Source organism: Myotis myotis, unplaced genomic scaffold, assembly GCF_014108235.1.
Source record: "Myotis myotis isolate mMyoMyo1 unplaced genomic scaffold, mMyoMyo1.p scaffold_m19_p_6, whole genome shotgun sequence".
NCBI classification, from domain to species: Eukaryota; Metazoa; Chordata; class Mammalia; order Chiroptera; family Vespertilionidae; genus Myotis; species Myotis myotis.
Window position 1 is genome coordinate 25,717,607 of NW_023416368.1, and position 144,179 is coordinate 25,861,785.

The following is a 144,179-nucleotide window of genomic DNA, read 5'->3' on the forward strand; positions in this document are numbered from 1 at the left end:
GTTCACACCGGAGTTTGCTGCCCTGAACAACTACTTCAAAAGTGAAACTAAAAAACGGAAGGGACATCACCCAGAACCACTGGAACGCTGGCTGAGTGGAAGTCCTACAACTAGGAGGAAAGAGAAACGCATACGGACACTCAGAGGAGGCGCAGTGCTGAAGTCAAATTCTGAGGTGCGGAGCAGGCTGGCGGCGGAGGGCGCGGTTGGCGTTTTCAATCGGGAGGGAGTCGCAGACTCTGAGCTCCAGATACAGGCGAGTCTTTAGGGACCCAGACTCAAACGGGAGAAGCGGGACTGTCTGGCTTCGGTCAGAGCGAGTGCAACTTTCTCTCCGAGCTTTGCAGCGGGTGCTGGGACTCAGAGAGGCAGAGCCCCTGGGGACAGGACTGAGAGCCGCCATAACTGCTCTCTCCGGCCCACCCTGTTGATCCTGTGCGACCCGCCCCGCCCAAGCCCTGCACACAGGCATTTGCCGGATAGCCTCAGGCAAAGGCTAGATTAGCACCTCCCTAGAGGACAGAAGTTCTCTCACTGCAGATACAGCTGATTCTCATAGCCACTTGGCCTGGAGGTCAAACCCTCCCTGGTATTAGCTACAACAATCAAGGTTTAACTATAAGACTGCGCACAAAGACCGCTAGGGGGTGCACCAAGGAAGCATAACAAAATGCGGAGACAAAGAAACAGGACAAAATTGTCAATGGAAGATATAGAGTTCAGAACCACACTTTTAAGGTCTCTCAAGAACTGTTTAGAAGCCGCCGATAAACTTAATGAGATCTACAAGAAAACTAATGAGACCCTCGATGTTATATTGGGGAACCAACTAGAAATTAAGCACACACGGACTGAAATAACGAATATTATACAGACTCCCGACAGCAGACCAGAGGAGCGCAAGAATCAAGTCAATGATTTGAAATGCGAGGAAGCAAAAAACACCCAACCGGAAAAGCAAAATGAAAAAAGAATCCAAAAATGCGAGGATAGTGTAAGGAGCCTCTGGGACAGCTTCAAGCGTACCAACATCAGAATTATAGGGGTGCCAGAAGATGAGAGAGAGCGAGATATTGAAAACCTATTTGAAGAAATAATGACAGAAAACTTCCCCCACCTGGTGAAAGAAATGGACTTACAGGTCCAAGAAGCACGGAGAACCCCAAACAAAAGGAATCCAAAGAGGACCACACCAAGACACATCATCATTAAAATGCCAAGAGCAAAAGATAAAGAGAGAATCTTAAAAACAGCAAGAGAAAGAAACTCAGTTACCTACAAGGGAATACCCATACGACTGTCAGCTGATTTCTCAACAGAAACTTTGCAGGCCAGAAGGGAGTGGCAAGAAATATTCAAAGTGATGAATACCAAGAACCTACAACCAAGATTACTTTATCCAGCAAAGCTATCATTCAGAATTGAAGGTCAGATAAAGAGCTTCACAGATAAGAAAAAGCTAAAGGAGCTCATCACCACCAAACCAGGATTATATGAAATGCTGAAAGGTACCCTTTAAGAAGAGGAAGAGGAAGAAAAAGGTAAAGATACAAATTATGAACAACAAATATGCATCTATCAACAAGTGAATCTAAGAATCAAGTGAATAAATAACCTGATGAACAGAATGAACTGGTGATTATAATAGAATCAGGGACATAGAAAGGGAATGGACTGATTATTCTTTGGGGGGTAGAGGTGTGGGAGATGCGGGAGGAGACTGGACAAAGATCGTGCACCTATGGATGAAGACAGTGGGTGGGGAGTGAGGGCGGAGGGTGGGGTGGGAACTGGGAGGAGGGGAGTTGTGGGGGGGAAAGAAGAGGAGCAAATGTAATAATCTGAACAATAAAGATTTAATTAAAAAAAAAATAAAAAAAAAATAAATTTGAATTTACAAATCAATTTCTGACAGTACCATCTAGCAATGGTAATATACTGCCTATGTCTGTAACAAACATAAATAGGTACACATACACAGATAGCACAATACAAAACCCAAAAGAAAAATTATGGATCCAAATGTGCTTTCTAGCAGCTGGACTAGGCTGAGGTTTTGCTCAGATGGTCAAAGAATTTGCATGCTGTCAGAATTCCCATAAAGCTGCATTTTTTGTTTTTTAAATACAAGAATGCATTACATTATCTCTTAGAGGTTTGAGATTCTCTTTTTTAAAAGTTTTGCTTTAAGGTGAGCTTATTAACAAACAAAGAAATAGAAAGCAAATGTTCACAATGAAATTGGAAGCTCCAAAAGTAAAAAGAATTGGCACCAAAGGCCTGGGTTTAAAGAGGAGCAGATTTTCCTGGGGGAAGATTGAAAAATGGCTCCAAAGGTGCAGCCTGAGCATCGGGTGGCTGCTGCCCATCTGGAGATGAAGATGGGAGAAAGGAAAATAGGTACAGAGGGTAGGCAGGGCAGTAGGCAAGCAGGGAGGCTAGAAGGTTTTATTTAGTAAACCTGGTTTTTGAGTAGCAGGCACAAGGGTCAGAAGGATAGTTTTCCAACTATCTCCCTTATGTTCCAGTTTCGTGAGTGCTAGTTTCCTTCTTAATTTTCCAAGACATTTAGCCAGTTTACTTTTTCCTAAGGGAGGCGACAGTAGTGTCTTGATTTATTGAGAGATGTCAAGCTACCAGTTTAAAAAAAAAAAAAAAGAAGCTTCCCGTGGTTTCTGGGAGGCACAGCATTTCTCTGTTCTAACTGAGCACACACATAAACAAGCTGTGGGGTTGCAAAGGAACCCCATCTTGACCAACAAAGCTTGGGAACATCTTGTGTGACCTTTGCCAGAGGCCTTGCCATTGCAATTCTCTGGACCATCATTTCCGTACATGTAATCAGCCCGAGTCCCAAGCGGTGGCTGATTACATGTAAAAATTTAGAGTACAGGTTAGTCATGTTGTACTCTTCTTCATGGGTGGGGTCCCCAAGGGCCACTAGTGTGTGCGTCCTCACAGACCTTATGGACAAAGGCCTAGTCCTAATCTGTAGGATACCCTCCCTGGTGCCAAATGAGACTGAGAGATACCCTTCCTAGGCACCAAGCCCGAATTACATGGAGGGGCCCTTCTGAGTCCAAGTGTGTGAACTAAGGTCAACAGATGAGGGTCCCCTGCCTGAATGAATAAAGTCTCCGAGACCTCAACCACAAGCATGGGAGATCCTGGATCTGAGAGGACTTACCTGAGATCCTCTGGCACCTCTGGGAAGATAACTTGAACATAGGAGTTGGGCAGGTGCCAGATGTGTTGGATTGCTTCAGAGTCCCATCCTCATAACCATGGAATGTCAACAGAAGGTCACTGAAGTCAATTCAACACCAACAGGAATCCCCAATTTTGGGTGCAGTAAGGAAGGAAACTATTCTGTGCAAGCAGCTCAATTGTGACATTGCATAGCTGTAAAAACAGCACAGCTGTGGAGAAGCTTAACTGTGACATACATGGCTATGAAACAGCTCAATTGTGACATTGCATGGCTGTACAAACAGCATAGCTGTACAGCACCTTAATTGTGACATAGCACAGCAGTAAAAAAGCTCAGTTGTGACTGCATGGTTGTGAAAACAGCATGGCTGTTAGGCAGCCCTAGGGGCAGGAGCCCCTGGGATGAGGTGCCCTAGGGTAGTGGTCGGCAAACTGCAGCTCACGAGCCACATGCGGCTCTTTGGCCCCTTGAGTGTGGCTCTTCCACAAAATACCACGTGCGGGCGCACGTACAGTGCGATTGAAACTTCGTGGCCCATGTACAGAAGTCAGTATTAAAATGTCACATGCGGGCGCGCATGTACAGTGCAATTGAAACTTCGTGGCCCATGCGTAGAAGTCGGTATTTTGTGGAAGAGCCACACTCAAGGGGCCAAAGAGCCGCATGTGGCTCGCGAGCCGCAGTTTGCTGACCACTGCCCTAGGGCCAGGCCACTTCTTTGGCTAGGCAGCTCTGCTCCGTAGCTGTCTAGTCCGATATGCTCTGCCCATGTGTTGGTCTGCTCCACTCTGCTCTGGTGAGACATCAGTGTTTCAGCTCCAGCCAGGAAATGAAATCTTTAGCCTTAGATTGAAAGAGAACGTGCATTCCCAAAGCCAGAGGAGAGCTGACAGAAGTCCCTACCCTGGTCCCTGATGCAAATGATGACCCCAAATCCTTGGTTTGATTGGTCCAAGAGGCACTGTCCTGATGGGTCAAAATGGAGCTGCTCTGATTGATCAGTGAAGAAGCTGATGAGGAAATAGCTGTGTGGCCCTCAATGGATGGGAAAAGCCTCTATCCCAGGGGTCCTCAAACTACGGCCTTCGGGCCACATGCAAATACAAATATTGTTTTTGTTCCCATTTTGTTTTTTTACTTCAAAATAAGATATGTGCAGTGTGCATAGGAATTTGTTCGTAGTTGTTTTTTTTTAACTATAGTCCGGCCCTCCAACGGTCTGAGGGACAGTGAACTGGCCCCCTGTTTAAAAGGTTTGAGGACCCCTGCAGGCTATCCTATTGGTTGAAATAGGATCCCAGGCTGGCTGAGATGGCAGAATCACAGTAGAGGCAGGTGGCTCAGTGCAGGCCTCTTCCTGAATGCAATTTATGTGAGAGGGCCCTGTGTAGAAATGGTTGCTAAGCTTATTGTTGCTTTTTGTTTTTGCTATTATTATTTTTTTTTATTTGAGCCCAGTTAAGCCACCAGGAGCTTTTCTTGGTAGATACCTTTTTTCTCAGGGTCCACAAAGGCTAGCTCAGACTGTCACTTAAAAGCAGAGTAAGCACCGGGAAGTTAACTGGTACCTGAGCCTCCTTTTCATACATAAAATGGGCACGGTATGACCTACTGTTTCCCACATGACATACGTCAGAATTTATAAGGTCTACAAGATAAAATGCACTTATCGATGGAGGCAAAACTGTAGCCAACATAACAACCTATTTCATTATAAGAGAGGATGGGATTTTCTCCGCAACATCCTTTTCTTCCTACTTCCCAAGAACAGAATGGAAATCTTAAGTTCTGAACTGCAACATGGTTGCCATGTCACATCACAGACCTGGCACCAGTTAAATGAAGCAAGATACTGGCATGAGAATTTTTTAACATTTCATAGAACATGGGGATTTGTGGGTTTTTGTCCCTGGGGGACAAAGATTGAATGTAGTATTTCAATCATACCCAAAAGAACATAGTTAATCTTTCACAGCTACTTAAACCACTCATTCAAAAACAGTAATGCAAATGTTCAAAATATTTATGCTTTGTAGGCAAAATATGGCACCTTGAATTATTGTCCTGCACTCTCATATGCCACGGACTTACGATTCATTTCAGATCAGGTAACCAGAAAATCACTGTGTTCAAAGGGAAGCACTAGCAATAAAGTCTTTATCCTCAACAATCCTTTTTCATTTTTATTCACACACAAACCTTATTTGCTTCCAAATAAAATAAAATAGCCACCAAAATCAGTGATTAAGGTAGGGATTAATACTGTCCCTTTAACTGATTGATGTGATCATAATTTTCCATTTCCATTATGTGTAAAATTCAAAGGCTCTTTTCAGAAGAGTGATTCTATTGTAATATCCTATTATGCCCAGACATAATGAGAGCCTTCAATATAAACTTTCCACCTCAACCATAATAAAACTTGTATGTCGGGTTTTCAACCCTGACTTTTAATGCTTCTTAAAAGTGTTTTGAGAGCATGAGTAAGGTCAGAAAGGAATCACATTATTTGGAATGCTGTCTACTCATTTAGTGCCTGTCTTTCTACTATCACTATCCCCAGGCTGTGGAAGCAGAAAATTAGGTTCAAATAAAAGCTTAGATCCTTCAGAGTGATTTCAGAGTTAGGAAGGGGCGCTCAGGTACCATAGATGACTTGACAGAAGAATCTGTCCTGTTGACACTGTAGTAGCTGGGAAGTGGGGAGGATGAGATACAGGGAGTAGAGCTCATCACCTGCCACTTCCAACCTCTGTATCCCAACCCAACTCTTGTGCTGGGGTCCAACCCCAGCAGGTCCAGGGGTCCCCAAAGGTGTGGACAGAGTTGGTGAAGAAGGAATGACACGGAGACAGCGTTCAGTTGATCAGCAGCCTAGCCAGGATCTCTAGCCAAGTTCTGGTCAGGATCTCCAGCGAAGTTCTGGTTAGGATCTCCAGCCAGGTTCTGTGTCCATGTTCTCTTGCTAGGTTCTCCAGCCAGGTTCTATAGCCATGTTCCCTCGCTAGGTTCTCCAGCCAGGTTCTGTCCAGGTTCTCCAGCCAGGTTCAGTCACCAGGGTCTAGTCAGGTTCTCTTGCCATGTTCTATCCAGGTTCAGTCACCAGGTTCTAGTCAGGTTCTCTTGCCAATTTCTGTAGTCAGGTTGGGTCCAGGATCTTTTGCCATGTTCTCTCCAGCGAAGTTCTTCTGTCTCTAGGTTCTGGGTAGGTTCTGTGTCTAGGTTCTGTGTGTCTCTAGGTTCTGTGTCTAGGTTCTGTCTCTGTTGTCTTGTTATATCTGTATTTATACCAGTTGATTCCAATCCTATCAATCTCTATTCCAAAGGTTAGGGTGTTTCTTATCTCCATTCCAAGGAGTAAAGATTATGTAGCTTAAGCATGATTGTTCATAGTTAAAGTGATTAATTACCCGCCTGGCACTTAGTTAAGGGGTTTTATTCCCTCCCTAACTTCAGGGGAAAATCCCTACCTGGGGAAACAACCTTTCTCAGAGAGGTGACCTTGGTTAAAACATATAGTTGACCTTGGTTAAAACATATAGGTGACCTTGGTTAAAACATATAGTTCCAAGAAGGTGAGCAAACATATTAAGAACAGTATGCCATATATGCCAGGTCCCTTGAAACAGCAAGGATGGACCGGCTCCCAGCACTCTTGTACTCTTTAAAGATAAATTTCTTCTTTCATCTCCTCACTAGCCTAAACAATCTAGCAGCCCTGAGGGACATTGTCAAGGATGCATTATCATCAAGAACCCCTTGATATGAAGCACTGACAAGGACACATCACCACTCTGGTACCCTTCTCAGTAATGCAAAATCTCTATCTAATCATTAAAAAACATCAGATATCAAATATCAAATTGAGAAGCATTCATCAAAATAACTGGCCAATACTCTTCAGAAGTGTCAAGGTCCTGGAAGACAAGGGAAGACTTCAGCACTGTCAGAGACCAGAGGATAATTCAAAGATGTGACTATTAAGTGCAATATAGAATCCTGAATTAGGTCGTTTAACAGGAAAAGGATCTTAGTGAAAAAACTGGTGTGATCCAAGTAAATCCTGTACTTTAGCTAACAGTATTATACTAAGGTTAACATCTTAGTTTCAGTAAATGTCCTATGGTTATGTAAAATGCTAATGTGGAGAGGCTGCATAAAGGGTATGTGGGTCTCTGTACTATTTTTTCAACTCTTGTATTAGAATTATCTCAAAGTTAAAAAATTTAACTGTTGCCCTAACCGGTTTGGCTCAGTGGATAGAGCATCGTCCTGTGGACTGAAAGGTCCCAGGTTCAATTCTGGCTAAGGGCATGTACCTTGGTTGCAGGCACATCCCCAGTAGGAGGTGTGCAGGAGGCAGCTGATTGATGTTTCTCTCTCATCGATGTTTCTAACTCTCTATCCCTCTCCCATCCTGTCGGGGGTGGGGGGGAGAGAGGAAATATATATATAATTTAACTGTTAAAAATACAGAGAACAACATATTATGAGGAAGGAGGCTATAATTTAAAACAGATACTTGGGAAGTTTCAAAAATGCTGACTAATTCCTCAGTAGATGAAGAGTTATTCATTTGAAATCCTTCTGATATACACAGTTCAAAAGTTACATAATATGGTAGTTAATAGCCTGGACTTTAGGATCAGATATATCTCAGTTTAAAACCCGATGTTACCAATTTTTAGCTATGTGTCTAATGACACATTATTTAATCCCTCTTTAACTCAATTTTTCATATGTAAATTAGGGGATTCAAATAGTACCAACTTCATAGGATTGTTCTGAGGATTAAATGAAGTAATACATGTAAAGCTAATCTTAGTACATGTCTAGCATCTAGAAAGCCCTTAATAAATGGGAGCCATTAATATTATCACAGAAACTGGCATTATTTACTCCATCAGTTTCCAAAGTTTATGCTTTCCTTTTACTTGGAAACATTAATAATTCCATTTCATTCATCCTTTTCCAAATGTTATCCATCCTCCAAGTGCCAATGGAATCTCAATCCCTTTTTTAAACCTTTACTCCCCAAATTTGCATATAATGTATGTATTTTGTAGTTATCATTCACTATCATTTTATGTGTGACAGTCATGTGCCATCAATTAGACTATAAGACACGATGGTAAACACCACCTTGTTTCTTCTTATCTTTTCCTTGGTATCAATGCTGAACACATAGTAGGCATCCAAGAAAGCAACGTGGTCTATGATTATGATATTTTAAATTTTTCTAGGGGAATCTGATGACTCCATGAATTTAATCATGGAACTTTAGAGGCCTCTCAAAACAGGACCAGAAGATGTATACATATCCTTAAAATCCATTTAGAAAAGAAATAAGAGCCTTTCAAAATTGTCTTCACTCCAAATGCAAACCAAATTCTTCACTTCTGGGATTTATGTCATGTGTTTTTGTCTTATAAAAAGACACTTTACAATAGTCTCTCTGGGACTTCCATAGACACATTTCTTTGGCTGAAAGCCCAAAGTCTTAATAACTTTCACATTAGATGCCATGACCACACATAACACCAGGAAGAGCACATCATTTCTTTTAACAATTCCCTTATATCGCATTATGATTTCTTAAGTGCTCGTAAGTGTATTGTTTTAATTGATTCTCATAAAAACTCTGAGAGGCCATCTGGAAGTATTATTATCCCCAGCTTGCAGATAAGACAACTGAGGCCCAGACTTGCCAAAATTCACACACTTAGTAAATTGCAATTTAGGACTCTTGTCTTTTTCAACAAGCATTTATTGAGTGTTTCTCATAGGCCACCCCTGTCCTGCATGCTCCCTCAGCCCCACATGCTTGCTCCTATCATAGTGTTGTGCTTATCAAGAAGGATGTTAATCATCTACCTACTGGTCTGAATCATCCCCTGGACTATAAGCTCCATGTAGGCAAGTATCTGTCTTGCCCTAGTTGAGTCCCAAGAAGGCACTCAATAAGCACTTGGGAAACAGATAAATGGGGACAACTCAAAAAATGATGCTGATAGATATGCCAAAAGAGCTCAAGTTAATTGTCCTGGATGAATTCAAATTTCATCATCCCTTTTCCAAATGTTAGCATTTTATAACTCGATTCTCCCCAAAAGAGAACATGGCTATTGGGAAATTAATACACTACACTCCTGGGAAAGAAATAAAGCCTATCACTCTGGGTCCTTTCAGAGATGAATCACACTCTCCAGATAAAGCCCTTTGTCCCAACAACTCTCAATCCTGACTGTCACACTCCCTAGGACAACTCTCACCTCCTCCAAAGAATAGAAGTGATAACCTTTAACTTCAAGTTACCAAACTAAAGGGAACTAATACTCCTAAATAATAGTAAGAGGAGCTCACTGATTCTCAGGGTGGTGAAATACTGAAATCAATTCTCCCACATGTGATTGAGAAGTCTTTTGCCATTGAAGAAAATCTTCAAGAAGACAATAAAAATGTATGTGAACTATCTGCTCTCCTGAGTCTTTCTTTAGCTGTAGCATCCCTACTTCTCTTCTTATCCTGTATTTTATATCGACATTATTGCTCCCACCTCCTTCATCTCATCATCTTCTTCTTTCAATCCATAGCCATCTGATTGTACAAGAACCGCCTTCAAAATCAGAACTATAAAACATTTGCAAACTCTTGATTTTTCAGAAAGTTGGCAGAGAGTTTGTTCTCCATAGTGATGGCATCAATTTCCCCATGTGGAAAAATGCCAGTCGTTAGTAACAGTATCTGATACTAAGCAATTGGAGTGGTTCCAGGAGGCTGTGAGGTGTCTCAAAAGAGCACCAAACAGGAATTTGAAATAGATCTGGCCTTGACTCTTCCACATTTATGTGACCTCAGATAAATCCCTCAGTTTCTCTAACACAGTTTTGTTGTCTTGTCTCTAGAGCGAGCCTGGGTCCTTTCAGAGACTGGGTGCTAAGTTCTACTGTGCTCCTGACAACCTTCACTGGGGGGGCGGAGGGGGTAACGGGTACATGATCATGAACTCTTAACCGCCATAGAGCTTTTTCTTCCAGACTAATTAACAGTGTGGACTTTTTTCCCCCCTGTTCCAGAAAAACTGGAAAACAGCTAGAACAGGTTTAATGGAGACAATCTGGGTCAACATTGAAGATAAATATGTATTAATTAAAAAGTAAAGTTAAAGATGAAGACTAAGAGAAACCATTTGTAATCACTAAAAAGACAAAAGTCACAAAATAAAAATGATGTAAAGTCATTTATGTTTAACCTGCTATAAATACAAATAACCAAGAGAAAAGTTCACTGTTGGGACCATCTGTGTCTGATAAGCATAAGTTTAAATCCTGGTACCATCTGCTCAACTGGAATCTAATACTATATCAAATATGCCAAATCACAATTATGATAGTAAGGATAGCAGTCTTGTATCATTTAATCTAAATACCGACCATTCTTTAATAGGATGAGAAACTTCAGCCAAACCAACTTGGTTAAAAATTACTTTAATGCTTTATGTTCACCCTGATTAAGACAAAACAGAGACATGTAATTGGCAAAGTGACAAGCTATGAGACTTTCATAGGAGGAGAAACATTCTGGGTAGAGACCCAGAATACTCTGGAACATAGAAAAGATGAGAAGGAACAATGAAGGCATAGAATTGAAGTAGAAATTTAATAGTATTTCTATCCATCTAGGGCTAGTTGCTAGTACCTAACCACCTGACCTACTGTCACATTTTAGTCACAGAGTATTTTTCAGTAGGGAGCAGGCAAGCTATCAAAACATAATCTAGTAGTGAGATAGCTATTGCCAATATGATAAATTTTTAAATTTTGAGACCTTTAAGATCACCTAGTCCAAAACCTTTATTTTACAAATGAGGAAACTGGGGCCCCCAAGGTTAAACATCAATCTCCTTTCTCCCAGACCAATATTAATACTATCCATGATGTTTCCCCTAGATGTCCAGCAGCCAAAGGCTTTTGCATAGATCTTCCCTTTCTTATCAAATAAAGTCATGTGCTTTTCAAGCTACAGCCCCTAATGCCTAATGCCTTTCCTAAAATGTCCTGCTTATCTTACTATCCTAGAAGCAAGTTTCTCTAAGATGGCATCTTTCATAATCTTAAGCTCTATTTCACAAAATATGAGTTATTCATATTATCTCCACATCATTATGGGAGAGCTATGTCATGATTTTTAGGTTAAGTATAATGAACAAAATGATCTCTATTATCCCTTGGTCTGGACATACCAGAATAACCACCAATTCCATAAGATTTCAAGGAACCATCCTTTCAAAGTTCTGTGCCTTTGCACATGCTGTTCCTCCTACCGGGGTGATCTTCCCCCCTTCTAGACCCGAATCCAGCAGCCCAACCCCTGCTCATCTTCAAAGATCCAATTCAAATGTTGCCTCTACTTCAGAGTTTTTCCTGATTTCAACCAAAAGTCATAGTTGGTTTCTCCCTCTGCATTTTCATTTTGCCTCAGCTATAACACTTATAAATGATCTACTAATTATTTGTATTTGTGTTTGTATCTCCACTAGAGCATTAACACCTCACGGGCAGAGATAGAGTTTTACATATCTTCAGCATATAATAGGCAAATGTTTTGTTGTTGAATGATGTCAATAGGATAACTGAGTCATTGCCAAGATCTACACCATTTTTCTTAATCTAGCCTCCATACACTGACAATGACCTTTTGGTATAAAATTTATTATGGTCTGTAAGTATTGGGTCAGTACCCATAAAGTATTATAAGATTTGTGGGTACAGCCCTTGCTGGTTTGGCTCAGTGGACAGAGCATCGGACTGTGGACTAAAGGGTCCCAGGTTCAATTCTAGTCAAGGGCACATGCCCGGGTTGCAGGCTCGATCCCCAGTTGGGGTTGTGTAGGAGGCAGCAGATTGATGATTCTCATCGTTGATGTTTCTATCTCTCTCTCTCTCTCTCTCTCCCTCTCCCTTCCTCTTTAAAATCAATAAAAATATATATATTTTTTAAAAAGATGTGAGGGTACAGAGAAAAAATGAGAATGGTTATACTCTCAAGCTCTTAAACTCTTATGGTTGGTTTTATGCCTTTTAAAATAAGAATCAGACATTAAAATACTTCCAAAGGGCCATGAGGCTCATTCCCATGAGGATAAATTTTCAATAGTGAGCCTCATAAGACCTGTCTGAAGTTTAATAAGGAACAGAGAATATTATACTATAATTTTTCATCTAAAAAGCTAAAAAATTATCTCATTTCTATAATATAAATAAAAATAAAATTTACTACTTATTGGGGGCTAACCATGAGCCAGGTCTTTCATTAAGCACTTTATATTCATAATTTCATTTAACTTTCTCTGCAACACCATCAATAGATACTGTCATCACTCCCAGTTTATAGATGAGGAAACTGAGGCATCAAGAGTTTAAGTTGTACATACAAAGTCAAACAATGAGTTTTAGAATGAGGGTTTGACTCAGTCAGACTGATTCCACAGCTCCTGCTCTAGTTAAAACAAAACAAAACAAAACATGGAGTCAACACCTCAACAAATTCAATGAATCTCCCTGGGCTAAACAAAAGAGGACTTTAGCTCCTCTTAGCAATGGACAAAAGAGCCACACCCTTGGGAGAGGCACTGGAACCTCCAAAGAAAGCGGAAGCATGAGACTTTTATCTACTCAGAGGAATGAATTATTAAAAGTTTGAAATCATTGAATCAGTAGACTAAGCTCTGTGCATAAAAACAAGATTTTATCATGCATGCAAAATGACTCCATCTAAAAGCATAAACTGAGAACATTTTATTCCATCAACTGGGTGGGCTTGTGTACTTTCATAGGGTGGAAACTGAACTCGACTTTAGTGAGGCCAGTGTATACATTTCCTGGCAATTATTTATTTATAGCTTATTGGACAGCTTTTACCTTTCATCTAAAGAGACAGTTAGTGATGTATTTCTGTTTTCATTAGGGGAGAGTGGAAAAGGCTGAGGTTCCTTTAGGAGAGATCGGTTGATGGCCCATCTTAGTACCTCATTTTTTATCATAACTTTTTTCTATAGAAAAGGTAGTGATTGTGATGTGTATGGTTTACATATAAATTAACCACTTCTTTGCACAGTGATATTAGTTTTCCAAGTGTTTTCCTGCAGACATCATCTTATTTGAGCCATGCAAAAACCTGGTGAGGTGGATGGATTTGCTGTCATTATTTGCAGGAAAGTCCGGTTGTTGCCTTAGCTCACAAAGCTGGTTTAGTAGCACAACTGGGGTATGAAACCCTAGCTCTGTGATTCCAAGTCCACGCTCTAAACAGCCACTTCTACTAAACAGCCACTGTGTTCACCTATCTTTCTAAACTTGCTTACAAATTACTTCATTGGCTTAGTACCTCTTTAAATAACTTGTGATCCTGGATGGAGAAGATTTGACCAAGACAGACTAAAATTTAAAAATTTAGTTAAGTTTTTATAGTTTACACTTTTCAAAAGAGAGCTAAAGTCTGCAGTTTTTCTTGTGGAATGAGGCTGGGTCACTAGCTTTAGAGATAGATGGTCAGAGTCTACCAAATAGGGAGGTTTGAACAATTCATCTTCACTTTTGAATTTGGAACATTCAAAGGCAACATCAAAAGCAAAAATAACTCATTTCCTCCTCATTACTGAAACTGGCTGCTAATATGGCACCTATTTGGCATCCGAAAATGCAAATGCTTCTGTACAAAGGCAAAATACAATAATTGAAGATTATATTCTTTACAACAGATCATCTCCTCCTGTTATTTATTTTTTCCCTAAGGAGGAAATATTATGATTGTGTTTTAATCCTTAGAGACATTTGTCTAATAAATACTAAAGTTTCCTAGGTGCAAAGCAGATACTGTGGAAATTAAATGAAGGGGACTAATTCATGTTTTTTAATTCTTCCCTTTCTCCCACTCCTTCCCTAGGACTGACTGCCAGGATAGGAGAGGATTTATCACAAATAGATACAATCCAAACACCTGGGCAATTTTGCCTTATCTCCCTAGGTAAACTGGGATCTTTTATGTTTGTTATCTGCCCTGTTTATGAAAGATCTAAAGAGTGTAAAACCCAATGGATTCCACTTAAAGTGCAAATAATGTAACAGCACAGTCCTTTGGGGAAAGGACTACGATGGACAGAACCTTTTTTTAATATATTTTTATTTATTTCAGAAGGGGGAGAGACAGACAGAAACATCAATGATGAGAGAGAATCACTCACTGGCTGCCTCCTGCACACCCCACACTACGGATTGAGCCTGCAACCCAAGCATGTGCCCTGATCGGGAATTGAATCATGACATCCTGGTTCATAGGTCAATGCTCATGTTGAGTCACACTGGCCGGGCAAACTCTTTATCTTTTATAATAAAACTAGAGGCCCGGTGCACAAAAATTTGTGCACTCGGGGGGGTGGGGGGGTCCCTCAGCCCGGCCTGTGTCCTCTCGCAGTCTGGGACCCCTCAGGAGATAACGACCTGTTGGCTTAGGCCTGCTCCCGGGTGGCAGTGGGCAGGCCCAATCCCTAGGTGCAGCCCCTAGTCGGGCTCAGAGCAGGGCCGATTGGGGAGTTGGGGTGCTGCCCCCTGTCATGCACAGAGCAGGGAGATTGGGAGGTTGCGATGCCACCCTCAGTCACGCTCAGGGTAGGGCCGATTGGGGGGTTGGGGCAAGGTCCCGTCACACTCAAGGCAGGGTCAATGGGGAGGTTGCGGCGCCACCCCCTGTCACGCACAGAGCAGGGCCAATCAGGGGGTTGGGGCGCTTCCCCGTCACGCACAGAGTAGGGGCGATAGGGGAGTTGGGGCACCGCCCCCTGTCACACACAGAGCAGGGCCCATCAGGGGGTTGGGGCACCGCCCTCTATCACCCACAGAGCAGGGCCGATCAGGGGGTTGGGGTGCCGCCACTCTCACACTGAGGGCAGGGCCGATGGGGAGGTTATGGCTCTACCCGTCATACACAGAGCAGGGCCCGTGGGGGCGGGGGGTTAGGGAGCTCCCCCCTATCAGGCACAGAGCAGGGCTTCTCAGGGGGTTGGGGCGCCTTCCCCTGTCACTAACAGAGCAGGGCAGATAGGGAGGTTGTGGCCCCGCCCCCTGTCACACACAGAGACACAGGGCGATCAGCGGGTTTGGGCGCTGCCCCCTGTCACACTGATCCCGGTGCCGGGAGGCATATTACCCTTTTACTATATAGGGTAGAGGCCTGGTGCATGGGTGGGGCCGGCTGGTTTGCCCTGAAGGGTGTCCTGGATCAGGGTGGGGGTCCCCACTGGGGTGCCTAGCCAGTCTGGGTGAGGGGCTGAGGGCTGTTTTCAGGCTAGGACTGAAGTTCCCAACCGCTCCTTTTTTCCTTTTTTTTTTTTTAATTCTGGGCCAGCTTTAGCTTGAGGCTTGGCTCCAGCTCTTAGGCCTCCGCCTGAAAGTACATTTCTGGCCTTTGCTTACAATATTGCGAATCTCCTGGCTGAAGTCCCGCGGTATCTGTTACAATGTTTGAAACTGCAGGCTCAGAGGCCTGCAGCCACAGGTGGGGAACGTTGGTTTCCTCCGTCACTGAGGCAAGCAAGCCTCATGTTAGTTTCAAGCTGCCTGGCTGCCCGCCACCATCTTGGCTGACAGTTAATTTGCATATCTCACTGATTAGCCAATGAAGAGGGTAGCGGTCGTACGCCAATTACCATGTTTCTCTTTTATTAGTGTAGATAAAATAAAATGGGGGTGAGATGGAGAAAAGAAAAAAGAACTGTGAGGAGGGCTGACACGCCTCCTTCAATCTCATTTCCATGCTGTAGCACCTGCTTGTCCTACAGCCTTTAACACTATTCTTTGCCTAATTAGTATTGTCTGCCTGATTAACTCCTCATTTTTCATACTTTGCTTAAGAAATGCCACCTTAGGAAAGACATCCTTAATCATTCCACTGAATTAAGTATTTTCTCTTCTATTTTTGCCAATACCTTTATCATTTCTATATTATAGAAGTGTTCCATATATTCATACATACCACATTCCTTAAGTCATGTATAAAGATCTAGTTGCATATACCAAACTGTAGATTTACACTTTCCATGATGGATACTCCTAAATAAGAAAAAATATAATATGCCTAATTATACCTCCCATTTTAAACAGTTATTTCAAAATAGAGTTCTTACATTTGATAACATTTTCAACTATGATTTTTTCCCTTCCTAGTTGAAAACTTACTCAATTAGCTGAAATCCAATGTTATCCACTAGAGGCTAAGAATTTGCCTCTTTCAGCATGCTTAAAGATTTTCATCTTTGTGTCAATTATATGAAGCTTATGAGAGATATGCTTATCATCAATATCAGCACTTTCACTTTCTATTCTCTACTCATTTTTTATAAAATAATAAGAACAAGATGCAATAAAATATTAAAATAATTACTCAAATGTATTCATACTGACAGATGATAATGCAGTGGAACTGAACTCTCAACTGCAATTCCATACAACACTTTTCACCCTTTGTAGCCCTGGAATATGGAACAGTGCAGTGCACTGGGGATTAGTAGGTGCTTAATAAATCTATATACTGGTGAATGACAGGTATGGTATGCAAATGACACAAACATTTGAGAATACCCCCCCCCTTTATTTTTTAATCTTGACCCAAGGATATGTTGAGGTTTTTTTTATTTGGGAGAGAGAGACAGAGAGAGAGAGAAGAGGGGGAGAGAGAGAGATGTGTGAGAGAGAAACATCTATCATGCCTCCCATATTCACCCAGTCCAAGATTGAACCCAAAACCTAAGTATTTTTCCTTATGGGGATTGAACCTGCAACCTTTTGTTGTATAGAATGAGGCTCCAAACAACTGAGCCAACTGGCCAGCGTCCCCTAATTCCTTTTAATTAGAATGGCTTAGAGGCAGCGGAACATACCATACATAGAAGCCATTACAATCAGTGGTAAGAGAGATGAGCTTTATAAATAGGATTCAAATGCGAGTGCTGATGCCTCCTACCTTTGGTATCTTGGACTTGTTTACCAACTCTTAGCTAGCCACAATTTTTCATTCTAAAAGGACAATAACAGAGTTGTTACGAAGTTGAAATAACATAAATATTGGTGCTTTCAACATATGTACAGATGATTTTTGAATATTCCTAATCCCTCTCTCTTCTAACAACCACATCTTCCACACTCAGCCATTCACTTTCAAGGTCATATCATCAACTGTGTCATTATTAATTGTTCAACCCTCTGTGAGCTCAGTTTTAAACATCCAACCATCTCCTATCTTTCTAGCTTATTTTTCCACTACTAAATTCCAACTGCCCTTTGACTCTATAGTGAACCTCAATCCACCAATACTATACCTTTTTATTGTCCTTCATCTCCTCCATGTCCTCATTGCATTTCTTTCCCAATTGAAATTCAATGGTCAATATTTTAATAGCTCTATTGGATACATCTTCAACTCTTCTGCCCCTACTTTGCAGAAACCTAATGCCTGCTGGTTAGGATGAAATCTGAGCCTGCTCCCCACCTGCATCCAGGCAGCTGGACTTGGCTGGAGAAAAACGTACAATGTACAACTGTGCTGAATGATCTCACTTTCAATTCATAGCCACTTACTTCAAATGAGTCCTTAATATTTTTGGTCAATTCACTCCCCTAGTTCATTCACTCTCCCACAGGCCTAGATAACTATTTTATATCATCTTTTCTCTCTCCAAACTTCTAACACTTCCTTCTCCATCCTCAGTCTTTCAGCTTATCTTCCTGAGCAAACAGAAACTATCTAAAGGGACCGTCAACAAGCTCCCATCAAAGCATATCAACTAACTTTCTATACCCATATGTTCTATTACTGCTTCACACACACACACACACACACACACACACACACACACACACACACACACAGATGAGCTGACAAGGCTCATAAAGAGTAAACTCTTTCTGTACTTGATCCCATTCTTTCCTACTTATCCAAGGATATCACTCTAGCTCTCTCTCTTCTCCTCTATTGTTATTTTTCCTTACCCACTGGAACCCTCCTATCAGCATACAAATATGCTATTTAGTCTACCATCTTAAAAAAATTCCTCTTTTGATCTCATTTCCTATGTTTCTAATTTCTTTATTTCTCTTTATAGAAAATTTCTGCAATCTCTGTACAGATGTAACTTCGCAACTAAAAAGCATTTACAGAGTTCAGAGTCAGACAGACTTAACCAGAATCTGAATCTTGACTTTATTAATTCACTAGCTGTGAACCTGAGTAAAGATTTCCCTAGTTCTCAATTTTATTGTCTGTAAAATGGGAAAACTAATCTTCACCTAAGATTGCTCTAAAGAGAGAACATTAGAATTTCTACAAATCACTTACCACGGTGTCTGCCATGTGATTTGCACTCAATCAGTAGCACTTATAATTTTGAGAAAAGTAAACAGTTAAGTGGAAAGAAATAAAAACTGTAAGAAATGGGGCAAAACAAGAGTCTATTCTTCCCCATTTCTAGGGTTCTATGATTTTTATTGAGATTCCCAAGAGGAAGGGGCTGAGGGGGTCAATTGGTTTTTAAACCAAGAGTCATGTTTCTTCTTAGTTTTGTTTGTAGTGTTGCCATTGTATAATGGAAAGATAATTCTAAAGTAACATAAAATACTTATGCCAAAATTATATTCTTAAGTAACTCTCGCCAAATTTAAAACTAGGCAAGCTGCTAAAAGTGGAGCTCATTTGCAATAAGTTTTATTATTTAAAAAGTTTTGGATTAGTCCCAGGTTCATGCTTAAAATGGGCCACTTTTTTTCTGGGGACCAACAATGCCTATCAGGAAATCTGGATTAATCTTGTTTAAGATTACTTCACTCATCTCCGTTTTGCTACTGATTCTAGAACCAGAAACTACTAATATATCTTTATAATTTTTATTATTTTTTATTATTTTTATTTTTTTCTTGGGTATTTGGTGGAGCAGAGGAAGACAGGATAGAACTTTTCTATTCCATTTCAAATGCTTTTGACATCTTTTTGTACTATGAAATCTTCTGCCTTTTCATATCTGAGGTACCTAGGAAATCAAATTCTTAAAAATAATGCTGTGTAGGAGTCTCTGGGAGAAGAGATTGTATCCCAGAAGTTGTGTGTGGGTAACTGAGGACAGATTTGCAGATTTCAGCCCAATCTGGTTTAATTTTTTTAAAGCTGTATCATGGGAAAATCGTGTTCCTAAGGCTTGAAATTTGAAGGGGAGAGAGAATGGAAAATCAGGCCTGTCCAGCACCTTCTGCCATCCCACCCCCTGCTGGAGGCTGTGTGTGGGATTCTCACTTAATCATGGGAGGCAGTTCTCTTGAAGAGTTGCTTCTGGCAGTTTGAGAAAGATAGCACTGCCATCTGGTATTTCTGTGTATGGCATGATAGTCAAGAGTGCCGGAATTGGGGTCAGGGCAACAGGGATGGAATTCTGCTTATACCAACTGGGATATCACATAGCAGTAACTTGTGTCTGTGGGGTAGGGAAGGTTCTTTTAAAGTTCACCCCCATCTATCACCCACACTTATCTTCATCAGCCCATGGTTACCACCATTCTTAACATAAACGAATGAACTTTTCTCAAACTCAACACTACTCGTTTTTTTCCCCATACAGGAATTCCGAGATAGCCACTAACAGTGACCTTGAACAAGTGAAAATTCTCTGAGCCTCAGTTTCTTATGTAGAGGTTTCTTGAGGATTAAATGAGAAGCATTTGATATGAAACCTGACATAGAGTTCAATAAAGGATAACTATGATCACTGTTAACACCTCAGAGTTTAAATAAATGCCATTGCTTACCTACAGTTAGTTATTTGTCTGGTCAGGAGGACCTCAGATGCAAATTAAGATAGCAATTATTTAATTACATTCCATCTGCTTATTTGGAAGAAAGCTTGTTTTCCCATACAAGGAAGCAAATTACCAAGGCAAATCATAGGCTATAAACAATATAAAAATATACCTATAATAAAAAGACAGTGTTCCTACTGTTTTTATATAGAAGACTGGTATGGGGGATTATTTGCAAACACCCCCAAATTAGACTTTTTTTGTTTAGAATTAATTCTTCATGTGAAGATAGAAAGCACCATTTCAACCAGTGATTTTATCATAGTCCCTTAAGCTCTGTGGAGGAAATATAGATTATATTGATCTAATATAATAATATAATAACCTTAGGCTTTATTCATAGTATAAGAAACAATTCCAAACTACTTGGTAGAAAGCATATAAGGTCGGTTGTAAAGACGATTTTTCCATAGCAATAACTCCCATTGCTTGTGTTGTTACAAAAATTAAATAAATAAATAAATAAATGGGATAATTAAGGTGACTATGTCTGTAACATACCAAAAAATGAAAGCAAAATTAATTTTTGCTCTTTATTTTTTCTAATTGATTTCCTCCAGTTCATCCTTCACTTAGACTTGTTCTGAGTGCTAAATGCGACTCAGATGAAAAGAAAAGAAATGGAAAGGAATACAAAGCTAAGAACCTGACCAAAAAATGTAGAAAGGCAATTTTTCAAAAAATGTAAATTCACCATTTGATTAGAATGTCTGGGTTTAGGATTTTTCAAACATTGACAATCAGCCCTATGTTTCCTGGAATTGTCCCAAGGGCTACCAGAAAAAAGGAATAAAAAGGGTATGGGGAAGAATGCCTTACTCACACCCAATTCCCACCACAGGCAAAACACCATCACTTTAAAAGATACTGTATGTTGGCTTCAACCTAAGTTGTCATATAAAGCTGGGAGACTCAAAGAGAGGAAACAATCATGAAATCACGAGATGCCCCTCACCATCCAGGAAGCTCTGATTTTATAAGTCAAGCCCCCATCCAGCATTACAATTTATGGGGCTCTATTAAGGGATCTGTTTGTATCCATTTGGCCAGTGCCTTCAGACCATAAGTGGATGATAATTACACAAGTGGAGAAGACCAAAATATACCCAACATATCTTTGCTCGTAGGCTACGAAATAATAAAAGTGCTGGTGCTGCAGGCCCATTAAAACCTGTTTACTTATTGTGACCATTGGTATCTAAATACTTTACAACTTTCTAAATAAGCAGATTTAATTTCTATCTTCTTGGGTGTAGTTACCTTTCCTTAAGATGTTCTCTAGAAGCTCACTTCAGCTAAGATAAAATCTGCCTTAATAGCAGACATCTAATCAAGCAACAGAGTCACTTTACATGTCATATCATGTGCTATGGGGCAATTAATTAAATAGGTCCACTATTCTTGTTATATAATTGAGGTACCAGGGGGCTGGAAGAGTTAAGTGATTCATCAAAGCCAGTTCCCCTGGATACTCTTGTATCCTCTGTCTCTCAGGTTTTAAGTTGTTCTTTTTCCCCCACATTCATTTCTACTATACTCATCAGAGATTATATATCTACACCTGCAAATATATATGTGTGTGTGTATATATATATATATATATATATATATATATATATATATAATAGATAGATCTACACACACACACACACACACACACACACAGAGGGTGGAGCAAAAGCAGGCTTACAGTTGTTCATATGAAAAATAATACAATAATTAATAAACAAAAATACAAGAATAAAATCTGTGTTTTACATACTCACAACTGTACTTACAATTGTAAACTCACAGTTGTGTATATTATCAGTTACTTTCACCATAAAAATGAATCTACTATTATAATTTTACATGGTGGGGTGGGGAGGATAGAAAAAAATCACTAATTGAGTGCCTACTATATGCCAGGCACTGTACTAGTTGCAAGAAATACAAGAGAGCAGAACCCATGAAGTTTGAAGTATATTAGGAGAGAAAAAGAGAGAGAAAGAGAGAGAGAGAGAGAGAGAGAGAGAGAGAGAGAGAGAGAGAGAGAAAAGTACATCAAACAGGTAATTACACATGTGAACAGTGCTCTTTATGCTGCTAACGCACTGACTAATAGAGAATAAGCAGGAAGACATTGGCTACTTCAGCAGAGATAGTAACAGAAGGCCTTTCCAAGGAAAGCCCATTAAAGCCTGATTCTGAGGAGAGGGAACACAAGTGTAGTATATTAAGGTGGGAAACAGACTGGCCTTTTGTAAGAACTGTCAAAAGGTAGGTGTAACAGAGGTACGAGTGCCTTTAAAAGGGGCAAGAGAGGTGAGCATTATCAACAGGACTATAGGAATTGGTGTTATATGCTTTTCCTTTCTCTAAGGTCATGAGTGTGCATAGCAATAGTCCAGAGTGAAACCAGTGGGCAGAAGCTTGACTTTTGTTTTGATAGTGATCAGAATCAGCTCTAATAGATCCATATTCTCTCAGTTTTTCTTCCAGCTACTTGTAAGATGAACTAAAACTGCCTATAGATAAAGTAGTGCCTGGCAACTGATGAGAAAAGCTAATAAGACGACATGACCTTGGCTAATCCTCACAGCACGGCCATGAGAAAAGCTTCCCCATTCTCCTTTTACAGGTGAATGTTCTGAGGTATAATGAGGTTAAGATGCTTGGCTGAGAACTCTTACCATTTGCAACGGCATGGATGGAACTGGAGAGCATTATGCTAAGTGAAATAAGCCAGTCAATGAAGGAAAAATACCACATGATCTCACTCATTCATGGATAATAAAGACCATTATAAACTTATGAACAATAATAGATACAGAGGCAGAGCTGCCTCAAACAGATTGTCAAACTGCAGCGAGAAGGCCGGGGAGGGTTGGGGGGCAGGAGAGAGGGGGGTAAGAGATCAACCGAAGGACTTGTATGCATGCATATAAGCATAACCAATGGACATAAGACAAGAGAGGTGAGCATTATCAACAGGGGGGCAGGGGAGGCCAGGGAATTGTCAAGGGTGGGGGGAAAAAAAGGACACATATGTAATACCCTTTGTAATACTTTAAGCAATAAAATAAATTTAAAAAATAAAAAATAAAAAAATAAAGTGAAAAAAAAAAAAGATGCTTGGCTGAGTAGACCCTGGTAAGAAGTAACACAACTACGATTTTTATCCAGATAGATCCTATGTTGTCAGTGTATCCAAACATATTCTCTGCATTCCTGGTTAAAACTTAATATCAAGCAAAACTGGGGGCAAATTTCATTCATTTTACATTTCACATTTTCTTTTTTAAAATGTAGCGTTATGAATTTCTGTACTCATCCAACAAATACGTATTAAGCATACCCTGTGTTCAGCACTGTGGTAGTTACTGAAAATGACTTGTGTATGAGACTGACAAAGTAAATCAATAATCCGTAGTTAAAGTTAAAATAATAACAATGATACCTACAATTTTGAGAATCATAAAAGGAGACTATAGACATAATTATAAAGTCTCTTTAAAATCAATTATTGGTCATCTAAGGCCATCATTTGGTTTCTGATTTTACACATGTACTTTCATAAGACAAAAGTTTAAATGCAAGAGAGAACTGAAGAGTTTAAAAAGAAAGATACTGGTTCCTGGAATAACTAAATCATTCACATGGCTATGGCTAGGTTAAATCTCATTAATAAGAAATGAAATGATTGCTAATGATCTTAACATTTGTCTAAGTCATCCTAGGCTATAACTTGTATGACATCATCAGCCAGCTAGTATCTGCAAGTCAACAAATGCGTTAAAGATTTAAGCATTTTCTCTTCTCTCAGCTTTAATATAATTAATATTATAATTTTAATATTTCTGATACTCCAAATTCAGGTTAGGTTTAATTTTCTGATACTCCAAATTCAGGTTAGGAAGCTCCCTCTCTATTCTCATATCAGTTTACACTTGCCCATCACAATTGATTGAAGTTGCTCACTTACTAGTCTAATCTTTTCCTAAACCATAAGATCAATGAATATACTGTCCACATGCTTCAGTGGAGAAGTGCTGGGAAATCATTAGCATAAGGACTTTGTGAATTAAGATCTTGATTCTTTGAAAGACAACCCTCCTGCACCTTTGGTGGAATTGCAAATTGGTGCAGCCTCTATGGAAAATAATATGGAGGTGCCTCAAAAAATTAAAAATAAAACTACCATATGACCCAGCAATCCCAGTTGTATTTATCTGAAGAAATCCAAGACATTAATTTGAAAATATATATGCATCTCTATGTTCATCGCTGCATTATTTACAATACCCAGGATATAGAAGCAACCTAAATGTCCATCAATAAAGAAGATGTGGCCATAATTGATGGCAAGAAGTGTGTATTAAATATAAGAGCAATATAAGGCAATAAAGAACTTGAAGCAGAAACATGACAAGGTTCGATTCACATTAAAAATCTCATCATGTTTGCAATAGAGAGAACAGATCCAAAGGGGACAACCCCAAATGTGAGATGGAAAGGAAAATTTAGCTTATTTGCAGTAGTCTAAAAAAGCAATGCTGGTGGTCTGGGCCAGAGTATCATCAGTGGAAATGAAGAGAAATGGACGGAGCCCTGGCTGGAGCATTAGCATGGGCACTGAATGGTCAAGGGTGTGATTCCCAATCAAGGGCATGTACCTGGGTTGCAGGTTTGAAGCTCGGTACTGGTCAGGGCACACGTGCAGAAGGGAACCAATTGACCAATTGATATGTTTTTTTGTTTGGTTGGTTTTTGGTTTTTGGTTTTTTGTGTTTTTTTTTTGTTTTTTTGTTTTTTTGTTTTTGTTTTCTCTCTCTCTCTCTCTCTCTCTCTCTCTCTCTCTCTCTCTCTCTCTCTCTCTCTCTCTCTCTCCTCCCTCTCCTTCTCACCCTCTCTTCCACTCTCCCTAAAAATCAATGGAAAAAATATCCTAGGGTGAGCATGAACAAAAAGAAATGGATGGATGTGAGAGAGATGAAAAAGAACCAATAGGACTTGTCATAGATTGAAGAGAGTTACTCGGGAGAAGAAAGAGGATGACACCCATGTTTCATTCTTCCCTGGGAAACTGGGAGACTGAATTGCCATTTACTGAGATGAAGGACACAGGGAGAGAAAGGGTGTGGGAACAGCAGACAATGAACTCAATGGAGCTTCAGAACAGTTGAAAGAATAAAAAAAAAAAAATAGAATAGCCAGGATGCAAAGTTTCCCACCCAAAATAATTCCTTCCCCAGTTAACAGGACCCAGAGTGCACATCTGGGTTGGCTCATTGCACCCTGATGACAGCCCAGTCTACTGATGAGAACAGCAGTGGAATGCTAGGCAATTCATGAATGACTGGAAAGACAAATAAGGGTTTCTTTTGTTGCCTGCCATATCATCAGAGTCAAATTAAGCAATGGAGATAATAAATAGATTCTAATTGCTACCTATCTATATGATAAATATTAAAAAACTAACAATAAAAGATGACCTTCCCTTGACTCCACAGCACACAGCATTTCAATCTGCCAAAGCAAATTAAATGTGAACTTGCCATCACTCATGAAGATTTCTTGCCAGAAATAATGGACTTGAATCTGATCAAGTCTCTAGAATCTATAGTCTAGATATAACAAAATCACAGAAAATACAGGGGTCAGAAAAATATGTGTTTATGGTGTCACAGAGATCACAGAGATGGATCAGCCAGACCCAGAATGTGGGACAGTCAACATGACAAACAACTTGGTTTCTTCAAACAAATTGGAAAAGGGGGTGGGAGAGAGAAGAAAGAAAGAGGGAGAAAGGGAGAGCTTAAAAGATATTTAAGGTATATATTTTACCTTTGTTTCATATAAATTATATGCAATATTTTTTCAATTTTTAAAGAGAAAAGAAAGTATAACCAAAGGTAATGAATGGACCTCATTTGGATCTTGACTCAAACAAGCCACCTTTAAGAAAATTCTGTGAGGCAATCAAAAGTTTGAACATCAACTAGATATTAAATTATAGTAAAGAATTACAACTAGTCTTCAAATAACATTTTTTCAATGTAATCTCATTATAACATTCATGAGATCCCACAGGAACTTAACTCTTGTTTATATAAATTAGCCTATGGCAAAATTGGTCTCCCTATATATGTTTCATAAAGTTGCAGAACCTATCTATGATAAGTGAGGATTTACTGTATTAATTTTGCATGCAATAATTGCATTTTGTTATTTTTCTTTAGTTCATTTTATTTTGGAAATGTTTTTTTAGATGAATAAAATGATTGATGTATGAAATTTACTTCAAAATAATCCAGTGCAAACAGGAAGGAAAGTAGATAGGACTGTTTATGAAACAAGATTGGTCTTGTAATGATAATGTAATTATTAAAGCTGGGTGTCTCAACATTTGGATGTATTTAAAGATTTCTGCACTAAAATGTTTTACCTGACTTGAAAAGAAATCCTGTACTTGAGGAAAGCTATAGCAAAGACTAAAGAAAAAGAGCAACTGTCAGCTGTGATGCCGAAACTGAGCATTCATCTATCAATTTCTGAAGGAATTTTTTTCTATTCATTGCACTAGCACTCTCTCCTATGCAAGTCACTCCTCTCCATAGTTTATGTTTGGAGGTTTTCCAAATGGAGATTTATGGCACTTTATAAACTATTTCCACCTCTAATTCCTTTGATAGGATTTAAACTCACTAGACTGTCAGGAGCATTTGGTCTTCTCTTTCCAGGTGTGAGTGTGTGTGTGTGTGTGTGTGTGTGTTAGCGCATCGAGGCAATCTCAGAGATTTCCCTTTTCCATCCACATGCAGACACTCCTCTTGCTGCCAAATCCATTCAGTCATGTTACAGACCTAGGAAAAAACTACTTTAATTGCCTTCCTCAAGAGATTGGGCTCAATTAATACATCTTGTTTGGCATGAAAAAGAAAACAATAAAACTAGAGGCCCAGCGCATGAAATTCATGCACAAGGGGGGTGTCCCTCAGCCCAGCCTGCACACTCTCCAATCTGGGACCCCTTGGGGGAAGTCCAACTGCCAGTTTAGGCCTGATCCCTGAGGGATCGGGCCTAAATGGGCAGTCAAACATCCCTCTCACAATCCAGGACTGCTGGCTCCTAACCACTCGCCTGCCTGGCTGCCTGGTTGCCCCTAACCACTTCTGCCTGCCAGCCTGATTGCCCACAACTGCCCTCCCCTGCCAGCCTGGTCACACCCAACTGCCCTCCCCTGCCAGCCTGATCTCGCCCCCAACTGCCCTCCCCTGCTGGCCTGATGGCCCCCAACTCCCCTCCCCTGCTGGCCTGGTTGCCTCCAACTACCCTCCCCTGCCAGCCTGATCATCCACAACTGTCCTCCCCTACACCCATCTTGTGGCGGCCATCTTGTGGTGGCCAACTTGTGATGATGTCACATGTGACGCCACCTAGGCTTTTATTATATAGGATATTTTACTAACACGCTTATATCACTGTTATATTGAGCCCAAAGCTCAGAACACAGCATCTTAAAGACACATAAGAAATTACATCCACCACCCCTGCCCTTTATCATCACCATTTAATTATCTGTGTAAGCACAGGTCTAAATTGACTTCATGATGAAGCTGTACACTTAAATTGTGCTTTTTTTTTTTTTACATTATAAATTAAAACACCTCAAGTCTTAAGAATGCTACTTTCTGGGTACAAAGTCACCTGATCCACAACGATTAAAATGTTTCTTATATACAAAAACCCCTGAGAAAAGTAGCACCAGGCCTTAAAACTTTTCTAAATATAATGAGAGAACAGAATTTTTGCTGACAAGTCTTGATTAGAGAGAAAGAACTTGAAAGCGGGAATGACTAAAACAGGAGGAAAAGAGAGTATCTAAGTAGATAAGACAGAAAGTCATCTCAGAAAGAGATGTAAGTGGTGGTAAAGTCCAAACCTTCACCGTTTTGACTACACTATTCTGTTGCTTCATTTTGAAAGGGCCAATCATCATACCTCTATGGACAATAAAAATTTAATTTATAATTAGTGTTTTTCAAGTAACCAGAAGAAAAAGAGCTAGAATCATTTAAGGATAGATGCATTTCCACCTGTTTTCCTATAAAAACACACCCTCTTATTGAAGCTTTAAAATATTTTTTTCAATTACAGTTGACATTCATGACCTATAAAGTCCACTACTGGGTATGTATCTGAAGAAATTCAAAACACTAATTCAAAAAGGTATATGCACCCTTATGTTCACTGCAGTGTTATTTACAACTAGAAGCTCAGTGCACGAAACCGTGTGCGAGCCAAGAGCTGCCTCCAAGAGCCGTGCCGCCCTGCTGCTGGGAGCCAGGAGCCACCCACCAGGAGCCACGAGTCGCCGACTTTTCACAGCAGTACTTCCAGTCAACACTGAGGACATTGGGCAAGCTAGAGGAGGAACACATGGTGATCATTCTAGTGAGAGATACTGCCTAGCCTGGACTGCTTTTCCAGCTCCACATTTGTGTCACAAAAGCAGTTATTTTAAAATCTGATCTGCTGCCTCAGTCCTACCCCCTGGTTTGAATTTTCTGTGCTGGGAGCCAAGAGCCGCCCAGCCCCACCCCACCGCCGGGAGCTGCAAGCCGCCCTGCCCCGCTGCTGGGAGCCGCTGCTCATGGGCAGGGAGGTGGGGGAAGTGAGGGACCAAGAGGTGCTAAATGCACCTCATGGTGACCTATAGTTTGGTTTTTGCGTTCGTTAGGGACACTGGCTTTATATATATATATATATATATAGATAGATAGATAGCCAAGATATGGAGGCAGCTTAAGTGCCCATTAATAGGTGAGTGGATAAAAAAGATGTGGGATATATATACAATGGAATATTACTTGGACATAAAAAAACAACAATGAAATCTTACCATTTGTGACAACATGGATGGACCTAGAGCAGTGATGGCGAACCTTTTGAGCTCGGCGTGTCAGCATTTTGAAAAACCCTAACTTAACTCTGGTGCCATGTCACATATAGAAATTTTTTTATATTTGCAACCATAGGAAAACAAAGATTTATATTTTTGATATTTATTTTATATATTTAAATGCCATTTAATAGAGAAAAATCAACCAAAAAAATCAGTTCGCGTGTCAGAGGTTCACCATCACTGACCTAGAGGGTATTATGCTATGTGAAATAAGCTAGACAAAAAAGACAAGTACTATATGATTTCACTTATTGAAGCTTTTTGTTGTTAATCCTCACCAGAGGATACTTTTTCCACTGATTTTTAGAGAGAGTGGAAGGGAGGGGTAGAGACAGAGAGAGAGAAACATCCATGTGAGAGAGACACATCAATTGGTTGCCCCCCATATATGCCCCGATTGGGGCCAGGGATCAAGCCAGCAACTAAAGCATGTGCCCTTGACTGGAATCGAACCCTCAATCCTTCAGTCCTCAGGCCGATGGCCACTAGGGCAGTGTTGGGTAATTCACAGTACCCAGAACCATATATTCTTTCCCAAAACAAGGCCATGCTGCTAAATTCTAAGAGAGAAATCATTACAACTGATCTACTTTTCTCCAACACCCCATCTAAGTCAATAGCCCTGAACATATTTACTGTGTAGGTAAAGCAATTTAGAGACTTTTGTGACAATAACCTTTTAAATTTAAAGAAATAAAATAAAGAGAAGAAAGGTTAAAATGTACCTACAAGAAGTAATTTGTTTTAAAAAAGGTGAAGAATCAGCGTCTCTATCTGTAATTCACAGAACTCAGAGTAATCATCCTATGAATTAAACTCCCTACTTGTGGTCATGTTATCATGGCTTTATGAGAGGCAAATGCCTTTCAATCTGAGTGCTTTCGGGCATTTGTCTGAAGTAACTGACTCATGAATAGGATTAAGGAAGTGTGCATAATTCTCTCCAAACAGGAACAATCTTCCCACTCTCTCTGGGATTGGAAGATGGCTCTAAATTAGAGGTTCATTTATTTCCATGCACCTGTGATTTTTGTGCCTAAGTGTTGTGAATGGTTATTGAGTATCTGGTTCAAAATCAGGACTTCTCTTTTCTAAATTACTTAGCTCCCATTTCATTCAGAGGTGAATCAAGAAGGCATTCTCTGATGTTTATGATATTGCCTTCTATACAACACCGGAAGAGAAGAGAGGTAATGATTTAACTAGTTGGATGGGTAAGGAGGAAATGAAACTTTCTCATTGTTTTAAATTAAAACAAAGCATTTATCTAAAATACTTTGTAAGGCAGTCCTAGGATAAGCATTTCTATGTTCCTATATCACATTTTCTAGGTTGCTGATACATGAATCATAATCCATAGCATCTCACATATCATTTTGGTGTGTAAGCAATGCAGACAAACACATTTCTTTTCATTCTCTTAAATGCATAGTACAGACACCTGTTAACTTTTTAAAATATATTTTTATTGACTTTAGAGAGGAAGGGAGAAGGAGAGACAGAAACATCAATGATGAGAGAGAATCATTGATCAGCTGTCTCCTGCATGCCCCCCACTAGGGATGGAGCCTGCAACCCATGCATGTACCCTGACCAAGAATCGAACCGAGACCTCCTGGTTAATAGGTCGATGTTCAACCATTGAGCCACGCCAACTGGGCATTTTTTAATATGTTTTTATTGATTTTGGAGAGAGAGAGAGAGAGAGAGAGAGAGAGAGAGAGAGAGAGAGGAGGGAAAAACATTTATCAATGTGAGGGAAAAACATCTATCAGTTGCTTCCTGCATGTGTTCCGATTGGGGAGACTGGAGGTGGAACCTGCAACCTGGTTATGTGCCCTGACCAGTGATCAAAAATCAGCAACCTTTTGGTGCACGAGACGACATTCAACCAACTGAACCACAATGGCCAGGGCAACACCTGTTGACTTTAATTGTTCATAATTCTACATTAACTAGATAGTCAAAACTACCTGATGCTGACCATCAATTCTAGATTTACATGAAGATTAAATAAGGCAAGAATCTAGCCTTTTTAATAATACAAGGAATTTTGGTCTCCCAATTTTCCCATGGAAAACTTGAGGGAAAAAGACAGGTAAACAGGGGAAGAAGGGGTCATTCCCCATGACTGCCAACTACTATATACAATGTATTAATTTCTCATTGTTTATTTTTTACTATGATATGGATCCAGGCAAAGTGATTCTGCATTATCCCTGGGTTATTAGAAGAGTCTGACTGCTTGGAGTTAATTTAATATAAATATATAAACTTATATATTTATTATATATAATATTTAACCTAAGAAGTAGTTGAATTTCTCTGTAAAGAGTGTGTGTGTGTGTGTGTGTGTGTGTGTGTGTGTGTGTCGGCTGGGTTTTTGAGGATGCAGGGGCACTCCCTGGGATTCGTGCTGCCCTTTGGAATCTGCCAGGTTGCAGCTTCTTTTCTCTGTTCTCTCAGTCCACACCCGTGCTATAGCCTGGGGCTCTGTCCCTCTCTGTGGGGCTCCGTGGGACTAGCTCTTGCTGGACAAAGATTGCATACAGTCAGCTTTAGAGCACCTCCCACGGTTTCAGTCTATTAATCAGAGCACAACAGTTTGATAAATTAATGCTTATATAGGCACAGTTGGCAGCTTCTAATTAAATAATTATGGCTAACCAGCTTCATGGAAGCTGTTACGGATTCTAGAAAGCCAGCTGTCAGTCTTATTGGTCTTTATACAGAGGAAGAGTTAACAGTAAGCTCTGGGTATTAGGCACAAAGGGGAAGTATATCATATGCAACATACATGCTGTGCAATATAAAGTTGCTGTGTGTTTGTGCTAGCCTGACCAGAGGGATGGAGAGCAAACTGTTTCTTAGCAATCTCTCAGCAGCCCAGCAAAGAAAGAAGTAATTACATCATCAGGAGCACAGAGCCCGTCCAAAGCATCCTAAAGAGGGCACAGTGTTAGATGCATGAGTCTTTAATCAGTCTTTGACACAGAAATGTCACTGAGATAGTAGGTAAATACAAATCAAGTTCTGAGTCTCATTTAGAAGTACAAGTGATTAGAAATCTATTGTGGTCTTTTGGGGGATAGAGTTATTATGATTTTATTTGACTGAAGCTTTTTAAGATGCCATTTCAAATATTAGAAATCAGAGAACAAGATAAATATCACAAACCTAGATTTGAACTTTAAGGTGCATTTTTCCATGAAGTGAGAAGATATTTGTTCTACATAATCACAGATAATATCAGATTCCTTTACAGAAGGCTAGAAAGCTAGAGTCTTATCTCTACACTAGTGGGAAATTCACCAGAAGGAAGAAAGCAATGTCTGGTATCTGGCAACTGAGCTTCAGCACAGAGGAAGATATAGATTATAGGTAAGTGCCATAGATAGCATTACTGGACCAAATCACGCTTGTTATTACACATTAGTATGCTACAGACCTGATCACTGATTTCACGCTTCTCCACAGGCTGTCCTTTCTACACATACATAGGACTTGACTTCTAAAAACCCAGTACAGAACAATTCGGCTTTCCACTGACCAGCAATTCAGCAAGGTTCCCAGCACCACCTCCAAAGGAATAAACACAACTGTAGGCAAAACTGAGTCCAAGAAATTCATTTGTTCTTTTATGTTCAAATATATTTGGACATTTTAACCCCCTAAAAGTATGGGTTTTCCTTTAAATAAGAAGGAAATCGAATGTTAACACTGGAAACATATTTCTTATGGAATTCACTTCCCAACTCCCAGGCCAGTTGAATATCTGCAGTTAAATCAAGCACTAGACTTTCAGCGGTCAATGGCTTACAATTTATCTTAAAAAATGCTATTTCATAACACATAACAATCTGTATTGAAAGTTGTCATTTAGGCAAATGGACTGACCTCTAAGAAATCGAGTTCAAAAACTTCAATATAATAGTTTCCTTTCCTTTTTCCCTCTGGTTTCCTTTTAGACAGTAATTCTATCACCTCAGCTGCCTAGATGTTTGCATGTGATTGACAATTCTCAAGGACCTAACTCCTTCTAGGTGGATCTTAAATGAAGTTCAGCTTAAGTTTGCAATGCAATTGAAGTCTCAGTACAAATTACTGAAGAATCAGATAGCAGACTTATAAAGCCAATAAAAGAAAATTTTAGACTTGGGGGGAGGGTAAGAAAGGGAGTCTTTCGTCAGTGTATACTGCCATCTAGCCAAAACCACATCATTCAGTATAACATCCATTTGTGTTTTCAAAGCCCCCGATGAAAGCAAGTCTTCAGCAACTAGCTTAATAGATCCCAAAGTTCAGATAAAAGAATAGACAGCAGCACTTCACCCACTCCGAGTCTACCAACCTCCGTGGACCAACAGCCAAGTTCTAATCATCACCATAACTTTACAATTCAACATCTGGCAAACAGATATATATGTCTGTTTTCATTCCACATAATACCAATATCATTTGCATCTTGTAATTTTGAGGCCTTTGAATATTCTTTGACTTCACTGGAAAAACAGATAAAGTTGCCTTAGGTAACACACGAGAGCTGAATTATAAACTCTAATACTCTAGCTATACCTCAAGTTAAAAAATAAAAATCCCAAAGTAATAGTCCTTAGACACTGACAGAACATGCAGACCATACACATCTGTAAAGGGAATCAATACACATGAACAATAAAAAGAACCCTTTGCACTTACGGTAGAAGACGTATTCAGTGTAGCTTGACCAGATCTTGTCATCTGTATACTGGTTGAGGAAAGATGCTGTCACTGAGGAGTTACAGGCCACCATGTGGAATCCACACTCTGACAACATATCAAAAGCCCTTTCCAGATGCTTGAATTTGAGATAAAATCTGGAGGTGTATCTTTCTGGGGCTCGGTCAGGGTCTCTGCTCTCATTCAAAGTTTCTCCAAAGACCTCCTTTGCCAAGGAAATCCTTCCACAAACCAAAATCCGGGGAACTCTCCGAAACTTGGCATCTGCCTGCCCCTCTCTGCCCATGGTGCAGGACCCCCTGTAACCCACAGTAATGAAACCCCACTTGCGGTCAGCAGGAAGCAGTGAGGAAGCGGGGCAGATTCTCGTGTCACTTCCTTGGGAGGCATCTTCGAAGTCACTATGGCAGAATTCCTCCGGGCTTTGCTTGATTTCATCGGGGGTCAGGAGTTTGACCAAGTCTGGGAGCTGGAAGTACTCAGCTTCCCTTTTCAGTCTTCCTCTCTCTGGAAAGTGATCAGGCAGGACCACCTGCCTATCCCTGAGATAGTCCAGAATATAACGGAACAAGAATCCATCTCTGTCAATGAAAAACCTTCCCTTGGAGTCCTTAGCTAGATCGTTAGCTGTGTCTCTTTTTGGGGAAAACATTTTCCACAGGAGGGAATGAGGGATGCTTATTAATGTAGAATGGCGAGTGAAATAAACTTGACCCCCAACATTCAGCTCCATGACTTCAGGGAAGGAGTTTGGAACTGTGGCCCCTTGTTCTCGAGGATAATAACGACTACAGTTTCCACTCAGAGCCATTGTCCCTTTCTTGTTCTCCTCCTCCTATTTTAATTTGAAGGTGCAATCAAAAGGAGTCACAGCCTTATCCTTTACATCAACTTGAACGGGAGGGAGAAAGAAGGATGCTAACTTGTTAGAAACAACCTCCTCTTACCCCAGTATTTTCCCCCAAGAAAGCAAAATTTAGAATAGTCCACAGGTGAAGTAGTTGAAACCCTGGCTGGTGATGAGCTATGACTTCATGGAATATAATCAACTCATCTCCATTCGATCTTCCCCCAGGTTCAGTAGACAAGGCAGGTTAAGTCCTCAGTTACTCAGAGATCTGTCTAAAGGAAAAGAGAGAAAATTATTTCCTCAAACCCAGCATGAGTCAGAAAGAGAGAGAGCTGATGGAGAGGGGAGGGGAGAGGAGAGGGAGGTAGAGGGAGGAAGGGATAATGGGAGGAAGGGAGATAGGAAGTATTTTACATAAGCAGCCTTGGAACTACTGATTTTAACCATTCTCCCAGGAAATAGCTTCTCTCAAGCTATTCTATGCCTATATGTTTATCCATACACCTCTGTCTCCAGCAATTAGTATTAAAAACACTTCTATTTGCATTTCTGCATTTAAAAAGTAATATGCAATTTTAAGCTTCTAAGATGGGATTTTTTCCCCCCATCTGGACAGTAAAATCAATAAGCCTCAGAACTTACCTTCGGGAGTGCTGGAAACTCAGTCCTGTGAATAAATACCCATTAGCCAAGCAGTCAGAATGCACAGCCACACTGAGCCTATCACTGGAAAGTGCCAGAGAGATGTGCTCTTAGAAAAAAAATTATATATACTTATATAAATGTATATTTGTATGTATGTATATATTCATTTCCAATCTCAAGTTAAAACAAGTCACAAAAAGTTAAACGGTGATGAGAGGTGACTGGCTTGAAGAAGCAGAGAAAAATATTCAACCAAAGCGTCTGGGGGGGGGGATCAAACCTTCAGCAAGAATCCTTAAAACAGAAGAGTTGCAAGAGGTATCAGGACTTAGAAGCTTTTCAGAAAGCCCAGCAGCAGAAAAACGTAGGTGCCCTGCTGGGGTCCCAGGTAGCCACCCCACCTGCCGGCAAGGGCGAACAGGCTCCCATGCTCCTAGCTAGGTGGGAGCCTTTGGGAGCCCTTGGGAGCCCTGGGGAGCAGGTGCGAGCTGAGCTGGCGAAGCCGGCAGGAGCCGGTGGGATCCGGCACCTTCAAAGCGCAGAGAAGCCAGCGGGTTTGGGCTCCTGCTTCTCAGGCGGGCGGAGCTGGGCGGTTCCACAGTTCCCAGTGCAGTTGGGCTGCTGTTGTTTCAGCAGTGCAGGCAAGAAACCATCCAGGGAAATGACTATTACATCATCTTAAAGGAATATGGCTTGGAGAAAGCGGAGGCACCGCGAGTCACGTCCTCCTCGGTGACAGGTCGCCGGGATGGCACAGGGACACAGTGCGCTTGCCTTGGGCAAGGGACTCCGGGGCGCTCGCTCAGGGCTTGGGGCGGGGACGCCGCGCGGCCACTTCCCTCCCTGCCCAGTCGGGAAGTCTGGAGTTTCCAGGGCCGTCGCTTAGCCTTTTCTTCTCTTTTGACCTCTACTGCCACCACCATCCCCCAGAAACAACCCCCCAAACCTATGGAGAGATAAACGCAAGTGAAATTTTCACTTGACAAATCTACAAACAAACCTTTTGCACAGGCACTGAATTTCAGCTGAAGGGCAGATTTTCCCTTAAAGCTTGCTTTAAAAAAAAAAAAAAAAAAAAAAAAAAAGCACACCTAATGACCCCAAGGTTCTAACTACTGGTATAAAGTATTTGTGTTTTTTAAACCAAAGGTACATTAAACCATGTTCTCTTAAACACCCTCCTCTTTTTTCTCCTCTTGTTCCATCCCTCTGCCAATCCACCAATAAATAAATAGGTAAATAAATATTTACAGTCTCTCTGGAATTAATCCCTTTTCAAAAAAATACATGAAGCAGAAGCACGGACACCCTCAGAAAGCCCACAGTTTACACCAGTAAGTATCATCTTAGCTTACCTGTAGGAAAAAAGGTTGCAACCTTTCTCTGGGGCTGCTTCCTTGCTGAGCATCTCCTTGGGTGTGCCCCACTCATCCCAGGAGGTCCCTGATGGAAGACACGCCCACTAAGAGACAGTTTACTCCTGTCCCAAAGGACTCCCTTAAGTGCATCATTAGAGTTTCAGGAAGGCATTTCCAGGGCAACATAATCCACTAACATAGTGCTTCCAGTTGATCCTGCCAGTCAATAATGGCCCGGACAACAGTTTACAGTAAGTCTGCCATTTCCCCTTTAAAACACCAGTGTCTTAGGACTCACATTCTTAATAAGAATATAGTACTTCATCTATGAATAATATATGTGAGCCACACTCCATCCAAAACAATTGCTATTAAAAACCCAAAAATGGAGAGTATAATTTAGATACAATTTATGGGACGCATGTGTTTATTGCCAAATTTTCCTCAAGATTTAGCTTGACGACAGACTTAGCAGTAGCATAAATTAATTACTAGCTTAACAATCTTTTCTTTCCATAACTATCAGGTTACTAAACACATTCTAAGTCTTAGCTAACACTCCAACACCTGCGTATATTTGATGTTGTTTCTTAACTACTGTATTAATCTGTTCTGGCCTCAATCATTTGGGTCTTAATGCTGGACCAATCAAGGAAATGTTTATTATATGTTGAACTTATATCGCCATCTACTGTCCCTAAGCTATCAGTGCAGATCTGTATCTGGCAATTTAACGGAGCCAAAAGTTAGATTTTTTTTTCTTTATTTTAAAGTTTTTGTTTACCATAATGACAAAATGAACATTTAGTTGCCACCAGGTCAAGGGAAAAATAAGTGTGAGTCCATGCCTATTAAGTATTGGGTTTGGTTGTAGTTAAAAGTAAACAAATGTTTTATCTCTAACAGAGAAGACCAGTATATCATGACAACAGCTTTGGAGACTGGATATTAAAATACCCTGGGGACATTTTGAGAGGAAGTGGAGAATAGGAGTGAGAAAAACCATAGCTTTTTAAAGCTAAAAGGAACGTGAGAAGTGAAAATCACCATCTCATTTTAGAGAAATTGAGGATCAGAGAGAAAACATTCCCACAGGAATACACAGTCTTGGAGTAACAGGGTGGGGTTTAGACCATTCATTCTGATCAATATCTTGTTTTTAACCTTCCATATACTAGAATAGCAATAGAGAAGAGGCAAGTTAAAAACAATAATAAGCTCAAGATTGCTACACATTTAAAAACAGATAACAGCAAGTTACTTGAAAGACTTTTTCACATTAAGTTAAATTGCAAGGCTAAAAAAATTTACATTAAAAAGAGTATTCTGAATTTCCAAAATGAGGAGCTCTGATCATTGATCTGGGTTTCATAGATTAGGCTGTGCTTTGAGACTAGTTCTTAACCTTTTAGAGAATGGACTGCTTGGAGAATCTTATGAAATCTAGATAATGAACACAAAAGCATAAAGGTTTGTATTCCATGTCTGGGAAGGAGCTGTAAAGAGAAGAACCAGGGAGCCACCCATCCCTAGCAATCTGCAAACTTCTACAATGAATCGTCTCTTTGAAATTAGATTACACATACACTCGGAGACACACTCTAAGGATTGAAAAAAGAAAACATTCACCAGACAACCTTAACCTTGTGACCCATGGTTGGATCACACAACCTGAACTGGTATGTTTTAAGAAACACTGTATATCCTATTCTTTGCACAGTATTGCTTTATATTATTTTGTGCTAAAATGTTCATTTATTATAGTAAATTGTGAAAAAAAATAAACAATTATTTTGCTAGCCCCCTTTAGGCATACTTACTTCTTAAAAATATATTTTTTTATTGATTTCAGACAGGAAGGGAGAGGGAGGGATAGAAACATCAATGATGAGAGAGAATCATTGATTAGTTGCCTCCCGCATGCCCCCTACTGGGGATCAAGCCTGCATGCAACCTGGGCATGTGCCCTTGACTGGAATAGAATCTGAGACCCTTCATTCTGCAGGCCAATGCTCTATTCACTGAGCCAAACCAGTTAGGGCTATGCATACTTACTTTTTAATCTACTTGAAGCCTCAAGAAATTAAGAATGCCCGGGCCTCTCTTCCACCTTTTTGAGAGACCAGGGATTTGGTTCAAGATTGGTTAACATCCTCTGCTCTGTACGCTTCCTTGTTCCTTACTGTCTGGGAGATAAACAAATGAAAAGCGAGATTTAAAAAAAATAGGCTTGAAGGAAACAAAGCAATATAACATAGAGATTTGAATAGTGCTGGAGTAAGCGAGCGTGTCTCAGGGACGTTGTCAGTAAGCCTTGCTGTTGGGTGCCTTAACAAGAGGCAAAAAGCCAAGTCTAGGCTGTAAGTGTATTCCTGTCCTTCGTGTCAGCAGATAACACTGCTGGTGTAATGATTCTCTTCTGGCAGCTCTCTGCTGAAACACTGAGGGATGCCACACTGGCCCAAAGGTTGAACATACGGCAACAGATTTCTCTTAAGGGCAGAGCAAGAAAGAATGTTTCATTCTGTTCTTAGTAATAGTCAAGCCTATATAGCACATCAAGACACACCATGGGTAAATTGTGGAATTCATAAAGTGTGTCTTAGCCTGTTTCCTGTTCCCCACAGGCACACACACCCATAGTGGAATGTTGAAGAGTACATTCTCAAAAGGACAATTTTAATTTTGGAACAATGTGATCACTTCCCACATTTTCACCCCAACCCATCTTTAAGTTTCCTCCTCCCTCGAGCAGAGATAGCTTTTAGGCTGCCTGTCTTTTTTATGAGGGAGGGAGGGAATTGACTTCATAAGCTTACTCATACTAAGATGCTGTGCACTCATTGTACTAGGTGCCCCAAGGACTCCTGCATTATCATAATAGCTACTGTTGATGGAAGGCTGGCCATTGAGCACTCAAAACAGTCATTATCCCTCTTCCAACTCTGCCTGACTGGCTGTGTGACATTGGACAGGAGACTCAGTGTCTCTGAGCCAGGGTAAAGTGCAGGTAACAAGACCTGACTTCCAGATGTGTTGTGCAGATTAAATACTGTGATGCATGTAAGACCCCGGAGCACATCCCCTGGCTCTAGGTGAACACTTCATAAATAGTAGTATACATAATAACAGCAGCAGTAATTTTTTGCTGTTAGACTCAAGTGGAAGCATGAACAAGTTACCAAAGATGCTCAAAGATTGAAATTAGGTTCTACTTTCAAAATCTTTCCTCTTCCCACATGCAGCTTGAGTTAAAGATCATTGCTTATCATAGATGTATTTGTTAATAATGGGGGTGATTTCAGGCTTTGGAAGGGAGACAAGGTGGCCAAATGAGAAACAGAATAATCAATTCCACAATGTTAATAATGAAAATGCCACTGTCTTCTGCCAGACAAGGCTACATTTCTGGTATCCTTTTGTTCATTCCACACGGCTTTATGAAGTACTTGTGCTATGTCCAGCACAGTGCTAGGTATTTAAAATGTTGAATTCTATATAATCTCTGAACTCAAACACTCACAAACACACATACACTGATACTCAAAATCCTACCAGTGGAAGACAACGATGAAAAACTTCTAGATTTCTGAGCACTGCCTCTTATTTGCAGAAAGATGCCTGCTGCTGTATTCAGTTATTAGTCCTACACAGTTCACATGATTTGGACAAACCACTTCTCCTCAGGTAGTCTCTGCTTCCATAACTATAAAATGAAGTTGTCTCCCCATCTAATGACACTGTGACTGGTGGCAAAACAAAGATAAAATACAGCTGCCAAATCTTCAGAGACGTACTAGACATACTTCAGAGACAAATTACTAGGAAGTAATTTGTTAGGTAAGAACAGAAAAGAAAGGCAGCAAACAGAGATCTTTCTTGTTACCTAAAGCCTTACACGGAAGAATTTGAATTTGACTTGTGTAATCTTAAAGTTGGAAGAGAAGAGACACTTCGAGGTCACCCACTACAGCCTCAGATCCACCTAAATGTTTGAGACAATAGAAAAAGTTCGGTTTAGTCATTTTTCTACAGTCTCTTCCTAAAAATACTCATAAACTCTACTCTCATAAAATACAAATAATACCTAAAGCTGTTCGTGTCATCATAGTGCCTCTGAACGGAAGTCTGCAGAATTAAGTTCTTTCAAGTGAAATGTCCTTTTTGAAATCCGAGCTTTAAAAATTTTGTATGCTGATCTAAAAAGAAAGTACTGCTCTTCAGGTAGGACATTACTATTTCATAGGGTCTAAGATGTTTTGTGTGTGTGTGTGTGTTGTGTGTTGTGTGTGGGGGGGGGCAGGGGGGATATATATTTCTGTAGTAGGCACAGATGTGAGATCACCTTATAGGTTTCTCTTCAAAACAAGGATACTTTTCTAGAACAAGTGGTCAAAGCCAGGAGTGCACAATTTGGTGGTGAAGTTGAGTAAAGCCAACTTGCACATACAGAGTGGGGCAAAAGTAGGTTTACAGTTGTTCATATGGAACATACAAATTAATAATTAATAATATAAGAATAAACTTTGTGTTTTATGTACTCACAACTGTAAACGTGCTTTTGCCATACTCTGTATGTGTTTTGAAACTGATCCTCGTCAGTATGAAACCTAATCAATAGAAATACAGACTGCATTTCTTTTTTTTTAACTCACCTGAGGATATGTTTTATTGATTTTTTTTTTAGAGAGAGAGAAATGTCACTGTGAGATAGAAATATCGATCAGTTGGCTCCCATATGCGCCCTGACAGGAGATTGATCCCACAACCTAGGTATGTGCCCTGGCTGGGACTGGGAATTGAACCACAACCTTTTGATATATGGGATGAAGCTCCAACAAACTGAGCCGCCCTGCCAGGGCCAGACTCTATTTCCTAAAATAAATTTCCAATAAGGAAAAAAATGGAATGTAGTTGCTCAACTATCAAACAGCTGGTTCCAGCAAATACAATGCAATATTTCAAGAATGGTTATAAAAAAGAAGAGAGATACCCTGCTTCCCCTTACAGATGCTCTGCTAGCAGCCTGCTAACCACATTGTATTATTCACCACACTAGAGGGCCGGTGCACAAAATTCATGGACTGGGGGGCGGGGGGAGGGGGTGTCATCCCTCAAAACGGATTGCAAGAGGGTGCAGGCCAGGCTGAGGGACCTCACCGGTAGATGATCAGGGCTGGGGATGTACCACAGGAGGGCTCCAGGGCATGTCCAGCCTGTCTCACTCAGTCCCGATTAGCTGAACCCCAGCAGCAAGCTAACCTACCAGTTGGAGCATCTGCCCCCTGGTGGTCAGTGCACATCATAGTGACTGTTGACCAGTCGACTGCTCCCTGGTGGTCAGTGCACGTCATAGTGAGCAGTTGGGCAGCCTTAGTATATCATTAGCATATTACACTTTGATTGGTTGAATGGCCGACTGGACACTTAGCATAGTAAGGTTTTATTATATAGGATGATGCTGTTATGTATACTGTATTGCACATGTTGGGATAGTCCTCATTATGTTTGCTAAAGATTATGTAATATGTCTCTTGGTAAAGGAGTAGTGTAACTTGTAGGCCTGTAATTGTCACCCTTTTATCTCCTACCTAGAAAAACCATTTTTCAAATGACATCTTTGTCATCATTCCAAAATATGCAAGCAGTATCAAATCAGAATAAGCTTAGGCGTTAAGTTCAAAAACACTCATTTATTTTTAAAAATTCAGTCAAAATTTGTAATAATATGTCAGTGGTCTGTAGAGTGCATTTTGATTTTTCCCCAAATAGTTGTATGTATAAATGGAATTGATTGAACCCCCAGAAGCTACTTGCAAGAAATAGAGTTTTAAAATCCTGGTTCTAATGAAAAGGAGCAGGTTTTAGAATCAGGCAGAGGAGGGTTTGAAAGAGGTACCAACCAGCTGTATGATCATGAGCTAATCTCTTTATCTCTCTGAGGATTGTTGCCTCATATAGATACTATTAGAAATAAAAATATCCACTTTGCTGGATTGATATAAGGATTAGCAATAATGCTCTGTGGAAGTGCTTGGCCCACAGCACATGTTCAGTAAGAAATGGGCAATGTGATTATATTTATGTTTGGCTCGATCACCTCCTCTATCCCTCTTCCTCTACTCTCAGCCCATTCTCATGGGATTTTTTGAATGAATGGATGTAAGGGCAGGTACCACATTACTCATTCATGCTGGTGATGAGATGTCCTTTTTCTGAAAGTCTGCTTCTCCCTTCTGGGAGGGGGATAGGGGAAAGGAAAGGGATACTGGGAACACTGAGCATATTTGTCCTTGGAGATAGATAATTAGTTCATTTAAAAACATATTCTTTTGCCTTAGATTAGCTATCTATACCTTTCAAAGATGAGTGGAAGAAAGTGAATGAACAGGCTGACTCATTCAAAATATTTCACATCATTTTGCAGTGATTCAGCACAATCACTTGGTGTAGTGATTACAGAGACATTTTTCACAACTAATTCCACACATGCCATACTTGTAGGTTGAGATGAATCTTACCCATGGCATCTGTACATGAGGAACAGCAGGAGAGAGAAGGGCAAAGACCAGGTAACAAGTGAAAAGACTTAGCTCAAGGAACAAAACTGAACTGCTTTACCAGCGGACTCAAGAAGTCAAAGCTGGAAATTTCAGGTACGCTCTGAATATCTGGTATTCAAATACCTTTTTCCCTTGCCTTTGGACTATTTGCAAGAAATCCATGGAACAGGAATTGTTTTTCACTCAATTTAGCATCTAAGATAGTACAGGTTCTGGTATCTGGAAAGAGCTCAATAAATACTTAATTGCAGGAGCAAGAGAGTGTCCTCAGAATGGCCCAAGAAAACAATATGCTAAGAAACTGGCAGGGCCATGTCAGAATGTGCTGTTGGTCAAGAATACATGGTAGCTGATTTCAGTTTATTCTCAAAACATGGAGTTCTTCTTGCTGGCTGGGACCTTTTCATTTGGTCAGGTACCCAAGAAATGAACTAACTGCAAAAATCAGCCTTTCTTAACTCACCGCTGCAGAGGTGTCATTCAGGTACCCAGTGTGGAGTCTAACTGGGATGGAAAAATGAAAGACCCTTTAAAGCAATGGTTCTCAACCTGTGGGTCACGACCCCTTTGGCGGTCGAACGACCCTTTCACAGGGGTCGCCTAAGACCATCCTGCATATCAGATATTTACATCACGATTCATAACAGTAGCAACATTACAGTCATGAAGTAGCAACGAAAATAATTTTATGGTTGGGTCACAACATGAGGAACTGTATTTAAAGGGCCAGAAGGTTGAGAACCACTGCTTTAAAGGAACATCCTTGAAAGAGTAAGGGATAAAAAAGTTTCATATTTCACTGACACCCATTTCTTAAAACACCCATGTCTGTGTCTGTGGTCAAACAAATTAATAAAGTTAACAAATAAAACTAATTCTGCCAGACATTTTCATATACATTATCTCTCTTAATTCCCACAACAATCCTCAACTGTTGGCATTGTGGGGAGAATAAAAGATCCTCCAAAAGGTTAAGTAATTAACAACAGGTTAATTACCGTTGTAATTAACCCAGCCTGTCTAATCTCAAAGCCCCCTTGTAACTACATGAACCTTATTCAGCAATATAGTTCCATTTATTAAATTTCCTCAATAGGTCCCCAATATTTGGATTTAGCACCACACAGAAACAGAGTAACAACACATTCCTAGCATAGATCACCACTATATCCCCAATTCTAGTTCAGTGCCTGGCCCAGAGAAAGTACTCCATAAGTATTGTCAAAGGGTTGTTAGAACAAACAAGTGGATGAATGAATGAGTGAATGAACAAACAAACAAGCTACCAGTTGGGACAAGGATATCAAGAAATTTTAACTGGATATAGGAAGAGTCTGATCTCGTGCGGTATGTCTAATTTTCTTGTCTCCTGAAATGTTGGTTCCAAATAAAATGATTTCAAAGATGAAAAAGATTCCAAGGATGAAGAAAAAGTTTATAATCACAGCATCACAGAACTGGCCCTTTATGAATCAATCCAAAAGGATGAGTAATTAATTTATATGTTTTATGTTCCAGAGTTTAGAAGTTCTTAGAAATAAACCTCTTTGGGATAAGACTCTCTAGGAACAATAAAACCCTAGGTGGTTATGGGTTTGTTTGTTTTTTTAAGTTCTTAGATGCTGAAGAAAATATTAGTTACTTAAAAAATATCTTGCCAAGGCACCAGGCAATTCTAATCCAGCAATTTTATGCATCAGTCACTCTGCATCCTTTCCAAAAAGTGTGTGTGGAGTGGGGTGTGGGGTTGGAAAGCCTGGTAATGATTGACCAGACACACCTGCAGGGCACAGATTTAAGGGGCCAATGCACACAATTCAAATGTGACTTGGAAAACATCACTCTTTTGCTGTATAATGCAGATTTGCACAGCTTCTCCCAAGGAAATTGCATGTTACCTTTATAGACAATGATCTGAGCCTCAAGCACATCTCGCAATTACAATGTGTGATTCAGTGGCTGCCAAAGGATATGAGGCAATTGTTTGAAATGGAACCAGTGTCTCATATCTTCCTAATAAACCTTATTGCTATTCATTAGGGAAACTATGACCCACCCCCCCCCCAAATAAAAAAAGATGTATGTATCTGATAGAAACAGGATTCAATCTTGTATCTCTTGACCAGCCCCTGGAATTTTTCATATACTTAAATGAGATCTTGAGGGTAATTACATACATCTATGTTGTTAAAGTGCCATTATACTGGACACAGAGGCTAAGATTACCTTTGGATAGAATATTAAATGAAATCAAGACAAAAAATTAGATAAGGATGGAGAAGTGATGGATTTCTTATGTGCACAGAGAGTAAGCAAGTGCACTCTAAATTTTTACTGCCATTTTGCCCAAGGACATTTATGCCTATAAGTAGAAGGAAAGAAAGACAAAGTCACTACCCACTGAATGTGACCAATTAAGTCCATGTGGAGAACATCACTGCTTCACAAGAATAACATCTTCCTAGAAGTTCACCTGCAGAGTCACTGGCTCATCAGGTCACTGAGTCCTTCCCCAATTACTAACAACAAAGGTTGCTGGAGCCCAATAAAGAAGCTTTGAGCTCCTTTAAAACACCTCTTCTGTTCCATGTCTCCTATTCATTTACTCAAATATTTACAAATCTATTTGTATAAAGAACTATCTTAACTGTAGAGAATACAATGTTTAATCAGACAGGAGACCTACCTTCAACAAGTTGATAATCCAGAAAGCAGAACAGAGGAAAATATTCACTCTGTGTCTGCACTGGGACTAGGTAAGTAATGCACAGAAGAAAGTGGTGACTGCTGCTAAGAGAAGTGGAAAAGGGAGAGGAACCAATATGGTGGTATAGGTAACTGCCTGTATTCACCACCTTCCACAACTACATCAAAATTACAACTAAAATACAGAATAGCCATCATCCAGAACCGCCAGAAAGCTTGCTGAATGGAAGTCCTACAAACAGAGAAGTAAAGAAGAAAGCACACTGAGACTGGTAGGAGGTATAGAGGCACGGAATGGAGGGAGATCATCTCTGCAGAGACCGCCTGTGAGGAACAAGGTGTCTCTGCCCCATACCAGAATCCTGACCCAGGTTCCCAGAGCTAGGAAGAGAAGTTCCTATAACTATGGGCTATAAAAACCAGTGTGGATTGGGGCTCAGTGATACAGAGGCTGCTGGAGACCCAGCTCTTCCTCTTACAGGGCTGGTGCACGAACTGAACTTACAAGGTCCCGCTTCCTCTGAGCTCCAAAACCAGGGCGAGCCTTTTGAGGACACAGACACATACGAGGAGAACTGGATTGTCTGGCATCAGGGCAGGAACTCAGGGTCGGCTTTCTCCCAGATAGAGGTGCTGGCAGAGATCATTGTTCCTATGCTGGGACCTCCCAGGTCACAGGGCTGACTAGCAGCCATTTCTGTTTGCTCTGCCCTGGTGATTCCCTAACACCCCGCCTCATCCAATTTACAACCCCACCCAGGCTGTGTGCAGAGGCTTTTGCGTATGAACAGCCTGTCCTTGCTCAGGCTAAAATCAAACAAGCTGCAGCTGAGTCAGGGAATCCCCAAACCTATCAATAAAAGGCCCAAGACCTGGCACCAGCACCAGCCTGCCTTGCTTCATAGCTGGACCTCACCTGGGCACTTCCAAACTCAATACAAAGAGGAGGAATCTTCAGATCTCTCTGTAGCTCCTGCTAGGTGGACCCAGGCAGTGGCAGACTTTGCACCTCCCTGGAGACCCAAGTGCCAGTGTACCCAGTGGCCAGTGTCAGACCATACCAGATTACAATTCTACACATCCATAAGGGACACATTCAGGGGGCAGACTCAGTGAGCACCAAAGCCCCACTGAAGCAAGTCCTGCTCCATAGGGGTGTCTCCTGCACAGCAGCTCTCCCACTGTAGTTTCAGCTGATCCTCACAGCCAATTGGCCAGGAGGTCAATTCCTCCCAGTGAAGCCAACAGTAATCAAGTCTCAACTACAACAAGACTGTGCTCACAGCCCACAAAGGGGTACACCTAGAGTGCCCAGCTCAGGTGACTGGGGAGGCTGAGCCACTGTGCCCTATAGGACACCTACTACGCAAGGCCACTCAACCAATTCAAGGAGACATAGCAGCTCTACCCAATACATAGAAACAAACACAGGCAAACCCAAAATGTAGAGACAAAGAAATATGTCACAAATGAAAGAAATAGAAGAAAGCAAACTATCCTATCTAATAAAAGAGAAACATGGTAATTAGCATACGACTGCTACCCTTCCCATTGGCTAATCAGGGCAATATGCAAATTAACTCCCAGCCAAGATGGCGGTAGGCAGCCAGGCAGCTTAAAGTGAACATGAGGCTTGCTTGCTTCACTGACAGAGGATTCCAACGTTCCCCACCTGCCGCTGCAGGCCTCTGAGCTGCAACTCTAAGCAACTATGTTACAAATATAGAAGCTAAACAAAACCCTAGAAACCTGCTTTAGTCCGTCGGGCTTCAGCCAGCAGGATCACAACATTGTTTCAAATACAGAAGGTAACCAAAGGCCAGAAACCTGCTTTTAGCAGCGGAGGCCTAAGAGCTGGAGCCAAGCCTCAAAGCTAAAGCTGGCCCAGAATAAAAAAAAAAAGAAACAAAGGAGCGGTTAGGAGCTTCAGTCACCCGCCAGCCTGAAAACAGCCCTCAGCCCCTCACCCAGACTGGCCAGGCACCCCAGTGGGGACCCCCACCCTCAAGGGTGTGTGACCAGCTGCAAACAGCCATCATCCCCTCACCCAGGCTGGCCAGGCACCCCAGTGAGGACCCCCACCCTGATCCAGGACACCCTTCAGGGCAAACCAGCCGGCCCCTACCCATGCACCAGGCCTCTATCCTATATAGTAAAAGGGTAATATGCCTCCCAGCACCGAGATCAGCAGAGCCGAGAGGCCTCCCGGCACCGGAATCAGTGTGACAGGGGGCAGCACCCAAACCCCCTGATCGCCCTGCGGCACTGTGTGTGACAGGGGGCGGGGCCACAACCTCCCTATCCACCCTGCTCTGTTCGTGACAGGGGAAGGTGGCCCAACCCCCTGATCAGCCCTGCTCTGTGCCTGATAGGGGGAGCTCCCCAACCCCATGATCGCCTTGCGGCTCTGTGTGTGACAGGGTGCGGCGCCCCAACCCCCTGATCGGCCCTGCTGTGTGTGTGACAGGGGGCAATGCCCCAACCCCCTGATTGGCCCTGCTCTATGTGTGACGGGGTAGAGCCATAACCTCCCCATCGGCCCTGCCCTGAGTGTGAGAGTGGCGGCGCCCCAACCCCCTGTTCCACCCTGCTCTGTGGGTGATAGAAGGCGGCGCCCCAACCCCCTGATCCGCCCTGCTCTGTGCATGACGGGGCGGTGCCCCAACTCCCCTATTGGCCCTACTCTGTGAGTGACAGGGGGGAGCTCCTCAACCCCCTGATCGGCCCTACTCTGTGCGTGACAGGGTACAGAGCCCCAACCCCCCTGATGGGCCCTGCTCTGTGCGTGACAGGCGGTGGCGCCGCAACCTCCCCATCGACCCTGCCTTGAGTGTGGCAGGAGGTGGTGCCTCAACCCCCCAATCGGCCCTACCCTGAGCGTGACTGAGGGTGGCATCGCAACCTCCCAATCCGCCCTGCTCTGTGCATGACAGGAGGCGGCGCCCCAACTCCCTAATCGGCCCTGCTCTGAGCCCGACCAGGGGCTGCACCTAGGGATTGGGCCTGCCCTCTGCCACCCAGGAGCAGGCCTAAGCCAGCAAGTCGTTATCTCCCGAGGTGTCTCAGACTGCGAGAGGGCACAGGCCAGGCTGAGGGACCCCTCCTCCCCCCTGAGTGCACAAATTTTTGTGCACCGGGCCTCTAGTTAAATATAAGATTTCAAAACCACAGTTATAAGGTTACTTGAGAATCTTCTAGAAACCTCCAAGGGACTTAGTGAGACTTTCAAGGATCTTAGTGAGAGTACCCCAAAAAATTGGAAAAGGACCCGTCAGAAATTAAGCGCACACTGACTGAAAGAAAAAATACTATACAGGGACTCAACAGTAGAGTAGAGGATTCTGAGACTCTAATCAACAATTTGAAATATGAAGCAAAAAATACCCAACCAGAGGAGAGAAAAGAATCCAAAAATATAAAGATAGTGTAAGGAGCTTCTGGGACAACTTCAAGTGTACCAACATTCGCATTATGGGGATGCCAGAAGAAGAGAGAGAGCAAGATATTGAAAGCCTATTTGAAGAAATAATGACAGAAAATTTTCCTTACATGGTGAAAGAAATAGACTTACAAGTCCTGGAAGCACAGAGAGTACCAAACAAGAGGAACCCAAAGAGGACCACACCAGGACACATCATAATTTAAATGCCAAGGGCTAAAGACAAAGAGAGAATCTTAAAAGCAGCAGAGAAAAGCAGTTAGTTATCTACAAGTGAATGCCCATATGACTTGCAGCTGATTTCTCAACAGAAACTATTCAGGCTAGAATGGACTGGCAAGAAATATTCAAAGTGATGAATAGCAAGGACCTATAACCAAGATTACTCTACCCAGAAAAGTTATTATTCAGAATTGAAGGTCAGATAAAGAGCTTCACAGATAAGAAAAAGCTAAAGGAGTTCATCACCACCAAACCAGTATTATATGAAATGTTGAAGGGTATTCTTTAAGAAGAGGAAAAGAAGAAAAAGATCAAAAATATGAACAACAAAATGGCAACAAATACATACCTATCAACAATTGAGTCTAAAAATCAAAATAAACAAGAAATCTAATGAACAGAATAAACTGGTAAATAAAATAGAATCGAGGCATGGAAATGGAACAGACTGATGATTGTCAGAGGGAAGGGGGTGGGGAGGCAGGAAGAGATTAAACAAAGATCATATATGCATTACCTATGGACACAGACAATAGGGCTGCAAAGGCCTGGGGCAGGGTGGGAACCCGGTAGAGGGGGGCAGTGAGGGGAAAAAAGAGGGCTACCTGCAATACTGTCAACAATAAAGATTTTTAAAAAGCTGGGAAGATGGCGGCGGTATAGGCAGACGCGTCCCAGGTCGTGTCCCTGAGCAAATGGAGTGAGCAGCTGAAACTAGTAACATCCACCCCGAATTGGCAAAATTCCTCAGCTGGCGAGACGGTTTGCAGCCGGGAAGAGCAGAACTCCCCTGGAAAGGTAAAAAAAAAAACCAGGGATTTGGGCAGGAAAGTTTGCCAGACCTCTGAGCCCAGAGAGTCGGAGGGAGACCGCGTGGCAGACAGCCGCGTCCCTTGGGACAGGCACAGCCCCTAACAGGGGAAAGGAGAACCGCGGGATTACTGGTGCTGCCGGGGGAATTGAGAGCTCGGTCTGTGATCACAGAGGACTGAGCCTAAAGGGGGCAGCCTGAAGAGCTGACCAGACCATGCAGTCCCGGTAAGAGAAGAAGCTTACAGAAACCAAGCCTTCCCCGTTTCCGCGGCCGGCGTTTGTTTGTTTGTTTTCACTGAACCCTGTTCATGGGACATTTCGGATACAGACACTCACCTGTGCTGAAGAGAGGGAGAGTGTGCGGAGGAGTGGAATCTGGGGAGAGACTGAGGAGAGAAGGGGGGCCGGGAGAGGTGGCAGCGAATTGAGTGCTGAGACACCCCTGAGCCCAGGACTGAGGCAGCCATTCTCTCCGGAGAGTGAGACTCCTCCCCCCAGCCCCCAGGCAAGGAGCACAGCCACACCCAGATTCCACCCTGTAGGAGATCAAGGATTAAAATAACCTGATCAGTCCCTGGGAGTTAACAGGGTCTGGCCTATAGAGAGATTTTCAATCCCAGCAACAACACAGCACTGGTAACTCTTACGCAGCCAGCTCTGGGCAGTGAACTTCCACTGGACAGAGAGGGCCTGTAGCCTCAGAGGCCAACCCCAGAACACTGCCACCCAGAGGCTGACCCACAAACTGACTCTTTGCTAAACACAAAATAAGGCAGTCTGGGAAACAAATGCGGCTTGCTTTAAAATAAGGACTGTGGTTTACAACACAGAGGAACAGTGTATCGCAGGGAAACTCAACACTCTCCTGAATACCTGGCAGGTCTAAGGCGAGCCACACTGAAGAATAGAAGAACCGAAGGACCTTCACTACTGCAATATTTTTTTTTTCTTCCTTTTTTCACCTTTTAACTAAGAAACCAATTTTTTTCTTTTTTTTTCTTTTTTTTTTTTTTCCTCTTCTTCTTTTTTTTTTTCTTCTTTTTTCCATCACCTGATTTTACCCTTTTAATTACTACCTTCTTATTTTTAACCAGTATTATTACTGCTACCATTTTACCATTTTTTTTTAAAGTGCCATTTTATTTTCTCTTTATTTTATTTTGGGATTAGTGTTCTCCATTCTATTTTCATCGTTATATTATTGGTTGTTTCTAGTTTGCATTCATCTCCAGAGAGCTGTTGCTGGAATTTGTTGGGATTAATGGCTGTTCTATAGGAGTATTCTCCTCATATAAAAAGTCTCTTCCCCTCTTCCACTTCATTCTCTCTTTTCGCTCTTTTTTTTTCTTTTCCTTTCTTTTCTCGCTTTTACTTTCCCCCCTCCTTTTTCCCAATTTCATTTTTGCACTCCTTTTTTTGGTCCCTAATTTTCTTTTCTTTTTTCTCTTTTCTCTTTTTCTCTTCCTTCTTCCTTATCCCCTAATTCTCTTAATTCAGGTGGTCACCTTTATTTGGGGTTATTAATATCGTGAATATATTTGTGTATAGTGCCTGGTACGTGGTGCCTTGTTGTGTTGTATTTTGTGCCTTTAAAACAACACAGCAGATCCAAGCAACAGCAACCTCCTGAGCACCACACCCTCTGCTGAGGAACAGCAGCTGTACGTGAAACCTCGCCCCACCAGCCAGAAGAGCCACCACAGCTGTGAACAGCACCCACCAGAGGAGTTGCTGCCAACTGAAGAGCAGCTGCTACCGCAACCGCCCGAAGAGCAACCGCAGACCAAGGAGTCACTGCCACCAAGGGAGCAGCCACTGAACGACTCAACGTCTAGATATGTCAGTGAGATCAAACATGGGTAGACAAAGAAACCCCCAAAGGAAAGAGAAGGAGGACTCTCCAGAAAAGCAGCTAAGTAATACAGAGGCATGCAACATGACAGAAAAAGAATTCAGAATAAGGGTCCTAGAGTGCATAAACCGGATGGAGGAAAAAATCGACAACCTCAGCAAGAAGCAAGAAGAAACAGATGAAAAAATCGATAACATATGGAAGAAGCTAGAAGAAACAGATGAAAAAATCAACAACTTAAGTAAGACCCAAGTAGAAATGAAGAGTGATATAGCTGCAATGAAAAACTCCATTGAAAGTATCAACAGTAGACTAGGAGAAGCGGAGGACCGAATTAGTGATTTAGAAGACAAGGAAGTAAAACACACCCAAAACGTACTGTAATTGGAGAAAAAAATGAAAAGACAGGAGGAGAGCCTAAGGGAGCTTTGGGACAACATGAAACGAAACAACATACGAATAATAGGGGTACCAGAACAACAGAAGGATGAACAAGGATTAGAAAACCTATTCGAAGAAATAATATCAGAAAACTTCCCTGAGGTGGGGAAGAAAAAAGTCACACAAGCCCAGAGAGTCCCAAACAAGGTGAACCCGAAAAGACCCACACCAAGACACATCATAATTACCATGGCAAATGTTCAGGACAAAGAGAGAATCTTACAGGCTGCAAGAGAGAGACGGAAAGTTACATACAAGGGATCTCCCATTAGATTGTCAAATGATTTCTCAACAGAAACACATCAGGCCAGAAAAGAATGGATGGAAATTTACAAAGTGATGCAAAGCAAAGGACTGAATCCAAGAATACTCTATCCAGCAAGGCTATCATTCAAACTTGAAGGGGAAATAAGAAGCTTCACAGACAAAAAAAGGCTAAGGGAGTTTATCACCACCAAGCCAGCAATGCAAGGAATGCTAAAGGGACTGGTATAAAAATAAGAAATAAAAAGCTCAGAAAGAAAACAGCCACACAAAAACAGAAATGCCTACAAACAAGTACCTTTCAATAATAACTTTAAACGTAAACGGACTAAATGCTCCAAACAAAAGACATCGAGTGGCTGAATGGATAAAAAAACATGACCCATACATCTGCTGTCTACAAGAAACCCACCTCATTAGAAGGGACTCACACAGACTGAAAGTGAAAGGATGGAAAAATATCTTTCAGGCAAATGGAAAGGAAAAGAAAGCTGGGGTAGCAATACTTATATCGGACAAAATAGACCTCAAAGTGAAGGCCATAACAAGAGATAAGGAAGGCCACTTCATAATACTAAAGGGATCAATACAACAAGAAGATATAATCCTGGTAAACATATATGCACCCAATGCAGGAGCACCCAAATTCATAAAAAAACTCCTGGAAGATATCAAAGGAGACATCGACAACAATACAATCATAGTAGGGGACTTTAATACACCACTGACAGCACTGGATAAGTCCTCTAGACAAATAATCAGCAAAGATACAGCAATCCTAAATGACTCACTAGATCAGATGGACTTAATAGACATCTTCAGAACACTTCACCTGAAAGCCAGGGAATATACATTCTACTCAAATGCTCATAGGACATATTCAAAAATAGACCATATATTGGGTCACAAGCAAAGTATCCCCAAATTCAAGAAAATTGAAATCATAAAAAGCGTCTTCGCAGACCACGATGGCATAATATTAGAAATAAACTACAATAAAAACAACCCAAAATACTCAAACACCTGGAAGCTGAATAGCATGCTATTAAATATTGATTGGGTTACCAATGAAATCAAAGAAGAAATTCGAAACATCCTGGAAACTAATGACAATGAAAACACAACAATCCAAAACCTATGGGACACAATGAAAGCAGTCCTGAGAGGGAAGTTTATAGCTCTACAGGCCTATCTCAACAAACAAGAAAAAATGGTAGTAAATCATCTAACTCTACAACTCAAAGAATTAGAAAGAGAGCAACAAGAAAACCCCAGAGTGAGCAGAAGGAAGGAGATAATAAAGATTAGAGCAGAAATAAATGACATAGAGACCAAAAAAACAATACAGAAAATCAATGAAACCAAGAGCTGGTTCTTTGAAAGGATAAACAAGATTGACAAACCTCTAGCCAGACTCACCAAGAAGCAAAGAGAGAGGACCCAAATAAACAAAATCAGAAACGATAGAGGCGAAATAACAACAGACCCCACAGAAATACAAATGATTGTTAAAAAATACTATGGACAGCTCTACTCCAACAAACTAGACAACCTGGAGGAAATGGACAAATTCCTAGAAAAATACAACATTCCAAAACTCAATCAGGAAGAATCTAAAAATCTCAACAGGCCAATAACTATGGAAGAAATTGAAGCAGTCATCAAAAAGCTTCCAGCAAACAAAAGCCCAGGACCAGACGGCTTCACAGGGGAGTTTTACCAAACATTCAAGGAAGAACTAAAACCTATCCTCCTCAGACTACTACAAAAAATTCAAGAGGAAGGAACACTTCCAAGCTCATTCTATGAAGCCAGCATCACCCTAATACCAAAACCAGGTAAAGACAACACAATGAAAGAGAATTACAGGCCAATATCCCTCATGAACATAGATGCCAAAATCCTCAACAAAATCTTAGCAAATCGGATCCAGCAGTACATCAGAAAGATCATACACCATGACCAAGTAGGATTTATCCCAGGGATGCAAGGATGGTACAATATCCGCAAATCAATAAACGTGATACATCACATAAACAAATTGAAAGAAAAAAACCACATGGTCATATCAATTGATGCAGAAAAAGCATTTGACAAAATTCAACACCCATTTTTGATAAAAGCTCTCAGCAAGGTGGGAGTAGAAGGATCATACCTCAACATAATAAAAGCCATATATGACAGGCCCACAGCCAACATCATACTCAATGGACAAAAACTAACACCATTTCCCCTAAGAACAGGAACAAGACAGGGATGCCCCCTCTCACCACTCCTGTTCAACATAGTACTGGAAGTGTTAGCCATTGCAATTCGGCAAGAAGAAGAAATAAAAGGCATCCAAATTGGAAAAGAGGAAGTAAAACTGTCCTTATTTGCAGACGACATGATATTATACATACAAAACCCTAGAGACTCCATCCAAAAGCTACTGGACTTAATACATGAATTTGGCAATGTAGCAGGATACAAAATTAACCCCAAGAAATCCGAGGCATTTCTATACACCAATAGTGAACTTTCAGAAAGAGAGATTATAAAAACAATCCCGTTTACCATCGCACCAAAAAAATTAAGCTACCTAGGAATAAACTTAACTAAAGAGGTAAAAGACCTCTACTCAGAAAACTACAGGACGTTGAAAAAAGATATAGAGGAAGACATAAACAGATGGAAGAACATACCGTGTTCATGGATTGGTAGAATCAACATCATTAAAATGTCCATACTACCCAAAGCAATCTATAAATTCAACGCACTTCCCATTAAAATACCAACGGCATACTTCAGAGATCTAGAACGAACTCTCCAAAAATTCATCTGGAATAAAAAAAGACCTCGAATAGCTGCAGCAATCCTGAAAAAGACCAAAGTAGGTGGGATCTCAATACCAGATATCAAGATGTATTACAAAGCCACTGTTCTCAAAACTGCCTGGTACTGGCACAAGAATAGGCATATAGATCAATGGAATAGAATAGAGAGCCCAGAAATCGGCCCGAACCAATATGCTCAATTAATATTTGACAAAGGAGGCAAGAACATACAATGGAGCCAAGATAGTCTCTTCAATAAATGGTGCTGGGAAAATTGGACAGATATATGCAAGAAAATGAAACTAGACCACCAACTTACACCATACACAAAAATAAACTCAAAATGGATAAAGGACTTAAATGTACGACAGGAAACCATAAAAATTCTAGAAGAATCCAAAGGCAACAAAATCTCAGACATATGCCGAAGCAATTTCTTCACTGATACAGCTCCTAGGGCACTTGAAACGAAAGAGAAAATGAACAAATGGGACTACATCAAAATAAAAAGCTTCTGCACAGCAAAAGAAACCATGAACAAAACAACGAGAAAACCCACTGTGTGGGAAAACATATTTGCCAATGTCATATCTGATAAGGGCCTAATCTCCAAAATTTATAGGGAACTCATACAACTTAACAAAAGGAAGATAAACAATCCAATCAAAAAATGGGCAAAGGACCTAAATAGACACCTTTCAAAAGAGGACATTCAGAAAGCCAAGAGACATATGAAAACATGCTCAAAGTCACTAATCATCCGAGAGATGCAAATCAAAACAACAATGAGGTACCATCTCACACCTGTCAGACTGGCTATCATCAACAAATCAACAAACGACAAGTGCTGGAGAGGATGTGGAGAAAAAGGAACACTTGTGCACTGCTGGTGGGAATGCAGACTGGTGCAGCCACTATGGAAGACAGTATGGAGTTTACTTAAAAAACTGAAAATGGAACTCCCATTTGACCCTGTGATCCCACTTCTAGGAATATATCCCAAGAAACCAGAAACACCAATCAGAAAGGATATATGCACCCCTATATTCATAGCAGCACAATTCACCATAGCTAAGATCTGGAAACAGCCTAAGTGCCCATCAGTAGATGAATGGATTAGAAAACTGTGGTACATCTACACGATGGAATACTATGCTGCTCTAAAAAGGAAGGAACTCTTACCATTTGCAACGTCATGGATGGAACTGGAGAGCATTATGCTAAGTGAAATAAGCCAGTCAATGAAGGAAAAATACCACATGATCTCACTCATTCATGGATAATAGAGACCATTATAAACTTTTGAACAATAATAGATACAGAGGCAGAGCTGCCTCAAACAGATTGTCAAACTGCAGCAGGAAGGCCGGGGAGGGTTGGGGGGCAGGAGGTAGGGGGGTAAGAGATCAACTAAAGGACTTGTATGCATGCATAGAAGCATAACCAGTGGACATAAGACATTGGGGGATAGGGGAGGCTAGGGGACTGTCTAGGGCGGGGGGATAAAATGGACACATATGTAATACCCTTTGTAATACTTTAAGCAATAAAAAAAAAAGATTTTTAAAAATTTTGTAAACAAATGAATAAAAAGAGAGAGAGAGAAATGGAAAACATTTTATGAGAGAGGCTTGGAGCTAACCAAAATGACATCATTATTTTAAAAGTTGAAGGAACATCATGCCTAGCACAAAGTTCCCATTAATAAATTATTGAAGGATCAAAGAAAATGCCACCATGCATCACCACACATTTACTGGACATAAAGTCAGGCACTTACTTAGAGTTCATTTAGAACTGCCCCAAAATGAGCTGACTCATTAGAGTTCTATTGGCTTCAGAAATATTTTATAGGTCTACATAAATGTAAGCCCATTGCAGTACTAGTTCGTGTAGCTCATTTATATTTGGCTCTCAGCCAATGAGGACTAAGAGCCATTTGTGTGGCCCATCCCAATCATTTATTCTACCAGGTTCCTCTTTCTGCCATTACTTGTGTGCCAGTGAACATGTTGGTTCAAGATGGCTAATCAATTGTAATGCTGCAGATTCTACAAAAAATCAAGGAAGATCCTGGATGACAACAAACAACATTCACTGCAATAGCTGCTAAGTCTCCAGGAGAGAGAAACCCATAACAGTAGGTTCTGGTTGCCTGGTAGAAATCCTTCACTGGAAGGTCAGCATAAGACTCCCTGCAGCCCAGAAAGATTGACCAACAACAGTATGAAAAATAAATAGAAGAAATGTACGGCCAGAGGCACATCACAACTTCAGAAGACTGGAAGAGAAAGAAAGACAATTGTCAAAGTATGACATCAGTAGCATATCTCCCAGGTATCATGGTGTAATAATCCTTATAGCACCAATTTAGCTAATATGATCATTTCTAGGAACAAGTTCCCACAATAAAAGGGGTATGCCTGTAATTTAAGGCTGGGGGTGGATGTGGAAGAGGATCCAAAACTAGTTCTATTTCAGATGCCCTAAGAGTCCTGAAATTAAGGATCTCCTGGGGATTTAGGGAAGTTGACTTTCTGAAAGTAATAGCAGCTCTTTAAGGCAATTGTGTGACACAGAGGAGCACTACTAAAAGAACCAGTTACTTTTATTCAGCACAAAAGGACAACTTTATGAGTAATTGTAGTCACTCTTCATTATTACTAATAAAGTTTGCCTGATTTATTAACATCATATCCACAACATTGAAATGAAAAGAAACATACACTAAAATACAGAAACAAAATTTAAGTACCAGAAATGATTATTACCTGTGTAGGGAAGCATTAGGGCATCATGGTGCAAAGTGTGCACTTTGGGATGCGCAGTTTGGGGCTGAATCCCAACTCCATCATTTATCATCCGGGAAAGTCACAGTATATTACTTTCCAGGCACCGTTTCTCATCTGCAAAACAGGTAATAATTGTAGTTCTTTACAGAAATTTGGTGAGTGAGAACTAATAAGAGAATACATATTGAATGTTTAGTTCACTAAGCCCACAGTGACAAATGTAGCTTTGTGTTTTGTTTTGGGTTGTTGTTTGGGGTGGGGGGGCGGGGGTTGTTGTTGTTGTTGTTTTTGGTTAATCCTCACCTGAGAATATTTTTCCATTGATCTTTTTTAGAAAGACTGGAAGAGAGAGGAAAAAACAGAGAGAAACATCAGTGTGAGAGAAACACATTGATTGGTTGCCTCCTGCATGCACCTTGCTCAGGGCCTGGGCTGGGGAAGAGCCTGAAACCAAGGTATGTGCCCTTGACCAGAATCAAACCTGGGACTCTTTGGTTCACAGGCTGACACTCTATCTCAGGGGTCCTCAAACTTTTTAAACAGGGGGCCAGTTCACTGTCCCTCAGACCACTGGAGGGCCGGACTATAGTTTAAAAAAAAACTATGAACAAATTCCTATGCACACTACACATATCTTATTTTGAAGTAAAAAAACAAAATGGGAACAAATACAATATTTGTATTTGTATGTGGCCCACAGGCCGTAGTTTGAGGACCCCTGCTCTATCTACTGAGCCAGAACGGCTAGGGCTGTAGCATATATATATATATATATATATATATATATATATATATATATATGATATATTTTTATTGATTTTAGAGAGGAAGGGAGAGGAAGAGAGAGGGAAACATCAATGATGAGAGAGAATCATTGATGGGCTGCCTCCTGCACGTTCCCCCATTGGGGATCGAGCCCGCAACCTGGGCATATGCCCTAATCTGACCAGGAATCGAACTGTGACCCCCGGTTCATAGGTCAATGCTCAACCACTGAGCCATGCTGGCAGGGTGAAATGTAGCTTTTGTAATGCATTTTTTCCAAAACCACTTTAGATTATTCCCTAAATCAAAGAGTAGAGCTTCATCATTAACCTTAGCCAATCCTCACTCTGGACCCCTTACAGATTATGGGAAGGAAGCAGAGAAGTTACACAGACTCCCTTTGAGATGCAGAGCTTCCCCACTGAGAGATGTTCTGCGCAGATCAAAGAGTACCATATGGCAGTGTTACAATATGCCTGGTCTGTATAACACACTCTCTTCTTGCCAAATTGTCATGTTATCATCTCTGGCCCCATGAAGCTTTAGCCCTTGCTCCTCATTTGTTAGATATCACTTATTCCAGCATGGCTTTTAGTACACAAGAATGGGCAAAAATCTGCACATTTTAAAAGTTCTTTTTTCCCCTCTCTACATGCTGTCCCTTGTTGACCTGATTCAATCTCAATGTAACCATTATGAAAATGACTCCAAAATCTAAATGTTTAGCCTTGGCCTCTTTCTGATTTCTATATACCTGTTAGGCATCTTCACATGGACCTACCAACATCTCACACTCAAGTCACTCAAGTCCAAAGTCAAATATACATTGGCCACTCCCATCCATTATATTCCACTAACTTTTCTCTGAATTAATGGCATCACTGACATTTTTCTACTGTCTAAGTAAGAACCCATCATTTGACTTCTCCCTTTCCATTGGCTCCTGATATCCCATTAGCTCCTGATATCTAATAATTAAATCAATCCTCTCCATATCTACCATAATTTGTTCAAGTATCTCTTCTCTTCTATTTATATTTGTCCTACTCTTGTTCTTTATATCTTTTACCCAGATTCGTATATGTAACAAGTAATTACCAAGCATTTACCATTAGCCAGATGGAAGCTCTATATATTGGAAACCCAGAGATGAACAAGGTATACAAGGTTCATGCCCTCTTGCAACATTTATTCTAGGCAAGGAACACAGATTTTAAAGAATTTTAAATAGTGACATGGGCTATAAATAAAAATAGAACTAGGTGGGGTTGGGGAGACAAAGAGAAGAAGATGAAGTATGACAGGTTGGGACTCTTTGAGGAAGGGATATGTAAGCTGAAGCAAGAAGCCAGCCATGTGAAATTCTGAGAGCAGAATGTTCTAGGTAGATGAATAGTAAGAACAAAGGCTCAGATGTCTGAGGTCAGACTGAACTTGGCTTATTCGAGGAACCAAAAAAAGCCAGGGAGTTGGAGCCTAATGAGCAGACATGGGAGTGTAGGTCTGAGAAGCAGACAGAGTCCAAACTGCATGGGGCCTCATGCACCAGGGTAGGAGTGTAAATTTCATCCGAAAGTGTAAAGGGAAGTCAGTAATACACTTAATGTTAAGTGATATGCTCTAGTTTACTTGTTTTTTAAAGCTGACTTTGTCTTCTGGGGGGAGAATGAATTGTAGGAGAGCAAGACTGGTTGTAGGGCAACCAGGGAGCATAACATTATACGGATCCAAGAGAAAGATGCTGGGGGCTCAGACTAGGGTTAAGGGAAGATCAATGAGAAAAAAAATGGTGAGGATTTTGAGTGCACTGTGGAGGTACTAGTGATAGTATTACTATTTGAATCTGCTAATGTTCTCCCTCCTGCTTTTCATCTCAGTTCATTCAACACAAAACTGATAATGTCACCCTTCTAAGGATGCTATCCTTTGCCCAGATATGTTAATTGGCTCCCCTATTATGTATAGATTCAAAGCCCTATGCTATGTGGCCACAACTTCTTTAAAGATACATACAGAAAAGGAGAAAAGAATAACAAAGCTGTTCAAAAGTTCTGAGATAAATCATTTCACAGACAGTGCTATTCACAGAAAGTGGCACTGGCTTTTGATACGTGAAGAACCACCATTCAGGGCTCTTTAACTGTCCCCAATCTGAGAGGTTCTGTCCTAAATGAAAAAGCCACAATGCATCAACCCATTGGTTGATGCTTTAACATCCAAGGGAAGTTCTAGTAACTAGAAGAAATTAAGTAACTACTTAGACATACATAAACAAAAAATTGGTTAATTTTGTTATGATCCTTGACTTTATCCATTTCCTGAAATATAATATCCAATTATAATGCAATTGAACTAATACCTCACAACAAAATTTACCAGTCAAGTTAACTATAAAAATGGAGAACCTGATAGAATAAAATCACATTGAATAAATATATAATAAATACATAATTGCTTGTCCTTCTGTCTTAAGCAAGCATTTCTTGGAAATAGAAAATTCACATCAGGATCATCAAACCAGTCTTGAGAATCACCGGTATTAATAATCAAGAGTAACAGAAGGGGGCAGTGTTATCACAGTCCTACATGCACTGGATGCCCTGAAAGAGAAAAACAGAGCTTTATGCAGAGTATCCCTGTTCATTTATGCAGTAGGAAGTGAATTTAGTTTCATTGCTTTTTTCTTTTCACTTGTTAAGTCTCAACCCCCCACACCCAAACAAAGTTAGTAATAAGTTCCCTTTGATCTACCACCCAGATATGTCCTGCCAACCCTGTGAGAAAAAGGCCCCGTCTCACTGTGGTCTCAAGAAATACAAGCCCAGCTCTATGTTTACATTAGTTGTTGTTTTTCTCTTCTACAGAATGGATGGTGAAAGAAATTCACCTGTACTGACCATATGAGCAAAATGCTCTATATTTAACATATTTTCATCAGACGGGCTCTAAAGGTATTTTGTACCACTAGAAAAATAAATATACAGCTATACACACAGAGACTTACTCAGAAACATTTGCTGAATGCTTGGTATATATAGAAAAACAGAAGGAAACAGCCCTAGCCCTCAAGACAATTTAACAGAAAACTCTTGAGAAAGATCTATGCAGAGAAAGGCTGGAGAGCATCCCTAAAAGAGAGGTAAACATATTTAAAGGAACCTGAGAAAGACCTCAATGGCTATCCTCAGAGTTTAAGGTAGAGGAATAGCAGAGAAGTTAGGGAAAATATCCTGACTAGACCATGTTGTAATTGTACCTTGACAAACAGTAGAATCTTGAAAAACAGAAGCTAAGCTTCTGTGGAGATGGAAAAAATTCAGTTGACAATTTGGCTGGAGCCAAATGCACTGTGAAGGAAGAGTGGGGGAGTTGCTGAGGAGTTGAAACTTAAATTTTAAACAATGAGTAGTTATTGAAAGTTTTTGAGCAGCCACTTCTACAAGATAATAGAAAGCTCACCCACCCTTCCCCCAGCTATCACCTTTCTCACTTCTCAGAGAAGGGACCTACCACTCAATGATTTCCATCAATAGCCCTACTGAAGGGTGTGGCTTTGACATTGAAGTTTTAATCATTTCAGTATTACAGCACTTTTGGAAAATATTTTTTCCCTGCCCCAATCATAGAAGAAAGGGAAATAAAGGAAAAATCTGCTTTATGACCATTTGGCAAAGTAAAGGAATGCATACATTTAATGCAAACCTTGAGTGGCAATCACTGAGGCTCCCCTACAACAGAGAGTAGGGATGCATTATGAGTATTGCAGTGTGTGTCCATTCATTCATTTATTCAACAAATATTTGTTGAGCACATTCTATGTTCCAAGAACCATTCTAGGTATTTGGGATACAACAGTGAACCCCAAAATAGCAAAGTCCCTACCTTCATGGAGTTCATGTTCTAGAAATAAACAAATAAGCATATCTGATGTTAGATGATGATAAGTACAAGTATGAAAAATAAAGTAGGTAAGAAGGATATCAATTATCATGTTGCAGGGGAGGGCAAAGGGAACAAGGAAAGAGGTGGGAGAAATGTGTGTTCTTTAGTAGTTAAAAGGCTTTAAACTTTGGTAGGTGAACTACAATAAGGAAAGACATTCAACAGTCAATAGTAATTGCCGGAAGCCGGTCCATGCTTGCTGTTTCAAGGGACCTGGCATATATGGCATACTGTTCTTAATATGTTTGCTCACCTTCTTGGCACTATGTGTTTTAACCAAGGTCACCTCTCTGAGAAAGGTTGTTTCCCCAGGTAGGGATTTTCCCCTGAAGTTAGGGAGGGAATAAAACCTCTTAACTAAGTGCCAGGCGGGTAATTAATCACTTTAACTATGAACAATCATGCTTAAGCTACATAATCTTTACTCCCTGGAATGGAGATAAGAAACGCCCTAACCTTTGTAATAGAGATTGATAGGATTGAATCAACTGGTATAAATACAGATGTAACAAGACAGCAACACACAGAACTTAGGAGGCGCAGAACCTACACAGAACGTTCTCTAGAGACAGAAGAACTTCGCTGGAGAGAACATGGCAAAAGATCCTGGACAGAAACTGGCCTCAGAACCTAGAGACAGAACCTAGCGAGAGAACATGGCAAAAGATCCTGGACTGAACCTGACTACAGAAATTGGCAAGAGAACCTGACTAGAACCTGGTGACTGAACCTGGCTGGAGAACCTGGACAGAACCTGGCTGGAGAACCTAGCGAGGGAACATGGCTACAGAACCTGGCTGGAGAACCTGGGGAACCTAGCAAGAGAACATGGACACAGAACCTAGCTGGAGATACTAAGCAGAACCTCTCTGGAGATCCAGACCAGAACTTGGCTGGAGATCCTGGCTGGAGATCCTGGCTAGGCTGCTGATCAACTGAACACTGTCTCCGTGTCCTTCCTTCTTCGCCGACTCCATCCACACCTTTGGGGACCCCTGGACCTGCTGGGGCTGGACCCCGGCAAGTAATGATAATACATACAATAATAGGTACTGTCTATTATCTCATCTATAGTGACTGTTGTGCTAAGCATTATATCATTTATTCTTCACAATAAACCAAAAACATTATTAGTGTGTTCCTTTAGGTGCAAATGAAATTGAAGATAAGGAAGGGAGGGCGGAAGAGAGAGAAAAAGAGGAAGGAAGGAAGGAAGGAAGGAAGGAAGGAAGGAAGGAAGGAAGGAAGGAAGGAAGGAAGGAAGGAAAAGGGGGAAGAGGGGAAAATAAAGAAGAGGGGGAAAAAAGCGGGAAACAAAGGCTTAGATAAGTAGCTTGCCCAAGTGATCCTACCCATGTGTGCAAAGCATGGATATGAATGCAGACAGTCTGACTCCAAGGCCTGCGCTCTTAACCCAGCACCTGGATTGGGGTACAGAGATAAATAAGTCATGCACTCTGTCTTGGAATTGCTCATAGTTTAGTAAGAGAGATAGACTCATAAACAATTCCAGTCGAGTGACAGGAGCTATAATTGAGCTATAATAGAGTTAAGAAAACACAGAGGAAAGAGTGACTAAGTGCCTGACTGTGGGTGGGGTGGGAGGGGGGGTCCTCAAAATACAGACATCTTCCTTTGTGTTTATGTAATTCATTGCTCTCTCTGGGCCTGGTTACCCACAACAATCTGCAATACCTTCCAAAGCTTCTTTCCGGTGGATTTCCCCAGTCTGTCTAACAAGTTGTGGTTAGTGAGCCTCATCCTGCATGCAATAAGTAGCTCTGATACAGGGGCCTCATCAAGTATTTAGAGTTATTCCAGAGAAGGAAGAAAAATAGCAGATAGCAATCTATCTTAACTACCCTCAGAAAAGGGTGAGGAATGTGACAACCAGGTGAATTAAAATGAAGTGGCTGTACCATATTATTTTCAAATATGTTTTTATTGATTTCAGAGAGAGGAAGGGAGAGGGAGAGGGAGAGGGAGAGAAAGAAACATCAATGATGAGAATCACTGACTGGCTGCTTCCTGCATGCCCCCAACTGGGGACCGAATCTGCAACCTGGGATGTGCCCTGACTGGGAATCAAACCATGACCTCCTAGTTCATGAGTTGACACTCAACCACTGAGCTACACTAGCCAGGCAACTGTACCATATTAAATTGAATGAGCAAAGGTAGAAGATTCTGGCAGCCCACCTGAAAGAACCCAAGGCCGTCCTGACTTGTGCAGGTGGCTGAAAACACAGTCACTCAGTCAGGAAAACTGTATTCCATGAAGTCTTCATTACCTAGCATAATTTGCTTCAAATGTCCAGTTCTTAACCTAGACCATGCATGGACTTCATAAAATTTCTGAATTCCCTGAAATTGTATGTAAAACTCTACATATCTGTTGTGCATTTTCTAGAGATTCCACAGTTAATGCAAAATTTAAAATAAATAGTATGTGTTCCCAAGTAAGATAAGAGCTATGTAGAAAATACTGAGAGCTGTTATTTCAATAGATTTTAGTACAATATAGAGTCTGGCACAATTCAGACGGTCCAAAAAGTTTAAGTGAATGCTTTGATACCATTGTTATTAATCCAAATGCTTGCAAATGAGCAGTACCACCAGGTATAAAGCACATCTGAGCATAAAGCCTTGACGACTTCGGGGCTTGCCTTTGATTATGTTGTGTATAGCTGACCTTTTATCTTCCTACTAGAGGCTTAGTGCACGAAATTCGTGCACTTGGGGGGGGTGGATTCCTCAGCCCGGCCTGCACCCTCTCACACTCCAGGAGCCCTCAGAGGATGTCCAACTGATGGCTTAGGCCTGCAGGGAGTGTGTGTGTGTGTGTGTGTGTGTGTGTGTGTGTGTGTGTGTGGCAGGCCAGGGATTGGAAAGGACAGTATCACATCATCAAGCTGCATACACTCTCCCACCCATCCCTTCTCCACCCCACCCCTATTCCAATCCTTTGTGATGTTGCCTGATGACATATTAGCCAGAGGTTAAAATGTCCTAACAACCATTGGCCTGGTCCCTTTGGGTTAAGTATCCTTTAGAGATTAAGAAGAGTTTAGGACTAGAAAGCTCACCCCCCCTCAGAGGATGTCCAACTGATGGCTTAGGCCTGCAGGGAGTGTGTGTGTGTGTGTGTGTGTGTGTGTCTGTGTGGCAGGCCAGGGATTGGAAAGGACAGTATCACATCATCAAGCTGCATACACTCTCCCACCCATCCCTTCTCCACCCCACCCCTATTCCAATCCTTTGTGATGTTGCCTGATGACATATTAGCCAGAGGTTAAAATGTCCTAACAACCATTGGCCTGGTCCCTTTGGGTTAAGTATCCTTTAGAGATTAAGAAGAGTTTAGGACTAGAAAGCTCACTTCCCAATGTATAACTCCAAACTTCACCAAAAACTGAACTCTTAGAACTGACCATATTCTCATGGACCTTCTATTGAAAGGAGTAAGAAAAAAGTAAATCTAAGATGAGAATTTGGTCTTGATTATTCTCTGTTGCTACATAACAGTAAATCTGGGAGTAATCCAAGGCAAATATCATTAGCTTTTCAGAAGCACCAAAGGGAAATTTACAGGGAAGGATCACATAACAGGAAAACCCAGATGAAATCTTTAAGATTTGGACAAGTTCATTATCAACCAAAACATTTGGCTAATGTCTTTATGTCAATGCAGCCTTGCTATTGTGACAAGGAGCAAGAAAGCTACAACAGATGCAGATGATCAGAGGTTCACCTACCCTAGTGAAAAAGGGCTCCAGATACATCATTTCTCAGTTCAGCAGTATGCGTAAGCTAGACTCAGAGGGAAGACTGCTATCTACTACACCAACCGCAGCCACTGCGGGTAGGGCTGGAGGGGTGTTGACTGAAGCAGGCTTGTACAATATCTTTTTATGGAATCACAGTCTGAGGGTAAATAGCTGCTGGCAAAAATATAATAAATGGGGCAACCGTTGGCTCTTAATACATAGCCTCCTCCCTCACACATTCAGCCCAACTTAGAGACATGTGGAAACTGTAAGAGTTTTTATATATTACACAAGAACTTTTACAGAAGATTTAATTAACAACCAGACTTGGGCTACATAAAGCAATTCACAGATCAACTGCCAAAGATGAAATTCAATAAACACAACAAGCAATTAAAAAGTCTAGCTCTTGCTACCCTCGGGTTATCAATGACTCAGTAAAGACATTTCATTTCACATCTTTATCTATGTTCTATCAACCAAATTTATATCGGAAGGGAAGGAGAAACACAAGGGATATTGTATTAAACAGAAGGATAAAAAACATCTCTTTTTATCTCTGCCTCCTTCCAATTCATTTACAAGAACTGCCACTTCCTGCAATTTTTATCACTAATTAAAGTATGATGATTCTAAACAGAAAATTTTTAGATCTTTTACCTTAATAATTTTTTTCAAGATATTAAGACATTAGCATACCTTTAGTATATTGCCTTTGAGGCTTTGTTTATTGGGAGTGCCTTCAAGAGAAAAAGGGGACTGTGAAGAGAGTATGGCGCTTGCTTTAGCAAACTAGTTAAAAACTGCTTTTATTTCCTTTTAGGAGGTGACAAAGTTTTGAGATATACTTTACAACTATGATTTTTTTAACTGAAAAACTAGAATGCTACAAAGTTCTTCTAAATACAATAGTCAATGCTTACGATGATAAATAGTTCTACTGATAGCATGAATAATTTTTTAAAACTTCAATCACATTCCTTTAGACTCTAACTGGGACTGTTGGCCATTTTTTAAAATTTATACTTCTTTTTAAGTTTTTGATGTTTTTATTGATTTCAGAGAGAGAGAAACCTCAGTGATGAGAGAGAATCATGGATTGGCTGCCTCCTGCACACCCCTTCCTGGGGATTGAGCCCACAACCGGAGCATGTGCCCTGACCTGGAATCAAACCATAACCTCCTGGTTCATGGTTCATCACTCAACCACTGAGCCACATCAGCTGGGCCCATTCTTTTTTTCAAAAACTATTAGAGGATTAAAAATAGTGGCAAAGTAGATACTGCATAGACATGCTCCCAGGAACAAACTGGAATTACAACTAAAATACATAGAAATAATCAACTGAAAACTTGCAGGAAAGAACTCTGATACCTGAGGACTGAAAGTGGAGACCACATAGAGATTGGTAGGAGGGATGGAAGTGCAAAAGGGCTGGCTGAGTGCCCACAGATAGCAACTGAAGTCCCAGAGAAGAGATCTCAGCTGTGGGGGGTTGTCCCTGAGGACTCTGGGATCTAACCCCCAAGCAGGGTCCCCCAGCAGAGAGAAACAAAACTGAGAAGGGTAACCACACAACATCTGGCTGTGAAAAGCAGTGGGGCACTGTCTGCAGGTAGTGACAGCTGAAAATTCAGGCACCCTCTTAAAAGGCCAAAGCACAAAATTCCCTGTGGAGCCACCCACCTTGTGTTCTGCCAGAGGAAGGGTGAAGTGGACTAGAGCTGTGAGCACAGAAGCCAGGACTGGGGACTCAGGGAATAGAGCTCAGAAGGCAGACACCCCAAGCTTCCTGGGCTGAGACATTCCTTCAGGAAGGGTAGAACATCTTTCCCACATAGATATTTGCCATGCCTGGGGGGAAGACAGTTGACACACCCTATTAGTAAACACCCTGAGGCCACTTAAGAGATTAAAAGTAACAATTAGCCTCCAGGCAGAAGCAACTGCCCCACCCTGTTGGAAAAAAAAAAAAAAAAACCTCTCACCACACTTGAGGATGACTGCCTGGGGGGGAATTCAAGTCAGAATCCTATCAGTCTGTAGGCAGAGGCTGTCTCTGTAGGCTTTGAGTCTTTGCCTGATCTAATTAGTCAGAAACAGCCTTTAATATTATCCTGTACCAGAGATTGAGAGGTATAGAGGATCTACCTAATACATAACCACAAACCCAAACAGAGAGCCAAAAGGAGGAGACAAAGAAACAACCCCAAATGAAAGAACTAGAGAATTCTCCAGAAAAAAAGATAAATGAAGCAGAGATAAGAAATTTATCTGAAACAGTTCAGAATAATGATGGTAAAGATGCTCAAGCTTGCCGAAACCGGTTTGGCTCAGTGGATAGAGCGTCGGTCTGTGGACTGAAAGGTCCCAGGTTCGATTCCGGTCAAGGGCATGTACCTGGGTTGCAGGCACATCCCCAGTAGGAGATGTGCAGGAGGCAGCTGATCGATGTTTCTCTCTCATCGATATTTCTAACTCTCTATCTCTCTCCCTTCCTCTCTGTAAAAAATCAATAAAATATATTAAAAAAAAAAAAAAAAGATGCTCAAGCTATATTACAAAGTCACTGTTCTCAAAACTGCCTGGTACTGGCACAAGAACTGACATATAGACAAATGGAACTGAACAGAGAACCCAGAAATCGACCCAAGCCATTATGCTCAATTAATATTTGACATATGAAAACATGCTCAAAGTCACCAATCATCTAAGACATGCAAATCAAAATAACAATGAGGTACCATAGCACACCTGTCAGAATGGCTGTCATCAACAAATAACGACCAGTGCTGGTAAGGATGCGGAGAAATAGGAACCCCCATGCACTGCTGGTGGGAATGCAGACTGGTGTAGCCACTGTGGAAAACAATATGGAGTTCCTTCAAAAAATTAAAAATGGAACTCCCATTTGATTCCACTTCTAGGAATATATCCCAAGAAAACAGAAATGCCAATCAGAAAGGATATATGCATCCCTATGTTTATAGAAGCACAATTTACAATAGCTAAGATTTGGAAACAGCCTAAGTGCCTATCAGCAGCAGATGAGTGGATGAGAAAACTGTGGTACATCTACACAATGAAATACTACACTGCTGTAAAAAAGAGGTTCTTACCATTTGCAGCAGCATGGATGGACCTGGAGAGCATTGTGCTGAGCAAAAGGATAAGGATAAATATCACATGATCTCACTCCTGTGTGGAATATAATGAACAACATAAACTGATGAGCAAAAATAGAGCCAGAGAAAAAATTATTTTAGAATGTAATAGAAGTAACCCTACTTGCAGATTTTTAATATTTCCTACAACTTTTGTGATATTATACTGTTAGTACAGTTTTGATAATATTTAAAATATTAATGTTTATTGCATGTAATGTTATATTTAAAATTGTTTTTCTTGAAATATTAATGTTTATTGCATGTAAATAGCTAATTATTTTGTATATACAATCTAGTAATATATTTATTTTGTATATTGAAAAAATTAATTAAAAAATAAAGTAAAAAAATAAAAACTATTGTTTCTAGCACAAACTTGGAAAACTAATTTACATATTTATATTTGTCCTTATCTATAAACTTTAGGTCCTACTGTAAGTCCTAATTATTATGTGTAAGGTGGGCGGAGGGGTCAACTGACTGTCCTTAAGGTCTCCCTGACAGTGACCATCAGGCATTGACGTGATAAATTCTTTTGTTTCCTTGTGGGCTTCAGTTTCTATACATGACAAGCAACCTTTCTTATGATGCAATTGGAGTAGAGGCTCTGGAACCCATCTCCCTGAGTGAGAATCTTGACTGTACCACTTCTAAACTGGATCAATGAGGGTGAGTTATCACAGTCTCTTCCAGGTACACCAGGCACTTCTACATCTCAGTTTTCTCATCAGTACATGAGAGCATTTGCCCCACAGAGTTCTTGTGAAGAGTAACTGAGCAATATATGTAAAATACTTAGGACAGTGTTTGGTATATAGAAAGCACTAACTCAAAGTTAGCTTTTGTTATTACAAGAACCATTATAAGCAAAACATTCTTAGAAACAGTAATTTTGCTTGCATATTTGTTCCAAAAGGGATAACAACAAAACCCTTTCAAAAAAATCCCCAATAAAATGTGAATGGGAGTCTAGTAATACTGCATGGAGACCACCCTCCCTGAGGCCGAGTTTCTGTGGTTCAGGTTGTACTAATGTCACCCTTGTTTCAAGTGTGGGCATATGACTCATTTGGGCAGATCAATCAGAGCGTTCATGCTCCCTGCCATCATGGTTACTTCAGCAATGGGCACAAGGCTCAATCAGAGCCAAAGAGCTGTGATTTGAGGACGCTTGCTGAGATCATTGGAAGGTATAAAATTGTTTAAGCTACTGAATTCAAACATATCTGAAGCTAGCTGTGTCCTTGGGAATAATGAATTATTACTTACAATGCAATCATTTGCATTTAATTTTTTGTAATCTGCAATCCAAACTTAGGAGAGGTATCCAGGAAAATATCACAAAACTATATGTGATATAGAAAAAGATTGAGTGGGTGTCAAAGAGAGGAAATAATGTGTAGTAAAGTGCACAATCTCTGAAGCTAACTGCCCAGGTACAAACCCTAACTCTACTGCTCAGCAGTCATGCGACTTTGGACAAGCCATTTACCTCTTTGTGCCTCCATGTCATCCTGTGTAAACTGAGGATAGTAACAGTATCTACCTTAGAGTCAAATCCCATGTCTGAACACCTTCTGTTTACCCTGTGGTTGAAGGAGTGATTGGCTGAACACTGACACCTGTCACACTCACATCCCCTATGGAGAGGACAGCACAAATCCTGCAGGGCCATGTGGAGACTGCACTCCAGAACAGAGTGACCAAGCAGGGGCTGTGGGAGGTAGACTTTGTAGCATCAGCTGGGTGGGGTCATCCCTGACTCCCCTGGGGGGATATGATTTGTTTGAATAATTTCACCAGCTTGTAGGAAGGTAAGATCAATTAAGTTGAGGACCAGGTGAGGGTGTAGCTAGTGTGGCTAATCAGGGAACCAGGCTGGTAGGGAGCCTTTCCAAATGGGGTAGGGGGCACACCTGGCAAGAGCAGAGGAGCTCATGGCTAGATTTTGGGACCCTATGAGGGTGAGAAATGTCATGACAGCATGTGAAAGTTAGGTCTTAGAATAGGTTTCTTCACTTCTCTTGGCCTCAGATCCTCACTGGTAAAATCAGAGGGTGGGAAGTGAGTAATCTCCAGGTTCGGGTCCGTTCTGATTCCCTTTAATTTTCATTATGTGAAGCCAGTCAAACACGGGGTGTGTTAGTAATTTTCTGAGGCACTTGCTGTCCTGATTTGTCCGTGAAGACCAGTCTATTTTTGTTCACTTTAAATATATCTCAGTGAATGCAGGCTAATCTCCTAGGGCCCTTTCCCAATTTTAATGTGAAGTTGACACATTTAATTTCCAGAGATTGGGAAGGAGTATATGTTAACAGCAGTTAGTACAGAAGTCAATTTTGGAGTTAATGCAAAGAGCTTTTAGAGATAGTCCAGGAACGAAATAATATTTATAAGCCTAAAATCAACCATTCTTTTAAATTATGTCAATCTTTCTCTAATAAAATCTTAGCAACAGTCAATAAATGTTTATATTTACTTCCAGGGAGAAAATTCATGATCTTGGACAGTAGGGGACTTGTAATTTTCATTAAATTCTGCAAATTTAGGACTGTAGGAGAGTCAAAAACATCTTGACTGCCTAATGCAAAATCAAAAGGCAAAAATGTTTATCTATGACTTCCAGACCTTAATTTGCAGAATTTAATGAAAATCATAAGTTTGATATCACATGTCTCAGATATTTATAAAATTATCTTCATTTAAGGAAGAGCTTGATTAGTATTATAATTAGTAATCATAATAACAAAAAGTCATATCTAAGTACACGAAAAGTATTATGGTTAGGATAGAGTAACCTGTCCTAGCCGGTTTGGCTCAGTGGATAGAGTGTCGGCCTGCAAACTGAATAGTCCCAGGTTCGATTTCGGTCAAGGCCACATGCCCAGGTTGTGGGCTCGATCCCCAGTGGGGGACTTGCAGGAGATAGCCAATCCATGATTCTCTCTCATCATGGATGTTTCTAGCCCTCTCTCCCTCCTCCTTCCTCTCTGAAATCAATAAAAATATATTATAAAAAAAAAAAGATAGCATAACCTGCTCTCTCCAGTAAGGATTCTCTGCTCAGAGAACATGCATTCTCTGACACAGAAAAGAATGAAAATAAAAATAACAATTTAAGAAAGGGTGTGCTGCTGCCCAAGGGCTATAGGCTAGGGTGCATGGCTCTCTCATGGCCACCTCTCTCATTTAGTGACTTATCTCAGGTGAGACACCATTATTATCAAGATACCAATGTGAAAATCAGATAAAAGTGAAAAATTAGAATTCTGTACCTTAGGCATGTGTACTACAAAAGGCAAGATATAATGTTAAACCAAGAATGTTTAAAATTTATATTTAAATTTGTCTGGCTTAAAGCTCTCAGAGCAGCTATATCTAGCCTGATAAATACTATCTTAAAATAAAATAAAGTTTAACATGACATTCTTTATAATAGCAGAGTTAAACTATAATGATAAGCACTGGTAGCTTGAAGTGTCTATAACTGAGAAGGTCATGGAGAATTCTAACTGTAAAATATAAAAGATAAACTGCCTAAAGGAAGTATATTACACTCATAGTAATTTCTAGGCTTCTCTCTCACTGAGTCTAATAAAACCCGATTCCTCTATGATTTTCAGAAATATCATATGGCAACTGTTTTATATGACTAGACACTGCCATTTTCTTTCTTTGCAAATAAACATATTTTCTACAATTCATCTTATGCACTGTCTCCTGATAAATTCCATGTGTTGGGGAAAGAGAAAGGAAGATAAAGCAAAAAAATAAACATTTTTTTTTACTGTTTGAAATGACATGAAAACACCAAGAAAAATCAAATATGGCTAGCACTGTCCACAATTTTCAATTACAGCTACTGTAACATATGAGTGATTCTTAACCAATAGTGTGTGCTATCAAAAGGTATTTGTGAAACTTAAATGTCCAATGCAGACAAGCCCAATTTGGGAAATCTGACACAGAGATGAAAACATAGTTTTGGACATTCTCAAGATGGCAGCATAGGTTAACACCGGAGATTGCTGCCTCGAACAACCACTTCAAAAAAACAACTAAAAGACGGAACGGACATCATCCAGAACCACAGGAAGGCTGGCTGAGTGGAAATTCTACAACTAGGAGGAAAGAGAATATCATACCCAGACTCAGAGGAGGCGCAGTGCTGAAGTGAAATACTAAGGTGCGGAGTGCACGCAGAGCGGGCTGGAGGCGGAGGGCGCGGTTATTGTTTTCAATCTGGAGGGAGTTTCAGACTCTGAGCTCCAGATCCGGGCGAGTCTCTAGGGACCCAGACTCAAACGGGAGAAACGGGACTGTCTGGCTTCGGTCGGAATTCAAAGGCAGCTTTTCTCCGAGGTTTGCAGCGGTTGCTGGGACTCTGTGAGGCAGAGCTCCTAGGGACAGAACTGAGAGCAGCCATAACTGCTCGCTCCGGCCCGCCCTGTAGATCCCCGGGGACCCGCCCTGCCCAAGCCCTGCTCAGAGCCATTTGCCGATAGCCTCAGGCAAACGCTAGATTAGCACCGCCCTAGAGATCCAGCACAGAAGCTCTCCCACTGCAGACACAGCGGACTCTCATAGCCAGTTAGCCTGGAGGTCAAATCACCCCCGGTATTGCTGACAACAATCAAGGCTTAAGTACAACAAGACTACGCACAAAGAACACTAGGGGGTGCACCAAGAAAGCATACAAAATGCGGAGACAAAGAAACAGGACAAAACTGTCAATGGAGGATATTGAGTTCAGAACCACACTTTTAAGGTCTCTTAAGAACTGTCTAGAAGCCACCGATAAATGTAGTGAGATCCTCAAGAAATCTAATGAGACCCTCGATGTTATGATAAAGAACCAACTAGAAATTAAGCATACACTGACTGAAATAAAGAATACTATACAGACTCCCAACAGCAGACCAGAGGAGTGCAAGAGTCAAGGCAAAGATTTGAAATGCAAAGAAGCAAAAAACACCCAACCAGAAAAGCAAAATGAAAAAAGAATCCGAAAATACAAAGATAGTGTAAGGAGCCTCTGGGACAGCTTCAAGCGTACCAACATCAGAATTATAGGGGTGCCAGAAGATGAGAGAGAGCAAGATATTGAAAACCTATTTGAAGAAATAATGACAGAAAACTTCCCCCACCTGGTGAAAGAAATAGACTTACAGGTCCAGGAAGCGCAGAGAACCCCAAACAAAAGGAATCCAAAGAGGGCCACACCAAGACACATCATAATTAAAATGCCAAGAGCAAAAGACAAAGAGAGAATCTTAAAAGCAGCAAGAGAAAGAAACTCAGTTACCTACAAGGGAATACCCATACGACTGTCAGCTGATTTCTCAACAGAAACTTTGCAGGCCAGAAGGGAATGGCCAGAAATATTCAAAGTGATGAATACCAAGAACCTACAACCAAGATTACTTTATCCAGCAAAGCTATCATTCAGAACTGAAGGTCAGATAAAGTGCTTCACAGATAAGGAAAAGCTAAAGGAGTTCATCACCACCAAACCAGTATTATATGAAATGCTGAAAGGTATCCTTTAAGAAGAGGAAGAAGAAGAAAAAGGTAAAGATACAAATTATGAACAACAAACATGCATCTATCAACAAGTGAATCTAAGAATCAAGTGAATAAATAATCTGGTGATCATAATAGAATCAGGGACATAGAAAGGGAATGGACTGACTATTCTTGGGGGGGAAAGGGGTGTGGGAGATGCGGGAAGAGACTGGACAAATATCGTGCACCTATGGATGAAGACAGTGAGGGCGGAGGGTGGGGCGGTAACTGGGAGGAGGGGAGTTATGGGGGGAAAAAAGAGGAACAAATGTAATAATCTGAACAATAAAGATTTAATTAAAAAAAAAAAAGAAAACATAGTTTTAATACACTCCACAGTACCAAGAGGCAAATAATAGAATAATACAGAATCATCAGGGAAGCATCAGAGTGAATATGTACAATTGATCTCAGAAATGCATAGTTTGTTCAAGTTTAATCATTACAATTTTTTAAAAGTCCATTTGGTTGCTGAAAATATCCTACTGCTTCTGTACCCACTTAAATTCACCACTGATAATAACTGCAAACATTTATTGAACCCTTTATACTTACTAGTAGGCATTGAGCTTTACATGCATTATCTCAGACACTACTTCTTGCTTTTACACATGAGAAAAGTGAGGCACAAGACTAATAAGTGGAAGGATGTAAAACCAGGCAGTGGCCCCAAAACATGCACTATTAATCACTATACATTATTAATTAAACTAGAGGCCCGTTGCACAAAATTTGTGCATGGGTAGGGTCCCTAGGCCTGGGGAGCAATTACAGCCAATCTGGGCCTTCCTTTCCCTGGCTGCCAGCCAGGGCTTCCCTCGTTCCGTGCCACCCCCTTGTGGTCAGCACACGTCATAGCAAGCAGTTGAACTCTCAGTTAGTGGAACTTCCAAGGGACAATTTGCATATTAGCTTTTTATTACATACAACTAGAGGCCCGGTGCACAAAAATTTGTGCACTCAGGGGGAAGGGGGGGTCCCTCAGCCTGGCCTGTGCCCTCTCGCAGTCTGGGACCCCTCGGGAGATAACGACCTGCTGGCTTAGGCCTACTCCTGGGTGGCAGAGGGCAGGCCCAATCCCTAGGTGCAGTCCCTGGTCGGGCTCTGAGCAGGGCCGATTGGGGAGTTGGGGCGCCGCCCCCTGTCATGCACAGAGCAGGGCAGATCAGGAGGTTGTGATGCCACCCTCAGTCACGCTCAGGGTAGGGCCAATTGGGGGGTTAGGGCACCGCCCCCTGCCACACTCAAGGCAGGGTCAATGGGGAGGTTGTGGCACCACCCCCTGTCACCCAAAGAGCAGGGCCAATCAGGGGGTTGGGGCTCCGTACACTGTCACGTACAGAGCAGGGCCCATCAGGGGGTTGGGGCGCTCCCCCCTGTCATGCACAGAGCAGGGCCGATCAGGGGGTTGAGGAGCTCCCCCCTGTCACTCACAGAGTAGGGCCGATAGGGGAGTTGGGGCACCGCACCCTGTCACACTCAGGGCAGGGCCGATGGGGAGGTTATGGCTCTACCCCATCACACACAGAGCTGGGCCCGTGGGGGGGGGGGGGGGGGTTGGGGCGCTGCCCTCTATCACCCACAGAGCAGGGCCGATCAAGGGGTTGAGGCGCCGCCACTGTCACACTCAGGGCAGGGCCTGTGTGGGGGGGGTGTGGAGCTGGGGCGCCGCACCCTGTCACACACAGAGCAGGGCCGATCAGGGGGTTGGGGCACCGCAGCCTGTCACACACAGAGCTGCAGGGCAATCAGGGGGTTTGGGCGCTGCCCCCTGTCACGCTGATCCTGGTGCTGGGAGGCATATTACCCTTTTACTATATAGGATAAAGGCCTGGTGCACGGGTGGGGGCCGGCTGGTTTGCCCTGAAGGGTGTCCTGGATCAGGGTGGGGGTCCCTACTGGGGTGCCTGGCCAGCCTGGATGAGGGGGTGATGGCTGTTTGCAGCTGGTCACACACCCTTCAGGGTGGGGGTCCCCACTGGGGTGCCTGGCCAGTCTGGGTGAGGGGCTGAGGGCTGTTTTCAGGCTGGCAGGTGACTGAAACTCCCAACCGCTCCTCTTTTTCTTTTTTCTTTTTATTCTGTGCCAGCTTTAGCTCTGAGGCTTGGGTCTAGCTCTTAGGCCTCTGCTGCTGAAATTAGCTTCTATATTTGTAACATAGTTGCTTAGAGTTGCAGCTCAGAGGCCAGCAGCGGCAGGCGGGGAACATTGGAGTCCTCCGTCGCTGAAGCAAGGAAGCCTCATGTTCGCTTCCAGCTGCCTGGCTGCTGGTCGCCATCTTGGCTGAAGGTTAATTTGCATATTTCCCTGATTAGCCAATGGGAAGGGTAGCGGTCGTACGCTAATTACCATGTTTCTCTTTTATTAGATAGGATTACATGACTAATATAAGGTAAACTTGAACATTAGGTGATTTGTCTTATGCCCAATGAGAAGATTACAAAAAACTTTTTTTATCAACTTGAATATGTATACACTTTGGGACACAAATACAATTAACAACTAACTGCAATTTTAGTATATCTACATATACTAGGGGCCCACTGCATGAATTTGTGCACCATGAAAGGAACTGTGGGCCACGAGGCTGCAGTGGACACAGGGGTGGGTCTCGGCCTATCCTCTGTGGACCCACCCGGACCCTCCCACCACAGTCCTGCTCCCGCCGCCACTGCCACTTCCACATGCTGACAGTGCCAGCCCCACTTGCACCCGCTGATGGTGCGAACTGATTGGGGCCAGCATTAGCAGCGGGTGCGAGTGGCGGCTGCTGCCCCATTTGCCCCTCAGGGGGAGGTGGAGAAGCCCTCAGGGGCTATTGGGGCCGGCAGCCACCGTTCACAACCACTGACAGCGCTGAGCGATCGGGACCAATGCCAAGCACCAGCAATGGGTGCAAGTGGCAGCTCTGGTGCCAGCTGCAGGTGCGAGGGGGGCTGGTGCCAGCAGTGGGTGTAAGCTGCAGCTCCGGTGCTGGCAGCAGGTGCAAGCAGGGCCATCACCAGCAGCAGGTATGAATGCCAAGCAAGACTGTGGCACACCGGAGCAAAGAATTTTCAGTAACCACTAGAGGCTCGCCCTGATGACAGCGACCAGTGGCCCACCTTGGTCTGGCATCCTTACTTACCTGCTCCACCATCCTGCTGCGGCTGACGCCCTCCATGTTTTGCGCTCTGCCGCCTGCTACTGATGCCCGCCATGTTCCGCCTGCACCCCCTGGTGGTCAGCACACGTCATACCAACCCGTTTGGTTGTTCGGCTGTTTGGTCTATTTGCATATTAGGCTTTTATTATATAGGAAAAACTATATATGTAATATATATAAAACATGTTAAAGGAGTTTATCCATTAAATTTTAGTATCTATAATATACATAATAAAAATATAATCACATGCTAGGTAAGGTAGTATATGCATTAAAAACATTGCCTTTTTCCATATTTACATTATGTAACAACTAGAGGCATGGTGCATGAGATTCGTGCACTTGAGGGGGGTCCTTCAGCCTGGCCTGTGCCCTCTCACAGTCTGGGAGCCCTCAGGGGATGTCCAGAGCAGGCCTAAGCCGTCAGTCGGACATCCTTAGCACCACCGCTGCGCTCACCAGCTGTGAGCCCAGCTTCTGGCTGAGAGGCACTCCTCCTGTGGGAGTGCACTGACCACTAGGGGGCAGCTCCTGCATTGAGCATCTGCCCCCTGGTGGTCAGTGCATGTCATAGCAACCAGTCGTTCAGCTGTTTGATTGATTTGTATATTAGCCTTTTATTATACAGGATAACAATAATAATCATACAGTCTAGTGGTTTACCACAAAGACTTGGGAGCCAGACTGTCTGGGTTCAAACCTCAGGTCTATTTCCTAGCCTAATGTTTGACAAGTTATGTAACCACTCTGCTCTCAGTTTCATCGTATGTCAAATATATAGCACCTACCTTATTGGGTTATTAGGAAAAGTAATTAAGTTAAAAGGTACAAAATGCTTAGAGCAGTGCCTGGCTCTGCATAGGTGTAAGTATGCATAGGTGTTAGGTGTCAAATATTTCAAATGCTTCGCTTTCATCTTTAGCACAGGTGCTCTGCCATCACTAGGGCCCAGTCCTCTGATGATGGGTTTTTTTTGTTGTTGTTTGTTTGTTTTTACATTATCTCCCCTTCTAAGTTATTTGAGATATAAAATTTCCATTAATGTCATTAAATTCATATTCCAAACTACAGTATCCATTCACCAATATTATAAATGTCTTTGTTATTTAGAAGGATATTTGTGAGCTGTACAATAAAAATACTTACAGTATGACTTTAAAAATTATTGAAAAAGATTTTTTGGCAACAACATGACGCACTTGAAAGTTTTGTCTTCCCAAAGAAAAATAATTCAGAGTAAATCATTTAAATAACAGAAGCAAATTTTGATGAGGAAACTTTTTCTAAGGGATAAAGGATAATTTGGGGGAAATATAGTTGTCATATTTGGGACATGGGGTTACATAATTAATAATCCAGGGGTAGTGAAAACATATTTCTAGCACTTACAATGGTTTTACCATTATTGTCAGGTTTCATTGTGGAACTTGACATGATACCCTCACAGCTGCCAAATCCCTACCTTATTTGGAGCTTGTAGATATAGCTGAAAATAGGGGAAAACTACCCATGTTCAAACCATAACTTTCTGGCACAATTCTCGAGGACATATTTATGACAAAACAAGGGAAAAGAAGGTAATTCTAAAATATCTAAATACAATTTTACTGCCATCTTAAAAAAAAAAAAGGAATGTTTTTGAAGCATGTAAAAGTGTTAATATGTATACTAGCATGATTATCACACTAATTAAAAATATTACTTTACTTCTATTGTTACAATTTTGGTAACTGACATACTAGATTCTAGGGAAGGACTAGATAGCTGTCACAAGCCCACTTCCTGGTCCATCATCTCTTCACCTGGGTAAGTTTTTGTATTCCTAATTAAGTCAGCTCAACGACTCTAACAGAGGTCAGCACATTTATCAATTATTCCAGTTTTCTTTACTATAACTTACTTCAACCTCTTTTGGGGTGCAGAGGTACAACATTAAATAAATAAATAGATAAGATTGATAGATCCCTAGATTGATAAATAAATAAATAACTAAATAAATAAATAAATTTTCCAAAAAGGAAGACCTACCTGACTAGCTGTGAAATTTACTGGTGTTCTCAAAACCCCCAAGAGGCTTCTACAGGATACCTTGGCTTATAACTCAATGCCAAACAATATGTAAGATCTAATCATGTGACTCAATTTTCTTGCTTGGTTTCTCAGCAAAGGCAGAGGCTAGAGAGGAAAAAAATCCAACAAATATGGTAATTGCTTTCATAGACAAAAGCAGAACTTGAATAATATCTATATCCAACAATTCATCCTTAATCAGCTCATTATTAATATTCACATTCTTTTTTATTTCACTTTTTAATTATAGTTGACGTTCAATATTATTTTATATTATTTTCAGGTGGATAACATAGTGGTTAGACAACCATATCATTTACAAAGTATTTTCCCTGATATTTCAAGTGCCCACCTGGCACCATACTTAGTTATTGTAATATCATTGACTATATTCCCTACGCTGTACTTTATATGCCCATGACTATTTTGTAACTACCAATTTGTACTTCTTAATCCCTTCACCTTTTTTACCCAACCCCCTAACCCTCTCCCCTCTGGCAAGCATCAGTTTGTTCTCCATATCTATAAGTCTGTTTCCGTTTTGTTTGTTCATTTATTTTTTCCTTTGGATTCTGCATGTAAGCACAATCATATGGTATTTGTCTTTCTGTATGACTTATTTCACATTAATAGTCATTCTTGTACTTTGCTCATTTTTGAGAGTAATATTTCTTTTGGATAGGAAAAAATGAAAGTATCAGGAGAAACAGACTAGAATTTTTTTCAATGAAAGAATCACAATCATAAGTAGATAGTGATAGATTATTGCATATTGTTCATGACTAGAAACTCAGCTTCATAGCTATGTAGCTTAGAGAGTACAATCATGTGATTTATCAATCAAACTGGGATATTTTTGAGAGTGAAAAAGTAATCATATTAATAATTCTGCTAGAAAAATCATGCGTAAAATGGGACGAGACTATCTCCAGCAAATCAATATATATGATCAATCTATCTTGAGTTATACGGATGGTACCTACATCAATACATCCTAAAATTATTTGTAAAAGGTGGTAAATAGTTGGATGAGCAATTTCAGACATTCTCTAATGCAGTAGAAAACTTCAAAGTGTAGCTGCCTGTTCATCTCTAGAGCACAGTCCTTGATGTTTTGGTTTATATCCTTTTGCTGCTGCTTTTTTAGTTTGGAGGGGAATGTGTTTTTATTTTATTTTTACTTCTTTGTTTCGTTTTAGCCAATAAAATTTTATCATTCCTTTGGAAATTCCATTCCAGAGCAATGGCCAGATTTGTCAGGATTTTGGTCCCAGCACACAATACAATGGCTCTCGATATAAATATTAGGACTATAAATCCTGAAGACAGTGTTTCTGCTCATTGATTAATGCCATGGCATTTGGAGTTAGTGTAGTTAGGATTTCTCCACTTTGAAAAAGTGATTTAACACAGCAGCCACAGCAATCTTTGCCTTTCTTTCTTTCTCTTTTTTCTTTCTTTCTTTTTTTTTAAAGAAAATAGTCAATGCCATTCATTAGTTCATAACCTTCAGTAGTTTCCCTTTTCTTTTAGAACCAACGTCAGAATCCAACAAGACAAGGTATCCTGGCCCTTGCCTTAGCTCAGCCTCACCACTAATGTGGCTCCGGCACTCGCTACTTCAATCACTCTTCCTTTAGACCAGTCATTTCCTAAGTCTGATGTTGTGACAAGGTGGGTGGGGGGATGCTAGAGGTCAAGGATGCTGCTAAACCTCCCACAGAGCACTGGGCTGCCCTCGACAACAAAGAATCATTTGGAGCAAAATATTAACAGTACAGAGGTTGAGAAACCCTGATTTACAGCTTTCCTCACACCATGTTTACTCTACTCCCAGGCCTTGCACAGCCTGAAATATTCATGCTCTTCTCTTCCCCTCTTTTTTCCTTCTCTTTTCCCGTTTTCCTTAATTAACTCCTGGTCACTGTTTTGACCACTTTTTCATTGTGGCTTTTCAGATTCTTATCCCCAGAGGATTGCTACACCCTCTCAAGGAATTATGAAGCACATAATACCGGTAACAATTTCACATGTACTTACATGTGTAATCCCCTCCCTCACCAACTCCATGTGAGCAGTACCATCTAGTCTAGCTTATATTCACCATAGTATCCACGGCATCCCCAGCAGTTCGCACAGCTGGCAGAGTTGTCCTGTAACATTGCATTCAATGTTATTAAAGGAACGTTTAACAACCTAGCCTATAATAGGAGAATAACAGAGCAACTACCTCATTAGGGTAAAGATAAATAACACGCATAAACTCTTTAGCAGAGTGCCTGGATCACAGTAAGTCCACAGAGACCGAGGTTCGTTAGTTGGTGGACAGGACACAGGCTCTCTCCGTCGCATTTCTACAGTTGCACCGGGGCAAACGTGACCTCTCCGAACTCTCCTCCCCGCAAATTGCGATCAACAGTTGCTGCGCCTGCGCTTTGCCGCCTCTACCGTTAACCAGGCGGCCGGAAGTATTTCCCCTCTTCTCATTGGTCCATATTGCGCATGCACGTATTAGGTTCCCCGCCCACTGGTGTCCAACCAATGAGAGCAAAATCGGCCAACACGGCTGCGCGAGAGGGGCGTGCCCCGGAAGCAGTTCTTTGGCCTGTGACACGTAGCAACGGGTGCCTCTTCAGGGTCCCAAGCCGAGTTCGGGCGATTATCTGGCGCCGGGGGAGCTTCTGCCGCCGCCTTGGCGTTTGGTGAGTGTCCCAGGCCCGTGGCACTGCTCGGCTTCTCCCCACCTCTGGGCGGCGCGGCTTGTGGCCGCCTTTCGGCACCGTCGGGTCCTTTTCCTCAAACCCTCGCTCCCTTGCAAGTCCTGGCTGTGACGCGGCCTCTGCACCAAAGGCGCGGCCTCCCAGGAGTCTGCACTTTCCTGGCAGTCCCCGGCCTTACGTTGCGAGGAGGCAGCCGCATTGTCGGTTGTAAATCCCAGCCTCTAGATGAAAAGGGGTCCTTGTTGTTATTTTCCACCCAGCGGAGCCACTCCTCCCGCGACCCCGCCCCTAACCCAGGGTTTATCAGGTCCTTGAAGTGGACGTACCTTCCCTGGACTGGACTTAGAGACTAAACGTTTCCTTAGCCACCCCCGTACCCCCGCCCCGCTCCATCCCACCCTCCAAATGCTGCTTCGCAACGTTTCAGAAGAACTGTTTGCTGCCTTTGGGGGCCGTTTGCTTGAGCAAAGTGTCAGGAACGAATTCGGTAGGATCTTGAGCATAAGCAGCCTTTCCCGTTTCTCTCCTATTGCAGATCGTTTGCAATGTCAGGCTTTGATAACTTAAACACGGATTTCTACCAGACAAGTTACAGCATCGACGACCAGTCACAGCAGTCCTATGATTATGGAGGAAGTGGAGGACCCTATAACAAGTAACTTTTCAAGTTTGGCCATTTATTTACTCAAGGTCTCAGTGAAGCCATATGCCCAGAATGTTTGGTTCTGCCTGAAACTGAACTTGTCTCCGCTGATCAGGAATCTGATTTTTCATAATCTTCCTTTCCTCGGGAGAGAACTGTGACACTAGTTTGGGTTTGAAGGGTTTGCCCTATTCAGAGTCTGGTATCTTGTGCAAAATCTTCAGGTGCGATGTAGGTGGACAAGTAGATTGTTGAAGGGCTTTCTCTATTCACAGTATTGCTATGTCATTTAAGATATGGTTAGGCCTTCAGGTACTTAGAAGATAGGCTATTTAGCCTATGGGAACACTTAAAAATTAAAAGCTTTTGGTGGCTTTTTAAATAATTAAAATACTCCAACTTTCAGACTTTATCAACAGTAATTGAAGTGCTAGTAACACAAGTAAGCTTCCCATTATGAATCATCAGGTGATTTTCACTTAGCAATTGATAGTCATCTTTGTTACTACTTAGACTAAAAGCTTGTCACACAAGTTGCCAGTTGCATTTTGAAGGAGAGGGACTCAAAGCCGTTCAGCCCTGAACTGTTAAAGAATGCTTTTTTTAAATAATTCCTGGTATTTGCGACAAAAATAACTGAAGGTTTTCTATCAGTTTCCTCTAGGACATCATATCCTTAGTTTCTTAGGACCTTAAGGATAATCTTACCAGACTCCTAACCAGTGAAGGAATTTCCTGTATCAGGAAATTTTTCAAGATGATCTGGGATTCCTTTGAGAATCTAATAAAAACTATGGGCCTCTTTCTGAGAAATATGTGCATGCACTGAAATATCCACATGTGCATATGACTTCAGACAGTTGATGTGTTATCTGATGTTCATCTTGAGCCATGAATTAAAAACCTCATGAAGACTAGCCCAGGATGAGAGCAAGGGAAGATGGTGTATCCAGTCTGAGAGAAACATGTAGCACTAGAATGTGTTTGTTTGAATTGATAAATCTGAATGGAAGGGTCCAAAATATTAAATAAACCAAGGAAGAAACAAATGCAGCTTCATAGTCTGGCCTGTTATGGGTAGGCTATACTTTTTGCAACCTGTAGACCTCTTGAATCTGTTTATTTTGATATAGTCTAAGTCCCTCCCCCCCTACACACACACACATACATACACACACACACACCAAAAAACTTTACATAGTGAACCCATAATGGGAGTGAGCATGTAAAGAATTCTCTCTGTGAGTCACTTTTGTTTCTGTTAAATTCTCAAATTACATATCATTGAGGATATATCTTTTTTGTTCAGTCAATAGGACAAAATCAAAAAAATCCTGCTGTGAAATTTTTATTCATTTATTTACCTAAATATATATATTTTGCACTTGTTCTATGTATGAGAGGGCAAGTGAATGTAAGATTAGCCAGATTGCAGCTATAGAACTTTGGAAAACCTCTGTATGCAAGCCTGTTTTTAACCAAATTATATGTATTGCTGTTTGGACTCAGCAGAATTATGCCATTTAGGTTGCAACCTCCTGGGTTTATCTGTCTCTGCCTTTCTTTCCTATCCTGTTCATATTTGCATTACTTTAACCCTTTGAGTGCCAACCAATATCCTAGGAACTATGCTAAAATTGCCAAGGCATTTTTGCTGATTTTACAGCAGTTTAGGAAAAAAAACTATGAATCGCAAGTAAGTGAAGTTACATATTCAAAAACTTAAGGAAACCTTTACTACATTTGTTTTCATCTTTGACATATATTGTTTGCTGATTGTATCATGAAATACTAGTAGAAAAAAAAATTTGAATAAGTGCTCCTGGCCCTTTTGGCGAAAGACAGGAGGAGCGCAATCGCGTTCCCCGGCACTCTAGGGGTTAAGGTGTAACTATCATTCCACTTTACCTCTCATTTCAGTTTTTCAGAGCAGTTTTAGATATTCTACTGCTAACTATTCTCACAATTTCATTCCAACCAAATTATGTGCCATTGTTCCAATACTAGTAAAGAAGTTTTGTTCCAGGTGCTTACATAACCATTACTGCCAGTTAATGAATATGAGTTTATAGGTGACGCTTAGGAAAACAAGAATCCTAATGTTTTATTAGTAATAACTGTGTTTCTGAGCTTTATTTAAAAATAAAAACTGGCCTCTTCTACTTAATGTACCTTTAATTAAATCTATAACCTAATGACATTTTAAATGTCCACCTCAGTTTATCAAATAATACTTTGTTTTGGTAACAAAGATCAGCTCATAACATATCTATTGATGAAAATATAAATTTGAATAACATATTACTTGGATTGTCTTCAACTTTGACTTATTTATTATTATAGTTTTGCGTTTTCCCTATGAAGTCGACTTTAACATTTTGCATAGCTTTTTCTATGGTTACTTTCTAAATATAATATATTAATAAAAAATAACAAATAAAAATAAAGCTTATTTAATCTTAATCTGTTGAGTTTTATGAATGTCATTTTTGGCCAGGACCCACATTCTAGATAGGCCTCTAAGACATGTAGTAATACCATACATATTTTTTTAAGTACTGAAAGCGCCTAAGTTTTTATCTTTGACTTAACTGGTAATACCTTTATATACTGTCTGTGGATTTTCATGAACTTAAGTAGCCAACCCAGTATGTTAAAAGGCTTTGTCTTTGCTGTTGATTATGAGTGCTAAACAGGTTTACTTTCTGCTGTTTCTCCTGTTGTAAAAGTGTTGATCCACAAAGATCATGTCTACCATACTATATTTTAGATTAAAGCTTGCAGAGGCGAGTCAGGAATTTTTCTGACCAGGCTCTACCAGCAAAAGGAAATGATACTTCATGATATTGTCATTCTCACCTTGGATCTTAAAGAAGGAATGGTGGTGCATCTTTGAAACTGTCATTTGTTTGCAGTATTTCTCTTTCTCACATGAAATTTATGGGTTTATATCAGTGTTTTGTAGAATGAACTGAAGTCCCAACAGGTTCCTTGAGACCTTTCAGAGAGTTTTTAAGGTCAAAACTGTTTTTATAACAATACTAAGACATTATATACCTTTTTAGGTGTGTTGACTTTTGCACAGATGTTGCAAAAGCAATGCTCAGTAAAACTGCTGGTACCCAAATATGAATTAGGACAAAGGCATCAAACCGTTCTAATAATCATTGTATTCTTCATTGCCACACACTTGTTAGGGAGTGGGGGAACCAACTTTATTTAATGATGCCCTTGATGAAGGAGTAAGAATTATATCCTGACCCTTGAGTACACATATTTTTAAAGTATTTTGTGTGATAAAATGGGAAACAGTCATAAAGCACTTCTATTTCATACTGAAGTACAATGATTATCTCTTGGAAAGGCCCCTGTGCAATTTGAGTCTCAAGCTGAATCAGCTGCTTTTCCATGGAAACCATTTTTATTGCAAAGAACAACTGACAGACAAACTGTGGCTATTCAGACTTAAGTGTTTTGACAGATATTTTCCAAAAAATGAATGAAATGAGCCTGCTACTTCAAGGAAAATAATTGACAATATGTGTGGCCAGTGATCAAATTACTGTTTTCAGGCAAAAATGAAGATTTTGTAAAACTTGTATCCATCACCATGAATTTGTCAGCTTCCCAGTAATTAACTATTTTTTTCTGATGAGAGCAGTGGTGACATTAACAAATGTGATTTTTATATTTGTATTATACTAGAGGCCCGGTGCACCCCTCTGCCTGCCTGATTGCCTCTAACCACTCACCTGCCTGTCTGAATTTGTGCACAGGTGGTGTCGGCCAGCCCTCTCTGATAGGGGCCAATCAGGCTGGCAAACTGCGGGGGTGGGGGGGAGGAGGTTTGGGGGGGTGCGCAGGGCCAGCCAGCCACGCCCCCTGGCCGAACTCCTGGTGGAGGGGACAATTTGCATATTAGCCTTTTATTATATAGGATACAGGGTGGGGCAAAAGTAGGTTTACAGTTGTGAGTTTGGGGAACAGTTTATTCTTATTTCTAATTATTTATTAATTACTAGAGGCCTGGTGCACAAACGGAAGGGGGTCCCTCAGTCCGGCCTGTACCCTCTCGCAATCTGAGACTGCTGGCTCCTAACTGCTTGCCTGCCTACCTGCCTTATCGCCCCTAACCCCTCTTCCTGCCTGCCTGCTGATTGCCCTAACCTAGTGGTTGGTAAACTGCGGCTCGCAAGCCACATGTGGCTCTTTGGCCCCTTGAGTGTGGCTCTTCCACAAAATACCGACTTCTGCGCATGGGCCACGAAGTTTCAATCGCACTGTACATGCGCACCCACACGTGGTATTTTGTGGAAGAGCCACACTCAAGGGGCCAAAGAGCCACATGTGGCTCGAGAGCCACAGTTTGCCGACAACTGCCCTAACTGCCTCTGTCTGCCTGCCTGATCACCCCTAACTGCTCACCTACCTGCCTGATCATCCCAACAGCCTCTGCCTCGGGCCCCACCACTGTGGCTTCATCTGGAAGGACATCCAGAAGGTCATTCGGCTGTCTAATTAGCAAATTACGCTTTTATTATTATAGATTGTATTTTCCACATGAACAACTATAAACCTATATTTGCCCCACCTTGTATGATTTATATTAAATGTCAATATTTAGAACATCTACATAACTCATAGAGTACTAATATTTTCTAAGGTGAAAGATGTATGTGATCTGAAGAGAAATGAGAGTATAGTAATATTTTCTAAATGGCCAGTGCATGATGTTACAAAATCACACATGATTAAAGAATGAATCCTTTCAAAGTATAAGAGAACAGATTAATGTATTCTAATACAACAGAGTACAAAACATCATTAGTATTGTTTCAATTTCCATGTTTCAACAAATTTAAAAGTCTACCACTTTGCTTTGAATGTTGATATAATATGAAAAGGAATATTCTTGATAATATCTTAAAAATACTCTATTTTCCAACTGCAAGTCTACAACACTAGATTTTCTTCAGATACTTCAGCTAAAACAATATATCACAACAGATTGAGTGTAGAAGCAGATAAAATAAATTTTAGCTGCCTTCTCTTAAACCAGACAGACATAAATGAGATTGTTAAAAATAAAATACAGTGCCACTTTACTCATCCATAGTCTTAGACATAGCTATCTTTATATACAGACAGTCCTGGGGTTACATAGGACTCGATGTACGTCATTTCGTGGTTACGTCGCCATCTCCCATTTATTTATTAAAAAAAAGTTCCGTCATTTTGACGTATGTATATACGTGCTTTATGTTTTTTATTATTTATTTACCACGAGTAAAGGTCAAGTAATTGTTATCTTTCTTTTAAACTTTTTTTACTGTTTCACTTCATTACTGCTGTGCATGTGCTCCATGTGAGTGACGTAGGTGCTTATATAAGTAGGTTCCATCACATCATAGGAATGGATCTCTGATGTAACCCGAGGACCTACTGTATAATAAAATAGAAAAGATTTTAAGTTTTCATTTGTGAACTTCCTACTGTTTAGAAGTTAGTTTGTAAAATGCTTAAGTGCTGCGTAAGGGCATGTTGGCATCAGAAACCTTCTCTATAAAACATAGACAATTTATTGTTGGTGATCAGTTTGATCTTAGTAATTATTTCAACCTCCATTTGTAAAAACTGGCGAGGGAGATGTCCTAGGAATCACATAACTAAGATTCACTAGCTGTCAGAGATACTAGCTGTTAGGAGTGACATAATTTTGGGAAATGTAACTTACTTTGATTTACAGACAGTATGCTGGCTATGACTATTCGCAACAAGGTCGCTATGTCCCTCCAGAAATGATACAGCCACAACAGCCATACACCGGGCAGATTTTCCAGCCAACTCAGACCTTTACTCCGACTACACCACAGCCCTTCTATGGAAACAGCTTTGAGGATGAGCCGCCTTTATTGGAAGGTCAGATTGGTTGCAACACTTGATAGTATTTTATAGTATTCAGCTGGTTAGTAAAATAAATCTGTTTAGACAAGTTGTCTTTTCTTTTAAAAGAATAATGTTTTAGAAAAAGGTTTCTGCTAAGTGATCCATTTTGAACAGATTATATATGAAACCTCATTGTGTCAGAAGGGACCAGATTTTTAATTTTTATAAAGTGATAATAAAGTATGTCAGTATATTAGCATTGACTTTTACTTCATATTGATTAAATTCTATCTGTGGAAGATGTTAAAGGAAATGGCATGGCATTGATTATTCTACGTGAAAATAAGCTGGCAGAACTAGTAACATCACTGAAAAGTATGGTGGTTTTCAAATTGTATTCCAAAATCCATAAAGCAGTAGTTCTGGACATTTTTTGGGGGACAGGGGGAATTTGATACCCTTTGAAAATATAATGAAAGCTATGAATACACTTGCCAGAAAAATGAACAAATAAAGACATAGTTTTGTGTACAATTTCATGGGGACTTCAGGTATTCCTAAAGCCCCAGATAAAAGATACCTTGCTTTTAAATTTGTCCATATAATTTTTTCTATGCAGTCATAGCTTAGAGTGTCTGTTTCATCATATTCATATCCTTTTCCAGCACAAAACCAGAAATTGGTTATTTGTGGGATAAGCACCTACTCAGTAAGCACTGGTATTGAGGACTTACCAAAATAGTATTATTGGTATTGCTAGATGCTCTTTTAATGCTGGGTGTTTCATTTTGTCTCCTGTTCTAACGTAGATTCTGGTAAACTAATGTTATATCACAAATCCTAATTGATTTCCTTATTTTCTTTTCTTTTAGAATTAGGTATCAATTTTGACCACATCTGGCAAAAAACACTAACAGTGTTACATCCATTAAAAGTAGCAGATGGCAGCATCATGAATGAGACTGATTTGGCAGGACCCATGGTTTTTTGCCTTGCCTTTGGAGCCACATTATTACTGGTAAGATTTTAGTTTCAGCTCTCAGTGTGAGATTAAAGAATTCTCTAAATGTTCTACCAAGACTGCTTACACATCAAATCTTTCTTGTGTTCTGCATAGTATTGACTTGATTGAATTGATGTCTATTCATCATATCTCCATGGATAATAAATATAGCATATAGCATTTCTTGTTCCAGTAAGTGATCCAATTATTAGGAGAAAACAAACAAAAATAAATAAATAATGTGTAGCTTTGTTCCTTCATAAGACTCGCTTCTTACTTTTCAGAGATTGATAAAAAAAATTTAGCCTATTGCTCTTTTATTTATTTCCAGATTTTGGATAGTGTTTCCTTGGGATACTGGTGGTTATTTTTGTATATATTATTTTGACTTTTAATGAATGGAAACATTAAAGAATAAGTTTTAATTCCTATCTCCCACTTCCCTAAGAATGTTAAAACATATTGAAAATGAAAAGTTGTAAAGGTAATTATTAATATTTGTTTTATATTTCAAATGTGTCTGAATTAAGAGAGATAAATGATGTAATGAATAGAAGATGTAGTTTTTAGTCAGAGCAGCTAGGCATGAACTCAGGACTCCTACTCTGTCCTTGAGCTCTGATAGATAATTCTGTGCTTTCCACCTAATAAGATTGTGAGAACACATTGAAAATTTTGAAACACTGTGCAGATATGAGGGATTATTATTACTACATGAACAAATTTACCAATGAACTCAGCTGAGCTCTTTCAAACTCCTACATGTTTAATCAAGTATTTACAAATAAATATTTAGTCTAACAAAAATTTCAAGGATTTTTCCATTTAGCATAATTTATAAAGGCATTCTTGCAATTGAATTTTATATGTCAAAAATCTTAAAAAACTAGGAACTTTTGAAGGTTTCTTTGAAGACTGATTTTAATGATAATGTGACCTGAATACAATGATACAATGGTTGTTCACATAGCTTGACTAATGGTACTGTAACTGCAATTTACCTAGCTGTTACTGTCTTAATTTTTTGTTTGTTTGTTTGTTTATTTTTGGTCAAAGGACTTAAAAATCAACAATTTAGAAAAAGAAAGAAAATAGTGCCTCTATTATATTCCTCTTGCCTCATTATTCAGTTTACTTTTCTTCTCCCCTTCCTACAGAACCTTGGCTTCCAGCTTTTACTCTGGCTTTCATCCCCTAGCTCCTCTAACACATATAAAAAGAATGATGAAATTATTTCCACTGTTAAGAAGATTATGGCTGTATCTGCCAATGAGAATAAATTGCTTTGGAGCAGTTTCGGTGGAATTAGGTTTTTTTAAATGATATTAGCTTTCCATTTGTCTCTGTAGTCTTTGCTTAAAATCAGCCAGATGTCTTTTTAGAAATGTACTACTTCAGGTTACTATACCAAAATTTTGTATCTATTTGTTGAATTCTATGCCAAGCTCAAATACTAACTGGAAAATGAAAAACTAAATATTGGGAGGTTTATAGTTTAAACTTCTTGTATGTGTGTGTGTTTTAATTTGTTTGTTTTTTAGAAGGAGGGGAAGAGAGAGAGAAAGAGAAAGAAAGATCAATGTCAGAGAGAAACATTGATCAGTTGTCTCCCATATTCACCCTGACCAGGGACCAACCCCACAACCTGGGCACGTGCCCAGACCAGGAATCAGATGTGAAAGCTAATCTTTTCTGTGTTTTACTTCTATTATAAAGAGTTAGATACCTCTTTAGATTTTGATGCTCATAAATTATGAAATGAGGCCAAAAAGTTATGTTATTTTATTTATTTATTTATGTATTTATTTATTTATTTTTGCCCTTTGACCTGTAATCTTTTCTTTATCCTTAGGCTGGCAAAATCCAGTTTGGCTATGTATATGGGATCAGTGCAATTGGATGTCTAGGAATGTTTTGTTTATTAAACTTAATGAGTATGACGGGTGTTTCATTTGGTTGTGTGGCAAGTGTCCTTGGATATTGTCTTCTTCCCATGATCCTACTTTCCAGCTTTGCAGTGATATTTTCTTTGCAGTAAGTATGATCTTTATTTTGGGTATTGATTTACCAATTCTGTGTAATAGGATTTACCTCACTATCAGTTTGAGATAAATCACTGACTCTGACTGAGGTCTGCTACATGCTTTTGTCATTGATGAGGAAACTGAGAACACATTTTAAAACATTTTATACCATCTCTGCTTTGACCTATGATAAAGAATTTAACCAATTTTTGTGTTCACTTACCACTGTCTGTAAATAATTAAACAGTGGTGATTGTGAAAGTAAATATTAAATTTAGCATGGAAAAGGTTAATATGTTAAAAATTATGTTTACTTTCTCTCTGATATCTTTAGACTATGTCTGATTTTTTGAAGATGTTGGGCATGTGCTAAGTGAGTGAATAATGAACGTATACTCTCTTTTTGGCAGTGTTTTAACTGAAAATGAAACATTTTTTTTAGCACAAGGCTATTATTAGCCTACTAGAGGCCCTGTGCACAAATCCGTGCATGGATGGTGTCCCTCGGTCTGGCCGAGGATTGGGGCCATTGCCCAGTCCAGATCGGGCGGCTGGCCAGGGGTAGGTACCAAGGAAAGTTGGCCGGCTGCAGGAGGTTGGCTGTGGGAGTGCACTGACCACTAGGGGGCAGCTCCTGCATTGAGCATCTGCCCCCTGGTTGTCAGTGCGCATCATAGCTACTGGCTGGTCATCCGGTCATAAAGGTCGCTTAGGCCTTCATATATATATATAGATCATATTCTCAGATGTACTTGTAAGAAGCTTTAAATGTGTGTAATTTTTAGATAATAATTTAGGAAAGGTTAAAAAGTAAGGTGTAAAATTTCCTTCTCATGGCCAGTGGGCAAGTAATCTCAACAGTTCAAGCTCCTCCTTGTGGCCGGTGTTGGACAGGACTAGTGAGCAAGCTTTGTTTCACTTAGTAAGTTACAATGGAGCTTTAAGAGAAGAGCATCTGTCAACTAGTTGATACCAGAGATTTGGCAAGATGATGGCTTTATTCCTCCTTTGGATAAAAACACTTGAGTTTTCAGTATAGACATTGCTTCATTCTTCTCACTTGTTAAGACTGATATATTTATATTTGAATTCTACAGAAGATATTTTCTACTTAAAACAGTGTTTTCCAACTAGGGATGACTTTGCTTCCAGGGGACATTTGGCAATACATGGAGACAATTTTGGTCACAACTGTTGGGGACAAGGGATGCGACTAAACATTCTCACAATGCACAGCACAGTCCCTACAACAAAAGTATATCTAGCCCAATGTCAGTAGTGCCGAGATTGAGAAACCCTGTGCTAAAAGGAGCAAAATGTATTCATAAATGGACTGTTTATCACATACTTAATTTATCCTCCTTGAATTCACTGCAAAGTACATTTGAACATGGGGGGGGGGGGAATCTTGGTTATTTCTACAGATGTCTACATGTGGATTTAAAATGCTTTTTTAAAGACTTGCTTACATAACTAATCTCGTCTACTGTCTTTTTTCGCCCTCTCCTTGTTTTTTTTTTCTTGTTGGTTACAGAGGAATGGTAGGAATCATTCTCACTGCCGGAATTATTGGATGGTGTAGTTTTTCTGCTTCCAAAATTTTTATTTCTGCATTAGCCATGGAAGGACAGCAACTTCTAGTAGCATATCCATGTGCTTTGTTATACGGAGTCTTTGCCCTAATTTCTGTTTTTTGAACTGAATTTATCTGGAATGTGGACATCATTGGGCCAAATACACAAAAAGGACTTCGAACTCTTAAACCGGACCAGCAAACTGCTACAGTGGAACTCTCACGCAGGTCTAACATTTAACTATTGAAGCAGTGGATGTAAACATGGATCTTTTGTTCATTTTTATAGAACTTTGGAATACTAGACTGGATTTACCTGCAGAGTGATTAGCTTTAAGTGTTTGTGCTTATACAAATAAGAAGTGCTATTTCTTCCCTGTTCCTGCAGCCTTTGAAAAACAACTTTTTTCCTTAAATTATATTATGGTGTTTTTGATAGAATTTTTATCAACTGTGGAAAACTAACCACAGAGCTGATAATCTTTTTTAGAAACAACCCAGTCATAGTAAAGAAGATACAAGACTTACTGCAAAATATTTTTCCAAATAATTAGGAAAGAAAAATCACCTGTATTCTCAAGTTGGATGCACTTCAAGCAAAAAACTAATCGCAATATAGAGTTCATGAGTTTGCACTTCAAAAATTTGACATTCCTTCAGTTATCTCATGGAAGTTTTGCTAAAATTCAACGATATGGAAGTTCAGAGTCTGCCTTATTGTAGACGTACAATGTAACCACCTGTTTAGATATTAGCATTAACTAGACCATAGTGATGTAGACTGGCCACAGTAATGCTTATAGTTGGATCTCCATGTTTCCCAGGAAAAAGAAAATCGCTAACCTTTTTTGAAAAAAATATTTAAAATGTCACAGTTTCAGTATTGCAGTTATCAATGTAAAGTGCATTTGATGCTTATTAAAATTTTCCCAATGAATTTTAACTGTGTTGTCAAGTTTACTTTTACTAAACTATTCTCGGCATCTCATTTTCTTTACGCAGGGTCTGATTTTCATGTATAGTCCCAATTTATCCTAAGCTTTAAGAATAGAAGTCATCTAGTACATGATCAGAAAGAAAAGATTTAATGAAAAGCAATTTACTTGGAGTTACAACATTATTTCTTTGTATTAAACATGGTTAATATTGTCATGTTCTCTTGCAAGATAATCTCTAAGAAACACTAAATCTTGCATATTGATCATAGGCTTTTTCTGAAGAAATGGCCTCAGTAGTTCAGTTATTGTTATGAGAAAGGTGCTAGATGGAGAGGAAAATGTTTCTTTTTAAAAAAGAGATTTTCAGACTAAATAAAAAGAAATTCCAAGCAGACATAGTTATGGTTCTTTTTTAGAGCTGGCTTTCAATAATAAAAGGTGATTAAGATAATAAAACATTTCTTAAAGAAGATAATGATTTTTTTATCTCTGGAGTCATATAAATATGTTTTCTTCATTAACTTAATGACCTTAAGAAATATACTCAGTAATAATTGGTTTATGGCTGGGTTTTCAAATTTACAAATTTGTTTCATAATAAATTTTTTTTAATTGATTTTTTTTTTAGAGACAGGAAGGGTGGGAGGAGAGAGAAATATTGATCAGTTGCCTCCCACCAGGAATCAAACCCACAATCTTTTGGTGTACAGTACAATACTCCCAATGGACTGAGCACCAGCCAAGAGTAGAATAGTATTTTCTACTAGATAGGTAGGTCTGGCCTGTGGGGATCAGTGGACCTTGGTGCTGCCGTAGCCCAGCCTTACCCACCAGCCTGTTGGGCTCCAGCCCACTGTCCCGTCGATCCCGCACAGCACAAAGTAGTGCACAAAGCGCCAGGTGGCTAGGGAGGAGCCCAAGCCCAGGCTGGGTGCTGTGCTGCTCCCGCTCATCCTGGCCCTGCTGCACCTGACACCACCGCTCGGTAGGCTTCACTGCAGCTCCACTGCGTTCCCGTGCCCATCCTAGGGCGATACTGGTGAAGAAGCTACGGGTTTGTGCCCAGTCAGTCCAGATGCCAGCCCCGATCCTGGTCCTGGTCCAGATGGGGAGGGCCGCACAGGAGGAGGCTCTCGCTGCTGTAACTGTGCTTGCCAGCCATGAGCCCAGCTCTGGTGCCTGTTGGTCAGCTGAGCGGCGCTCCCACTGTGGGAGTACACTGACCACCAGCGGGCAGCTCCTGCGTTGAGCGTTCCCCCTGGTGGTCAGTGTGCATCATAGCTACTGGTTGACCGGTCGCTTAGGCTTCTATATATATAGATTATAATTCTTGCATGATATCTTTTCTGCCTTTTTCAGTTAAGAGTTTTATAAATATAATTCTTATTAAGGCAAATGTAATGACCACCTTATGTTAATACTACATAGTTCTTCCTAATGAACAGGGTAGATGATGCTTTGGAAATTAAATTCTCTCACTGTTGTTAGACTTAAGACCACAAGTCTTCAGTCAGATTCCCAAATGGATCAAGTTGTGTTTTCTCTTTTTGTTTGTTGGTTGTGTGTGTTTTGCCTCTCTGACCTCCGAACAAAGTAATTTTTAGTTTAAATCAATGTTGTAGAGTTTTTTGTTTTTGGTTGTCTTTTATTTGACTCCGAAATGATTAAGTGCAAAACTGTTTTATATTTAACTTGTTATTCTGTCAAAACAGCTATAAAGTAGAGTTGCATTTAATGCAAGAGTGTAGTTCTAGAGTTTTCTAGGTTACACGAACTGTCATGGATAGCCAAAATTTCCCTTATAAAGTTATCTTAAATAAAAAATACAGTATATGTAATCACATTTACACATACTCTAAAAACTGATTTACTATTTCTCAAAAAGTTTATTATATGGTAACTTTTTCGCTAGCATTGGAATAGATTTCTGTTTTTCCAGTTAATACCAAGTAGCACATCTGGCTTGCTTTTAGGACCTATTTTATACAAAAACAGACATGGACCTTTTAATACTAGAGACACTCTCAGATAGCTAACAGCTCACCCAATGATTGTCACTGAGTAACTGAAGCTATTTGTTACTTATTGCAGGCATATATGTATGCCAGCTCATGTAGTTGATTTTTCATATGGTGTAAATGTAATGTTACCAATGGGTGTTTTCAAGATCTGTCTGTATAGTAGGCTTGTAGGAATAGGCATTCTTCAGGTATAGTTGTAAAGGTAATGCAAAATTCTATAAAACCTAAATTGCTAACTATCCTGATATTAGCCATTTAATCAGAGAATTTTTTAAAAAATGTAACTTATGACATGATTTTTAGTAGATTTTAAGTAGTGTGTACTTAACATTCTGCAAGTATGTATTTTGAATCTTAATAGTTGTTGCTCAACTCAAATGTATTCCAAAGCTAAGTAAGAATAGTTGTTTCCAAAGTAAAAATTATGCAATTATGTTTGTAGTACTCATTACCTACAAAAACAAAGCCTTTTGGCCTGACTAGTGTAACTGAATGATTAAGAGTGTCGACCCACACACTGGAGGGTCTTGGGTTCTATTACTGGTCAGGAATGCTGCCTTGGTTGAAGTTTTGATCCTTGACCCAGTCAGGGACATGGCAGAAGGCAACCAATCGATGTCTCTGTCTGACTCTCTTTCTCTGACTCTCTCTCTCCCTCTCCCTTCCCCCCCCCCCTCTTTTCCTCCCTTCCATTCTCTAAGAATCATGGAAAAAAGATCCTTGGGTGAGGATTAACAAAAAAAGATTTTTTTAAAGAGTCCTTTCTTTCTGAAATTAGATACTTTTCCCCCATATAAATGGAAGAATTTAGAATTTGGGGCAAAAACAGAACTGTAGAAATTAGGTTACCCAGACCTAATCATGGAGAATTATGGGAAATCAAGACCACATTTGCAATTTTGCCTGTTGCCATATAGAGCAGATCTAATGTAATGATGTAGACAATTTGTGTAGCTTTTCTATTGGAGAAGAATATATATATTTATGACAGTGTTTAGCTTTTCATAAGGTAAGGCCAAAAGTTTTCCAAAAAATCTTGCATGTTTCAGATCACAGCATGAAGAACACTTACAAAGAATAGCACTGGGTCTTTAAAACGCTAGCTGCAGTGTGCTTCCTATGCAAATTCCAAATTATCTCAATTTTTATATTTGTTAATTTATTTGGAAATGAAAACTTACATTATTCCTAAGCAATTTTTCGGTATTTAATGATAGGCTTGTTTTACCATGAATTGAAGAATGAAACATTTAGAATCAGGCAAAATATAAATACTATTTCAAAGATAGTTATAGTAGTTACTGAGTTTCTTTTTAGGGATATTTAGGATTTGAGGAAGGAGTGGCAATAACAAGATAATACAAGTTATTGAAAATTTCCTGAATTGTTGCATATGCTTAAATGAATAGATAAGTGATCTACCATTAGCTTGTTAAGCATATAGTATCTATTTTCAAACAACCTAAATAAAGCCTACCCTCACTGCACTCTCTGCAATCTAGGCTGTTATTACTTTACATCGTCAGTGAAGAAATAATTGATTTTGAATTAACTGTACTGCCACCATCCAAATTATTGAAGTTTGAATTTTGGTACATTACTATTATTTGAATTTCAGTAAGTTACTTTGTTCAGTAATAATTAAATACCCATTTAATAACTGGGCAATAGGTAAAATGAAACATTAAATATTAAATTATTGATTTCTAGGGATTGGCAGAGTACTTAGTCAAAAGTGTTTTATATTATTAATGAATGTGTATCTCAATGGTGACCATAAAATGTGAAGAATAAATCTGGTAGTATGCACTTCTGATCTTTGCATCACAGATGAGAATATTTCTTCCACCCTTATGCACAAAGTTCCTACTCTAGTTAATGAAGAACATTATCTGCTGATGGAGCACAATGTCCTGTGTTTGTGCAAATAAATTAAAATGATGACATACTCAAATGAGGACTAATTAAACACAGAGCTGTTCTTCCAATTTAAAAGCACGAATACTTTCTTGAGCACATTAGGTTCTAAAAATCGGATATTACATTTTTTTGTGTGCTTAACTAATTAGGCTTAACTTGCATTATAAATTTGGTTTATTTCTGAAACTACCACTAAATCTGCTGATAGCTTGCAGGGTGATTAATTATGCATTAAGATGTTTTAAATAGCTTTTCAAGACTTGTACAAAAATAATATTTAAAATGAAACAAATGAAATACTCAAGAGGCTTAAGATGCTTCTAAAATTATACCTATTTGGCTTAACTCTGATTCTCCTAAAAGTTGAGAAAGCAATATGGTTATTTCATTTTTTCTCCAGGAAAATATAGTTTAAATGAATGATTTTTGTAAAATTCAGTGACACATTTGCTTACAGGTTTTGGCTTTGTGATCTTTGATAATATTGTAGGACTTAGTATTTTCTTGAGACAATCAATGGTTTAAAAGCCCTATGGTTTTTTATGTTTTAATTTTCAAAATGGGAATGTATTTCTTTTTCTGATTACACACCATCATTATGATAAAAAAAATAATACCTCTAAATGGCAATAAAAAGGAATGGATTATTGTCTTAATATGGATGACCCTCAAAAATATTATGCTAACTTTTTTTTAAAAAGCCAGGTATGAAAGATCACATATGGTTCAATTTATAAGAATCACCAGAAAAGGCAAATCTATAGAGACAACAAATTAGTAGTTGGTTGGAGGTGGAAATGACTACACAAGAGCTGAGGGGAACTTTCTTTGAGTGATGATGGTTACATAACTAAAATCATTAAAGTGTACACTAAAGCCCAGCTGGTGTGCTTAGTAGTTGAGAGTTGACCCATGAACCCTGGAGGTCAAGGTTTGATTCCCAGTCAGGGCATATGCCGAGGTTGTTGGCTCCATCCCCATTAGGGCGTCATGCAGGAGGCAGCCGATTGATTCTTTCTCATCGTCGATTCTTCTCTCTTCCTTTCTCTCTGAAATCAATAAAAATATATTTGAAAAAAATATTTCCACTTCCAAAAATTTCCCAACTCTCATATACTATAGCAACCATGAATTATTTTCTGTCTCTGGATTTGATTACACTGGGCATCTCATCTAAATAGAAGCATTGGATGTACCTTTTGTTTCTGGCTTCTTTCAATTAGCACAATGTTTTCAAAGTCATTTTTGTTTTGTTTCTTTTTTTTTTCTTTATTGATTAAGGTATTACATATGTGTCCTTATCCCCCCATTGCCCCCACACTCATGCCCTCATCCCCCTGGTGTCTGTTTCCATTGGTTAGACTTATGCATGCATACAAGTCCTTTGGTTGGTCTCTCCCCGTTACCCTCACCCTCCCCTACCTTCCCTCTGAGATTTGACGGTCTGATCGATGCTTCTCTGACTCTGGATCTGTTTTTGTTATTTTTTAAAACTTAGCAATCTCTTATGGGTATTATTATATATATTGAACATCAAAATTGACTTCATTCTTTTTAGTAGCCGGATATTATATGATCAGAGCCTAGTTTATTTTGGCAGTCTCTTATCACTGGACAAATAGGATTTTTGTACCTTTTTTAAAAAGATTGGTATTGGCATCTTTCATTATTAGACTGTCACATTTGCTTTTAATGGTGCTCAAGTTGATCATCATTTAAACTCAGAATTTAATTCTAAATATTTCAGTAAATTTATTTCCTAATGGTTCTGTCCAGTGTGAGAATAGTTTTCTGTGATTTGTTGAAAGAAGTAAGCCATATCTATATTTGCACAAGGCATTGCTCTTTGGTGCTCAGTGATCTTGGCATTTTTATAATACTCTGAAGCAGTAGAATGTGAATATTGCTAAAAGCAGCGATTTTCAACTGTTTTCATCTCATAGCACATGTAAACTAATTACTAAAATTCAGTGGCACACGAAAAAATACACTTGTTGCTGATTTGACAAAAAAATAAAGTATACAGTAATTTTGATTCATTCACACAGGACAGCTATTGTGTTGGCTGTTGTTATTTTTTTATTATTGATTTTTTTAAAAAATATTTTTTTAATATATTTTTTTTTATTGATTTTTTACAGAGAGGAAGGGAGAGAGATAGAGAGTTAGAAACATCGATGAGAGAGAAACATCGATCAGCTGCCTCCTGCACATCTCCCACTGGGGATGTGCCCGCAACCCTGGTACATGCCCTTGACCGGAATCGAACCTGGGACCTTTCAGTCCGCAGGCCGACGCTCTATCCACTGAGCCAAACCGGTTTTGGCTTATTATTGATTTTATAGAGAGGGGAAAAAACAACATCGATGTGAGCAAGAAACATTGATCAGCTGCCTCCTACATGCCTCCCTACCCACAACCTGAGTGTGTGCCCTGACCAGGAATCGAACCCTCCATCTTTCAGAGTATGGGCCAGCACTCCAACTGAGCCACACTGGCTAGGGCAGCAGATGTCATTTTTTTACTTGACAATCTGAGATAAAAGAGTTCAGTGTCCCTTAGAAAGGTATTGGATGTTTTAAAAATTCTTATGGCAAAGATATGCCATGGCACACTGGTTGAAAATCACCGGCTAAAAGGACTGTGTCATACTCACACCTCAAATTACTCCCACCTTAGAAGGGAAGACTTCATTCAAAGGAGCTGCCTTTCTTTTTTCTTGCCCATTTAGAAGAGTCATTCCAACAGTGTCATTTATAGGTCACTGTTTTTACATAGCTTTAAAAAAAATTCTGAACTGTGCCCATTTTTAATTTCTCTTTGAGTGGGACTGTATGGCCATTTCAGGGCATCCCTAACATTTTACTCAGGTGTGCTTTAATTGAATCAATACTCATTGTTAGAGATAAGATCAAATGTATAATATAGAACTGATAGTGGCTGTGTTCAAATTAGAGATTTGTTACCCAATTTGTTTCTATTTAAATTCCCAAGAGTTACATTTTACCATAGCAGAGGTTTAAAAGAAGACTGAAATCAGCATGTCTAATTCAGACATCTGCAGATACAAGTTTATTTTATAAATTTTAAATTCTTTCCTTCTGCTTTTTTGTTTGGATGGGGTTGTTTGTTTGGAGGACATTTGTTTGCTTTGGCATCCTATCTAATAAAAGAGAAACATGGTAATTGGTGTACGACCGCTACCCTTCCCATTGGCTAATCAGTGAGATATGCAAATTAACTGCCAGCCAAGATGGCGGCCAGCAGCCAGGCAGCTTGAAACTAACATGAGGCTTGCTTGCTTCAGTGAAGGAGGACTCCAACGTTCCCCGCCTGCCGCTGCCGGCCTCTGAGTCTGCAGTTTAAGAAACATTGTAACAAATATAGAAGCTAAACAAAACCCCAGAAACCAGCTTTCAGTGAGCTGGGATCTCAGGGCTGGAGTTATACATTGTTTCGATTATAGAACCTAACCAAACTAGATACCTTCTTTCAGCAGCAGAGGCCTCAGAGCTGGAGCCAGAGCTACAGCTGGCCCAGAATAAAAAAAAAAGGGGAAAAAAGGAGCAGTTGGGAGCTTCAGTCCCAGCCTGAAAACAGCCCTCATCCCCTCACCCAGACTGGCCAGGCACCCCAGTGGGGACCCCCACCCTGAAGGGTGTGTGACCAGCTGCAAACAGCCATCATCCCCTCATCCAGGCTGACCAGGCACCCCAGTGGGGACCGCCACCCTGATCCAGGACACCCTTCAGGGCAAACCAGCCAGCCCCACCCATGCACCAGGCCTCTATCCTAGATAGTAAAAGGGTAATATGCCTCCCAGCACCAGGATCAGTGGAGCCGCGAGGCCTCCCGGCACTGGGATCAGCGTGACAGGGGGCAGCGCCCAAACCCCCTGATCACCCTGCAGCTCTGTGTGTGACAGGGGGCGGGGCCACAACCTCCCTATCCGCCCTGCTCTGTTCGTGACAGGGGAAGGCGCGCCAACCCCCTGATCGGCCCTGCTCTGTGCCTGATAGGGGGGAACTCCCCAACCCCCTGATCGCCCTGTGGCTCTGTGTGTGACAGGGTGCAGTGCCCCTACCCCCTCCCCCCCCTCCACGGGCCCTGCTCTATGTGTGATGGGGTAGAGCCATTACCTCCCCATCGGCCCTGCCCTGAGTGTGACAGTGGCGGCGCCCCAAACCCCTGATCCGCCCTGCTCTGTGTATGACAGGGGGTGGTGCCCCAACTCCCCTATTGGCCCTACTCTGTGAGTGACAGTGGGGAGCTCCCCAACCCCCTGATCGACCCTGCTCTGTGCATGACAGTGGGGAGCTCCCCAACCCCCTGATCGACCCTGCTCTGTGCTTGACAGGGGGCAGCGCCCCAACCCCCTGATTGGACCTACTCTGTGCGTGATGGGGTAGCGCCACAACCTCCCCATCGACCCTGCCTTGAGTGTGACAGGGGGCGGTGCCCCAACCCCCCAATCGCCCCTACACTGAGCGTGACTGAGGGTGGCATCGCAACCTCCCAATCCGCCCTGCTCTGTGCATGACAGGGGGCGGCGCCCGAACTCCCAATCGGCCCTGCTTTGAGCCCGACCAGGGGCTGCACCTAAGGATTGGGCCTGCCCTCTGCCACCCAGGAGCAGGCCTAAGCCAGCAGGTCGTTATCTCCCTAGGGATCCCAGACTGCGAGAGGGCACAGGCTGGGCTGAGGGACCCCCCTTCCCCCTGAGTGCACAAATTTTTGTGCACTGGGCCTCTAGTCTATAATAATAAAAGGGTAATATGCTAATTAGACCAGACATCTTCTGGACATCCTTCCTGACAAAGCCGGGGGCGTGGTCGGCCTGCAAACTGCCCCCGGGCCCTACCCCGGCCAGTCCTCCCCCCTGCAGCAGGGACCCCCAACCTGATTGGGGCAGGCCAGCCAGCCCCCACCCGTGCACCAGGCCTCTATCCTATATAATAAAAGGGTAATAAAATTGACCCTAATGGCAGAATGATGAGAACAACCACTGGACCAGTCACTGTGACATGCACTGACCACCTCTTGGTCCCTTCCCCTGGCCCTCAGGCACTGATCACCTGATGGCGAACAGGGAACCGGGGGTGGGTGTCGGTGGGGGGCAGGGCCAGCTGCAGGCAGCTGGGGAAGATGGCCCTGATCGAAGGCCAGGCCTAGGGACCATACCCGCACACGAATTTCGTGTACTGGGCCTCTAGTTCTATTTATAATGTCCAATGGCCTGTAAGTAGGTTTGCATTTTTAATGCACTTTAAAAAAAAAAATTGCTATTTCTTACTGTTTAAATGTAGTACATTTTAACACATTAAGTGCCCAGCCTGTTTTGTCTTCCAGATGGAAAGTATAATAATGTCAGTCACCAGTGACTGACAGGGTGCTTAATGTGTTAATCACTACATGAGCAGGCATATTGAACAACATCCCCTAGCTTACATAAATGCCAATGTCTGTCACAGCTTAAATATAGGCTCAATTTTTACTACCTCTTTAGACCATATTCTATTCTGACTCTGGCCTGGATCACACTTTTCCTGGTGGGATAACATGGTTTTCACTTTTTCTATAAAAGATGCAGTCATTTCTGTGGTTTCATAAGAGATTAATCTGCATCTCCAATGAAATGAATGGTGTTTAAACATGGCTAGCTTTGATCATCTGCTTTGAACCAAAGATAGAATTTAATATTTGACATGAGTCACACTGATTTTCTGTTTTTATTCATACTGCAAAAATAAGAGAGAATCATTTATGAAGAAACCATGGAGCCAGGAACCAGCTAGAGGCAGAATGGGAATTGAATGAAAAATAGGAAAGTCAAGATTGAACTGAAGACGACAGAGGGGAGTCTGGAGCCTTAGCCAGCAGAGGAAAGGTTAGAGAGATTGTGCTAAGATGTGCTAGAGAATTTGTTTCAGTGCTTATACTATATAAACACTGCTATTAAAATTTTAGTCTATCAAATAAAGCCTATTTACATGTTGTAAAAGCAGGCAGTACTAACAGTAAACCACACAGCAAGAAGAAAGGTGTAACTCTTTAAATCAATTTTATAAAGAAACTCAATTCTGCAGCAGTTTTAAATACATATCCACATATCACAAGGCAATTCTTGCTGATATTAACATGTTTGCAAACCTCAAATCCATTTAAGCCCTAGGGTTGGGAAATTTTTCTTAGCCACTAATTTAAATTGCTGATGCTGCAGTTAGAGCTTGGGTCTTCTTGTTCTCTCTTTATCAGAGACGGGTTTAGGTCACCATCCTCTAAGACTAAAGCAGGGAACCTGTGGTCCCTGGCCAAGATGTGGAAGAGAGTATCCATTCACTGCAACACTTGGACTTCATTCCATCCACCCCTGAGGCTGAGTGTGCTCCTGCTGCTGGTACTACTCCAAAAATAAATTCTTCCACATTGGCATTTGTAATGTGCTCACTCAGAGAAGAGCTTGTGAGTTGAAACAGTTAAAAAATTAAAAATCCTATATAATAAAAGCCTAATATGCAAATTGTCTTGACTAGGAGTTCGACCAGGAGTTCAACCACTCACTATGATGTGCGCTGACCATCAGAGGGTGGTGCAGAACATGGTGGGTATCGGCAATGCAGCGCTGGCAGCAGGCAGCAGTGGAGGCACTGCTGGCCCCGATGGGCTGCGATGAGAGCGGGACCACGGCAGGATGTTGGAACAGGTGAGTTGGTGGCACCAGGCAAGGCGGGTGTGAGCAGGGACCTATCGCCCCACTGATCAATACTTCCATTACAGAGAAAGGGCAAATAGCAATATTAAAATATTTTTAAAAATTATTTTCCTTTCAATGTGCACAAATTCATGCACTGGGCCACTAGTAAATAAATAAGAAAAAATTCAAGGACACAGATAACAGTGTGGTGATTGCGGGGGAGGGGAAAATGGAGTCTGGGGAGGTGGAGGAGAGTATAAGGGGGATAAATGGAGACAGAAGATGTGACTTGACTTGGGGTGGAGAACACACAAGACAGTGTACAGAAGATGTGTTGTGGAATTGTGCACCCGAAACCTGTATAATTTTGTTAACCAATGTCACCCCAATAAATGCAATAAAAAGGAAAAAATATCTCATTAAAATTGTTATATTGACTATATGTTAAAATGATAATAATTTTGATATATATGGTAAATAAATATATTATTAAGTTTAAAATGAAATGAAAGTGATATAAAAAGTAAGCAGTTTATTTTCATTTTAAAGAGAAACAATATAATTAATGCCTAGAATATGGCTTCTATCCCTATCTCTCTGTTTCTATCCACTTGGTGTCTCACCCTAGGCTTCTGTTTATATTTATTCAAACTTTAATTGACCCTAATATAGAAAGGAGATGTGTTTGTAGCATTTGTTGTGCTTATCAATGTTTTATGTTGCCTGTTCTCAGTTCTTTAACAAAAAATCCAAAGAACCAAATATTTAATCCTTAGTTGATATATTGCATATCTTTTTGCAAGCCATATAAAGAAGAATACAGACCTTGCTTGAGGTTGTCCCACCCTTCCTCAATGAGCTTTCCCATCGAATGCAGTTTAAAGTCATTAAAGTGCCTACTGTGAACAAAGTCCTGCTTTTGGCTTCCTCCTTAGAAACGGAATATTCTCTGCTCTAATGCTTTATTTCCCCCACCCCCACAACTTATTTTCTTTTTCTAATGGCCCTTGGACTCTTCTCTTAATCCCTTCCACATTCTTCACATCTTTCTTTAATTGTACAGCCCAGATAGGGACATGCATATTTCATGTGTCTGATGACAAACATATAACAGTGATCTCACATTTACTTCATTTTATGTGGCTAAGAATGACACATTTCTTGCATACTTTTGAACTGAGAACTGAGAGTGAAAAATATTTATCTTAACATTAGCCCTGCTCATAGTTTAATGAGACCTTCAGTCATTTTTTTTTTCATTTTAGTTTTTCTCTCTGTGAAATTAAGTTATATTAGATTCTCTAAACCATTTCAATTCTGAAATATATATGTCACTTTTAGATATAACATGGGCTGTATATGTATGTTATATACAGGGTGGGGCAAAAGTAAGTTTCCAGTTCACGTAGAAAATAATACAATAGTAATAATAATGCAAGAATAAACTTTTACATATTCATAACTGTAAACCTACTTTTGCCTAATCCTGTATAATGTTGTAAATTTATATATAAAATATAAATATGCATATGACTTTTGTGGTGGGAATAAAATCTCAATCATGTTCAAAATCTATATTGATAAAGTGTTTCCAACATATTCTAATTGTATCAGGCTACATGAAAGTGTATGTATATGTGTGTGCATGTGTATATATATATATATACATACATATATATATACATACACACATATATACACATACATATGTAGAATATATGTATATATATTTCCTTTGTTAAATAGAATATTTTCTTTGTTAAAAAGCATGCATACTCACACACACACACACACACACACACACACACACACACACCACACACATTGCTCATCTGGCAAAAATATTAAGTGAGAGAATTAATGACTAGATTCTCTTTTCCAGACCTCTTGAACTGATTTGAAGAAGTTTTAACCATACCTTAGAAAAAAAGGTCTAATTTTGCCCCAATAACTCATAATGTAATTTTGGCTTTTAAATATTTTGTCCTTCTAGTCTAATTGCATTGATAAAGATTATTAAGCAGGCATATCTCCATAGGTTGGAGTTTTTATTCTACCATTAGAGTAATTTCTTCTTTTTGGTTAATCAGTGCCCCTTCAAGCTGATAAAAATAACCTAATTCACTCTGAGGTACCAAGGACTTCCATCTATATGAGCACTGGCCTCCTGGGGTATAACATGTCCTTTCTCAAAAACTCAGTAGCCATTTCCTTAGCTCAGTCACTACAATGTCAAAATAAAAGCTGAGCTCCTCTTAAGGAAAGCAGTTATGTTCATTTCAGCAATCTGGGAAGTGCAGGAAAAACCAGCATGACTTTCAAAAGGCAATGCCTATAAAGGAAAGGAAGATATTTGGATTCATTATTAATAAATTTGATCTTCATAATATATGTAATAAGATTTAAAAAATTATAATACCAGTAGATACCCATGCACCCTGCCTCTAGGTTGAAATGTAAAGAGATTAACTATAGTTGAAATACCCTGTATATATCCTAGTTGCAGCCCACCTTCTCACCAGATGTTACTGTTTTTTAAAAATATATGTTTTTATTGAATTCAGAGAGGAAGGGACAGGGATAGAGAGATAGAAACATCAATGATGAGAGAGAATCATTGAACTGCTGCCTCCTGCACGCCGCCCCCCCACCCCCCCGAATGGGGATCAATCCTGCAACCTGGGCATGTGCCCTTAACCAGAATCGACCCCAAGATCCTTCAGTCCACAGTCCGACAATGCTCTATCCACTGAGCCGCTAGGGCATCACCAGATGTTACTATTATTATGAATTTTAGAGTTATCATTCTTACCATTTCTTTGTAATTTTTTACCATGTGTGTGCCTAGCCTAACCAACATAGTATTAGTTAGCATGTTTTTGACTTTCAGATAAATGGTTATCTTTCTGTAACTTGCTCTTTTCTCTCATAAGTTTGTGAGATTTGGCTGTGTGATTACTTCGTGAAGCTCTATTTACTAGTATGTAGAATTCCATTAATATAGTGCAATGTGTGATTCATTTTCCTGCTGGTGGACATTAATTTTGTCTTCGGTTGCTTGCTTTTATAAACAATGGTCTATAAACAGCCCCGTGTATGTCTTCTTGTGTACGTGTGTGCAAGGTTTTTCTAGGGACCCAAGTAGGGGTGGAGGCTACATCTGTTCCTCTATGGTTTGTGTCTGTCTTATTCCAAAGCCATAAAAGCAGCCTCAATATTTTCTTCTAAGGATTTTAAAGTTTTGCTTTTCACATTTAAATATTTGTTACCCACTTGGTATATAAAGTATTTCCCCCCGCATATGCATCACCACGTTTGTCACCTTTTATTTAATCCATCCAGGTAAAGCACTGTTAAACTAATCATAAGGCATTTTTTGAGGTTAGTCTTAAAAAGAATGGAATGGGGAAAAAAACTCCTTTTTTCCCTTTAAAGAAAAGAATCTCCCTTTAAAATTTGTCTACCTTTTCCTCCCTCCTCTAAGCTCATTCTTTCTGTTCTCACTTACATGGAGTTGGCTTCATTAATAGAAAACATATTATATGTCTTAGAGGAAGCAGTACCTTGGGGTAGTATGATTTCCTATCTTCTAAACAAGAGGTCAGTAAACCTTTTCTGTGAAGGGCCAAATAATAAATGTTAGACTTTGCAGGTCAAGAGGCAAAATCTTGATGACATATATAATATACAGTAAATAGCTATATAAATATCAAGAGAGAAAAAAATTTTCACAAATATTTTATTAAACTTAAAAATACAATAATAATTGTGTACACTTTTTGATAATGCAGGTCTACTAACGTATAGAATGGAATTCTTCCTGATTATCTAGTTGAATTTATTCTTTCTAATAACCTGATGAGGTAGGTATTGTTAATACCTACATTTCATTCACAATGTTACCCTGATAGCAAATACTGCCACCATCACTCAAGATGCCAAAGCTTGTACTCTTGACCTTGATATAACTTTCAAAGGGGAATTAATAATTGATCTTATTTTACAGATGAAGAAATAGAAGCTCAAAGAGGTTAAGTAAATTGGCAAGCTTATACAGATTGCAGGGCCATGTCTGTCTAATTTTAAAGCCATGCTCTTTCCCTTCTACTCTGCTACTTCAAGACTTCCAGTAACCTCCCAATCATGGGTGATAGCTGCAATTAGCAAATCAGACCCCAGGTTATGTTACCATTTTAATGGAAATATTTTAATGCCAAAAGCAACAGCTGTGTACATTTTTTTCATTTTAATTATAAAAGTTATAAATGGGCATACTTAAAAAGATCATACAGTACTAATGGGTATGTGGTGAAAGGTAAAAAGTAAAATCCATTAATTCATTTTTTTCTCTCTGTGAGAGAATCCATATAAAAACGTCTGCCTGTGCTTTCAAGGAGCTCACAAGGTAGTGAAATTCTAACAAAGCACACTTGAGAGAGTAAAGAGAAAGCCTAAGAAACTCATCCAGGGCAGAGATTGTGCCATCAAAGCCCTGGCACCTTACATCCTTTATTAAGAAAGATGCAAATCACTCAATGATATTAATTCCCAGTTGAATGATGCATTTGATTAAGTCTGGTAAACTTTAAGATAAAAAATTTGACAAAAGCATAAACACTCTTTGTCTACTTGGCCTCAAATATGCATTCAAAAATGCTCTGCGGAGTAAAATCAACAACTAAAATGTACTTGTCACATACCATGTGTCAGGCACTGTCCGTTGTGTCATACATATCTCATTAGAGATTACAGCAGTCCAATGAGGTAGGTGTTATTTTTATTCCTGCATAGATTACTTTAAATACTCAAAGTATTTGCCCAATTGTTACACAGCCAGCAATGAGTATAGCCACGATTTGACCTAGAGAGTAGTTCTGAAAACTTGAAAATGTAATATTGGAAAAGAATCCATGCTGCCTTGTAATTTATTTTTAGCCCTAAGGGCAACCTAGAAAAAATAAATGATATGCTCAGCACTGAAATGATAAATGAATTATTTTTTTGCCTCTTCTCCCAAAGGGCTGTTTTTTGGGCAAAATCAGAAGCTGAGCCATCTCTTTGAGGTTTGGATCAGTGAATTTTGGTTCAGTTCTGAAACAAATTAGACATCTGCCTCTAGTTCTAAATTCTAGATTGCATGAGAACATGAAGCTCAAGTCCCTACAGGGTGCTATTCACTTTGCCTCATAGGTTCCTGGATAATTCTTTCAGCCACTGCAGGTATGTTGTACATGCACTTAGATGTATGTTATGTATATGTTTCCTCACATGGAGGGGCCAAGCAGAAGTGGAAGGTGCTAGGCAGAAGGGCAAACCAGATTCTACTTCTGGCTCTGCCCCAAACCCATCATATGGCTTTGGGTAAAGTTAAGGTGTTTTTCTTTAATTTTTATTTATTGATGAGAGAGAGAGAGAGAGAACATTGATTTTTGTTGTTCCACTTATTTATGCATTCATTGGCTGATTCTTGTATGTGCCCCTATCAGGGATCAACCTACAAGCTATCTGGCCAGGACTTAAAGTTAAGGTTTAAACTCACTGTAAAGTGGTGATAAAAATGGTTTCTCTGTCCACTGAACCAAAAAAAGAGACTATTTATGTGAAATGGATTTACAAAGTCCAAAGGGCTCCAAACATGCAGGGCACTGTTTTCTAGATAACAAACCTGGCTATATGCTCATGAGCTGGTTGCATTAACCTGTGGTTGGGGGAAAACCAGAATCCAAGCCAGACCTGCTGAAGCAGTGATCTGGCCTGGTTCCCACTAACAAAGGGCAGGCTAGTTCAGCTGTGTTCAAAAGTCCTGCTCAAACCCCCCTCCATATCTGAAATTCAATTTTGTCAGGAGAAAATAAGGTGGTTAAGAGCCCAGGCTTTGTCATCTGACCGGAGAGAGCTCAAAAGCCAACTTCCCCACTAGAATCTTGTGGCAAAGTCTTCTCTCAGCTTCAGTGTTCACATCTGCTGGACAAAGATAATTACAGCCTCTGTGTATGAGGCTGTGGGAATAAATGAGCAAAGAATGCTAAGAACTTAATAAGAAGCCTTATAAACTGAAAGCAGTTTATAAGCAGTGAATGGAATAGGTACTATATAGTACGTATTATGGACAGTGATGTCTCAGTAGCAGTTGTGTAGAAACATTATGAGGGGTCTTGGACACAATTTTTGTACAATTGTGAATCTAATTACATAGGACCTAATTTATATGTATTGTGCCTAAACATGGACCGGTGATCTTGCATATACTAATTGTTTTTACTGAGCAAGAGATATTATTTGCTTTTTTTTAAAGTTATCTTTAATACAGATTTTTCCTCTTGCATGCCAGATGTATTTTCTTTTGTTTATATCTAATGCATTATCATCAGCATCTGGGGGCATCTTTGCAGTTAAATGATGTGACTCTTGACCATGGCTTTTATTCTGTGTGACTGATTCATAAAGTCACATGTTTGAACCTCATTGCAAAGACTATTTTAAAGATGCATTTGTCATTTGTATAATAGTTAGCATTTTCTTAATGAGATTTATCTGATTTGGTTCAATAAAACAAGCACTTGGTTACTCAGCTTGATATGCACAGCTTAAAATAGGTTTCATGAGATCCACTATTGGAATTTTCTGTTTCATGGAGGTTAATTTGGTTGAAGACTGACATGAATGGTTAAAATCCTAAAGCATAGTTTGAAGGACTGTTAATAAGCCTATAGTTATTATAATAGTACTTGGGCACTATCTCATTTCCACTTAGCTTCAGAGCTATAAACAGTTCTAATTTGTTATCTTTGTACACTTACTGGATTAATTACAGTAGAACAAGCCAATGGTATTGTTGTAGCAGCTGACTAAACTTGACACAAACACAATAATTAAAATGATTGCTTTTTAATTTCTCCCCCTTTCAGGAGTTTAATGAGCTGGGATCTACAGTGTTAAATGCTGTAAAGAATTTTATTTCAGATTCACTAGGCTTTTTTACCAGTGTGTTTTCGTTGTTAACAGTAGATTTTAGTGTTGTTGGGACTTTCCTTCAGAAAGGAAACACCTGGGTTCTACTTCCATGTGATATCTGCTTAGTAAAAAAAAACAAAACAGAAAACAAAAAGTATTGTTTCTATCATACTTGGATCACCAAGTGTTTCCATTAACCTATCCAAATTGATGCTGGTAATACCATCATGTGCAGGCATTCTCCTCTCTCTCTCTCTCTCAGTGAGAAACTGTGAAACTGCTTTCTCTGCCATCAGTAAAGGTCACATATGCTTATTTCAACATATCCTCCACCCAACTATTGGGTGCATTACCCAAGCCAGCAATTGTTCTTATCTGCTCCCTCATTCTGTATCTTGTTTCTTCTTGATGTCTCATTACAGCTGGGAAGGTACCATTTTTGTAAATGTATAAGAAGAGGGCCGCTGGGAAGCAAGGAAGTGAAAAATGGTTACTGCTCAAAGTACAGTCCTTTCATCCTGAAAAGGTTGCTGAGCCATTCTTGGTTCTCCCGTTATGTTCCTTCATGGTTTGCCAATTAACTTTTCCCAGTGCAAGGGGGTCACTGATCTAGACAGTATCCTTTGGTTTCCTATCCCACTGACTCCAGCAAAGCTGTTATAAATGCACTGTACTTCCTTTTTTATTTTCCCTTAGTGGTTGAGTTGCTTTGTGAGAATTTGATGCACTGGTTTAACCTCTTTACAAAGTGGAGACCAAGCAAAAATAGAAGGGGGGAAAGTACACTCAGATGGGCTAGAATGAGAGCGAACTTCAGCTGCAAACTTTGTAATTGAAGTACCTAGATTTTTGTTGCTTTTGAGAATTTTAAAAGAGCACCATTGACAAATGGGAATATTTTATTCCCTCTGAATATTTCAGAAGGATTTTCCAGATCATATCTCACTGAACAATTCTCTCTAAAGTCCACATTTCAAATGTCAAGTGATTTTACCTGGCCTTCAGTAAAGAAGGGTTCAGCTGGCAATTGGAGAAGCTTGTCACCTGCAAGTTTTTCCACTGTACCCAACACTTTTTGAAATATTGAACATTCTTCAGAACTCAATTCTGAGCACTCAGTTTTCTGTGTTTCCATCCTGCCCTCCGGGGCAGTTCATTGTCGCTTACAGATTCAGCTCTTGCCTCCAGGTGAGAGATGTCCAAAACTATATGCCAATCACTAACCTCTCACCCATGCTCAAATCCCTACCATCAACTGCCTGCTGGACATTTCTACAATGTTTCATTGTCAATTCAAAGTCAGCATATGCACAATGGAACTTACCTTTCTCTCTTCCCCTCTCTGCTCTGACAGGCTGTCTCTCCACAATCCACAATTCTCTCTTTCAATCAGTTTCTCCCCCCCACCTCCCTCACTCCCTATCTCCACCTCTGTCTCTCTCTCACAGCCATTCCAGTAACGATCAAGACTGCAGTTATCCCTTAATTCTCTCTCTCCTAGCTTCTTGCATCTATGTACTAGATACTTCTTCTCCATGCTTTTATGGCTCTCCTGTGCTTCTTTCCTCTACAATCCTGTAACTAAATGTCCAGGTTTAAATAAACATTTATTCAACCAATGCCAGGCACTGTAATAAACACACCGAAGAGTTGATGTTGACAAAGAAATTGCCCCTGAATTATTACAACACTCTTCCCATTGGTAACTTGGAAGCCTGTGTGTCTCCCTCTCCAATATTTTGGCCAAAAATTAATCCTCCCAGATTCAACTTTAATGATATTTTTCTAAATATCATGTATCTATCACAACTGTTATATTCATTATGATCTGAAACCTTTAGGACTCGTCCTGTAAGCATCCCAGGCCACTTAGCTGCATTTAGAATCATGGCTGTGTGTCCACTAGCAAAATAAAATACCATCACACCTTCATCTCCCAGCCTTATTTCCTCCAAACACTGCAGTGGACCATTTCCCTTGGGATGAAGGTCAGGAGCTTTGAGTTTCATACTACCAGAAGCAAGACTCTCTGGGGAAGATTGGAGTGTCCAGGATAATGAGGTCCATGGATTAACTTCCTAGCTGAACAAGGTAGCACCATTTACTGACAATCCCCTGCCTCCCTGCCTATACCCATAATGCCAGATGTATATATGAACAATATTTATGGGCCTTTTATAAATAGACTAGTGCAGCCCTAGCCGGTTTGGCTCAATGGATAGAGCGTCAGCCTGCAGACCAAAGGGTCCCGGGTTCAATTCCAGTTAAGGGCATATACTTTGTTTGCAGGCTCCTCCCTGGCCTGGGCCCTGGTTATGGCTCGTGCAGGAAGCAACCAATCGATGTGTTTCTCTCACATCGATATTTCTCCCTGTCTTTCTCTCTCTCTTCCACTCTCTCTAAAAATCAATGAAAAAATATCTTCGAGTGATGATTAAAAAACAAAAATGGACTAGTGCAGACTGACCATACTCTGGTCATAGTACATCAGGGAAAACCTTCCTGCTGAAGTAGCATCCATTTCTTTATGTTTAAAACATGTCCTCTTTTTTATTATTACAGAAGCAATGCATACATATTGTAAACCAATTCAAATAGTACAAAAGTATGAAAAGTAGGAATTGAAAGTCCTTATATGGCCTCCACCCCCCACAGATGACCAGATATGAGAAGAACATGTTGCACTGACATTCTCCCTAAAATTGTCAGTTCCCTTTGTCATTTCAATATCCCTCCTTTCTCAAGGCCCCTCATAACAATATAGCTGACTCATTTCATCCCAAATTTCTGTCCTCAGTAACATTCCTAAAAGTAGGAGAAAAGGTAGAAGCCAGGGCGAGTACCCAGACCCTTGAGTGACCAGCATATACCATTCCCCCAGGTCCAGGTTGGCAATGATGAGGCTCATTACACTCACCAACTGGAGTCTATGCTCCTAGCTGGATGCTCTTTGACCACTAGGTGGTTCTGTAACCTATCTGATGTAATTCCCACTTGCTGGCTGAGGTGAAGAACAGGGATATTTGGGGTAGGATTCTTGTCTCCACACCTTCCCTATTTATTTCTATTTTAATTTTTAGCCACTCTGTCCTGTCCAGATAGAATGTGGTCATGTCGTCCATACCCATAGTCTTACTAAGGCTGTTCTGTGTTCCCTGTTAGGGAAGAGAAGAGGGCCATTTCCACCACTAGGCTCAGGCTCAGGCTCATACTACCAGCTGCTTTCTAACTGTGGAAACAGATGAGAGGGACTCTGGTTGCAGCAGGAATAGAGGTCTACTTCTCATGCTTCATTGATGGCTCCATCTACTGCATTCATTCATTCCACTTATTGCTGCCTATTATAATCAGGGAACCATATTGGGTCCAGAAGTTAGAGAGAGACTGGGGCATTTAGTCCTTGAGAGTTTAATAGTCATATAGGAACAACAAACAAGTTGCTCACCCAACACCCATCCTCTCTTCTGGATCTCAGTTTTCCCTGGGGGACATGTCCCTACCTCCCCTCCCTCAGTCCATGGGTAGCAGGTGTCTGACCTCTGGTGAGGCTTGTGACTCCATCCTGGCCTGAGTTTTACATCCCTGCTCACACTTATTGGTTCAGGGATAAGCACATGGACTGATTCCATGAGATGTAACCTGAGAAATTTTACTGGGAATATGGAAAAACAAAGTGTTTTCTTCTATTATGCTTGTCTTGAACCTGGGATTATGTCAGCCTGAGTATGTTGGCAGCCATCTTACGAAGTCTGAGAATGAAGCTAGTGTGGAGAAAAGCAGAGGTAAGAGATAGAGACCAGGCCCTGGGGATGTCATTTGAGTCCTCAAATCAAAACGTCCTTGGAACTAGATCTACTCCTGAAGTGTCAGTAGATTTCCACTTTGCTTGATCTTATTTGAATCATATTTTCTGTCAGTCATACTAGATATAAGAAATAATATATATGTAATCTATAATTATAAAAGCATAATATGCTTACTAGACCAGACGTCCTTCCAGACGACCTTCTGGACGAGGGCCGAGGCAAGCCGCTGTGGCTGTGACCAACTGGCAGGCTGCGGTGGGTGGGCAGGGCCTCCCTCTGCGAGGGAAGCCTGGGTCCCGGGTGCCAGAGGGAAGCTGGTGCTGGCAGCCAGGAGAAGGATGGCCTACTCTTGCACGAATTTTGTGCATCGAGCCTCTAGTAATAAATAATAGAGTGATAATTACAATACAGTGTGATAGATGAGTGATATAATAGAGGTTTAGTACAAGCTCTTATTGCAATAAATTGGAGTGATATCTAACTTAGGGGCAGGAATGTCTTCTTTAAGACAGATTTATATACATATTTATTTAAGAACTTATATCGAGTACTGTATTAGTTTACTAGAGCTGCCATAACAAAGTACCACAGATGTTAGCTTAAACAGCAGAAACTTATTTGTTCATTTCTTTTCTCACAGTCTTAAGGCTGGAAGTCTGAGATGAACTTATTGGAGGATTTTTTTTTTTTCTGAGGCCTCTCCCCTTGGCTTGTAGGTAGTCATCTTCTCCCTGGATCTTCACAGGGCCTTTCCTCTGTACCTGTGTGTCCAGTTTCCTTCTTGTTATAGGAATGCCAGTCATCCTGGAGTGGAGCCCACCCTCATGACCTCATAATTTCCTTTTTAAATATTATCTCCAAATATAGTCACATTCTGAAGTACTGGGGATTGGGACTTCAACATATGAATTTGAAGGGGATATGATTCAGCCCATGACAAAAATTTAATTTGGATGCAAAAACAAAAATGGATTATTGCTCTAATTAGCTTACAATCTACATAAGACTAACCAAAATAACCATAATACATAGCTAAACAAATGAAACACACACTTATTGAGCATATTGCTAGAAGCTGTGGATTCATCATTTCAGATAAGACAATATGCCTGTGAGATCACTACTATTGAAATAACATGTTAACACAGATAGTATACATTTCTGAACTTCGATGAAGAGGTCTTTTCCAGCCAGCGTGGTATTTGAAACCATTTGAACAGAGAGTAGAAGTTTTGTAGAGACAACCATGATAGACGTGGGGGTCTCTAATAGCCTGATACATTTACCCAAATCACCCCCAAAAAAGTCACATTTACCATTTCTTTTCACCTTCTTTCCTGTTAGCCCCTTTTAAAAATAGTTGCTTTGTTTAATCATCGACAACAGAGGAGAAAAGGCTTTTTTCATTTTTATACAACAAGAAAATAGGACTCAAAGAGCTCAAGAAATATGCCCTACTAGAGCTAGGATTGGAATGCATATTTGTCTAGGTCGAAATTAGTTTGTGAAATTATTTCCACATCGCTTGGAGGAGTAGATTCCCAAGGGCCGGTCCTCATCTCCTTATGCAGTCTGTTCAGTGGTGTAGACAGTGAAGCAAGTGTTTATCAAGAACATTGAGGAGCAAGTAAGATGCTGGATGCCAGTGATACAGGGAATAACTAGGACCCAACTGCCTTCCTTCTACAAATTCTTGGTTAAGTATGAGTATACGATTTTGGAGAAAAACTAGTGAGTATTTTTCAAATGTTGTTCATTTATACTTAAAGCAGGCTTTCTTACATTTTGGTTCTCCATTTTTGTTTGTTTGGTTGGTTGGATTTTAGTGTTGTTAATGTGTGCGTGCGTGCGTGTGTGTTAGGGGCGTTTGACCGTCAATGACCTAGAGTTAATTTAAAACAGGATTCCCCATCTGGCATTGGAGATAAGTGGATTTCTCAGGACCATTTTCTTTAGAAGCCATCAGCATTTTGCAAGTATTTTCTTTAGAAAAACCTTGTATGGCTATAAATATGTATGTATGTATATATGTACACCTTTTTTAGCCACTTTATCAGGTAAATGCATATTAATTCCATCTCAAACAATTGACAAATTATTGTCATTGTATGCCAGGCACTATTCTACATGCTGAGGAAATATCAGTAATCAAAATAAAATATAAAATATAAAAAGCAATAAAATATAAAAAGTGCTTTTCTCACCTCTGGTAGTCTTCCCCAAAATTCATCATCTCAGTCTAATCCTAAGAAAACACCAGACAAACCCAAATTGAGGGACATTCTGCACAACATCTGACCAGTAGCCTTCAAAAGTATTGAGGTCATGAAAAACAGGAAAAGACCGAGAAACTGTCACAAATTGGGGGAGCTTAAGAGCCATGATGACTAATGCAAAGGGATCCTGAAACAGAACAAGGACACTAATGGAAAACTTGGGAAATCTAATTAAGTCTATAGTTTAGTGAACAGCATTGTGCGGCTGTTAATTTCTTGGTTTTGATTATGTGAATTTTAGCATTAGGGTCACTGGATGAAGGGCATTCGTGAATTCTCTGTACTATCTTTGTAGCTTTCCTGTAAATCCAAATTATTTCAACTTTAAAAATTGTAAGAAAATTCATGCCTTCACATAGATTAAGTTCTAGTGGGAGAAGTAAAACAAACAAAATCCAATAAGTACATTGTGTGTCAGCATCAAGACTGGCTGATTTTGAAAATCCTTAGACTCTTGCCCTGACTGGTTTGGCTCAGTGGATAGAGTGTTGGTCTGCGGACTGAAGGGTCCTGGGTTTGATTCCTGACAAGAGCACATGCTCGGGTTGCAGGCTTATTCCCCCCATGGGGGGCATGCAGGAGGCAGGTGATCAATGATTCTCTCTCATCATTGATGTTTCTTATCTCTCTCTCCCTCTCTTCCTTCCTCTCTGAAATCAATAAAAATATATTTTAAAAAAAGTTCTTTAAGAAAATCCTCAGATCCTTTAAATGGCAAAAAATGCCAAAAGTCAGAAATGGCTGCCAACACAGTGGCATAGGAAAAAGGCTGAGCATGTGACTCTATAACCTTTTGTTAAAACTTTAGAAAGATAAAAAGGTCAGAGTATGTAGTTACAAAATAATTTTTTAAATGAGTTTCTTGTTACTTGGTTCTTTGTGCATTTTTTGGCATTAAATTTGACTTTTTAAAAGAAAACATCACATTAAAATATTATTTATCTCTGTTTCTAAGTTTTGTGGCGTCCCCTCCATTTTGCCCAAGGTAAGGACCTCATTCATCTCATACAGCTCACTACGGTCCTGGGTGTTTTTATCCCTATTTTGAAGTTAAGGAAAATCAAGCATAGACAGCTAAGTAATAGTCCAGGGCCATGAAACAATGAAGAAGTCAAGCTGGAATCCAAAATCTGTGTTCTTCAACACTACACTACACTTTTTCCTGATAGGGACAGCTCTTATGGCCCAAACAGGAGAATTTGCATTATCTGAATAGGCAGCTTCTCATTACCACGATTTTCAGCAGACCTTCCTGTCTAGTTGCTAACTGGCTGACCTCCATGGTAAAGTGCATCATCAGACATGCTAGGTTATTTGCTCAATTCTGTTAGCAACCCAGTTTCATAACTCCATAGTTCTTCTCAAGGGTGTCCCCAAATTCACGCAAGAAGTAATTTTGATAGAAAACACAGGTTTATAATTAAAAATTGTAAATTTTTTTATTGATTCATAAAGTATACAGTATAAGGTTATGTATGGAATAGGATATCGGGTAAATGGCCTCCACAGCTTTGCTGGCACATATGCACTCTTTTGTTGAAAGTTTCCATGACCGTTTTGCATAAATGTGGCTGAATTTTGATGAGGCTCATTTTCATCTTGATGGCTTGGTTAATTGACAAAATTGTTGCATTTGGGGTTCAGAAAATCCACGAATGATTGTTGAGAAACAAATGCATCCACAACGTGTCACTGTTTGGTGCAGATTTTGGGCTGGAGGCATCATCAGACCATTCTTCTTCCAAAATGTGGCTGCTTAGGCAATAACAGTTAATGGTGCTCGCTATCGCAACATGATAATCCAGTTTACCCGATATGCTATTCCACACATAACCCTATACTGTATACTTTATGAATCAATAAAAACTTTACAATTTTTAATTATAAACCTGTGTTTTCTATCAAAATTACTTCTTGTGTGAATTTTGGGACACCCTTATATGGCCCAGACTTCATCTTGCCTGTTTTTCTCCTACTGTCTTTTTTTTTTAAAATATATTTTATTGATTTTTTTTTTCAGAGAGGAAGGGAGAGGGATAGAGAGTTAGAAACATCCATGAGAGAGAAACATCGATCAGCTGCCTCCTGCACACTCCCTACTGGGGATGTGCCCGCAACCAACGTACATGCCCTTGACCAGAATCGAACCTGGGACCCTTGAGTCCGCAGGCTGACGCTCTATTCACTGAGCCAAACTGGTTAGGGCTTTCCTACTGTCTTTTGAGTGAGCTGCTTGGTTGGCTATAAATCAGGTGGTTAAAGTAACAGTGAATGACAAATAATGACACATTACTGTTTTGATTGTGAATCCCAAATCAGTCCCAGAGAAAAGTTCCAAAAAATTGGGTTGGCTTGCTTATAGTTAGACATTAAGGACACCAACAAGGCTCTGACTGAGTAGCTCAGTTGGGTAGAGCATTGCCCCTATATGCCAAGATTGCAGGTTTGATCTCTGGTCAGGACACATACAAGAATCAACCAATGAATGCATAAATAAGTGGAACAACAAATCAATGTGTTTTCTCTCTCTCTTTCTCTCTCTGAAAATCAATACATAGTAATAAGAATAATACCAATAATACATAGCATTTTACAGTATACTGTGAAATGATTTCTTTTTTAATACAGAAAAAATGATATTTTTGTTTAGGGTAGAAAAAACTAGAATATTTGTTAGGGAATTATTGCTCTAGTCCAGTGATGGCGAACCTTTTGAGCTCGGCATGTCAGCATTTTGAAAAACCCTAGCTTAACTCTGGTGCTGTGTCACATATAGAAATTTTTTGATATTTGCAACCATAGGAAAACAAAGACTTATATTTTTGATACTTATTTTATATATTTAAATGCCATTTAACAAAGAAAAATCAACCAAAAAAATGAGTTCGCGTGTCACCTCTGCCACACGTGTCATAGGTTCGCCATCACTGCTCTAGTCAATATTCAAGTGTCTCTTACACCCTTCATGGCTAGCGTGACACATGGCTGAAGTATACTATACACAGGCACACTTTGAAAGGTTCTCAACCCAACCCCCCACACCCCACCACATCCACACTTTCTTTCCCACTTACTGATTGGTTTCTGAGAGTATTAGAGAACAATAGGAGTTAAATCTAGAATGCTTGAGCCCCTGAAAGAGGAAGCACATGGTTTAAGTTCACCTCTCCTTCTAAATAGAAACTGTTAGATCCTTTACAAAGAAAATAAGTGGGGAAAGTGAGTTTTATGGAGTCCAAATAGCAGGTTAGGTGCTGACTTCTTTAAAGTCTACAGTTGTTCTTACAAAAGGTTATATTTCCTGAGATCATTTGGGTGGTAACCTCATTAGCGAGGGTTTGCAAAAGGTTCTGGCAGTATGTTCTTTGCTGACACACTGCAATAATGTGAAGGGGGAAAAAAACACTTTTGTAAGTGTGAGAGGTCCATGAGCCCATGTGGAATTAGTCAAGAATTCTAAAGAAGCCTTTGATGGCAATATTGTTTTTGTAATAGTTAATCCAGAAAGATCCAAGTTAAGACCTTGTCTATTAGGGCCTATCATAATTAGAGAAAAGAAAGTTCCTGTAATCAGTTACTGTGAATCATTTACCCCCATTATACCACTTTCATGGATGGCTCCCCTTTGCCACTGAGGAAGGCTACCCTTTCCACGGCCTATAGAGCTCTGCATGGCTGGCCATAGCTGGCCTCTCCTGCCTCAGTTCATGTGCCTGCCAAGCCCCTCACTAGTTCCTTTTAGTTCCTTAAGCACCTGACTTCTTTACTCTACTTGGACAGATCTTTCTTCTACATTTCCCCTGGGCCACTACACATCTTTCAGATAACAGCTATCAAATATCACTTCCTCAAGGAAGCATTCCCTGACCTCTGGGACTATTCTGAGGCCTTCTAGTCATATATGCTCATGCAACACTGCCCTCTTTCATCACACTTAATGTAACCACACTTAAATAAGTATTTGAATAATCATGCATAATTGTTTAATGCTTCCTTCCATCACAAGACGAGAAGTTCTGATAGAACAGACTTTATCTTGCTAATTACTACCTGCAAAGATCTAGAACAGTGTAGAAACTCATTAAATATTTATCACATAGATGAATGAATTAAAGGTAGTTTATTAGACCTAGGATAACCCTGAGAGAGCCTAATGCAAACCCCTAGCTTATAGGGAATGAAACTAAAGTGTTGCCCTAGCCGGTTTGGCTCAGTGGATAGAGCATCGGCCTGGGGACTGAAGAGTCCCGGGTTCAATTCCGGTCAAGGGCATGTACCTTGGTTGCAGGCACATCCCCAGTAGGAGGTGTGCAGGAGGCAGCTGATTGATGCTTCTCTCTCTCATCAATGTTTCTAACTCTCCATCCCTCTCCCTTCCTCTCTGTAAAAAATCAATAAAATATATTTTAAAAAAGAAAGAAAGAAAGAAACTAAAGTGTAAGTGGAGTTGCTACCTTGCCCAAGATCTTACACAAGAGCAAAATTAGAGCTACGGCCCACATCTCTTCACACCGCCAGGATACTTTGTCCTGATGGAAACTTCATAGTCTAGTGCAGCGGTTCTCAACCTGTGGGTCGCGACCCCTTTGGCGGTCGAACGACCCTTTCACAGGGGTCGCCTAAGACCATCCTGCATATCAGATATTTACATTACGATTCATAACAGTAGCAACATTACAGTTATGAAGTAGCAACAAAAATAATTTTATGGTTGGGTCACAACATGAGGAACTGTATTTAAAGGGCCAGAAGGTTGAGAACCACTGGTCTAGTGACTCATCACACTGGAGGGAACAGCAATTCCTGGCAAGTTCTTCAGAACCTTATGGAACTCACAGATGTGTATTTTATTTAGTATTTTACTGAAAACGAGTGTATCCTCTATGTTTGTCTCCCCATTTCTCATTTGCTGGATCAATGTTAATTGTCAAAAAGAAATAATGTGGTGGTTTGGCAGGGTTCTACTGAACCAAGGAATGTTTCACAGGATCACAGATAGAATAATCTGATACAGGAGTGATTTTTTCCCCCTAGAGTTTTGCCCCAATTAAAAATTACAAGTTCAAACCAGGTTCCCTGTCCTAATAAACAGAGGTCTGTACATCCTAGAGCCTGAACACATACTATTCTCTCTTTAATGTGTTCACCTCTTGCTTCTCTCACATTTGACAAGCTGAGAAATATATAATGTCACTGGGTTCTTAAGTAAAACAAAATAGCTACCAGCTCTTTCATGACTGCCCTGTGCATTGGACAGGCAGCCAGTTTTAAGGGGCCAACCAGAAGAAACATTCTTTTTCTTTTTTCTACAGCCTGGAGTAATGGCTCAGTTCAGGTAAACACCGAGTGCCTTCTTTATGCCAGGCACTGTGTTCAGTGCTAGGGGTGCAAAGATGAATAAGGCACTCTCTCTGCCCTTGAGGAACTCCCAAAAAAGCAGGGAGAGAGGCACAAGGTCATTTAATTCCTGTACAAAGTGTTAAGTGCAGGGAGGCTTTCCGAGGCTGGAGGAGAACTAAAAGAGATCCTGCCTTCTTATATGAGACCATGCACGATTCAAAACTGAAAGACTCAGCTGGAGTTATCAAGTAAAGAGAGCCAGAAATGGCCTCTCAGCCAAAGTTAGAGCAAGAAGAGAGGCCTGGCATGGTATGTGTAAAGGTGACAGGCTGAGCTATGTCAAAAGAGAACATACTGGTAGATTAAGACTAACAATAATAAAGCTATCTGGAGTTGTCAAGCCCCTGTAATCTCAAGGTCTGTGAAATTCATGCTTCCCAAAGTGTTTTTGCATTTCATCTTCACAATTCCTGTTGTAATTTCATGCTACCATTTCTATTATTCACTTAATACCCTTTTTAGAAAAATATATTTTATTGACTTCAGAGAGGAAGGGAGAGGGAGATGGAGATAGAAACATCAATGATGAGAGAGAATCATTGATTGGTAGCTTTCTGCATGCCCCATACTGGGGATTGAGCCCGCAACCTGGACATGTGCCCTGACCAGGAATTTATCAGTGACTTCCTGGTTCATAGGTCGATGCTTAACCACTGTACCACACTGGCCAGGCACTATTCTTTTTTAAATCAACCCATTTTAGCTTCATCCTAAGCAAGCTTATACATTAAATCAGTGGTTTTATCTGTTAGTTATATGTTTTTTTCTAATACTTATTAAAATAAGGCCATAAATATTAAAATATAAGACTATATACCATCTGGAATCATCTTAAATACAATCAGGGGCATGCACACCTCATTTGGGTTAAAAGATTGGAGTTGGAGTAAAGAAGAGGCTTGCTAGTCAATTAATATGCATGCCAGCTCATTGAACTGGGTTGATTAATGAAGGGGAAACAGAGCTCAGCATAGTGCTACACTTAAGGCCTGATCAAACAGGTCATCAAGGTCAAGTTACCATCAAGGTGCTCATTGATGGTTTGGTTTAGTTTTCCTGTTCAACATTGCTATGCTATGAATCTTTGTGTCCCCCCAAATTCATACATTGGAATCCTAATGTCCAAGGAGACAGTATTAGGAGGTGGGGTTTTTGGGAAGTGCTTAGGTCATGAAGGTGAAGTCCGCATGAATGAATGGGATTAGTTGCTTATGAGAGAGACCCCAAGAGCTCACTAGCCCCTTTCACCATGAGAGGATACAGCCAGAAGTCTGCAACCTGGAACAGAGACCTCACTTGACCATGTTGACACCCTAATCTTAGACTTCCAGACTCCAGAACTATGAACAATACATTTCTGTTGTTTATAAGGTATCCAGTCTATGGTATTTTGTTAAAGCAGCCTGAACAGATTAAGACAAACAACAACAATGACAGTAGGAACAGTTAGCATAGGATCAGTCCTTGTTATGTGTTAGATATTGCACTAGGTGCTTTACATTTATTTGTGTGTGTGTAATTCTTAGAACTCTGTAAGTTCTATTTCTATACCCATTTTAACAGGCTCACAGAAGGCTAAATGTCTTGTCTGAGTTCTGGCCTTTTGTTTAGGAGAAAAGATCATAAGGAAGCAGCCTTATGTAATTGCAAGAGAGCTTCATCCAGGTTCTAGAGGCCAGGGCTTTGTTCTCAACTCAGCCACTGGGTCATGGCTGACTTCAGAAGAGTCTCATAGACTCTCCAGGCTGGATAATAAATCATTTCATTTGATGATTTCATTTGCATAATAACCAGGGAGACTTTGCTAGAATTCTATTATGTCAGAAACAATATAAATAGAAATGTAACTAAAGAGAAAACATTAAATTACATGGTGACCAGATAATTAGACTGAAATTTAAGGAATCTTACCACTGAGGTGGCTCTGTTGGCACAATAGAGTAAACCTATAGCCCAGAGAATTTCAAGACCTTACAGACCACCTCTTGCCTGCCCCAACATCTTGGGGGTCAGTAATATTTGTGGTTGCAGAAAATATTAAGTATTTACTATAAGCCAGGCAATTGACATGCATAATCTTATTAAATGCTAGCATGCCTTATAGGGTAAGTAGATTTTTATCCTGATTTTACAGATGGGGACCTTGAAACTCAGAAAAGCTAAATAATCTGCCCAAGGTCACACAGCTAACAAGTTATAGAGATAGGTGTAGAACCCAAGAATTTCAGATTCTGGAGAACAAAATTTTTTTATTTTTCTTTATTGATTAAGGTATTACATAGGTGTCTTTATCCCCTTATTGCCCCCACCCCCACCTCCCCCCTCGTACCCTCACCCCCCTAGTGTCTGTGTCCATTGGTTAGGCTTATATGCATGCATACAAGTCCTTTGGTTGATCTTTACCCCTCCCCCCTACCATCCCCTGCCCTTTGAGGTCTGATGATCTGATCGATGCTTCTCTGTCTCTGGATCTATTTTTGTTCATCAGTTTATGTTGTTCATTATACTCCACAAATGAGTGAGATCATGGGATATTTATCTTTCTCTAACTGACTTATTTTACTTAACATAATGTTCTCCAGGTCCATTCATGCTGTTACAAATGGTAGGAGTTCCTTCCTTTTTACAGCTGCGTAGTATTCCATTGTGTAGATGTACCACAGTTTTTTAATCCACTCATCTGCTGATGGACACTTAGGCTGTTTCCAGATCTTAGCTATGGTGAATTGTGCTGCTATGGACATAGGGGTGCATATATCCTTTCTGATTGGTGTTTCTAGTTTCTTGGGATATATTCCTATAAGTGGGATCACTGGGTCAAATAGGAATTCCATTTTTAGTTTTTTTGAGGAAACTCCATACTGTTCTCCACAGTGGCTGCACGAGTCTGCATTCCCACCAGCAGTGCACAAGGGTTCCTTTTACCACTTCACTGTGTGTTAATGTATTCACTTAGTAAACAATACGTTGAGAATCTAAAATATATCAGGATCTATTTTGGGGAAATGAAATAAAAGTGTGCTGGAGAAAAAAAAGGCAGTTACAACAGGAATATTAAAGGAAAAGGTGAACATCTTGGTAACTATTCATAACTCCTAACACTGTTGACTCCTTACTACAATGCATTGTTATAGTGTATTTAACTTAATAACACCTCTTCATGGGCAAGGGCCATGTCTTTACTAATTTTAGTATTACCTTTTCAGCTTCCTCAGTCATAGTACAGTCCCATTCACATAGTAAACATACAAAACACAACTTTAGGAAACAAAAGTTGCTTAGTACAATTTCAGTGAATTCTAGAAAGTGGGAGTGATCATCCCAAGAAGAGATAGGACCTGATTTATGGTTGAGACAGTGCCCTGTCAAAGGAAAGCAATCATGAAAATCCCTCAACCTATGGAAAAACTTATGTATGCATGGGAAAACCAGATAGGTGGGTCAAGGCAAATTACTAGTATACCTGTGGCAGCTGAGGTAAGAAAATGTTTGTGACTTTTGAGGATAGTTTTTATGCAGTCATCCAGCATTCTTCACATGAGCATCCACATATTGCACTCCTGTTGAATTAAAACCTGGCAACAGGTAGTCTTTGAGTTTATCAGATGGCAGAGCTATGCATCTACTTACTCCCTTTTCACATAATCTCCCAGGAAGCTCAAACGACAACTAGCCTCAGCTGCAATAAGTAAGTTTAATTTGAATTTCTATTATAATTATTTTTTTCTCCATTGTCCATGTTAGCTATTTAACTCTTCATTCCTTATCACTCTATGGGGGAAAACATATTTGTAGTTTAAGATTAGCATCTCCCTCCATTTTATTAAAAAGATAATAAATATTGTTCTTGGGTGGGAACAAGTACTATAAAATAATTAAGAAAATACATTATCAAAGATTACATTAAAATTAATGTTGTTACCTCTTGGATCTACATTGAAATGTTTGGCTCCTTTAATCCAACTAAAACACAAAACTACATGCAATAACATGGATGAACCTTGAAAGCATTATGTAAAGTTAAAAAAAAAGTCAGACACAAAGGGCCACATATTATATGGTTTCAATTATATAAATAGTCTGTAATAGGTAAATTCATGAAGACAGGGAACCAATTGTGGTTTACTTTGTGGAGATGGGGAAGTGAAGAGTGGATGCTTAGCGGGTATGGGCTTTCTTTTCACAGTGATGAAAATGTTCTGAATTGGGTGGTGATGATGGCTGTACAACATTGTAAATGTACTAAAAGCCAATAAATTATACACTTTAAAATGGTTAAAAAATAAAAATAAAATTTAGCTCTTCTCTGTCCATGATTCCAGCAGACTTAGCTTGTCCTCATTTCCACACAGTTAGCAACATCTCTTTCTTCCAGAGATTTCGAGAAGGGAGAGGAGAAGAAAGAATCAGCTGGATATCTCCATATGTTGTGAATCTAATATCATCGTATAAGGTGAAAGAAGCTCAGAATTGGGATGCTTCACACAGAGGCCTTTGATGGTCATCACAGCAGACATGCAGGGTCTGACTTTTCTTATTTCACGTTGTCAATGATAACCTTTAATATATGGAGGGTAGAGATGATAAGAAGAGGGGGTATATGTATACATTGGTGACTCATTGGTTTGTTTGCTCATCATTTCTATTGTTCAAGTTATTCTGCTTGACACAGTTGATTGGTTCAGGGGAGACATGTGATCCAAGTTGGCCAATCAAAACATTTCTCTGGAAATTTAGGATTTGAGTCCAAAATAATAAAGTTATTCTCTCCTGGAGGTGGATGAAGCTGTAAGCATAAAAGTTGGGGAATGTCAACAGTCATGCTTCTGCTATGTGGAAAAGTCCATAGGCAGGAAAAATGGCAAAAGATACGCGGGGAAAACAGAATGGGAATTGGAGAGAAAGTATTTGCCTGTGTATGAGATTACAGTTCCAGCTGAAACCGAGATTCATTTACTCCTTAGATTTCACAGTGGCTTGGCAAGGTCACACACGTGCCATAAATTGTTCTAATCCAAAGCTAGTTCAATGGTAAATTCCTTTGGAACAGGAAGCATGTCAAGGCTAGTCATATGGCTGTACTCAGTAAAAGAATATACAAAAAAATAATGGAGATCATCAAATAAAGGGAAGACAGCATTCCTAGTTCCACTTTAATGAATGAGAGCCAAAGTTGACAATAAATCCATTGTATTTCTCCATGAATGTACCATACTCCTAGAAGAAGCAAATTGGAAGAATATATGTGCTAGGAAGATAAACCTTGAGTGAATTTAAAAAAAAAAAATTGACTTTCAATTGGAAAAAAGGTGACCACAGGCTTGCAAGCTTATCTTCATCTAGTTCCTGTTTAGGCACCTGATTCATAGCTGTCACTTGCTACATACTACTACATTACAGTCTTACCCCAGAATTTATAATTTGTATAAATGTGAATGGACTGATTTCTCCCATCACTGTAAGCTTTCCTGTGAGTACACTGTTTGTGCACTCTATGGGGGCTTTGCTAGAAGACTAAGCACTCTGATGTACTATTGCAAGTTTGGTAAACACCCAGAATTGGCTGAGTTCAAGTATGAGGATATAATTTAGACTCAAGATGGAGAAAATAGGTTCTCCTTCTTTGGGTCCAAAATAGGACATTGTCTCTTTTCCTATGAAAAAATTTCCTCTGAAAAAAATTCCCTCTGGGGTTTTTTCACTCTTTATTTTTTGTTAATATCTATTGAGTGCATAATGTTTGCCAGGTACTATTCTAAGCAATTTGCATGTATGAGTCAGCTTATTTCTCATAATATCTTATGAGATGAGCAATTTTAATATACCCACATTACATACAAGGATACAGGGACTCACCTATTAGATGGTAGAGATGGGATTTGAACTCAGCACCACTGCAAAGCCAGAACTTTTTTTTTTTTTTAAAAAAAGTATTTCTTTATTGATTTCAGAGAGGAAGGGAGAAGGAGAGAGAGAGATAGAACCATCAATGATGAGAGAGAATCATTGGTCAGCTGCCTGCCTCCTGCACAACCCCCTACGGGGGATTGAGCCCGCAACCCAGGCATGTGCCCTTGGCCAGGATCGAACCTGGGACCCTTCAGTCCGCAGGTTGACGCTCTATCCACTGAGCCAAGCCGGCTAGGGCACAAAGCCAGAACTTTTAACCATTGTGCCATATTAATTGAGCATTTACTGTATGCTTGGCATTGAGGATAGTGTGGTAAGTGAAACAGTAAAGAATCTGTCTTCATGGAGCTTATTCTCTAGTGGGGAGATGTAGAGTAATCAAATATTCACAGAGATATGTAATCACAAGCTGTTAAGTGGTGTGGAAGAAGCAATGGGAGTTTTGATAATACATGCCTGGTCTGGTCTGCAGATAAGAAAAGCTTTCCTGTTTGGAGTTAAGTAGGCAGTAGGAATCAGCTAAATGAGGGAAGAGGAGAGGAATGGATCAGAAGGAAAAATGGACCAGACCCAAGGGAGAGCACACGCAGGAGTTGAGGTGGGAAGAAGTAGGCTTCTTGGGATTGGAAAGAATGCCAGTGGGGCTGGAGCACAGAGAGATGGATGGGCAGAAGAATGGCCAGGATGGGCCTGGAGGGGAAGGCAGGGGCTAGATCAGTCAGAGTTTGTGGGCCATGGAAGAGGTTATTCCTAAACCAAGGACTATAAACAGATGGGGAAAGGCTAGCATTTGCTAGTAACATAAGCAAAATACACTAAATCAGAGATGAGGCTTATGCACACCCAGAGGGGGAGGCCTCCTGGTGGTGAGTTTCCAGAGGAAGCAGGAGGCAAGGTACATTGTGTCCTGCAACATTTGCTAGGACAGGAAGACACAGGCCTGTTTGTTGGTCAGGACCACTTAGGGAAGTCATGATCTCACAAGTGTTTTTTAATGTGCATTAGGTTAAAGCAAAACAAAACAGGAAACTCCTTCTCATAGGGTTGAAGAATGGGAAGGCCATGGAGGTTGAAGGGGTAGCAAAACCCTCCTGCCCACAAGGAATAGAAGAGCTAGAATAGTCATGCAATGGTCTCAGCTTCCTCCTTCCTTGCTTCTCTGACAGCAGTGAGCCCAAGACCTAATCATAGTCCTTGAGGGATTGGTTCTCCATTTACTTCAAAGGGAGAGTGCCTGTAGTACACATTTTTAAAAATTTATTTTTCAATCTTGGTTGGCATATTAGCTTCATTTGTAGTATACCTCTTTTGAAGTACCCTGTTCACAGTAATTCATTTCATTGGTCCCTTATCTAAAGGGGGCTCCCTAGAGCCATAACTCTAGCCCTAGAACAAAGACACAGTTGATTAGATGGGGGTCAGCACTGTAGAAGGCAGCCACGCCTCCTTCTCCAGGCCTGATACTTTCCTCCAGGTGCTGGAGGCTCTGTCTCTGGTACATTTCCACCCTCCACGTCTTTCTTCCAGGGAGGAGGAGCCGGTCACTGCGTTGATGAGTTTAGGAGGAAGCCCCAATCCCAGCCACTCCCTCCTGCTGCTTCTGGGTGCTTTCTGCCCATGGAGAACATTTCTTTTGTCCTGCTCCTTGTTATTTGGGTAAAAGCACCTGCCCCTTTTGGAAGCCCACTGTATGTATGCATTTTAGCCACCATTATTGATGAGAAAGTTGGTAGGCTAATTCTCCTTCTCCCTATTCTTTTCTCAAATGTTTTAAAGTCTGTGTTGGAAAGAGGGTGTTTGGGGGTTCTTGGGGTCCTCTCAGATACCAGCGGGCCCATGGCACAACTCAGGCAAATTAGACCCCTTTCTCTGGGGACGTGGGATTGGGACGGAGAGCTAGATTATGTCTGTCTGGGGTGCTGAGCGCAGACATGTCAAGTTGAGAGTTGGGTGCAGCCACATTCTGTCTGCCGTTGGACAGAGGTTCAGAGGAAGCTGATCTGATGAGAAAGAGCAAGGAGCCCTGCAAGCACATCACACAGAGAAGCAGAGGTGGCGTTTAGAGGGTTCAGTCCTTCCTGCCTGCCAGGCAGTGCAGGCCAGCTCACAGGACCCACAGAATCCAGTGGCATCTTCAAAATAAATCAGCACCAGGGAGTTTAAGCAAGGAGAGTTGGTTTCTGTTACTTGGCACCAAAAGAATCCTAATATCATCGACAGAGGGTTTTTTCAAGATCCTCCCTTTCCCCCCCACCCCCCGAAAAACACACACCCAGCAACGATTAAAATCTTTCATTTTTTAAAATGTCTAGATTCTAGACTCTAGAAGGATCTATGTTTCCATGGAGTGAATATTTGTGTGTGTGCATATAATTCACTGTAATTTAGTGCATTATAGCTGCAAATAAGAGGCTGAGAATTGCCTCATGAGAGGTCTCACATTCTGGAATGTACTACCTGCTCTGTTCCAACAACTATTATTTGAATATAAAACACTGGGACTCATTAGGAATGGTCTCTCACACCTCTCTGTCACCCTCTGGAGCCAAAAATGAAGATACAGGTCTGATTTTTAACAATAGCATTAACAACAAGAAGAATGCTAATGATCACTAGTTTTGTGGTTTACAAAATGCTTTCACCTCCATTTTCTTGTTTGTTTTTTCCCCTCAAACTCTCAGAGAGTCATTATTAGCTCCATTCCAGAGGAGAAAAGAGAACAGAGGATTTGCTACCGCTGGAGTAGAGAGACTGACGGTCCCCAAAGAGTCTCCTGGGTGCAGCCGTTCTCATGGCTACAAAGGGCTCAGGAGAGTTTTTGGAATATCCAGAGCTACTCATTTATCTGGATGAATGAGTGAGTGAATGAATGAATGAATGAATGACATGGAAAGAAAAAAACCCCATCTTAGTCTGTAATCTTGGAATCATAACCTTAGAGGAATTTGGATGGGCTTCAGACGATTCATGAAACCCCCGAAATTGGAATTAAATGTCATGTATTATGTGCATTTTTGGGGAAATAGGGTCTGGGTTTCATCAGACTCTCAAATTGATGGCTGAGCCAAAAAGTTAAGTATCACTGGTATTAATTATAAAGGGGAAAGCAATGTCATAGGAGAAATTCTCCCTTTTGTGACAGAGGCATACTGCTAGTATGTTTTTGGATGGAGGGATCAAGCCCAGCCATAGTCCGGGGTATGAAGGCTATTGGGTCACTTTTTTGGTACACTGAGAGGAAAATCAATGAGACTTACTTAGGATTGTGTTGCAGAGAGAATGCCTACAAGTTAAGCCATATCCATCTTGGTTGCAGAATCCTGAACCAAATTTTGAAATGAAATAATTGGAATTTTGGTTCCTCAAGCCTTATTTTTCATTTTATTTTGTTAAAATAAGCATAAAGCCATTTATTTGGACCTAATGATCAATGGGACTGGCTTTCATAATTGTACCATATTGTTAAGATTCCTGATAGAGAATGCTCCTGGGTTGGGTTTCTATATGATGAATTACATCTTGTTGTTATGGTAACTAATGCTCTAAATATAGCATGAAGGCAAAAAAATCCTACTTACAAGGCAACATAAAATTGTTATGACAACAGTCGTTTTAAAAAGAAATAGATTATGCTTGTGTTTTTCTTTTTTTCATATAATGAGTTTTATAAATGAGTCTGAGGCATGAGTCAAACTTTTATCCTAACTCATGAATAAAAAACCAAACAGAAACAGAGTGAGCACACTTTGAAAAGTCCTTTCCTTTAAGGGAAGAATAGCTAGACCAAATGTATTGCATACATATGATAGAATATATACTAACATTAAAATACATGATGCCTAGAGAAGAGTCTGTGCCTGTGGGTGTTTCTCAGCATCTAGAAGGGTTCAGGAATCTGGAGAGGTGCTGAGTGTAAATTAATAAAGAGACTAGAAATATAATATAAATTTGTAATCCATGGGGGAGCCAGAGGAAGCTTAGCTATAGAAACCAAGTTCTCCCTATCTCTGGACCCAGAACTCTTTTTATTCCCACATCTTGCCCTATAGCAGCCGTTCTCAACCTGTGGGTCACGACCCCTTTGGGGGTCGAACGACCCTTTCACAGGGGTCGCCTAAGACCATGGAAAACACATATATAATTACATATTGTTTTTGTGATTAATCACTATGCTTTAATTATGTTCAATTTGTAACAATGAAAATACATCCTGCATATCAGATATTTACATTACGATTCATAACAGTAGCAAAATTACATTTATGAAGTAGCAATGAAAATGATTTTATGGTTGGGGGTTACCACAACATGAGGAACTGTATTAAAGGGTCACGGAATTAGGAAGGTTGAGAACCACTGCCCTATAGTAAAGTAGATATACATATCAAAGGTAAGTTTGGTAAACAGCAGGCATTGTCAGTTTGGAGAACTGCCTTCGGCTGTTCAGGTGTTTGGCCAGCAGGAGGCAATAACATGTAGTTTAAAATGCCCTCAGGGGTCTGGCAACAGGCAATAATATATGCAAATCTTTAGGTGTGGGGAAATGCCCTTAGCTATTCCAGCAGCAGGTAATATGTATTCAGCCCTGCTGAATCCCCAAGTTCCATCAACCTTTTGATGAAACTTCTTGCATTTATGATATGCTGGAATTAGCTTCCAGTAAGTCTGCATGGTATACACAAAAATATTAACGTGATTATGTCTACATGGTGGTATTACTAGTCACACACAGTCGCACATAACTCATCTTTTAAAAAATGTATTGAAATATAATTCACATACTATAGAATTTATTTATTTAAAGTGTTTAGTACAGTGGTTTTAGTATATTTCAGAGCTGTGCAATCATTACCATAGTCTAACCACCCCAAAATGAAATTCCATATCCATTAGTGGTCATTCCTCTTTCTTAACTACTGCACCCAACCTAGCTGGCAACTACAAATTTACTTTTACCTCTGTGAATTTGCCTATTCTGAACGTTTCACATAAATAGGACAATATAATAATGTGGCCTCTTGTATTTGGTTTTTTTAGGGTGTTTAAGGAAAAGGGTGCCCTGCTGCTCTCTGCTATGTTATGTGTTCTGATGTAGATTGTGTTTGCCTAGAGAATGAGGCATGTTTTTCCAATTTTCACAAAAGCACAGAATTAGCTAGTAGAAGTCCTGCTTTTAGTTGAACTCAATACTTTCTTACAATGCAAGTTTCCCAATTCGATACATCATTCATCACATTTTCTTGTGTAATTTGTATGGCACTAAATAGTCAAATCCATGGGGACAGGACCGATGGATGGTACGAATCATTCCATCCTATGTGGTTGGCATGTAAGTAGATGATAATAAATGCTTAATGACCAAGGGATAGGGATTGTTATATTACTCAGTGCCATCGCAGGCTGTGGTTACAAGATGTCAAACATCTGGATACTTGAGAATATCTGGATGGCTGACTGAATATTTTTATCTTAATCTGGATGTTTTGGCATCGAGTAATCTAACCCCACACTTAGCTTGCAAAAATGAGGGGCCCTTATTCTTTTATTTCCAGATGTGCTAAGATGTTGAAGCATCTCACGGATGAGCGATTGCTATTTAACAGGCTGTCATCCTGACCCTTAGGGAATTTCCTCCAGGGGGGCATAAGGCAGCCAAAAGTCCTTTGGGAAATCTTTCCTCATTCCAGATGTTAAGTGTATGACAAAAATGTGTTCTAGTGTCTTTTTGAAGGCATAGACTCTAAAGAGAATTCAAAAAAGGAAATTGGTAGCTCCAGTCCACGATCCTTTATGGGATCAGAGGCATCTAACAGAAGTTTTTGTGTTAAAATGATTGTTGACTTTTTTCTCTCCCCTTACCCTTCAAGCATTTTCTCTTCAGACTCCTTTTTTCAAATTGGCTGTATAACTGGAAAGCAATAAGAGGGTTAATTAGAGGAGCTTACCAGAATAGGGAAAGCATTCTTGTCATCCCTAATTGGCTTATAACACTTTCCTGTCCTAAGGGTGTTTTGATTTAAAATTCTCATTTAGGCACATTTAAAGATACAAACTTATTTTTATCATATGTGAAAGCAAATGTATATATAGTTTCTAATTTATTAGATTATCATATTTCCTTTCCTCTTAGAGTTTAAAATTTTATTTTGAGAATTTCAATTGAAGCTTTCAACATTTTAGAGTTAAAAGTGGAAAGTAATACAGGATCTTGTCAATATGGGGGCACTTTTTGTTGCTAGTGGTGCCCCACAACTCAAAGTGACCGAAGCAAAGGGACAATTACTAGATCATAGACATAAGTAATAGGAGGGCAAGTCTAGTTTCAATTATGGTTTCATTCTAGACTCAAGCAATGTCACCAGGCTTTATACTATTAATTCCCAGGTTTCTCATAGTAGCAAAATGGCTGCAACTGCTCCAGCTCCTGCTTATTCTCAAGTTCACATCTGATAAAAAAAAAGAGAAACTTTCTCTACCAAAGGATTCCAAGCCAACATTTCATTGTATCTCATTTGTCTGCTAGGTTCATATGTTCATTCCTGAATCAATCACCAGGATCATGGGAATAAGAGGCACTGATCGGTTAAGCCATTTGTTCCACACTTGAGCTGAAGGAGAAGAGAAGCATGTGTGCAGGCAGGGAAAATTCCAAAATTCAAATTAGTGGTTTTATCCAGAATAAGCAGAAATGGATTTGGGGAAAGCAAACAATAAATGTCCACTGAAGATGTACTTTAGTTCTTTTATTTTAATACAATAGATTATTTTAAGGTTTAACAAAAGCAAGAGGCCTAGAATTCAGCACTAAACACAATGCACAGTATGTGCTAGCTGATTCAGTAAATATTGGTTGTATGAATGAATAAATGAGTTACTAGCTGTCTCATACCCCAAACCATGTGTTCTCCAAACCCAAGAGAAGGAGCAAATTCTGTTTGGTCCCCATGAAGCCCCACTTTTTCATTTGTTCTAAGATGAAGGCCAAGACCTCCCTCTCCTTCCACAAATGGTCGACAGAAGACGCCCAGAGCACAATGGCCCCTAGATTGTTTCAACTTTCCTTCTCTTACACGCTGGAGGGGGAATGGGCTATTTTCCAGTGACCGTGCCTGCCAACCCTACAGAGCACCTGGCCTTGGAAGGTGGAGCAACCAACACAGGCTTTATTCTTGGCTTGGGGGCCCAGCCAGAACCCAGATGAGCATCCTATCAGTATGGTGCTACCTACACTTCAGTGCAACCACACATCCCCTTAGTCCTCATTTAACGCTGCCCACTGGATCTGCAGCTTAGGTGACACGATATGTTGCCGTAAGCTACTTGATAACAATGTGTTAAGTTTCTACACATCTCATCAATGTTATAACGAAGCAGCAGGGAACCAAATGACATTAGTCGTCCTAGGACCTGCTGTATAAAGGAAAAAAGCACACATACAGAGAAGAAAAAGGAAAAAACAAGAAAAGATGGTGTCTCCTGGAAGGAGACAGAGGGAGAGCACACAGATGGTGCTGCAGGAGAAAAGAGGAAACAAAGAAAAAGGGGGTGGTGGTCGGGGGGAGAGTAAGCCTAGTGTTTAAAAAAAATAGAGGGCAAGGGCACTGGCTGGCTAGAAGGAGGCAGAGAAAGTGTGAAGATGGTGCCACCTGCCAGCTGGCACCAGAGGCCTGCCCCTCAGGCCGACACTTTTAGGTGAACAAAGGCGCATCATTCACATAAAGTCCTAAAGTCCTGGCTCCTCTCTGCGCTGAGCCCTGGGGGTGAGTCCAAGCCTGGGCCCTTTAAGGGCCATTTCTCCGGAAGTCCTGGCTGCGGAAGTCCCGGCTCCGGAAGTCCTGGCTCCGGAAGTCCCGGCTGCGGAAGTCCTGGCTGCGGAAGTCCCGGCTCCGGAAGTCTTGGCTCCGGAGGTCCCGGCTCCGGAAGTCTCCTGGAAGGCGGAGCCCGGGGGTTTGTTTGGAGGCTCCTCTATCAGGTACAGGTCTTAAAAGGTCGAGTGGCATATGTGGGGTTCAAACCCTTCCCCCGCAGGAAGAAGGGCCCGGTTTTGAGGTCCCCCCGACTTCGGCCCACACTGGAGGTGCGGTTTATGGTGACCTTGTGTCCCGGTCTGGCCTCTCCAACCCGCTTTGTCCGAGGAGGGGAGCCCCGGGTTCTACGGTGTCACCATCTTGAACCCGAACCTCTCTCTCCTTGAGCTGGGACGGCCATCTCCTCCTGCCCCAGGACTGCACGCCCCTCACCCCCCTCTCACCACAGGTCCCATCAGAGGTCCCTAGGGCTCAGGGCCTCAGACTTGGCCTGAATCGTCCCAGTGGCTTCCCTGGGTCTCCGGCTGGCAGGTGGCCCATGGTGGGGCTTCTCACCTTCCTAACTACGTGACCCGACTCCTATAGTCTCCTCTTAAATATAACTATCTCTCTCCTGTTGGTTCTGTTTCTGTGGAGAACATTAATACACTGCCAGAACAAATTAAGGCAAATGGGTGCATTTAAACAAGAGTCATTTATTGTTTCAGAGTTTTTGTAGGTTAAAAAAAAATCCAGTGGCCTTAACTGGTTTCTCTGCATTGCGTCTCAAAAGGCCAGAATCGGTGTGGGCATGGCGGGTTCTGCTTGGAGACGGGAGGGGAGAATCTGTTTCCAGGCTCACCGGTGTTGTTGAGAATCCGTTTCTTACAGCTGCGGGACCAGGTCCTGTTTCGATGGCCGTCAGCTGGGGCCTCTCTTAGCCTCAGTCCAGTCTCCTGAACTTGCATGGAAGCTGTTATGGCTCAGAACCAGCCCTGGGGTCATATCCTCCTCACCCGCTGCCTCAAGCTGCAGCCACATCTCTGTGCCTCCTCTTCAGATCTTAAGGGTTCATGTAATTACATTGGTAACAGGATAATCTCCCCATTGTCAGGACAATTGATTAGCAGCGTTAATTCCATGGCAAATTCCCTTTTGTCATGTCAAGAGCAAAATCCTGCCTTCCCAGACTTGGTCTTCTGAGCTCCCTTCCAGAATGTTTGTATCAGTTCATGCTGCCTCCAGCATTGTATAAGAATTTCCATTTTCCCCCTCTCCCCAGCATGGGCCTTATTATTAAAGCAATGAAAATTACATTAAGAAACTTCACATTTGCCAGGTGAAAAGGCATGTCATTGTTGCTTGAATTCTGTTTCTAAGATTATTAATGAAGTGGAATTTTAAAGGGCACTCTTTTGAAATGGTCGATGCAGAGATCTGTAGGGACAGCGTGGCTGTGTGGTGGGAGAGTGATGTGATTACTTCTCTGCCCCGCAGCCTGGTGTGCGGGAGGAGCAGCTGAATCAATCAGGACTGGATGGCAATTGATGGTAAGTTCACCAATACTGCTTTCGCCAATTGCTGGCGTGTGTTTTGACACAAAGCCACACAAGCCCCTGTCTTTTTGTTTTAGCGTCTTGTGCCAAATGTGCCATAACGCACTTCACAGATTATTTATTTCTCACTAAAAACAAAATTGGATGCCAGATTCAGGTTGCTTTCAAAACAAAGGATGTGAGAACCAAAAAATTTAAACTGTAGGATGACTGCTGAAGGATAAAAGAGAAACATATTGAGAAGCCAAAGCACAGCAGGGCTTGTTGATGGTCTGTCATGAACCTGGTAACATAAATACATGCATTGAAGCAAAGTCCTGCATTTGACACACAGTGAATTTCATGGGGAAAAAAGTGATAACATCTTGATACTCAATGCAGAGAGACTAGGAAACTGCACATGGACTTGGATCTTCTCCACACATGTGTTAGGGAAGCATTTGGCTCAGATGAACTGGATTAGGTAACATGAGGGCTATGAATTCAAAGCCTTTCCCTTGGCTTTGTTTGTATGGACAAAATGAATGGAAAACTTGGCCAAGGCTGTTATGTTCAACTCTGCTGATAAATTGTCTAAAATATCAGACCAAGGTTCCTAGCACAGCAATTATATATGTACTAGAGGCCTGATGCACGAAATTCGTGCAAGAGTAGGCCTTCCTTCCACGGGCTGCCAGTACCAGCTTCCCTCTGGCACCTGGGACCCAGGCTTTCCTCCTGCCACTGGCCGGCACTCGGGACCCAGGCTTCTCTTGCAGCCCCGGCTTCGTCCAGGTGGATGTCAGGAAGGACATCCGGTCTAACTAGCATATTGTGCTTTTATTATTATAGATGCTTTGCCTTTTAGTAATCCAAAGTTTGAATTATTGTAACTAATTCATGCACAGGCAGTATTCATTTGACTTTATTTAGAAAGAGGCAACAGAGAAGTGTATACAATAGTGATCAATTTTGTGGGGCAAATAGTGACTGGAAGGGGCTTTTGGAATGCAAATTATGTTCTATTTCTGGAATTAAGTGCTAGCTATACATAAATGATCAGTTTGTGAACCTATGGACTTTGCACTTATGATATATGTACATTACTGAATATATATTATACTGAAGTAATATATTTTAAAAGAAGGGTGTGTGGCAGTGTGGGAGATTGAGTTTGAGAACATTTTTCAGGGGTTGCAAAATCTCTAAAATTACAGGTTGTCATAAGAAGTAGTTTCATAAATTTAAGAATTTACAAAATTGTGATCTGTATGCTGGGTTTTAACCCACAGATGTGTTTGGTCCATGGGTTTAAACAAAAATTTAATTATGAATCATTAAAAGTGGAGAGAGCCCTGGCTGGGTAGTTCAGTTGGTTGGAGCTTCATCCCGTACAGCAAAAAGGTTGTGAGTTGGATTCTAGATCAGGGCACACACCTATGTTTCTGGTTCATTCCCTGGCAGTATGCATACAGGAGGCAACCAATCAATGTTGTTTTTTTCTCTCTCCTTTCTTCTCTCTAAACATATCCTCAGGTGAGGATTAAAAAAAAAGTGGAGAGAATTTACATGAAAATTCAGATTGTAAGCTTCCTTTGAAAAGTTAGCACTGGGCTTACATTGCCACATGGCAAGAATCTGGTGGAACAAATTAGAAACTGCCTCCTGTTCACAAGGTCTGAGCTTTCCACTTTGCCACAGTCTCCAGCCTTCCCTGTGGTCTCTCTGACAATTTTTTTTTACCTCTATAGCTTGTCAGTCAATCTAATTGAATGTGCAATTACAGATGTTTAGAAGGAAAATTATAATGTATCACATAGACCTGAATACTGGGTAGCTTTTTGATGTGGAATGAGATTTGGTTTACTGAGAACACAATGAGTTATGGGTTTGGTCATTATATGGTTAACCACATCAAGGAAGATAGTCTGAGTGGAAAATCTGAGTCTCTGGATCTGTCTGATTTGTGCTTTGTAGACATAGAAAAGACCTTCATCACAGTTTACCATCCATATGGTCTGAGGACCACTAGGTGCTGCTTTTGAACTAAAGTCAGAGGAACGGATTCTAAATGAAACTAGTGCATATGTTTGGAACAACCTTAAAAACAAATTTCCAGGTTGCAGCTGTAGTCCTTTTATTAATCACATCTCCAGTCCCTGGGATGTAAGCCTCGCTTAAAAATGAAGTGAGGCAAGATTTGGAGTTGCTGTGTTTTGTGCTGGAGCAGTCCTGAGCTGCCTGCCCACACAGATCCTTACAGAAGAGGCAAACTGGGATGGCCGTGGAAGGAGAGCCTGGTGGGGTCAGCTGCAGTCTCCTGCCTCAGCTGCCGGAAACCGGGAGTCCTGAGACAAAACCTGAAATATGGATAGATGGATCCTGGCTATCGGCAACTCCAGAAAGGCAATTACAACTCTATGTTGTGTGGATGGCGCTACGTGTGTTGGTCCTCAGTGTTCTCCCAAGAACAGTTCCCAAACAATATTTCTAGCTTGTGCTTGAACAGGTCCTAGGCGCCGCCTCATTTGAAAAAAGTATGGGTTTTAAGAGTTGAGCAGATGCCTGCAGATGTGACTGGAAAAGTTTACAAGTCCCAAGAGGCCCAGAGTTAGTCCTAGTTTGCTATTTTCGAGTTGATGACATTTTCAAAAGGCCGTGCACAGGCAGTGGTGTTTCTGTCCCATCTTGGTTTGAAAATATTGTGGATTTTATACATATTTTAGACTTATTGGGGTCCAGCTATGTTTTCACTTCTAAAATGGGCTTTCTGTAAATGGCTGTAGGGTTTAAAAAATGGGTGTAGCCTGCAGTAGGCCTGACAGAATACCATCTTCCTCTTTGAGCCTGTTGTCTGAGAGTCCTCACTTGGGGGGATAGAAAAGAGACTCCATCTAAATACAACTTGATAACTGGAGAGGTTGCACAGAGAATCAGATCACTTACCCATGGCCCCAGGAGCTGTTAGCGGCAAGAAAGAGACTAGAACCCTGAACCTTTAGTTAAACTGGGCCCGCTGCTACTGAGTAAGGTGATAATTAAAACAATCCAAATTGTTTGATTGAAGGACCATTTGGTGTGTGTCAACAGGATGATGAATATTTCTACAAAAATTAAGATTTCTGTCTATCAAAATTTAAATGTTAACAAAAGAAAAAAGAAACAAAATATAAGTGTTGTTTCCAAATATTTACATCCTTCATGTCAAGTATATCACAGCAATTGCTTTTTTCTCTTTATTTTCATGTCTGGGTTAAGTGCCCATTCTTTGCATTAACCTAGCATCTAAGATATCCTATTTTCACTCCCTGTTTTCACAGTACTCCTTACCCCATGTGGAAAGGGTCTGTTTACTTGTCTCTGGTCCCACTGGATTGTAAGCACTGAGGCCCTACAGCACAGGATATGCAGAGCAGGGTCACAGCTGGTCATAAAAACCAGTTGTCAGATTTTCAGAAATTTTGCAAGTAATTTCACAACAAGTTGGCAGCTTGAAATCAGCATGGGGGAAGTATTTACATCACAGAAATTAGCCAATCCACCTCCGCAGAGCCAGTTTTCAACATTGACCAGCATTTCTCTAGTCAGAGATCTTATTTGTTTGGCTCAGCATTATATTTTTAACTGTGCCTGGCACACAGTAGGTGCTCAGTAAATGATTTTTGTTCGGTTGAGTGAGTAAAGGTGTGTCTCAGTTTCTTTCCAGTCCTGGTTGCCTATAACTCATTGAAAGCTAGAAGGTCAGGTCTGTACACCTGACCTTCACCAGAAGGCTGAGAAGCAATGTCTGGGACTCCAAGATTATAGTTCCTGAGAGCAACTGGAAGTCCCTGGCCCTGAGACAAGTGGACCCAGATTGAATCCCAGCTCTGTCTTTGGCAGCTATAAATTATAGGCAAGTCATCCTTCTTCTCTGAGCCTCTGAGATTTTTTCCTCATCTACAGAAAACGTATAAGAATACAACTTGTGGGTGTTATGAAGGATAAAGATAATGTTATGTAAGACGCTAGCGCACAGACACACGGCCTCTGTGCTGTTACCTCCTTGGACTCATCTCCAATACCGTGCACATTTTCCTTTAGGCCTAAGACAGTTCCTATCACTGTTCAGCACCTCTGAGTATCCAAAATTAT

General features: G+C 40.5%; 2 protein-coding genes across 4 annotated transcripts; one reads left to right on the top strand and one right to left on the bottom strand.

Moving 5' to 3' along the window:
* Positions 1 to 9,743: 9,743 nt before the first annotated feature.
* KCTD16 (potassium channel tetramerization domain containing 16) lies at positions 9,744 to 70,162 on the bottom strand. Its single transcript, XM_036312575.1, has 7 exons — positions 70,128 to 70,162; positions 68,695 to 68,862; positions 58,513 to 58,647; positions 38,681 to 38,811; positions 36,623 to 36,710; positions 33,752 to 34,894; positions 9,744 to 9,808 (listed from the first exon to the last, which is right to left on the bottom strand). Exons 6-7 carry the CDS (start codon positions 34,581 to 34,583, stop codon positions 9,744 to 9,746), a joined length of 897 nt encoding a protein of 298 aa, XP_036168468.1. The 5' UTR covers positions 34,584 to 34,894; positions 36,623 to 36,710; positions 38,681 to 38,811; positions 58,513 to 58,647; positions 68,695 to 68,862; positions 70,128 to 70,162.
* A 13,343-nt stretch (positions 70,163 to 83,505) lies between these two features.
* Positions 83,506 to 95,747, top strand: YIPF5 (Yip1 domain family member 5). 3 transcript variants are annotated; one of them, XM_036313510.1, is made up of 6 exons: positions 83,506 to 83,657; positions 84,211 to 84,330; positions 90,065 to 90,237; positions 91,077 to 91,222; positions 93,060 to 93,241; positions 94,766 to 95,747. In XM_036313510.1, exons 2-6 carry the CDS (start codon positions 84,221 to 84,223, stop codon positions 94,926 to 94,928), a joined length of 774 nt encoding a protein of 257 aa, XP_036169403.1. In that variant the 5' UTR covers positions 83,506 to 83,657; positions 84,211 to 84,220; the 3' UTR covers positions 94,929 to 95,747. The 3 variants fall into 3 exon arrangements, with proteins under 3 accessions (XP_036169403.1, XP_036169406.1, XP_036169405.1); XM_036313513.1 differs by lacking the exon at positions 84,211 to 84,330 and having other exon boundaries at positions 83,540 to 83,657; XM_036313512.1 differs by lacking the exon at positions 83,506 to 83,657 and having other exon boundaries at positions 90,115 to 90,237.
* Positions 95,748 to 144,179: the final 48,432 nt, after the last annotated feature.

Bases quoted from the DNA above. Each gene is read 5' to 3' on its own strand.
- KCTD16 (XM_036312575.1), bottom strand. From the start codon at position 34,583: ATGGCTCTGAGTGGAAACTGTAGTCGTTATTATCCTCGAGAACAAGGG. The intron at 9,809-33,751 runs GTAAGTGCAAAG...TTGTACAATCAG, and splicing joins CACTGAATACGTCTTCTACC to ATGGCTATGGATTGAAAGAA.
- YIPF5 (XM_036313510.1), top strand. From the start codon at position 84,221: ATGTCAGGCTTTGATAACTTAAACACGGATTTCTACCAGACAAGTTAC. The intron at 90,238-91,076 runs GTCAGATTGGTT...CTTTTCTTTTAG, and splicing joins TGAGCCGCCTTTATTGGAAG to AATTAGGTATCAATTTTGAC. The intron at 93,242-94,765 runs GTAAGTATGATC...TGTTGGTTACAG, and splicing joins GCAGTGATATTTTCTTTGCA to AGGAATGGTAGGAATCATTC.